At 45.5% G+C, this 121,896-nt stretch overlaps 3 protein-coding genes across 4 annotated transcripts; 2 read left to right on the forward strand and 1 right to left on the reverse strand.

Annotated features, from left to right (window-relative positions):
* The first annotated feature begins 1,042 nt into the window (after positions 1–1,042).
* On the forward strand, positions 1,043–121,345 carry ASXL2 (ASXL transcriptional regulator 2). 2 transcript variants are annotated; one of them, XM_060250819.1, is made up of 12 exons: positions 1,043–1,325; positions 51,430–51,512; positions 64,943–65,051; positions 71,730–71,880; positions 106,371–106,486; positions 108,597–108,717; positions 111,545–111,685; positions 112,975–113,138; positions 114,035–114,131; positions 114,496–114,601; positions 116,203–116,878; positions 118,846–121,345. In XM_060250819.1, exons 1-12 carry the CDS (start codon positions 1,269–1,271, stop codon positions 121,147–121,149), a joined length of 4,125 nt encoding a protein of 1,374 aa, XP_060106802.1. In that variant the 5' UTR covers positions 1,043–1,268; the 3' UTR covers positions 121,150–121,345. The 2 variants fall into 2 exon arrangements, with proteins under 2 accessions (XP_060106802.1, XP_060106811.1); XM_060250828.1 differs by lacking the exons at positions 1,043–1,325; positions 51,430–51,512; positions 64,943–65,051; positions 71,730–71,880 and adding an exon at positions 98,684–98,847.
* On the forward strand, positions 21,490–23,355 carry LOC132587662 (kelch-like protein 13). Its single transcript, XM_060259982.1, has one exon. It carries the CDS (start codon positions 21,490–21,492, stop codon positions 23,353–23,355), a length of 1,866 nt encoding a protein of 621 aa, XP_060115965.1.
* LOC132580156 (kelch-like protein 13) lies at positions 80,426–82,354 on the reverse strand. Its single transcript, XM_060250841.1, is given in 2 exon segments — positions 80,426–82,318; positions 82,320–82,354. Coding segments are annotated over 2 exon segments (1,881 nt in total). The 3' UTR covers positions 80,426–80,472.
* Positions 121,346–121,896: the final 551 nt, after the last annotated feature.

Raw genomic sequence — 121,896 nt, forward strand, 5'->3', positions numbered from 1 at the left:
AGGTTTTTTTAAAACAGCTAGACTATATATGCAATTGTTTCAGTCATAGATTCAACAAATCTTTGGGCAGTGGAGATGTTTGAAAACAGTTGACTGTTTTATAATTGCCGTTTTCACTATGGGGTTATAATTTCATTTATATTGTAAGACATCTTGAGTTCCATCAGGGAAAAAGGTGGCTAACAAATGTTTCAGATAAACAAAATAAAATGGGGATAATTTAACTCTTTAAAATATACAATTCGTGTTACACAGATAAAAAATATTCTAGTGCCAGCATGGTGTGCTGGTTAAGAGCAGTATACTCTAATCTGGATAGTTGGGTTTGATTCCCCTCTCCTCTACCTGAAGTCTGCTGGGTGACCTTGGGTCAGTCACAGTTCTCTCAGAGCTCTCAGCTCCACCTGCCTCACAAGGTGACCTTTGTGGAAGGGGAGGCGACAGTAAATGGATTTGAAACTCTTCAGGGGATAAAAAAAGTGGAGTATTTTTTAAAAATAGTTTTTCTAGTGAGATATTTAAATATGGAAGCACCGCTATAAGACAAATGTTTAATGATATAGCTTATAATCTTTAATATTTAACTTTCGAGTAAGTCGTGCTAATTTTTGACTGATTCCACCGCAAAGCTATTGGAGAACCAACTGCCGCGAGTAATGGCGTGGCGTATTAACTCATGCGTGAGGCGACCGAGGAAGTTGGGGAGGGGCCACCTGTCGGCCCCTTAGGAGATTCGAAAATTAAGAAACCACCCTCTATCAGCGCACACAGGTAGCAACTGACAGCGTGGAGTGGCATGGGTGGGGAAACTGGGGCGTTGACACGCTGCACATGCGTAGCAGGCGGCAGCTCGTTTTATAAACTTGCAGCCAAGAACTGGTAAGGTTACGCCTCTTGCAGCAGATACGCTTGCGCGTCGCTCTCATCTTCGTCCTTCATCGAGGGCGGAGTCTTTTGGCCGTGTGGCTCTTCCCTTTTCGCTCCTCCCCCTCGCTTCCCCGTCTTAGTCGGTGGGCGGGGCCACACGGTCAGTTGGCAGGCAGGGCGAGGAAGAGGGAAGGAGGTGTCACGTGACCGCTGTAGGATTCCCAACATGGCGGCGGGGGGAGCGGCGGGTGTCGTGAGCCTCAGGATTTAAAGCAGCGGCCCTTCCCACCGTCTTGAGTGATCCCGGGCTGGTTTCGGGCGCGACTCTTTGCCCCGTGGTTTCGCTTGGTTTCCCCCCCCCCCCGCTTTGCTCTGCTCCGCTCTCGCACTACCCGGCCGCCATGAGGGAAAAGGGCCGCAGGAAGAAGGGCAGGACCTGGGCAGAGGCCGCCAGGACGGTACGCCAAGGGCGGGGGAGGGAGGATTCGAATGAAAGGGGGAGGTGGCTGCTCGTCTGGATTAACTGGTATTTGTTGTCTCCCCCCCCCCCCCACACACACTTTGGGACGTACGATAAATCCGTCGCTTTCCTCGAAACTCAGTTCCTAGGGCAAGTTTCAGAAGCTGGTTTCCGCCTCCTCCAAGGATCTGTCAGGGTCGTGGGAAATTAAATAAGCTCCCTCCGGAGCTTGCTGTGCGGAGGATGGGGTGCTTTCAAGTGAGGAATTGATTGGAGGGACGAATCTTTTGGTAGTAGGAGCGAAGCTAGAGTGCACCCATAGCTCGCTATTTTAAAAGCCCTTTTGGCATGGCTGACCTGCCATGCGTGAGAAGTGTGTTTGTTCTGCTGGCTGGATTGTGTTTCTGACCCCCTGCCTCTCCCATCCCCACTAGCTATGATCTTGTGATAATTTGGGGAGAGTTATAATCTAGGGTTGTCAATACCTGAGGCTAAATGAAGACTTTTTGGGGAGTATTATTCTCTCTGTCCAAGGGAAATGATTGTTGACATTTCAATTTTTATATAACAGATCCTTTTAAACTGTCAGAATGAATGGTGTTTCTTCCTTTCATGTTGGTGACTGGCACAAACCTATGCAAGGAGGCGAGGGGCAGAATGGAGGAGGCTAGCTTATTAAGTGATAGTTTATCTGTCAAATATTAATGAAGAGTTGCTGTGGAATCCCCCCCCACACCTTTCTGGAAAATCATGACAATCATAGCACTGTTCAGGATAACATATTAGGCTGTTGTGTTGTCTTCCAAGTCACTAGGATATTTAGGAACATCTGAATATTTAAAGTGCTCTGATCTTTTCAGAGTATAATAATTGCTCCATATAGAGTATAATTATTTGTATTGTGTATTTTTTTTGTGGAAAGGGCTTCTGGTGACCACAGTATGCAAAGAAAACTAACAAGTGAAATGATAGAATATTATGAAAAAGTTTTCTCATTACATAATGGAACTGGGAAAGGATGAATGTCCTTGGTGCTAAAAGGACTAATCAGTTTCTTTGGAATTTGTTATGCCTTTCGTTTTAAGAGACTTACCTTACAGTTTTTGACCTTGCATTGTTTTAATATGTGTCTTCGTATGAATCAGGTGCTAAAATGGTTTTAGCTCTTAACTGTGTGAATGGAGCTGGATAGGGCATATTATACATTTGTTTGTTCTCACATTGGTAATGTGAGGATTCTGTGGGGTGTATGAAGCAGCTGTCTGTTAGGTGCTTCCTCACTCTCTAGGCTCTGGCAGTTGCTTCATCTTTCTTTTCTTACCTCTTTCATTGAGTATTATGCTGGTCAATGGTAGATGATGGCACTTCCTATTCAAGCGTAAACTGCTGCCTAAGCTCCTGCATGAGGTAAATATCTGTGACTTCCTTGCATCCATTTTTAATAGTCTCATCCTGTTTAGCATGTTTAAGTCTTCAGTGTGTCCCGGTTTGTGAGGGTTGCATCTTTAGTAGATAGTACTTGAGTAAATGCAAGTAAAGACTTACTAATATTTCTGATGTCTTGTTAAGATAGTAGTGTGTCACTCTATTAATGAATGGATAATTGAGAGCACTTCTGATCTTCAGCCAAGGATAGATAAGAAGAAAAAGGTCCCTAGACACTTGGGATAATGGGCACCTTTCTGTGTTTCCCTTTGACATGTGGCATAATGAGATGGAGATGGGGTGTGTGTTTCAGTATGGTGCTCAGTTCCTTTATGTTAATACTGCTGAAAACTTGGTCTCAGATTACATCTTCTGGGCATCTCTGCAATAAGGACCTTCTGCAGCTGTATAACTTACCAGTGGCGTAGCTAGGGCTTTGGGGGCCCGGGGCCCAAGATTTATGTGGGCCCCCCTATGTGTGTGTGTGCACGCCTCCAGAAACAGGATATGATGTCACTTCCAGTGATGTCACTTCCGCAAGATGGCCACCACTTGCGAGGGAGCCCTGCTGGAAACAGGAAGTGATGTGACTTCCCTCATTTGCATATCAGAAAAGAAACAAATTTGCATAGTTGTAAATGAGAAGTGTTTCTTTCTCTGTGGGGTGTTTAGCAGCTTGTCAGAGAGCATCAGCGGGAGATGGGTGTCTGGTTGTGCCTACCAAGATGGCTGAAGCAGCATGCCTACCAGCGGGGAAGGCACCAACAATGTCTGTGCAGTTGCCTGGGCCAGTCCCATGCAACACTTGTGCAAAAAGCCAGTGTGGTGTAGCGGTTAGGATGTCAGAGCGAGATCTCAGAGACTCAGGTTCAAATCTGCACTCTAAAAAAAGCACATACAGGTTCCTGTTTCCAACCAGCAAACAGGAACTGAGGTGAACCATCAGGTGTCCCTATGAAAGGAGGAAAGATGGTATGGTATATAGCCTGATCTTGTTGGATCACAGAAGGTAAGCAGGGCTGGTATTTGGATGGGAGACCACCAAGGAAGGCTGCAGAGGAAGGCAATGGCAAACCTCCTCTGCTTTTCACTTGCTTCAAAAGCCTCTTGCTGGGGTCACCATAAGTCCATGGCATAGCCCAATCTTGCCAAGTCTTGGAAGCTCTGTAGCTAGGGGCCAGGAGGGAGGGGGCCATCTAAAGAGGGGCCTTTCAAATCATGCAGGAGGCTGGTGAGTCCACCAATCAGCTGATTTGTGGGCCCTATAAATGGCATGGGAGGGGCAGTGGCTGCTCCTGGGTGCCTCTCCTGCCTCCTGCATGGGGTGAGGACCCCCCCAAAAAACCCTGTCAGGGGGGCAGGCCCCGTGGGTCCCTGGTTGGCTACGAGGCTGCTTGGAAGCTAAGCAGCGTTGGTACTTGGATGGGAGACCACTAGGAAAGGCGCAGCAGAGGAAAGCCATGGCAAATCCACTTCTGCTTCTCATTTGCCTTGATATCCCCCCCTCTGGGGACACCATAAATCAATTGACAGCACATACATATATATGTACTAAGCCTGCATTAAACACAGTTAGGTACACCAAAGATTGCAGGTCCCAAAGTATGGAGGATTCACAGTCTCTTGTATGACACTGAAGAAACAAACGTCAGGGGGACTCCCTCACACTTCCTGCAATTTGTCATTTTTTCTTAAAATGGAGATGAGCAGGGCATGCTGTACTCTGGAAGGACCTCGCTGGGGTGACTGACAGCAAGCTCCCTCCCCTTTTCTGCTTTGCACAGGGCAGTAGTAAATAGAGTTATAATTTGTGTTATAGTGCATTTTTTGACCCAATTTTCACAATGTACTCACTTAAAATTGCTTCTGCTCCTGTGATTTCACCCTTATCCTTAAAACAACTAGGAATAGCTGTTTCCATCTTGCTCTGCCTGTAACATCCCCAGGGGAATCTGGGTGGCTGCTGCTATTGGAATCAGAGTCCTGGATTACTAGGATCCATTCTACCAAGAGTTTATGCAGATCAAGGAGGAGAAGAGGTCTGTTTTTAACTACACATTCTAGTCAATGTGGGGATTAATATTACATTGCAAAGCAAGAACTGCAAAACACTTTTAAAGCTATTTTCATACATGGTAATAATAGCAGTGATGTTGTTTTTGCATTTCCCATATCTGTAATGCAAATATAAAACATACATGGGCTAGAATAGCACCCTTCCTTCCTTTATTAACAGAACTGACACTTCAATACATTAACATGATATCAGTGATGTTTGTTATGGGTGGAAGCACCCTCTGGATTAATATATTCACATGAGATTATTTTCAGAGTAAAATAGTATGAAACATCTATATGACAGTATTTATTCAAATGCAATACTAGTTTCTTCCTCAGGTATACTATAAAAAAGAAAGAAAAGAAAAAATCTTATGTTTGTATATAAGCTACAGCTATGTCTATTAATAATTTTTTTTGTATAACTTTTCAAGGGGGTCCTCTTACATTCAGGGTTATCTTCCTTTTCACACACACACAGAGCAAGATAAAAATTTAAACAAGATTACAATCCGCTGCATATTGAAGAATAAAATATAAACCAGAATGTAATCATTAAATTCATTTAGGAATAGTAGTAATTAAGCATTCCAAGCCTGATTTTCTTCCCCCTAGGGCTCAAAGTGGCTTACAAAACTATTTAAACAAAGAAAGAAAAAGATATATAATACAATTTCAACATCCTGAACTGTTCCTGAATCCACTCCACTGGTCTGACTAAAGAGCCACAGAATACCTTAGGTTCACATCACTGCCCACACCCAGGTTTTAATACCTGTAACCAAAGCTCAGCCCAGATCTCTCTTAGGTGTTCCCAAGATTCCCCTCCCTTGCTAGAAGTGAATCTAGTAATGTTCGGGTTTAAACATCTGTGACACTTACTGGTTTTTACAGAGTCTATGTAGACACATATGTAACTATGTAATGAAGTGAATGATTATTGCCTGCTACATAAGTAAAGAGTAATTAATACTGCTAACTGTCTCCTAGCTTGTTTGCCCGGGAGAAGATCCCACGGTGTGCACGGAGGTTTAGGATTGCGTTTCGTGGGTCTCTCGGCATGGTGTGTGGGGTCCGGCCGGCTGGCGGGGTGACTCAGAGAACTGGGCGCTGGGGCGGGGGGGGTACTTTCCAAAGAGGAAGCCCCCTGCCCGCCTTTCTGGTGCAGGTTAAGAAAGAAGCTGCTTGCCTGCCCAGGGCTCTGGCTTGAGTTATTTGCTCGGGTCCGGCAGAATCATCGCCTTTCTCTGCTCTCTCCTACCAAATGCGAAACCTATGCACAGCTTCCTAGGAGGTAAGCCCCACAACGAGACTTGCATCCGAGAAAGCATGCTTCAGATCAGATGGAGGAAGTCTCTCGCTTCACAATCGGCTAGGACACACAGCCCTAACGGGACTCTGATCTGATTGTGGTGACCGTGAAACCGCCCCCGCCCTTTGCTCGTGTCGTGTGTTCGGGTTCTCATGAGGTTATTGAGTGCAGGGAGTGAAAAGAGAGATTCAAGCGTTAGCTCCTCTGGCACGCGCACCTTCTGAGGCGAGGCGAGGGAGGAGAAAAAGCGACGCGCCGCCGCCTTTGCGTGAGACGGAGAGGGGGGGGGAAAAAAGGGGAGGGGGAAGGGCACGAGGAGCCCCGATGTGCGCGCGCGCTCCCCGTCGCTGTCGGGCGCCGCGCCTCCATTCTTTTTCTCCCCCCCCCTCGCAGCGCAGCAAACACGGCGTCACGGCCATTGTTTGGGGGCCCCCATTGCCAATGCGGGGACCCCCAGACCCGGGGCGGCGCGCTCCCCCCGCCCCCCCCCCTCCTTACGCCACTGTAACTTACTGACACCATAAATGCTGCATAATTCTTCTGTGACTCAAATAATCTTTTTTGACAGATTGCAAAGACAGTGGACATTAGGATTTTTAGCATGTAAGCTTTTTGAGAGGCCAAGTTGTGATCACTTCTCCCATGTGAAAAATGATTTGTCTGTATCATTAGTTTCTCCTTGGGAGCTCAGAAGTTCAGTTTGCTTTCCCTGTTGTAAGAATTCTCTTTCAGTCTAAAAAAATATATATATATAAGCATAACTTTCAGCATTATAGGTGCATACTTACTGATAAAAGATCATGGGAGTGACTTGTTGCTTGCATATTTGCCTGTGCAAAGTAGTAGCTGTTTGTGGTGAGCACCTGAGTGGCAATTGCTCCTTCCTCAAACAGAGAAGTGTGCACGCTCTGTAGAGTATTTAATGTGTAAGAGCCATATAACTTCTCTTTACTGCAGTAATGTGGCTGCACACGATAGTGTTCAGCCACATTAGTGTCCCTTATATCTTTCAGAGTATCTTAAAAGTGAATGCATGTGCTTCTGTGTGGTGAAACTTTTTTAAACGATTGTTTTACAATCTTCCACATCAGTCAGAAGTTTTTTGGTAGTCAAATATTCTATTCTCATAACAGAATATATAAAGTAGTGTATATCCTTGAACATTCAGAGTCCTGCCAGAGATGATGGGTAGAATTTTAACAGGTAATTTTAATATTCATTTATGTTTTCCAATTCTGTACTCAAAGATGTCTTATGGTTGAAGGGTGGTGAGTTGTAGTTTTTAAAGTGTAGGACTAGGACCTGGGAAGAGCTCCGTGGCGCAGAGTGGTACTGCAGTCCTAAGCTTTGCTTGTGACCTGAGTTCAATCCCAGTGGAAGCTGGGTTCAGGTAGCCAGCTCATGGTTGACTCAGCCTTCCATCATTCCAAAGTCGGTAAAATGAGTACCCAGCTTTTTAGGGGAAAAGTGTAGATGACTGGGGAAGGCAATGGCAAACCACCCTGTAAAAAATCTGCTGTGAAAACTTTATGAAAGCAACATCACTCCAGAGTCGGAAATGGCTGGTTCTTGCGCAGGGGACTACCTTTACCTGGGACCGCTGGATTTAAATTTCACACCAGCTGTGGAAACCCGCAAGGGCCTGTCACAATCTCTCAGCCTAACATATCTTCACAAGGTTGTGAGGATTAAGTGGAGGAGAAGGAAATGATGTGAAAAGCTGCTTTGGGTCTCAGGAAAAGTATAAACATAGAAGTGTGTTTAGGAGCTTTAGAAGTACTACTGATTGTGTTTTTCAGGTAACGAGCTATTTATCAAGAGTTTATTTCCCTTTAAAACACTGTGTGGGGTATTATCTATGTTACAACAGAGGACAAATCGCTAAGATGCATAGTACTTAGATCCAGGTGGGCGGCCATGTTGGTCTGAAGCAGTAGAACAAAGTAGGAGTCAAGTAGTACCCTTAAGACCAAAGTTTTATTCAGAATGTAAGCTTTCGTATGCATGCATACTTCTTCAGATGAGGGAATGGGGTACATGCATAGTGCTTGTCATTTCAACAAACATCGCATAAATTGTACTTCCTTTGTATCAAGCATATGCAAACAGGGATACCTGGAAGAGGGGCAGAAATTAGGTAGAATGTGATTGGATGCCTCACTCTGCAGAGTCTGGGATACAATTAGTGGTAAGCAAATGGTAAGTTATTTTAGACATGTACCACATGTCTTGAGCATCCTCCAGACAAGACTGCTACTTGATCTCAGTATTAGTGAGTCTGAATTTCACTGTTTCACTTTAAGGGCAACAGGTGATTAGTTCTAATTGTTAAGTGGGTGTGCTCCAAGTATCAACATTTGAATAACCAATTTAGTATTCATCATTGCCTGCTCTACTCAGAAGAAAAAAAGGGAGCAAAAGCAGTGTGTTAATGTATATTAGAAAATCAGATCCAGGAAGCATACAGATTATTTCTTCCTCCCATAGTAGCCAGCGTACATCTCAGTGCAGATTAGTTCCTGGAATTGACAAGCATAGCTTCCTAGAAGGCTCATTATGGAAGCTTTAATAGATGTGGAGATCTGACTGTGCACCTGAGTCATTCTGTAAATCCGTGGCAGAAGAAGAGAATTCAAAGGCTACTGGTTCACTAGGCTGTCAAGACTTACTCATTGAACATATGATTTTGTTCCTAATGGACCCACACTTTCAGTGAAGAATAAATATTGGGTTTAGATCAGAAAAAACAAGGGTTCAAATCTCTGTTGGCCATAAAAATCAGACTAAGTGACCAACTAATGGCCAGTGACTGCTTCACAGCCTAAGCTATGTTGCATCTTATCCTAAATGGGATGGTGGCGTGGAAAAAGACACCATCTTGAGTTCCTTTGAAGATAGGTAGAATAAAAAGATAGTAATGTGGGAATAGAAAGAACACTTTAATGCATATTTATTTAGAACATTCATTAGCTGCCTTTCTCCCTTGCAGAACTCAAGTAAATCTTGTGTTTTGATTTGCAAAACTCAGTTTTTGAGGTAAATACATACCATTGAAATACATTACAACATTAAAAATATTGCAAAGAAAATGTAGAATGGAGTTTTCATTAAACTCTCCGGGCAAAGACTACTCTGGGATTGGAATGGCAGACCCCAGAATGGAATGACAGTCCCTGCAGGTATCAGGGGTGTTCTGGGACTGGAATGATAGTCCCCGGGAGTAGCAGCAGTGTTTTGAGACTGGAATGACATTCTCCAGAGTGGAATGACAGTCCCTAAGGGTAGCAGGTATGTTCTGGGGCTGGAATAACAGGCCCAAGCATGGAAGGACAGCCCCAGGGGGTAGCAAGTGTGTTCTGGGATTGGAATGACAGTCCCTGGGGGTCCCAGAAGTGTTCTGAGAGTGGGATGGAATTACAGTGCTCAGAATGGGATGATAATCCATGCAGGCAGCAGAAATGACTGGAATGACAGCTCAGAGTGGGATGACTGTCCTTGTGGGCAGCAGAAGTGTTTTGGGGCAGGATTGATAGCCTCCAGAGTGGTATGACATTCCCTGTGGGTAGCAGGAGTATTCTGGGACTGGAATGAGAGGCCCCAGGGTGGAATGACAGTCCTTACTCACCATACTGTGTCAGAAATACAAAGGTGCTGTGTGCTTAGAAAGGTTGGGAACATCTGAGCTAGAGTATGGGATGGTATTTTTCACAGTCTGAGGGGCGGTTCTCTGGGTCAGCGGTCAACGGAGTGAGCAAAAGTATTCAAGGAACTCAGGCAGGGTGTGACATGTAATGGGAACATGGAGGTCAGGAAGGCATCAAACTGGACATTAGAACTAGAAGGGGGAGAAGGGCAAGATTTATAACCTGGGAAAGTCAGCACAGATTTGTCCTCATCAGGTCCTGCCAGACCAGCCTCATTTTTTTCCTTGATTGAGTGGTGAACTGTCTGGATCAAGGAAATGCTGTTGATGTTGTTTACCTGGATTTTAGTAAAGTTTTTGACAGGGTTCCCCATGATGTTCTGATGGGTAAACTAGAGGACTATGGACTGAACTCTAGGATAGTTAGGTGGATAAGGAACAGGTTGGAGAACCACACTCAAAGAGTAGTTGTCACCTCCCTGAATGGAGGGAGGTGCCCAGTGGCGTGCCATAGGGCTTGGTTCTGGGCCTGGTACTTTTCAGTGTTTTAATAAGCGATCTGGATGAGGGCATGGAGGGGCAGATGACACCAAATTGGGAGGGGCAGTGAACACACCAGTAGATAGACACCAGCTTGGGAGGAGCAGCAAGCACACCAAAAGATATAGAATTCAGCAAGATCTGAACATGTTAGAAAAGTGGGAGGATGTGAACAAGATGTCGTTCAACAAGGATAAGTCCCAAGTTTTACATCTGGGTAACAAAAATGTGGAACATATGTACTGGATTGGGGATACATTTCTGGGTAACAAGGCCTTGGGGTACAGGTGGACCATAAGTTAAATATGTGCAGCCAGTGTGAAGCAGCAACAAAAAAGGCTAATGCAATCTTTAGGTGTATCAACAGAGACATAACATTGAAATTGGAAGATGTCCCAGTCCCGCTGTAGTGGTCAGGCCACACCTGGAGTATTGTATGTATTTCTGGAGACCTCACTTCAGAAATGATGTGAACAGAATTGAGTGGATGAACAGGATGATCAGGGGCCAGGAGACCAAGCCCTATGTGGAAAGGTTGAGGGACCTGGGAATGTTCAGTCTGGAGAAGAGGAGGTTGAGGGAGACATGATTGCTTTCTAGAAAGGCTTTTACTTAAAGGAGGGCAGGGAGCTGTTCCTGTTGGCAGTCAAGGATAGGACTTGCAGTAATGGGTCTAAATTAAGGATGGGAAGGTACCTACTGGATACTAGGGAAAACTCCATTACACATTTTCTTTGCAATATTTTTACTGCTGTAATGTACTTTGATGGAGCCCCTGCAAGTCAACTGGCATTCCTAGCTCCCATTATTTCCCATGGGCAATCCTGTCATTCCTTGTAGTACATCCTGTATGATTTTGTAGAGTCCACCCTCCAAAGCAGCCATTTTCTCCTGGGGAACTGTCATACAACAGGGGAATAGGAAGGGTATTCTTTTGGCTGCCACCACTTTGGTAAAGGTCTGTATGGGAGAGCCCAGAGCACCCACCCAACCACTGTATCTTCCCTATTAGCAAGTACCTTTCAACTGTGACTGAAGAGATGTGAGAATCCAGGCAGTTTAACAACCGGAAGTTTAAGTGTTCTAGAACAAGTAGGTAGTAAAAACATATAATGCACAGTGAATATAGAAAAACAGTAAAGGTTGGTACAAAGAAATAAAAGCCCTGACACATCTACCAGACATTTCCTTCTTCTAACCTCAATAGTCTCACTCACCCTCCTTGAATGAGGATTCCCCCTGCTGCCTTCTCTCCTGCAGCCTTTCCCAGAGAGAACAAACCTTCCTCTGTAGCTGGGCCCTTTATTCTTTCCTCCCAGGTTCCACCCCCTTGGGCTAGTTTTCCCTTCAAAACTCCGCTACCCACTCAGAGGGACAGAAGAGCTTCTGGGAGATGTAGGCACTAGCAACTACTAGGCAGGCTTCTCCCTGCCCTCTAGGCCACACTTGGCATACGATCATGACAGGAACTGATTACTGTCATCTAGAGAACAGCTGTAATTCTCCAGCCCCACCTGTAAGTTGGCAACTTTAAGGGTTACCATCCTCAGGAAGCCACCAGGACCAAGATATCTTAGTGCCAACCTCTAACTGAAAGTGAGGGGATAAGGTGGCCCAGAGACTATTGGGATATTGCAGGCAACTCGGGTGATCTGCCATTTCTAGCTTAGAGGGATACCCTGGGAAGGAGCTTTTCTCTATTTACCTCCTCCAAGTACCATTGATATTGAAGGAGTACAATGTGCATGTGTGGTATATAGGGCAGAAAGGCAGGTTATAAATTCTGTAAATAAACAATTAAAAATTGGGGAAGTGGGCAACAATCTGGGAAATGAAGTTCAATCTTAGTAAGTGTAAGGTAATACACATTCACACAAAAATCCTAACTTGAAATATATGCTGATGTGGTTTGAACTGGCTGAGACTGAGAAAGATTTTAGGATTGCAGTAGACAACAAAACAAAAATGTCAGCTCAGTGTGCAACCCCAGTGAAAAAGGCAAACTCCACATTGGGGATTTACTAGGAATGACATTGAAGAAAAAAAAACTATGATGAAACTGATAACAGACTCAGGAGAGACAAAAGGAAATTTCTTTACTCAATGTGGAATTTGTAACCTGTGAATTTAGCGATGGCCATGAGCTTGGAGCAGGAAGCCTCTGAATACTAGTGCAGGGAGGCAGCATCATGGGAATGACTTTGCCTCTGTGCTCTGTTGTTGCCCTCTAGAGCAACTGGTTGGCTGCTACATGAAGACTAGCTAGACTGCTGGGCTCTCCTTTGGCTGATAAATTTGAGCTCTGCCAAGCCTCTGTCTGGATGGATCCACTTGGGACCTGCAGTTCAACCAAGCTATCGCACTAATCTACTGTACCATTCTCACCATCCAAACATTTTGTCAACAAGCACCAGAACCACAGGGAGAATTGACCTTTTAAATCTGAAATGAAATACAGTCCAAACTCAGCAGAACAGGACTTTGGAAGAGAAAGCCTGGGGGTTCTAATATGAAACATCTGGGACTAGCCTTCTAGCCAAATCACAATTCCACAGGGTTGTTCAGCATTATGAGAGGAAGCATAATTCTGCTGGGAGGTTTACTGCCACATGGAGAAGGGATACAATTATTGCATTTGGTTACTATTAAGATACCCACAATTCCACCAGCAGTTTTCTAATGTCAGTATCTCTATTTCAGTGGTTCTCAGATTGTGCTGATGCAGTACCAGTGGAAAAGACAGAAAACTCATGGAAAGATAAAAGATCCTTTCTGCCCCCACAGGCAAAACCACAAGTGGTATGAATACCCTCTAGCCCACGGATGTCAAACATGCAGCCTGAGGGCCAAATCAGGCCTCTGGAGGGTTCCTATCAGGCCAATGAGCAACTGGTTGTTATCTGTTTCCTTCTCCCTGTCTTTTGCTTCCTTCTGCACAACAGCTTGCTTTGCCAGGCTTGCTCAATCGCATAGGAGCTACAGAGGAAAACCTCTATTTTCTCCACTGGCTGAGCTTCCTCCCTTGGGAAGGAAAGCTGGAAGGCAGAGCTTATTTTTCCAGGCTCTCTCAATCGGACAGCAGAGCTACTGAGCCAACTCTCTTTTTTCTATTGACTGAGGCTCCTCTCCCCCCCCCCCAGTCCTCTGGGGAAGGAAGCAAAGAGCCACAGCTTCCTTTGCCCCGTTCCCTGGATCCCATGGGAGAAATACAAAGAAAGCACCTTTTAAGACCAATGAGTGCTAATGTTTTAGGCTTGAAATATTTTTAAGTTGTGTTTATAAATTTATATCTCTGCTACCTAAATTTAAATAGGTATACACATGGCCTGGCCCAACAAAGTCTCATTTATATCAGATCCAGCCCTCATAACAAATGAGTTTGACATCCCTGGTCTAGGCAGTGTTGCAGATAGGTTTACACTGGTCCCTGTGCAAGCACCAGTCGTTTCCGACTCTGGGGTGACATTGCTTTTACGTTTTCACAGCAGACTTTCTACGGGGTGGTTTGCCATTGCCTTCCCCGGTCATCTACACTTTCCCCCCAGCAAGCTGGGTACTCATTTTACCGACCTCGGAAGGATGGAAGGCTGAGTCAACCTTGAGCTGACTACCTGAAAACCCAGCTTCCACTGTGGATCGAACTCAGGTCGTAAGCAGAGCTTAGGACTGCAGTACTGCAGCTTTAACACTGCGCCATTGTCTTTAACACTCTGGTAGGGGATGACTATTCCCCTACTTGCCCCATCACAATTAACCTGATTTGGAAAAACCTGCTTTGTTTAAGTAGTGTTTCTCAGTACAAGCTTTCAGGGAGGTCAGAGATGTCTTGATGCATTTCTCTTTAACATCAACCTTGGATTAGTAACCTAATCCACATCTCTGTACATAACAGCACACTGCAGCTACACATCTGCACACTCTGCTATAAAATGGATGACTAGTTTTGATTTGGGGAGAAGGTCAAAGCACACATTTCCAAAATGTCTTAAGTCTAGACCTCTATACTTAAAAATATATATTAGAAGCAGGAAACCAGCCAGGGAGGCAGTGGGGCCCTTGGATGACCAAGGGGTCAAAGGATTACTGAAGGAGGATAGGGAAATGGCTGAGAAGCTAAATGAATTTTTTGCCTCAGTCTTCACTGTGGAAGATGAGAAGTGTTTGCCTGCTCCAGGACCACTTCTATTGGAAGGGGTGTTGAAAGACCTGAGCCAGATTGAGGTGACAAGAGAGGAGGTCCTACAACTGATGGACAAATTAAAAACTAATAAGTCACCAGGTCCGGATGGCATACATCCAAGAGTTCTGAAAGAACTTAGTTGAACTTGTGGATCTCCTGACAAAAATATGTAATCTTTCATAGAAATCTGCCTCCATTCTTGAGGACTGGAAGGTAGCAAATGTCACCCCCATCTTTAAAAAGGGTTCCAGAGGAGATCTGGGAAACTACAGGCCAGTCAGTCTGACTTCAATATCGGGAAAGTTGGTAGAAACCATTATCGACAGAATGAGTAGGCCCATTGATGAACACGAGTTATTGAGGAAGACTCAGCATGGGTTCTCTAAGGGAAGATCTTGCCTCACTAAACTGTTACATTTCTTTGAGGGGGTGAACAAACATGTGGACAAAGGAGACCTGATAGATATTGTTTACCTTGACTTCCAGAAAACTTTTGATAAAGTTCCTCATCAAAGGCTCCTTAGTAAGCTCGAGAGTCATGGAGTAAAAGAACAGGTCCTCTTGTGGATCAAAAACTGGCTAATTAATAGGAAGCAGAGAGTGAGTATAAATGGGCAGTCTTTGCAGTGGAGGACGGTAAGCAGTGGGGTGCCGCAGGGCTCAGTACTGGGTCCCATGCTCTTTAACTTGTACATAAATGATTTGGAGTTGAGAGTAAGCAGTGAAGTGGCCAAGTTTGTGGATGACACTAAATTGTTCAGGGTGGTAAGAAACAGAGGATTGTGAGGAACTCCAAAGGGATCTATTGAGGCTGGGTGAGTGGGCGTCAACGTGGCAGATGAGGTTCAATGTGGCTAAGTGCAAAGTAATGCACATTGGGGCCAAGAATCCCAGCTACAAATACAAGTTGATGGGGTGTGAACTGGCAGAGACTGACCAAGAGAGAGATCTTGGGGTCGTGGTAGATAACTCACTGAAAATGTCAAGGCAGTGTGCGATTGCAATAAAAAAGGCCAACGCCATGTTGGGAATTATTAAAAAGGGTATTGAAAACAAATCAGCCAGTATCATAATGCCCCTGTATAAATCGATGGTGCGGTCTCATTTGGAATACTGTGTGCAATTCTGGTCACCGCACCTCAAAAAGGATATAGCATTAGAAAAAGTGCAGAAAAGGGCAACTAGAATGATTACAGGTTTGGAACACTTTCCCTATGAAGAAAGGTTAAAACGCTTGGGGCTCTTTAGCTTGGAGAAACGTCGACTGCGGGGTGACATGATAGAGGTTTACAAGATTATGCATGGGATGGAGAAGATAGAGAAAGCAGTACTTTTCTCCCTTTCTCACAATACAAGAACTCGTGGGCATTCAATGAAATTGTTGAGCAGTCGGGTTAGAACGGATAAAAGGAGGTTCTTCTTCACCCAAAGGGTGATTAACATGTGGAATTCACTGCCACAGGAGGTGGTGGTGACTACAAGCATAGCCAGCTTCAAGAGGGGGTTAGATAAAAATATGGAGCAGAGGTCCATCAGTGGCTATTAGCCACAGTGTGTGTATATATATATGTGTATATGTGTGTGTGTGTGTATGTGTGTGTGTGTGTGTGTGTATATATATATATGGCCATTGTGTGATACAGAGTGTTGGACTGGATGGGCCATTGGCCTGATCCAACACGGCTTCTCTTATGTTCTTATGTTCTAAAACATTCCTGGAGGATGCTTCCATCCTTGACCCATTTCAGTCCGGCTTTTGCCCGGGACATGGGACGGAGACGGTGCTGGTCGCCCTAATGGATGACCTTCAACGGCATCTGGATCGGGGCGGCTCGGCGGTGCCGATGCTGTTGGACCTGTCGGCGGCGTTCGACACGGTCGACCACCGGCTACTGAAGGGTCGCCTCGCCGACGCAGGGATTCAGGGGTTGGCTTTACAGTGGCTTTCCTCTTTCCTTGAAGGTCGGGGACAAAGGGTCGCAGTTGGGGGGGAGCTGTCCCGGAGGTGCACACTTGACTGCGGTGTGCCTCAAGGGGCGGTTCTCTCCCCGATGTTATTTAACATCTATATGCGACCTCTTGCCCAGATTGCCCGAAGGTACGGGCTAGGGTGTCATCAGTATGCTGATGACACCCAGCTCTATCTATTGATGGATGGCCAGCCGACCTGCGTCCCGGAAAATCTAGACCGGGCACTATATGCCGTGGCTGAATGGCTCAGACTGAGCGGGCTGAAGCTTAATCCTGCGAAGACAGAGGTCCTTTGCTTGGGTCGCCGTGGTCCGGAAGGGGGAATCCCCCTACCAGCCTTTGACGGTGCGCCGCTGATAGCGGCGGACAGGGTCAGGAGCTTGGGGGTGCTGTTGGAGCCTTCCCTAAAGATGGAGGCTCAGATAGCAGCCGCTGCCAAGTCCGCGTTTTTTCATCTTAGGCAGGCAAGGCAGTTGGCCCCCTTTTTGGAGCGCGACGACCTAGCAACAGTGATCCACGCCACGGTCACCTCGAGGTTAGACTACTGTAATGCCCTCTACATGGGGCTGCCCCTGTCCCGAACTCGGAAATTGCAGCTGGTGCAGAATGCCGCGGCCCGGCTGTTATTAGGTCTCCCAAAGCGGGAACACATTCAGCCGGGTCTTCGGACCCTGCACTGGCTTCCAGTAATATACCGAGTCCGGTACAAGGTGCTGGTTATCACCTTTAAAGCCCTATATGGCTTGGGACCTGTCTACCTGAAGGACCGTCTTTCCCCGCACGTTCCCCAGAGAGTACTGAGGTCGGGAACACAAAATCTCCTTACTATCCCTGGGCCGAAGGAAGCCCGGTTGAAGTCCACCAGAGAAAGGGCTTTCTCTGTTATGGCCCCTACATGGTGGAATCAGCTGCCGGAAGAGGTGAGGGCCCTGCGGGACCTTGTTCAGTTCCGCAGGGCCTGTAAGACGACCCTCTTCCGGCTAGCCTTTACTTAGCTTGAGAATTTTACTGTAACTTGCTGGATTCCTTTTATATATAGCTGAAATATTTATGTGTATTAATAACTAGGGTTTTATCTGTTTTATCTGTTTTATCTGTTTTAAATATGGATCCCTTTATATGTGTAATTTTGATGGATCTACTATTGGAAGCCGCCCTGAGCCACTTGTGGGAAGGGCGGGATATAAATCTTAAATAAATAAAAAAAAAAATAAAAAAAAAATTATGGAAATGCCATTTTATTCATAAAAAGAGTACCAATTTTCACCCATTTTGACTCTTTAATCCTGCAAAGGTCAGGAGAGATGGCCAAAATGAGGCTGATGCCTAGCATGAATGTTAATGAAAAGCTTTCCCCACTTTTGGATAAACGCTGTTTGAAACACAGGTGATAAAAGTACATGAAAGATAGTTATTAGTGCTTGTATAAAAAAGAAAACCTACTTAGATGAAATATGGATGGCTTTTAAGGACAACAATAGGATATTAATATACCTCTATGTGCCTTTGTACCTTGTAAATTAAACAGTACAATGAGATATCACGCCTCATAATAAAAATGTCAGGTTTCCCCATGATCTCAATAGCAGGGAAGTCAGGCCACCCACAGAAAAGATAGCAGTTTTTACATATTTGGGGAATTTCCTATCGCATGCAGAAAATAATTTTCTAAATTAACTAGGAAGGAAAAGGCAACAAATTGAGGATTGAGCATGTCACTGAGACATTCTGGAGACAGAAATGTGGGTCAGTAGGTGGAGAGTAGCCTGCTCAAACCTTTGAGAGCGTATGGGATCCTGGAGAAGAGACTTTGAAGGGTGGTATTTCCAAATCTTCTTGCTGCTGTTTTCAGCACACGGACACCCAACTTGTACTGTCTAATCATGACAACATTTGCTGTGGCAGGGAGGTGCATCACTGACTGAACACAGAAGCCAAATGTACGCGAGAATATATCTCTGGCTTCCTCTAATTTATAAATTCTCCGTAGTCTGAAGATTCAAAAAAGAACACATTTACCAGTCAGCCATAATCTTATGTCAGCAGGCTATTGTCTGGAGGTGCTCTACCAACCCTACAAGTGATTTCAAGAGCATCCCGCAGCTGGATAGCTGCAAGTGGAAAAGCAGACCCATGATCATATTGCATACATTACCTTCATAAACTACACTCAGATTACTTAGAGAGGGAAGACCAGATTTCCCTGTGAAAACTATCCGATTCTGCATGCTGTTCTTGGTGACATGTTCAGTCACAACACACTTAGAATCGTAGTGTAAGACTGGGTTCGTTGAAGTTAATCATCTGCACAATTTAACCAAAAATCAAAGACTTAACAGGAAAATCACTGCTTCTTCAAAGAAATAATACTTCAAGAAAAAATTGCTACTTTCAAGACATGATGCTGCACAATTCAGAATCATGCATAAGCAAAGCATGGCACTGTTAACAGAACCATGGCATCAAAAACTGTTCCCTCTTTATTTATTTAGATTTTTTAGGCTACCCTCTCCTCCAAGCAGGACTCCGGGCATCTTACAACGGAAGAAATATACAATAAATAACTAAAAATTAAACAATAAAATATGCTGTGCATCTACTGGAGTAGATACTGTTCCAAGATGGTGAAAAGGTGTTAAGTTTCACAGGCCTCCTGGGGTTTATGGAGAATGGAGGGTATGAGAGTGCCAGACTGCTTGCTGTATCAACACTGTCCTCAACCGAATGCCTTTGCAACAGAAAAAAGTCACACGGGACCAGGGAAAAAGGCAACAGCTCAGTGCACTATATGCCTCTACTCAAATGCTCTTTCTTGCAATTCTGATAAAGAATACTTCACCAGAAGATTTGTAAGTCCAATTTCTTTACTAATGGCAAAAAATGGATAAATCCGGGTTTGTTCAAAATATGCAGAAGATACTTCAACAACCGTTCAAAGTACCAACATCAGCTTGCAGGCATAACTGGTCTGTACTCCTGTTTCACATTGCTGCTTTATCCAAGCTACTGTTCTTTTGCCTACAAAACAATCATACGATAAACCATTGATATAGGATGACACTCATACGTTTTAAAATACAATCACCCCAGCAGATGTATTCACTTACCAATATTTTCCTTTACTCTTCACACTCAAATATAAATCTTATCGCACTCCAGCAATTGAGATCACTTACCTCTCACCCAGGTAAGTGTTTGATATGCTCAGACAGGTGCAACCATTTACAATTACAGCAACCTATTAAAGGGGATTCAAATCATAGACAGTCCACAAAAATATTACAGAAATCATTACAGAAAACATGGAAGGTCCCATTCATTGTTCAGCCCCAAGGGTTGTAGTGTTTTCAGATAGAAAATCCATCTCATCTTCTGTGCAAGCAGCTTGTCTGCATCAGTTGAATTAAATTCAAATCCTTGTAATTTCTCCCAGACAAAAAATCTCAACGATTCAGGATCATGTTCAAATTTGGAAAAATGCTCCACGAGAGGAGCTTCAATAACTTGGTGCCTCAATCTCAAGCAATGTTTGAGTACACGTGTCTTCACCATTCGCATTGTACTTCCGACATAGACACTTGTACATGGGCAAATGATGGCATACACGACTCTTAGTTGTGCAGGAAGTGTGTTTTAATATGATCTTCCCTGTCTGCGGATGAACAAATTCCTGGATTTGAAGGCAGAACTGACCTGCTAAGCAAGCTCCACATTTAAAATTTCCAGGTAGTGTCAATTTCCCTTTCCCGCTTTGCAAAATCTGATCGGACCCAAGAATCTTGCAGGTTCCTCGTGTGTTTAAACCCAATTAGAAGAGGTTGTTGTCAACCCGGAATGTCTTCAACTGGAGAGCCAGTTTGGTGTAGTGGTTAAATGTGCAGACTCTTTTCTTGGGGAACCGGGTTTGATTCCCCACTCCTCCACTTGCACTTCTAGCATGGCCTTGGGTCAGCCATAGCTCTGGCAGAGCTTGTCCTTGAAAGGACAGCTGCTGTGAGAGCCCTCTCCAGCCCCACCCACCTCACAGGGTGCCTGTTGTGGGGAAGGAAGGTAAAGAATATTGTAAGCCGCTCTGAGACTCTTCGGAGCAGAGGGCGGGATATAAATCCAATATTAAAAAAGATACCAGTGTCTTTTAAGAATCTTACAAATGTTCTGTACTAAAGATGTGAAAGACATTGCCCATGTAATGTGGGTTGATTTCTCCCGTTCCTCTTTGTATCACAACAGTGTTTCCCTTTTTACTCGCTCTGATCTGTTTTGTGGAGAAAACAATATGGTTGGGATAGCCCCTTTGCTGGAATTGTTGACATAAAGTGTCACTGTCTGCCCTGTAGTCTTTCTCAAGAGTAGAGTTCCATCTGATTCTAAGAAACTGGCTGAACATTAAGTTATTCCTTAAGTGAACAGGGTGATGTGACTGAAAATGAAGGAAAGTATTCTTGTCTGTATTCCATGTCAACCGAATGCCTGGCAGAACACCTCTGCCTTACATGCTCTGCACAAAGGTAAAAGATCCCATAGGGCATGGATGTTCTCCAGCAGAGAGTTCTATCAGGTAGGGGCCAGGGCCAAGAAAGCCCTGGCCCTGGTTGAGGACAGCTGGATTTCTCTTGGGCCTGGGACCAACAGGAGGTTCTTTTTTCTAGAGCATAATGCTCTTCTGGAGGCATACTGAAAGAGGTGGTCCCAAAGGCAAGTTCTTCTTTCCTTGCTCTCAGTTTGGACTGACCTTTTTACTCTGTGATACAGTCCAAGGAAATGAAAGAAGTTCTTGGGTTCAAAAGTAGCTCCCAATAGCAGTAAACCACCATTGTTAAAAGTGGTGATATGTCATTAACATGTCACAAGGAGTATCATTTCCCAGTTGCAGGTCACTGTCCTGGGGGTGGGGGGCAACTAGTAGAGGTCTTCGATTCGGCTGCAGAAAAAGACAGGTCCTCTGCAGCCTTGACACACCACCTTGCTAGTGGGCTGTGGGGCAGTGCATGCAGGTGTGTCAGCAGCAACAGAGACATAGCAAGGTAAGGGAGATGATGTGGACAGTTAATTCATCCCTGGTTGAAGAGGAGGACCCTTGTGTGAAAGTATGTCTTGCAAACAGCGAAAAGAGTGCATTTGCCCATCTGCACTCTTCCAAGGCAGGGACCACAAGATTTTTCATCAGCAGTACTCATTGTTTAGGAGTACTCCAGGGTTTTGACCAACTTCGAGCAGAAGGCCTGCTTTGCGATGTGACTCTGGTTCCGGGTGATGGAGAGGAAACTTTTCCTGTTCACAGGGCAATGATGGCATCGGCTAGTGATTACTTCAAAGCCATGTTCACAAGTGGGATGAAAGAACAGGACTTAACATGTATTAAGCTCCATGGGGTGAACAAGAAAGGTTTAAAGAAGATCATAGATTTTATTTATACTGCTAAGCTTTCTCTCAATATGGACAACTTTCTGGACACTTTAGAAGCTGCCAGTTTTTTACAAATCTTGCCAGTGTTGGATGTCTGCAGTCTGTTTCTTATGTCCGGGGTTTCCTTTGAAAACTATGCTGAAGTGGGACAGCTTGCCAAAATGTACAACCTCACTGAAGTGGATCAGTATGTGGATAATTACATCCTCAAGAACTTTCCTGCATTGTTAAGGACCGGCAAGTTTGTGCAACTTCCCTTTGAGCAACTAGCCTTGGTCTTGTCGAGCAATAGCCTGAAGCACTGCACGGAACTGGAACTCTTCCAGGCTGCTTGTCGCTGGCTGCGCGCCGAGGAGCCACGGATGGAACATGCAGCAAAGCTCATGAAGCACATCCGGTTCCCTCTGATGACCCCAGAGAATCTCCTCAACCACGTGCAGATGGTGGATTTCATGAGGACTGACAATGCATGCTTGAACTTGCTTCTGGAAGCCAGCAACTACCACATGATGCCCTACATGAAGCCCCTTCTGCAGTCGACAAGGACAGCCATCCGCTCGGACAGCACTTACCTGGTCACACTGGGCGGAGAGTGGTGGCAGAAGCTGGAGCTGATGGTCAATAAAGAGGTGTTGATGTTTGACACAAGAGAGCATGAGTGGTGGTCTCTGGAGCCCATGGAGGCGCCCCGATGTCAACATGGCATTGCTGTGATTGAGAATTTTATTTACATTGCTGGCGGTGAGAGCAATTATTATGCAGACAGGAATATAGTGGTTGACACAGTATTTAGGTTTGATCCTCGCCATTTTAAGTGGATGCAAGTGGCTTCTTTAAATGAAAAGCGAACCTACTTGCACCTAAGTGCCCTTAAAGGGCGTCTGTATGCAGTTGGTGGCCAGAATGCACTTAGTGAATTAGCCACAGTGGAATGCTACAATCCAAGGATGAACAAATGGAGTTACGTGGCCAAAATGAATGAGCCCCTCTATGGCCATGCAGGGACTGTCTATAAGGACCTGATATATATTTCGGGAGGCGTTACCAATGGTACTTTCCATAAGGAACTCATGTGCTTCAACCCTGATACAGATAGTTGGACTCAAAAGGCTCCAATGAGTACAGTCAGAGGCTTTCACTGCATGTGTGCTGTTGGTGACAAACTGTATGTCATTGGTGGAGGCCATTTGAGAGGAAAAAGACATTTTGATATTCTAAGCTGTGAATATTACTCACCAAGCCTAGACCAGTGGACATCAATTGCGGCTTTGCTCCATAGTCGAATTGATGCTGGGGTGGCTGTGTTTGAAAATAAAATCTATGTGGTTGGAGGATCTTCATGGAACAACAACCGTATGGTGAAAACAGTTCAGAAGTATGACCCAGAAAAGGATGAGTGGCACAAAGCCTTTGACCTCCCAGAATCTGCCAAGGGCATACGGGCCTGTACACTGACAATGTGCCCTCCTGAGGATGATACAATCGCCTTTTAGAGACTGTTCTCTTTCAGCACCTTGAGAAATATTGCTGGACTCACAATGTTATCTTTCCAATACTGTTGCATTGCACTTTGGGGTTCTCCTTTTATCTTTTCCTTCAGTAGTATCTCTAAGGCTTACCCAAAAGCAGACAGCACAGTTATGGGGATGGGGTGTAGGAAGAGCAGTGATTTTTGTTACTTGTGCTGTTTGGTTTAGAATGTCTCCGAATTAGACAAGAGGACATTCTGATATTTGCATTAGGCACGTTGCTGTTATGTACGAGGTTTGAGGGGGAGGCCTAGAAAGTGCTGCCAGAAAGGGAGACCTGAGGGTCTAGGTATCCTTGTTTCCTAAGCTGTGAAGATTCAGGCCTTCTTTTCTTTCCTGCCCTTTTGAAGAGGAAGACAACATCAGTCAGTGCAAATGTTCAGCATTTGTCTTGCCTCTGCTGCCTCCTCCTTTAACAGAGCCTTTAGGGGAGGGACGGTGGCTCAGTGGTAGAGCATCTGCTTGGGAAACAGAAGGTCCCAGGTTCAATCCCTGGCATCTCCAAAAAAGGGTCCAGGCAAATAGGTGTGAAAAACCTCAGCTTGAGACCCTGGAGAGCTGCTGCCAGTCTGAGAAGACAATACTGACTTTGATGGACCAAAGGTCTGATTCAGTATAAGGCAGCTTCATATGTTCATATGTTCATATGTTCATTTTTTAAAATAAGTTGTCTTTGAATCCAGTTGACTCTGTGGGTGCTGTTCAGATGATGTGGAGTTTCTAAGTAGGTCTCCAACTCAATAGAAAACTGAAGAACTTTATGGCTGAAGAACTTAATGACTTCAGAAAACTGAAAACCTTTATGACTAATCCTTTCAATTCTCTGATCCTTTTATATCGTTTTAGAAAAATGTCTATGCTGCACTACAGCTGTCATTTTTACAAGAACCCTGCAAGATCGGAATTATCTTCATGTTGAACCCTCCACAACAGGGCAGACACACAGCTCCCAATGTTGCTTGATTTATTTATCTACTTCATTGATACCCTGACTTTCTGTCCAATGAGGGGACCCCAAGCAGCTGACATAGTTCCCTTCTCCATTTTATCTTCACAGCAACCCTATGAGGTAGCTGAGGCAGAGTGTGCATGTCTGGCCAGAGGTCACCCAGCAAGATTCCACGACAGAATGTGAATTCAAGCCTGGGTCTCGCAGATCTAACACACCATGCTGGCTCTTTAAATACGTTTTTACTAAATTTTGACATCAAATACTTAATCCTTTGTGTGAACGGGGCTAGGTTTCCAAGGTGGATGGAGCCTGAGTAAGGGGACTTTCTATGCGCTCCCATTACAAGATAAAAATATGGAGCAGAGGTCCATCAGTGGCTATCAGCCACAGTATGTGTATGTATGTATATATATATATGTGTGTGTGTGTATATATATGCACACACACACATATATTGGCCACCGTGTGACACAGAGTGTTGGGCTGGATGGGCCATTGGCCTGATCCAACATGGCTTCTCTTATGTTCTTATGTTCAAGGGCCACCAAGGCAGCCCACAATTTCATAGAAGGGAGGATTATGTTTTTTCTTTCATTATAATGGTTTTATAATGTAAAAGCATACATCATTAAAACTAAAGAGAGTTGAAATTTAAAATACATACAAAACATAAAAACATCGCTTAGGAAGGGATAATTGAGGGAATGCCAAAAGAAATCTTCAACCTCTGGCAGAAGATGTCAACAGAAGGGGACAGATGGCTCTCCCTCGGGAGAGAGTTCCAAAGCTTTGGTGCCGTGACTGAGCAGAGCTTCTCCTGAAGCTCTTCATAATCCACCTTTGTTTTCACCGTCCTGAATAATTTGGTATCATCCACAAACCTGGCCCGCTACACTGCTCACCCTTAATTCCAAATAATAGTAATTCCAAATAATAATATCATAGAGTTGGAAGGGACTTCCAGGGTCATCTAGTCCAGTCCCCTGCACAGTGCAGGAAATTCACAAATATCTCCCCCCCCACACACACACACACATCCCCAGTGACCTGACTCCATGCCCAGAAGATGGCCAAAATCATTTGTGAATAAATTAAATAGCATTTATCCTAATACTTATCCTTTTGGTTACCCTGTTGCTCACTTCTCTTCATTGTTAGGACTCTTCATTTATTCTTTTACTATATCTTCAGGTATTGAACCAATTTGTAATCCATAGGTGGACTCATCCTCTTATCCTGGACCACTTTAAAAATCAGTGTGACTTTTGTACTTTTCTAGTTACCTTTCTTTTCTTTAAGGACCCTTGGGTGTAAGCCTGGAGACCTTGTAGTTTTCAGTTGGCCTAGCAGTCCTAAAGCTTTATTTTATTTTTTACATTTTGTTTTATCAAATTTATATTCCGCCCTCCCCTGATGGGCTCAGGATGGCTAAGAACAGTTAAAACAACATCTTGTTACCTTATCTCGTCACCTCAATTTGACACAATTCTTCAGACACCTTTCCTGAAAACAGTCACTAAGAATTCATTCAGTTTCTCTGCCTTCTCACCATCTTCCTCAAGCAGTCCCTTCATTCCTGGTCATCCAAAGGCCCAATTGCTTCCCTAGCCACTTTCCTGCTTCTAGTATATTTGAGGAATTCCTTATTGGTTGTCTTAATGTTTTTTTGCAATCTGCTCTCATATTCTCTTTTTGCTTGCCTTATCAACTTGCATTTATATTGCTAGAATATGTCGTCTTTTCTGTTCACCTTATTTGGGAAAACCCTCCATTTTTTTTAAACAATGAAGTCTCTTTGCCTTTAATGGTCCTTGACTTGTGTCATTAACCATGCAGGCATCCTTCTGGACTTTGTGATACCTTTCCTGACTAGAGGTATGCATTCTATGTGTGCCTTAATTAGCACTGTTTTCATTTTCAGGCATGAAAGGGATTTGACTCTCTTAATTTTCCCTTTAACTTGCTTCTCACTAGTCCTCTCATTCTTGTAAAGTTCCTTAATAGTGTTATGGTTACTGTCCACCTTTGGTACAGCAACATTTACATCTCATTCCAGGTCTTGAGCCCTGCTCAGATCCAAGTCCAGAATCCATTTGTCTCTAGTCAGCTTTGTGACCAACTGCTTCAGTGCATGGTCATTTTATATGTCTAGAACTTGTGTTTCCGTATCTGCCCGGTCAATGTGAGGGTTGTTGGTCATCTAGCATTACAATATTTTCTACCTTATTCACCCCCCATTATATCCCTCTACACTTTGAGTTCTATCTAATGATATTTGGAGGGGGAGGAGTAGTGCACCCTGACTTTTAACTGACTTTTAACTCTCTGTGTCTCAATCCATAACAATTCAATGGAGAAATTTATACTAATGTGTTCTAGTTTGTTTGACTCTATACAATCTTTGATAAAGAAAGCAACACTCCCCCAAACACATCCTTCCCTGTCCTCTCTATAGAATTTATATCAAAGAATAACTGTACCATTGATATTCCCCATTCCATGAGCCTACCCAACCACCAGGGCTTTTTTTTTGTAGCAGAAACTCCTTTGCATATTAGGCCATGCCACCTTGATGTAGCCAATCCTCCCAAGAGCTTGCAGGGCCTACTTTAAACTCCAGGAGGATTACATTGAGTGTGTGTGCCCTGATATGCAAAGGGGTTCTTGATACAAAAAAAGCCCTGCCAACTACGATGTATTCATTGGAGGCCCTGCTTTGGGTGCTCACCATCTAGAGGTGTGGTAACCTGTGAATGGGCCTTCTCAGTTCTGGCACAGAAATTATGGAATTACCTCCTGAGGGTGATTTGTTTATTTCCCTTTATCACTGTCTTCTTCAAGCAGACTTTTCTGTTTCCTTGTTGTTCCCCTAGGAACATATGAACATATGAAGCTGCCTTATACTGAATCAGACCTTTGGTCCATCAAAGTCAGTATTGTCTTCTCAGACTGGCAGCGGCTCTCCAGGGTCTCAAGCTGAGGGTTTTCACACCTATTTGCCTGGACCCTTTTTTGGAGATGCCAGGGATTGAACCTGGGACCTTCTGCTTCCCAAGCAGATGCTCTACCACTGAGCCACCGTCCCTCCCCTAACCAACACCTTGCGACAAATCCGTATACCCAGCAGGAACTCATTTGCGTATTAGGCCACACCCCCTGATGTCACCATTGTTTTGCTCAGGGCTTTTTTGATACAAAAAGACCATCAGGAACTCACTTGTGTAATAGGCCACACCCCTTGATACCAAGCCAGCCAGAGCTGTGTTCCTGCTCAAAAAAAGCCCTGGTGATGATCATATCAAATGAGATGTTGAGAGATCCATTCATGGACCTTCAGAGCATCATTTCTCAGAGCTAAATTTCAGAAGCGTGTCTTGTGAGAGGAGAGAGAGGTTAATGCTTCTAATACAACATGATTTCTTCTGCTGAAACTCTACCAACCCCATGTTTCTCTTCACCTTGGGGGGGGGAAAAAAAGGGAGATGGGCAAATATGCAATACACGTGGCTTCAACAGACTTCCCCTCCTTGAACCTTCTTCCGTATGTCCCTTCATTTGGGCTTTGTGTCTTGCTGAATTGTGCTTTGCATGTGTGTATATGCATTTAAAAAAATGTTTTAATATTTGACTGTCACCACCTGGGGGGCCCTGAAGTGGGTGGAAAAGCAGCAGTAAAAACGTTTTAAATGAAATATATTGCATCAAGCATTCTAGCTCCCGTATCTTGACTCAGAAGCTTCTAGAAACAACACATAGGTACCCGTGTTTCCTCCCCTGTTTAAGGGTCATGGCCTCCATTTCCTCACCCAGCTGTCCCTTACAACCCTACTCTCATACTGTTGCTCTAGCCTGCTATCACCAAGATTTTCCCCTTCTGGATGAATTATCCCAAACCATAGGCTGCTTGCTGTGCTCCTATTGGCTTCCCTGCAGGAGTTAGTTTAAAAGCTTTTTGATGCTAAACACCAGCTGCCTGGTTGCTTTTTGGTTCAAGTGAAATGTATCTCATTAGTACATGTTAGACTTGTCCCAGAAAGTTCCCTAGTGCCTGTCAAATCTGGGTTTAATGGTAGATGGTTTGTCATTAGAAAGACTTGGCCAGAGCTGGGAATGTCTCAGCTTGCTGTACTCTTCTTGCTGCATCCTTGCCTACCTGGGCATTACTGGATGTAAAACTTGATGCCTTTCAGGAATCCAGGAGTCTCTAGTCACTTTGTTGATAATCAGTTTGCTAGATATATTACTGTCTAGAGATCATTTGTCTGATATGAAATCAGAAGCATTTCTTTCATTTGAAAACTTCTCTCTCGAGCCAAAGCCTTCTCTACTGATCTTAATCCATCCAGGGGTGCATGTAGTAAGACCCTTGCAGTGATATATAGGTCTCAGTCTGTATGGCTCTAAGCTGGTATTAAAGTTGACTTTGTGGCTGATTCTTTTAACAGTTGTCACAAACTTAGCTTGGTGGTGCTGTGTGAAAAGTCCAGTCAGTGTTAATAAAAAGAAATTGGTGATGGTTGTGTCACCAAGTATCTTTAAGAATGAGATGACCTAGGCACCCTTCAACTGCAGAGAGTTATGGTGCAATTGGCTGTTTTTTCAAGGGCTTCTGAAACTGTTCAAAGCAGGTAAAGTCCTTTGCTGGCCTACCTCCCATTCATGGAGTGAAGCTTCTGTTTAACATAAGAACATAAGAGAAGCCATGTTAGATCAGGCCAATGGCCCATCCAGTCCAACACTCTGTGTCACACAGTGGCTAAATAAATAAATATAAATACACACACACACACACACACACTGTGGCTAATAGCCACTGATGGACCTCTGCTCCATATTTTTATCCAATCCCCTCTTGAAGGTGGCCATGCTTGTGGCCGCCACCACCTCCTGTGGCAGTGAATTCCACATGTTAATCACCCTTCGGGTGAAGAAGTACTTCCTTTTATCCGTTTTAACCTGTCTGCTCAGCAATTTCATCGAATGCCCACGAGTTCTTGTATTGTGAGCAAGGAAGAAAAGTACTTCTTTCTCTACTTTCTCCATCCCATGCATTATCTTGTAAACCTCTATCATGTCACCCCGCAGTTGACGTTTCTCCAAGCTAAAGAGTCCCAAGCGTTTCAACCTTTCTTCATAGGGAAAGTGTTCCAGCCCTTCAATCATTCTAGTTGCCCTTTTCTGGACTTTCTCCAATGCTATAATATCCTTTTTGAGGTGCGGCAACCAGAACTGCACACAGTACTCCAAATGAGACCGCACCATCGATTTTGTTTGAACTGTGTTGTAGTTTCAAGCTGTGCTGGAGGTGTTTGGTTAGTCAAAAAGTCTTGGTCTCTTGATTAGTCAAGTGCCCCAAGTATGGTCACGCACCTAAATCATAAATTTGTTAGAACACTAACAAAATCCAGAACTGCTAATTACAAAACTGTCTCCTTGAAGACCAGAGCTATCTTCTGCCCACCCACCCTCAAATCCTGGAATTATAAGAACTCCACACTTGATTTTTGTGATGTTCTCTGCTCCTGAAAATAAATCCTTAGTACTTTGATATCTTTAAAAACAAATTATAGTCCTTAAGTCTTGAGCTCTCTGAGCATTGGCAGAATTCCTTATTCCCAGGAACCTTTCTAAAAAAGACCTAAAGACAAAGTGCTTTTGAGTATGTACAGAGTCTATCTTTTTAGGGTTGTGTCTTCATTTGCTTAGATATTGTAACTTGGTATTTTGTGCCTAGAGTGAGAGACAAAGTGCTTTTGAGTATGTACAGAGTCTATCTTTTTAGGGTTGTGTCTTCATTTGCTTAGATATTGTAACGTGGTATTTTGTGCCTAGAGTGAGAGAGCTACCTGAGAAGAGGCCTAGAGTGAGATTAGGCAGGTGTTTACATGAAGATGGAAAGGCTTAGGTTCATGTGGACTTGCTCATGTGCATGGTATTTAGGAGAAAATTGCACAAGAGTGCACCTTCATGGAATATACCTAGCAAATCTGTGCCAGTCACTTCTGTACTGTCAGCCTCTTCTGTAATTCCCTTATCAGAGGCTCTTTGCTATACAGACCATCAAGAGTATTACATGCATTTGTATTGGTAATTACATGCCTGTGTAGTTCTCCACTACAAATGCATTGCCACTCCCACCCCCTCCTGATACCATAGTTGACCATCTATGCTTACAACAGTGCTGTAGTTTTTATTCTTGGAGTTGTTAAGAGGGGAAAGATCAGTTCTCATCCACTTGTACAAATGATTTCTTTCTCCAAACCTGTTCTGAAAATGGGTTGAAATGGGTATAGAGTAGCCTGATCTTGTCAGATTTGGAAGCCCTGATTCATATTTAGATGAAAGACCACCAAGGAAGTGCAGGCCCAGGGTCACAATGCATAGGCAGGTAATGGCAAACCACCTCTGAATGTCTTTTGCTTTGAAAACCGCATGAGAGGTGGCCTTAAGTTGGCTACGACTTGACAGCATTTTGTACCATCACCACCGAGAATGCCTGGGGTAGACCAGCCATTTATGAAACTGGTGAACAAGAGTTGGTCTAAAAATAGTTATAGTGGTAGAATGTATTGGTGCCTCTTTCAGGAAATTCTAGCATTTACTTCTATCAAGGCTTCTGACAGGTAACTCTCCTTGGAACAATGCCTTCACCAAACTGACTATCCCTAACTACTTACTGTGGCTAGGTATCTCCAGGAATAACTTTTCTAAGCACTTTGTGTCTTCTGATGAAATAAAGCCCATTTATGCCTCAGTGATTGATGGCAGGCAAGGAATCCTTGGGAACAGAGTGACTTGTAAACATGTCACAGCTCAGTGGGGTACCCATGGTTTCCCAGGCTCCTAGCTACCCAAAGTAGTTCAGCTGGGCAGCTACTTGCATAAACAATAGAACAAATAGGAGTTGATTGCACCTTTAAGACCAACTTAGTTTTATTCAGAACGTAAGCTTTCGTGTGCATGCATACTTCTTCAGACGAGGAATGAGGTACAATAAGCAGAGCCACATATGGCTGGTGGGGTTTGGAATGCAAACTGGTACAAAAACTTTGTATCACTTTGCATTCCAAACCCCACCAGCTATACGTGGCTCTGCTTACTGTACCTCATTCCTCGTCTGAAGAAATATGCATGCACACGAAAGCTTACGTTCTGAATAAAACCAAGTTGGTCTTAAAGGTGCAATTGACTCCTATTTTGTTCTACTACTTCAGACCAACACAGCTGCCCACTTGGATCTATTTACATAAGCAATGCTGGCAGAGAAGTTAAGATGTTTTAGTGCTATGGAGTAGGCCTTTGTCTGGGCTTTAATCTATGTTTGGTGGAGCTGCTCCTTAGTATTTTAGGCCTTTGAGACAATCATGTTATCTTTTCAGTGCAGATTAGAGTGGCAAAATTTCCAGGAATTTGAAAGGCCCGGAAATTTTGAGGAAAAATTGTCCTATGTACAGAATTTAGCAAACCTACAGTTTACTGCTGCAACAGAAAATACACCATTTATAATTTTTCATTGATTATGAAATTAAAAAATATAAATGCCTTCATTTTCTACAAGTGAAATTTTGAATATAGTCAGTTCTAGAAACAGCTGCAAATTACTGTATCTTAAAACAAACTTGGCATATGTGTCTTATCTACACTCAGCAGTCATATAGCAAATAGTAAAAAGAATCTAAGAGGAAATACAGGTTTAGTATTAAGTAAAAGTGGATTATTTGAATAACAGGATTAGCAGAATATTTGGCTGTCAGGTTAGATTTTATAACACCAAATTCTTCAATAGTGTGCTATCATATACTTTCTAGCATATTAATTGTGGTCAAAATTAGTCACATTTTAACTATAAACACATCCTGTGTTGTATATCTTGTGTATATGCACAGTATATGTTGTGTATCTGTTGTATATCTATGTATATGCACAGAAATTATTTCTGTTGCTGCAGACTGTCAAATAAAGAGTTCACACTACACATTTTTTAGTAAGTAAAACCTGAGGGAGAGTTTAGGGTGTTTTCCCAATATTCCCCCAAATTTTCCATCTTCCCTTTAGTAAATTGGGAGATCTTGCTAGATGGTCATAAACAGTTTTCGGGGCAGACCCTTCTAATCTATCCCCCACCTTTCCAAAGTTAGTAAGCTGTGTGATAACCATCCACACCACGTAACCTATCCATGATAAAGGGAGGTGGTGAAGGTTCCCCCTCTCTCAGACAACGTGACCAGAATGGAATTCCAAATAATAAGTGCAGTCTGCATAATTTATAGAGCCTACAATGCACTGCACTGCTGTCCCATGTTTGCCATGGTGGTGGCCATGAAGTCTGGAGCCGCAACAAATGAAAGGGGAGGGCTAGTGTTGCTTTCAAGACCATGAAGTCATTGAAGTTCCAGATGATTCAAATGAATCTTTTCCTCAGAAAAAGCAATTGGTGGTGGTTGTCAAGGGATTCTTGTGGATAAACTAACATGAGGCATGGGCAGGATCAGTCAAAATCACCAACTGAAAACTCAGTGAAAAGAAGAGTTGGGGGTGAAGTCAGTGTATTTCCTTTCCTTGATGGAGCCTTGGCCCATGCCTTATGGTTTTTGTTTATGAGGCTTATTTTGTTTATGAGCATTGACTTGAAGAATTTAGGGGCTTGCTGAAAGGAAAGGCACAGAAATATCTGCCTCTGGTCCTTTGTTTTTATATAATCCAGGTTCATGTCTGTGAGCTAAGGAAGGTAACAGATTGGGTGGTACACACTTAGAATTTTAAATCTGTCCCTAATACTTAACACAAGATAAATATATATGTTCTACAAAAGCAGCTTACTTGAGAGGGCAACTGATGAGTGAGATGAAGTCCCTCTGGATAGTGGCCACCCTGCCTCCCTACACTGGGACTCCTAAGAACCCAGCTGGAGTTAGCTGTACCATTACTGAGCAAGCTTCTTCATCCAGACAGGTCTTGCAAATGCGTACTAGTTTAGTCCTCTCAACCAGGACAGATTCTTGACAGATCTGACAGTATCAGCTTAAGAGAGATAAAGAAGCCAATATGATAGCCTGAAACCCCAGGTTATAATACTTGCGTGACTTTGTGTGTATGTCTTTGTTGCTGTTGTAGTTTACTTATACCCCTACTTGCTCTTGCTTACAACATTGTTCTCCCCTTATTTATTTTACCTTTGCAACAACAAACCTGTGAGTTTGGTTAGGCTGGGGGAGAGTGACAGACCCAAGGTCACCCAGTGGACTTCTATGGCAGAGTAGACATTTGAACATGAGTCTCCTGGGTTATAACCCAACACTAAACAGACTTAACCTATTGGTAGTTTTGTGCTGCTACATAAAGGCCATATGGATGTCAAATTAATTTAGCAACCAGAAGCTTGCCCTCTATTCTAAATCATTGAGTTGAAGCTATCTTGATGAGGTAGTTGATGTAATGTTGAAGAGGCATTTGGTATCCTTTCAAACTGGCTTTCTAGCTACCTGAGAATTTGGGGTACTGATGGATAGAGATGGTATAATCTTCTTCCTTAAATAAAGGCATCAGAAGGAATTTTTGCAGTCCAAAATGGAAGTGTGTTTTTATTTTATTTTTTTAAATTAAAATATTTACAGCCTGCCTTTCCCCAGCCTCAAAAGTTCTGGTTTGAATCAGTATGTTTCAGCTTGCTTAATTTTATTTCCCCAGCTGTTTTCAAGGTGAAGCGGGCACTAGAAACTACCAAGCTAATTTTTCACCTGTGGTTAGTGAGCACTCCCATTTCCATATCCTTAAATCTTTCCGCTGAAACAGATAGTCACTTGATGGCTCTTAAAAATTAATATGGCTGCTGCCTGCTTGGGAATGGCATCACCTATGAGAATCAATGGCTGGTTAAGTACTTCAGAGCTGCAGCTCTCTTCTTTGCATTGCCTTCTGGTCAAGGTAAAGGAGGAGGCTCTGAAGTTATATGCAAATAGTATTTATGAAATAAATTAAGGGGCCAGGGGAGCTCAGACGTGCACCTGCACAGACAGTCTCTAATTACCTGGCTGCTTCTCCTTCCCTCGTGACCCTGATTCTAATTAAAGCCCTTGAACAGCTTTTGGCTAATTGGATGAGTCAGAGGGACACTAATCTGGGTCAAGCCCACCTAGAATCTATCTCCCCTTCTTGTCTTGCTTTTGGCACCACCTTGTTTCCCAGTGGGAATGATGTGCTTTGCCTGGCTCTGCTTTTACTACTGTATTCTTCAGGGAAAGAGGAAGGTGTGATTACAGCATTCACTGAGCCAATTCACACAGCAGTTATTACATGCTGGTCAATATGAGATTATTCTCTGCTTTCCCCCTCTCCAGTGCTCCATGGGCAAAATAGTATTGTGCAAGCATCAGTTGTTTTCAACTCTAGGGTGACATTGCTTTTGTAACGTTTTCACGGCAGACTTTTTATGGGGCGGTTTGCCATTGCCTTCCCCAGTCATCTACAGTTTTCCCCTCAGCAAGCTGACTACTCATTTTACCGACCTCGGAAGGATGGAAGGCTGAGTCAACCTTGAGCTGGCTACCTGAAAACCCAGCTTCCTCCGGGGATCAAACTCCGGTCGTGAGCAGAGCTTAGGACTGCAGTACTGTAGCTTTAAAACTCTGTGCCACGGGGCTGTTATGTAAAAAGGCCCATACAATTTTCTGTTTCCAAGAAAATTCGTACCAATCAACATTCATGTTTTTCAGTTATTGTGCAGTGGACAGGTTTAGAGATGTAATTTTTCTGGGAATTTTGAATCTATAAGGGGGGGGGGTAACCTTCAGGATCGTCAAAAGATTTGGGATCCACTGTATTCATGGATTAATAGTATGGGAATCAACATGAGAAATCTGAAATGGTATTGTATATTTACCCCTCCAGCTCAGGGGGATGGGTGAAAGATCTTGACTGTAATGACTGTTGACAGTATATATTTTCTTTTTTGTTTGTATATATGTGTTATACAATAAAAGCATATTTTACAGTTTAAAAAAAAAGAATCTATGGTTGGGCAAGGCCTTGTTTTAATGAGGAAATAGAAAGGGGAGGGGAACTGAAATATATGCAATATTTGCATTTATATCAAACCTAATCTTATTTTACTGATTTAACAATTTAAAATGCCTCACATTACCTAGTTAGCATATAAAATTGTACTAGTTGGCATACTTATGAAATTTATAAGTGGAGTGCTTATGGTTCACTATAAGCAAAACTACAGTAATGTGAAACACATTCACAGTAGGCAAATCTGCTAACTTATTTCAATATTACTCTGTAGCGATAAACTCTATCACTGGACACTCCACTCTTTAATAGTTTAAATAGTAACATATATCTTGAAAATATGTCTACAGGATACATGAAAAATAACATTGTGTATAATGTTGTTGATCATCTTACATTAAAATTTATTTATTTTATAGCAACTATTTTATGCTGCCTTTCCACCCTGTCAGGTTCCACAAGTTGACAAACACAAATAACATAACATTCAAGCAATTAAAATGCAGTTAAAATTGTAAAATAATTCAATTTAAAACATATAAATAACACTAAAAGAAAGGCAAATTGCTTTTGGAGGTATGTCAGATGAAATAAAAAGTTTTCATCTGCTGGCAAAACACACCAAGAGAGAGAGACAGACAAATCTCCCTGGTGAGGTGGTTGCAAAGTTTTGGTGCCATAACCAAGAAGGCCCTTTCATGCTGTACATTTTGAGTGAGTAAAGGGTTTGTAAAATAAGGCTTTCATAGTTTAAAAAAAACCCCAGAAAATATTTTGTAGGATTTTTTTTAGTGTTCCCCAAAATTTTAGGTGTTCCCCAAAATTTTCAGTTCTTCCAATGGAAAAATTGAGAAAAGTACTGAGACTTTTCCCATACTGTACATTGTGAAAAACCTTGCCTTTAAAGAGTATTTTACTTATTCTTAGAGAAGATCATAGGAGTTTCAGTAATTCCCTAATTTTTTCAATTTTTCCATTAGAAAAATTGAAAAAAAGACTTCAGGGGGATTGTTCTCCCAGGCCCTCACATCTCTAATTGCGTGTGTACATGTGCATGTGTGTGTTTAATTAAATTTTCCATTCTCTCCCCGCCTCCCACCTATCACATCTCTGGTTAAGACTGAATATGGGAATCTACCCTTCATGATGATCTTCTGTGCAATGGGACTTCTTAAGTAGCATTGTACCAGTTGCCTTTTTGCCACTAACATTCCTCACTGAGCCAGATCTGAGCCTGTTGCTGTTCATCCAGTAACTTGCCTAGGTTTAGCTTCTGTTTAATGTCAGATGTATGGAGAATGTGAATAGACTGGCCATGTTCCTAGTTGAGGAAGATGTGTGTTACTGTACTGGTAGCATGCCTTGCCCCCAGGTCACAAAATGATCGTGTTCTGTTGCAGCAGACATCAGCTGTGTTATTAGAAGAGCTTACAAGAAGTCTGTGTTATGTTGGGGAGACAGGGTCTTGGTTGCTGAGGGTTGTCTAGTCCAATTTGCTGACCAGAAACAGGATATCCTGTATTGAGAAATATCCTCAAGATCATTCCTGCTATTTCCATTGCATTCCAGATGTAGCCGTGTTTGGTCTATTGCAACAGAAGTGAAAAGGAGTTTTGCAGCAAGGCTAGCAAAATTAATGTTCAGCCCAATCTCTCACTGCAATTTAAAACTACTGTTTGTAAAACTACTCCCCTCTCTTTGCTTTCTTGGAGAGCATTTTAAGCTCTTGAAGTGGTAACATGACATATCTGTCTTTCATCATAATTTAAGACCAAATATGACCAGTTCTTCTCAAAGGATTTGTTTTCTGGACTGCTTATCATCTTTTACTCTGATTACTGCTGTGTGTGTGCACTGATATATGCCTTGGCTACAGAGAGTGTGCTTGTGTAGGTCATAGAGTGGGGCATCCAATTATGACTCTAAATGGACCTTCACCCCCCCCCCCCAAAAAAAGTAAAGGGTTGAGGAAATTCTGTTTCACACCTATATCTGATGGAGTGTGCTTGCACACAAAAACTTATATCATGAATAAAACTTTGTTGGCCATGTAGGTGCCATTGGACTCAGACTTTGTTCAGTGTGGTGTCGTGTGCTTAATGGAAGTGAGAGATACCAGGAGACTTCATGATCTCAATACAATGGACAGGACCAATAATGAAAACCAATTACTGCTGATTGCTAGTGGTTTGCAAGCAGATTATAGCAATAATGTATATATATGCAGAATATAGCAATAGTGCTCTTTCCAGTGTGGGGGAATGGGGAGTTGGAAACTGGCCTCAAGTCAAATCTGGCTTCTAAGGAGGGGTGTGTGCCTTCTCTTTGTACAGACAGCAAGGTGGAGGTGAGAGGTGAAGGGAATAGTAGCTGTGACATTAAGACGTTGGTAGATGACCTCTGGTCAAAGCCCCTCCATATTGCCTCATTCCAGGCAAATGCTTGCTTCCCATTTCAAGATACCTGGGTATTTTTTTGACACACTTGAAACAGAGTATATCCTCTTGCTTTCTCTGAAACTAATTTATAGACTTGGAACAAAGTCAATGGGCGTGAAACTGACTAGCCTTTTGAAAGATTCACTGGTTAATTTGTAACTTAGAAAAACCTATCCATGATCTCAATATCACATATTTCTCCCACCCTTCCTCAAACAAGCTGAAATTGGGATATATGATTCTGCAGTCCTTTCATTTTATTCTCACAGCAACCCTGGGAAGTAGGTTAGGCTGAGTGTATAACTGGCTCAAGCTCATACAGTGAGCTTCACAGCTTAGATCTGAAACTAGGTCTCCTCAGTTCTCCCTAGGAGGCGGAGGACATCTTGGGTGCTTTCCCACCGTCCAATCAGGGAGGCAGGAATCAAAACTTCCTCTTCCTGTGGCTGTGGGGAACCACCCATCTTCAGTTCCTTTCCTGCCTCGACAGGGAGAGCATGTGCTTAGGATAGGTCCTATCCCTTTAAGTGCCTTTCCTTTCAAAAAAAAAAAAAAAAAAGATCTTTCTTCCTCCTTCCTTCTATTCATCTTACCAAGCTTTCTCTGCTGCTTCTTTGAATCCTTATTCACCTGCCAATACTTCTTCCTTGCTTCTTTGCTTCTTGGCTTCTCTGCTCCTGGGGATTCTCGAATCCCCCCCCCCGAAGAGAAGCGGCGCGCCGGCGGCTCGGGCTGCACTCAAGCCGCGGCGCGGAACAGATGGCGCGCAGGGCAAAGGACGCTTGCCCCAACGAGGACTCGGCTGCCTGCGCATCGCGCGGGACCGAGAGGCCGCTTCCCGGAGCCGGCATGACCACGGGGCTTGCCGCGGCTGCCGGCAACGTGCCCTGTAGGGGCAGAACAGGGAGAAGATCCGAAGAGGAGCGAGCGGAGCGGAAGCGGCGCTGGTCGTCCTCGGCAGCAGAGGAGACTTCCTCCTCAGAGCGCCGCCCTGGCCACGAGGGCCATTTTGAAAAGCGCAAACGCGCACGGAAGGACGGGGACCAGCAACTGAGCAGCCTCCAGGGGCGGGGAACCCCCCATGCCAACCTCCAGGCGGGAGATTTCGACACCTTCTAGGTGCAGCCGCAGCAGGAGGCCACGCAGACCCTCCAGCCCCAGACGGGCTTGGGTAATGTACCCATGATGGGACCTTCTCTGTTTTTCTGATTTCCTAGAATCAATCAGGCAGACTGTAGGAGCTGCAGTTGAGGCAGCCACCCTCAAGAGGCCAAGGCCCTCTAGCCCACCCTCTCCTCCCGGGTCCCCCTCACCCAAAAGGTCTAGGGAACGGGGCTCCCATTACAGGGTCACCAGAGACTCCATAGCCGGTGACTCCCTGGAGGGCGAGAGATCCCAGTACTGGGATCACTCAGATGAGTCAGAACAGGGGGAAAGGGAGGAGGGCGAACTCATATCGGATGAGGAGATAGAGGGTACGACTGTACCAGAACCCTCCTCACGCTTCTTCAGGGCAGAGGAGTTCCAATCCCTCTTACCCAAAGTGCTGGCTGCTCTGGACCTCCAAGGGTCGCCAGAGGACCAGGAGGTTGTCAACCCCCTGACTAGCCCCAGGAACATACCCAAGGGGAACTCAGAGTTCTTCCCCAGGCACCGACCCTCTGACAGGATCTTCCCCTTTCCAGAGTTCTTCGAGCGCCAGCTAAGAGCCGAAGGGGCAAAACCAAGTACCAGCAGGCAGGTTCCCAACTCTTTTAAGAAGCTATATGAGCTACCTGCCTTTGCTAATAACTTACTGCAGGTTCCCCTGGTTGATGCACCTGTGGCAGATCTACAGTCCCAGGGTCTACTAGCAGAAGATGCAGAGTTCCCCACTTATGGCACAAGGTATTCCTTTAGCAAGGACTTGCTCCAGACACTGCTACATGAGCAAGCCTCAGCCCTTTACGCCAGAAATTTTCTGTCTTTAGCTCATCCCATTTGGGGAATTTGAAAGCCAGAATTCTGTGGAACCTCAGGGAATGGTAGTCCCGCATGGGCAGGCAAGGTTCCTTTGTCTCTGAACCTCCCCCCCCTACCCAAAGGAAAATCTAACATCTAGACTTGAATGTCTCTTAAAACAGAGAGATCTGGCTTTATTAGGTTTAAAGGTAACAAGGGCGCCTTTTCCCTTGACTAAATAAGAAAACATACAAGCAATGACTTGGACTACAATTAGACCAGGCCATTTCTCCAGGTGAGGCCTGGAGATCTCCTGGAATCCCAGCAAGGGTTCCAGCCTGCAGAGTTAGTTTTCTCTGCAGGGTAATGGGAGCTTGATGTAATATATTTAGGTTAACCCTTTAAAGATGCCAGCATCAAGTACCTGAGAAAGAGAGATTGAACTAGTTTTTATTCATTCAAAGCATTTATAGCAAAATGTAAGAAACTGACCAGTTTTAACTTTCAAATTGGCTGAATGAAAATCTGTGAAACTCCCAAGTTCATCTTTCTCTCTCTTGCTTATAAAGTCAGGAAATATTTATTTCCTCAGTTCTATGAAATTTAAATGGTATAGCCTCTGAGCTTGTACAGAGTGCCTGCAGATTAGCCCAAATAGAACTGGCTAAAATATGCAAATGCTCAGCACTCCTGCCATCAGGAAGAAATGCTAATTGTTCTCCCTCTTGCTCAATGGAAATCTGTAGCAGTAAAGATTTGATAAGCAACTAAGGCAAAGGAATAGAATTTTAAATGCATTGCCCTGAGAAATTAAATTTTTGTTTATCTCAGGTCTCCTTAAGGTACAAGCAACTCAGTGTCTTTGAGAGAAAGCCTCATTTTCTTATAGACCTATAACTAGCCAGTGGCAAGAGGAACCACAGTTTTTGGTTTGCCACCATTCTTGTACAGAACTTATCCCAATATCTTCCAGTGGATGGCTGGCTAGGAAAGTTTTCTTGCAGAGCCTCAGAAAAGATCAAATTCAGTGTTTGTAATATAAGAGGTGTTGCCTCTCCTTCTCAAAGGTCACAGTAACACAAGACAGCTAACCTCAAATGGGCAAGTTTGTCATTTAAATCTGAAAGTACAGAAAGTAGAACCTCCAGCTGCAGGAGCAGCAACAACTAATGTAGTACTGATTGGCAAATCTCATGCAGACCCTCTTGAATTAAACTCAGCCAAATTCAGCTTGAGTTAAAGAAACTGGAAAGAGTTACAATTTTGAGTCCCACCCAGGCAGAAAGCTCATTATTCTCCTCCTCCACCTTTCCTTTGTAAAAACTTATCAGGGTCAGATAAGAGTACTGGCCAAATCCATTGTGTCTGTTTTTAGCCTTTGTTAAGGTAAGCATTCACCTAATCCAAGAGGGAAAGAATTTTGGTTTGTCTGTTCAAACCTTCCCCTCCTTTCACATCTGGAGGGGGGGGAGGGTGGAAATAGTGTGGAAATACAGTTGAGGTATTTTTTGTGCTATTTTGAATTCTCATCTTCTGATTTTGGGTCTAAAAAGATATAATTTCAAAAGTTGTTCATTACCAAACTTTTTTAATATTGCAGTCTCTCACAGAGACAGCCTCTTCCCAGCCAGAGAAATACCTGGATGGAAGATGTGCATACTACTTTGTTTTTTGTAAGGTTGCCTGTCTCCAGGTGGGACTCTCCGGTTGGGGGGCAACCCTCAACGAGATCCCAACACAGGGCCAGTGGTCGACCAGGGAATCGAACCTCCCAATCAACCTACTAGAGCTTCGGGCAGTTCGCCTAGCCCTCCTACACTTCCAGGACCAGGTCTCAGGCCAACACGTCCTAGTGCGAACGGACAACATAGCAGCGAAGGCCTACTTAAACAATCAAGGGGGGTCCAGGTCCAGCTCCCTCTACAGGGAGGCCGGAAAACTGTTCGGCTGGGCAGAACTTCATCTGAAGTCAATAAGAGCAGAACACATCAAGGGGGCGCACAACGTGCAGGCGGACTGGCTCAGTCGAGAGAGCATCCAGGCAGGGGAGTGGTCTCTCAACAGGACTATATTCCTACAGATAGTGGATCACTTCGGCCCGCCAACCCTGGACCTCTTCGCATCTCCGCAGAATCACCAGCTGCCCCGGTTCTTCACAAGGTACTTTCACAGTCAGGCGGAGGCCACAGACGCCCTAACATCCCCGTGGCCTCAAGGTCTCCTGTATGCCTTCCCGCCAATCCCGGTCATCCCAAAAGTTCTCAGAAGGATCAGGTCGCTGGGGGCAGAAGTCATCTTAGTTGCGCCCTGGTGGCCTCGGCGTCCCTGGTTCTCTTCAATCCAGCAGATGTCAGCGGAGAAACCCCTCCACCTACCAACCGGGCCGGACATGCTGCTACAGGGACCAGTGTGGCACCCCCGCCCAGAATGGCTGAGATTGACCGCGAGGAGGTTGAGAGGAGATCGCTACTAGACCTAGGGTACACCAGCGAAGTGACGAATACCATCTTAGCATCCAGAAAGGAATCCACGACGCGGATCTACAACATGTCTTGGAAAGCCTTCCACAGGTGGTGCCGGAGAAAGAGTGTGGATCCATTACACCCTACTGTTCCCAGGGTGCTACAATTCCTTCAGGATGGGCTACAGTCCGGCCTGAAGCCAGCCACCCTCAAATGCCAGATCGCGGCACTGTCATCAGTACTTCAGCAGGTGGATGGTGTATCCCTGTCGTCTCACCCTCACATCCGACGGTTCCTTAGAGGGGCTTCCTTAAGCTCCCCACCGCAGACCCATCGGTTCCCGACCTGGAGGCTGAACCCAGTGCTGACCGCCCTAACAGGTCCACCCTTCGAACCGCTCATGCAAGTGCCCTTAAAGATGCTTCGCATGAAGACGATTTTCCTGGTGGCAATAACATCGGCCAGAAGGGTCTCCGAGTTAGGAGCTCTATCTGCTAGGAAGGAGCTATACGTGTTCCACAAGGACAAAGTCGTACTCTACCCGGATCCTACCTTCCAACCAAAGGTGTCATCCAGATTCCACCAAAATCAAGAGATCAACCTACCATCCTTTTGTCCGGATCCCAGACACCCCAAGGAACGAACCTGGCACACCCTGGACGTGCGCAGGGCGATCAAAGTCTACCTGATTAGAACAGAGTCACTACGTAAGTCAGACTCTATGTTCATCAATATCTCTGCACCCAGATTGGGGCAAAAGATGTCCAAGTCGGCCATTAGTCATGCCATTAAGCAGTGCATAGTGGAGGCCTACAAGGCCTTGCACCTCGAGGTTCCGCCTGGGATCACAGCACACTCGACCAGAAGCGCAGCCGCCAACGCAGCCTTCAGCAGGAACGCCTCAGTCGAGGAAGTGTGTAAGGCAGCTACGTGGTCGTCAATCTCCACCTTCGTTCAACACTACAAGCTGAACTCTTACGCGTCGGCGGATGCGGCCTTCGGTAGACGAATCTTACAGCATGTACTGCCTGAGTAGGGCGATCCCTCCCTAAGTAACCTACTGCTCTAGGAGCACCCAAGATGTCCTCCGCCTCCTAGGGAGAACGACCCTTGGCACTTACCGTGAGGGGTCCTTCTCCTAGGAGGAAAGGAGGACATCTTGCCCTCCCATCTATCGCCCTACCTCGGGCAGCTGAATTCTCCACTGTACCTAACTACATCTCTACCAACATTTGATGGCCTTCGGGCCTGTTCCCTACTTTTCCTATCAATAAAGTTTATACCTTCGTCGATCGCCCATCTCCTTTATGGGCACCGACAGACTAATAGTTGTTGTTGTTTCACTTGTTAGAAGTTTTTATTTTTATAGATACAGTTAACGTTATACTGCTGCTCGGAGTCACCCGAACTGAAGATGGGTGGTTCCCCACAGCCACAGGAAGAGGAAGTTTTGATTCCTGCCTCCCTGATTGGACGGTGGGAAAGCACCCAAGATGTCCTCCTTTCCTCCTAGGAGAAGGACCCCTCACGGTAAGTGCCAAGGGTCGTTCTGCACTAGTACTCTCTCTTTTGTAGTTTTTGTATTTTGCGTGTATGCGCGTGCGTGCATGCACAAGTATGTGTGTCATTACAACTTCTGGTGACTGACTTCGACTGGGAATCTGGAGGATATTCATAGAGATGGCTGAATGAAGCCTGTCCCTGCCTCCTGCCTCAAGTATTTCAAGGAGGTCTTCCATCCGAGTACTGGCCAGAGTTGACCCTGCTTAGCTTCTGAGCTCTGATCAGGCTTGCCTGGACTATCCAGGTCAGGGCTATTCTACCCCAGTACTCTTAAGCCCTGCACCATGTTGTGTGTGTGTAGTGGCTGGCACCATAACAGGAGTAAATTGACCCTGGGATGTTTCAGTGCAAACCTTTGTGGAAACATTTGATGGGGGAATTGTATATGTTGTCCTGTACCATGTCCTAATAATAATAATAATACTTTTTATTTGTATCCCGCCCTCCCCACAAGGGCAGGCTCAGGGCGGCTCACAGCATATGAATACAATACAATAAAATTATAAAATTATACATAGTACTTACACTTATAATTATAAAATCGACATAAATCCATTTACAAATTGTATTAAAATTAATTATGGTGCTATAACTTAGATCTTTGATACATTCTGTGGCTAAAAACATATCCAGCGACACTTTCTTAGCTCGGCATTAGGTGAAGGCTATTTTGAAGAGGTAGATCTTACAGGCACTGCGGAATTGATCTAAGCATCGCAGGGCCCGCACCTCCTCCGGGAGTTGATTCCATAGCAGTGGAGCTGCAATTGAGAAGGCCCGATCCCGGGTGGTCTTCAATCTGGCCTCCCTTGGCCCAGGGATATTCAGCTGGTTCTTCCCTGCTGACCTCAGCGCTCTCTGGGGCTCATATGGGGAGAGACGGTCCCTCAGGTAGGCAGGTCCTCGGCCATAAAGGGCTTTAAAGGTGATAACGAGCACCTTCTAACGGACTCGGTACACTACTGGCAGCCAGTGCAGTCCGCGCAGCCCCGGCTGTATGTGCTCCCATCTTGGGAGTCCCAATAACAGCCTAGCCGCCGCGTTCTGCACCAGCTGCAGCCACCGAGTTCGGCACAAGGGCAGCCCCATGTAGAGGGCGTTGCAGTAATCCAATCTCGAGGTGACCGTAGCATGGATCACCGTTGCTAGGTCCCGGCGCTCCAGGAAGGGGGCCAGTTGCTTCGCCTGTCGAAGGTGAAAGAATGCGGACTTGGCAGTGGCTGCTATCTGTGCCTCCATTGATAATGAAGGCTCTAGAAGAACCCCCAAGCTCTTGACCCTATGGGCCGCTTTCAGCGGCACACCGTCAAGGATCGGCAGGGGGATTTCCCCTCCCAGGGCACCGTGGCCCAAGCAAAGGACCTCTGTCTTCATTGGGTTCAACTTCAGCCCACTCAGCCTGAGCCAACCTGCCACGGCCTGCAATGCTAAGTCCAGGTTTTCTGGGACGCAGTCAGGTCGGCCGTCCATTAGTAGATAGAGCTGGGTGTCATCTGCATATTGGTGACACCCAAGCCCAAACCTCCGAGCAATCTGGGCAAGGGGGCGTATGTAGATGTTAAACAACATCGGAGAGAGAACTGCCCTTCCGGGACAGCTCTCCCCCAATTGCCACCCTTTGTCCCCGTCCATCAAGGAAGGAGGAGAGCCACTTTAAGGCCAACCCCCTAATCCCCAAGAAGCAGGAGATTGGGCTGTTAGCCTTCGTTGCACACCTGTACTTCCTGTTTGAAGGAATTGACTCTGCAGATTCTGCCGTTTATACCATCCTCCTTCAATCAGAGCACAGCACTGGGAGCCACCTAGTCTACCTTAGCATAGTTTCACACCACTGGGAGAAGTGAGAAAGTTTTTTGCACAAGTAAGGAAAAGCAGCTAATTGCTGCTGCCTCCAGGACTTCAGGAAATTATAGACCTGCCAGATCAGCAGGTATAAGAGTTCTAGGAACCTGAGTGTGACTTGAAAAATGTTTGTAACAGATTATTGCTTGCTTGTATGGTGCTGGTGGCTTTGTTTCACAGGAGTGAGTGTGCCAGTACCATATCATGGTGCCTTGCCAATGGTGCCTAACTTCTTGCTTTTGTTGCACATTCTAGATGGCTTGCTTTTGTTTTATGTAGCTTTCTAAAATGAAAAACTGATGTGGCCTAAAAAAGATGAGGGTGGGTTGGAAGGGGGAGGAAATGCACAGAATGTTCTGTGCAAATCAATACATGAAGAAGTCAGACAGGTTTGTGTTCCAAGAGTATAAATCCTTCTTGACCTTGATGCAAGAGGTATGAATAACTCCAGAGGAATTATATATAACCGTAGAGGAGAATGATGATGAAGGCTAATGGAGCGAGCACAGCAAAACCCACATCATTCTGAATGCCCAGGCTGCAGAATCAACCAGGTGAGGCAGCAGGGCTGTTGAAAGATAACAGTGAAAATGAATTGATAGTTAGCGTTCAGACAGATGCCTTTGCTCTTTAGGAAGGCCAGTGCTGTATTGATTATGGAAGACAGAAAAACAGACATTTGGCGAATGGAAGGCAGATAACGAAGCTCTAAGTCAAGAGCAAGGTTTTCCATATGAGATTGTGCTGGGGTGGGGGCAGTAATAAGTAAAGCAATACTGCTTCTGCTAGAATTGATTTGTGACAGAGAAGGAAGAAAATGCAATTGAGGGCTGTACTTGCTTCTGCCTTCAGTTTCTTTTGGGAGATGCTTGCTAATTAGATGTAATTGGATATTGATGGTAAATGGTTATTTTGTTCTGTTTTAATACAGTCCATATAAAGTGTGTGTAATGATATATAAATATGAAGTGGCTTGCTGCCTCTAGTGTGCAGAATTGTACAGAGCAGTTCCAGTACTCTAGAAGGTTTTAATTCGAGTTGTGAGCCTCTGTTTGGTGTCTGAATCTATAAAGCTAACTGTTTGCATGTCAGACCACATGTGCTCCCAATTTGATGGGCAGGTGCCTGTAAAGTATACCTTGTGAACTGAGTTATATGAAGTATTGCTGCATTCATAATGGAGTCTTTTTAGGGTGCAATAATTTTGCTGCCAAACAGGCAGGTTTAGTCACCCTCTTTTTCTTTTTCCTGGCCTTGTAGCTCATGTCTAACAGGGGTCTGTTGGAGTTCTTTTCAGATCAGAGGGCTCTGCTAGCTGAGTCTATTTTAGACCAGTTCCATTGTTTGGGGAAAAAACATCCTGAAGTGAAGAAGGTTTTGGTCTCAGATCTCGACAGGTACATGTGATATCTTCTACTGTCTCGGCAGCATCTGTGCGTTTAGGGCAAGTGTTTTGCCTGTTCCTTCGCGGCAAATTGGCATAAAACTTATTGTTTCTGGTCAGTTGTTGGGCTTCTAGTTAATGGAGTTAATTGCATGTGTTCTTTTAGCCATTCTGGTTTGGCACTAGAATTCTGGTCAGTGTTGGAATTTATTGAGAAACCAGCCATTGTATGCTAAAAATGTGCTCCCTAAGTCATGCAGGCTTTTGCATCCCCTGCTATGATTGGCTATGAAGACTTGAATGATGAAAGTACGGCAGCTCCGTATAGAGGGACAGAGCTGGCAGTTCCATCTATAGTGTATTTTAGCACCTGTTCAAACAATACATTTAAAAACCTCTGGTCTCTTTCTGTTGCTGAAAGAAGCAAGGTTAACATTCACATCCTTTCCCTGTTGTCCAGTATGTAAATCTAAAGGTTTTTGCTGGAACCATTTAACATGCTGGAACTAGTTGCTTGGCTCTATTCTCATTCTCAAGTGAGCTGTGATTGTCTTCTGTGAGACTCTGGTGTGCTGCAAGAAGACACCTGCAGTGCAGATTCAAGGAAAAGTGCCAAGCCTTGCATTGCAAGCAAAAGCAAAAAAAATGAAATGAGAATTATGAAGCATTTCTAAAAAGACCATAGAAATGAAAGAATCAGACTTAGATTGGGTGCAGAAATTGGGATTTTCAGTAGCAACTGCCCACATCCTGCCTCTCTAGTTCTGCAACTGAAATTCCACTTTCTTGCTAGCTCACATGAGGGGAAGGGAAAGAGGTATAAGTTGAAAAAGTCTAATTGGACTTACGAAGATGGTCATGTAGTTCGATGGCTTTATTATTATCTTCAAAATTTATCCTCTGCCTTTCTTCCCTCATCAGGGCCACCAAGGTGGCAGGCAGATTAAAGACATAGTTGATTTTTTAAAAAATGTGATTTTATTAAAACCAATGAAAAGATGCATTATTAAAACAATTAAAACCAAAGCCAAAAAACCACGCACAAAAGCATAAAAATAACAAGTCATAGGGTAGGAAGGATTAATCAGTAAGGGAATGCCAAATGAAACAGTCTTCATCTGCTCATGGAAGATGGCAACAGGAGGGAACCCTCTCTGAGGAGATAGTTCCAGAGTTTTGATGCCATGACTGAGAAGGCACTCTCCCAGGTTGCTATCCGCCTAATCTCAGAAGGCAAGGGCCTTGGAAGATGACTGTAGTGTTTGGTAGGTTTGTAAGGGGTTAGGCAGTCCTTCAGAGGTCCCAAGCCATATAGAGCTTTAAAGGTCAATGCCAGGACCTTGAACTGTGTCAACGATGGGCCAAGAATTGCAGTGAGATAGTCCCTGTATAGGCAGTAGGTTTTTGCAGAAGTTGGTAGAATAAAAAAGTTGCTCAGATGAGGCAAGTGGGAAAGGCAGATGTTTTGGTGGGCTTGTATCCTATAAGCATTTCAGGTGTGTTTGGAGCCCTTATGGGGAAGATGGAAGCTGACAAAATGAGATAATCAGTCTTGATCCAGAAAATCATGAGATGATCCTTGCTTGTGAAATGCACCATTGCAACCATTCTTTTCTTGCTATATTAAAAAAAAAAAAATCCAAGCTGCTGTTGAAGGTTGGCTGATGCAGCTGCAAGTATGATAAAAGAATTTCTGTTCAAGCAGTTGTCTAAGCAAGGGAACAAAGAAAAGGTGAAAACACACAATTGCAACCTCTTTTCCCTACACTCGGAATTTATCCTAAACTATTTGTGTAATTAGAACAGGGTAGCTTTGCTTGAAGCTACAGCTCAGTTCAGCATTGCCTTGGTTCTCCCGGTTGGGAACTCTCCATATTGTCCCTCACTGCATGGACAAGATGGAGTTCCTAGGTGAAAACTTAGTAGTCCTACATGGTATGTGGCTCCCTGGTGAGGAAACTATAGAAGAGAACTTCTTTCTCATGCCCTGAGTGGGTTTTTTTAAATTCTGTCTTCCTTCTCTCTCTCCCCCCACCCCACACACACACTTGAGGTTGACTTTCGTGACCCAAAGCAAGAGTTTACTGTCTCACAACTTGTCTGTGTCCCTCTCTGTCCCCAGGTGTCTCCTTCAGCAGGGCATGGGGTGGTAAATCATTGTCTTGCTTCAACTGGAGTTATTAGCATAACCAAACTGTTCTGTGCTTTTGGAGGCTGGCTGTTCTGTCAGGCTCCCCCTTTTTGCCAGTTTCTTGTTTCCGGCTGCTGTTCAGGGACTGATTGTAGTTCCAATGATGGTAATATTGGGGTGGATTCCTAGGTAATGTGCTTTAAAAGGAAACATTTCTGAGTCACTTTGGCTGTCAAAAAAATGTATCAAAACAGAGCTAGGTATCAAAACAGGTGTAAGAGCTAGATTTTATTGAACAGAATGTAATTGATGTTCCAAGGTTCCACTTTCTGAGGTTCATAATCCCTCTCCTGCAAGAGGCTATTCAGATCTGTTACTTGTCTCATTCTGTGGGCTTGGAGTGTGTTTCATTTTTTAATATGCCATATGGTCCTGTGCTTCGTAGGTGGCCTGTGGGACTCTTCTCCCCTCTTCTTCTCAAATAAAAGTGACGGAAGTTAATTTTGACTGAAATGAAAGATACTGTAGAACACATAAGGTCTTCGAGGCACAGTGAACTGCTCTGTCTGGCACCATTCTATCTGGTTTTTTTCCCTTGCTGCATCCTCTTTTTTCCTTCCTTGCAAAATGGGAACCACTGACACTAGCGTAGGTCAGTTCAATATTCATTTTGCTTAAGGAAAGAATAGCTTGTAATTTTTTCCTTGCTCTCTGGAGAAGAAAATTTCTGCAGCTGTTCGCTTGCTTGCCAATTATGTACACTGTGCAAAACAGCACAGGAGGTCTGTATTCCATTTGGGAGGGAGTAGCTGTCCTAGATCCCAAACAGACTGGGACCAGTGTATCTTAAGGACCACTTACTCCTCATGAACCTACCTACTCACTAAGATTTTCTGCCAAGGTTTGCCTGTTGTGTGTCCTTGTCTTCAGAAGTTAGGTAGGTGGGTACTGGAGAAAGGGGCTTGCAACTCTGGCCATGTCTAGCTGTTATTATCTGCAGACAGGAAGGAAAAAAGCACGTGCACTTGAGATGGTGTGCAGTTGGCCAGGGGTTCCTTTAAAAAAAAAGCTTCCCTCCTGGCTGGAGGTGGTCTTCTGTCACATAAGGAAGGTACTTTGTCTAAGGTGAAACATGGCCCTGAGTCATACCAAATCTAGCTTCTACTGATTCTGTACTTCATGCATCACTTCAAATGACTGTCCATCTGGCTGTGTCTAAGGGCTGCTGTGTCTTTATCTCTACAAGGGACTAGAGACACCTTGAAGAAAACTGCTGGGTCTTACATTTTCCAGGAGAAAGTAACTATTGCTTTTAGTGTACTTTGGGGCAATCTTCCACTGGGCACAAACTAATCTACTTGATCTGCAACAAACTTCCTGAATCATGGTTTTCAAGGCCTGGCCTGGATGGTCCAGGCAAGCCTGATCTCAGAAGCTAAGCAGGCAAGTACTTGAATGGGAGACCTCCTTGGAATACCAGAGTCAGGAAGCAGGGGCAGCCTTTATTCATCCCCCTCTCTGAATATCCTCCATGCCCCCTGTCGGGGTCAGTCACTGGCCATGACTTCCAGATGCACACACACTCTCACACGCGTGCACACACACACAAACAAATACAAAAATACCAAAGGAAAGGAGGAGGAAGAACTGAATCACAATTTTCAGACTTTATTTTATCATAAGTTGGCTTTCTATCATGCCCTGCAACCTTGGTGGAAAGAGTTTATGGTTGCAGCTGGCTACCGTGGTGTACCTCTGTACCTTTCAGCATTAGGAAATATAATTGTGTGATGCTGGAACAAAAGCTAAGGACATTAGGTAGGATGTTGAAATCTAGGCCTGCCAAGATAACTTTTTTGGAATTCCACGTTCATGTCCAATAGACAGTTATATCGGTGAAATGGTGATTGGGGGGAGCAAGCTGGTAATTTCCACAGGATGCAGGCTTCACTTGAGCTGAAAGGGAACCAGATTGTGGATTCTCAATATCAATGTGTCACAGAGCAGCTTTTAATTTACACTAACTTCTATAGGCAAAACTGAAGGGAACTGGGGAGCTGTTTGGAATGATTCATCCCCAAGGGGTGGTGGAGTCTTAATGCTGAAGAAGTACGTAGTGGCCATTTCAGAAAACTGGTGGAAAAGGGAAAAATAGTGGAAGATGGCAATCTCTGGATATGAAGATGGTAGAAAGAGAGTGAAGGGCACCTAGCAGGCAGTCTTGCTCTGTGTGTCAAAGCAAGCACAGAAGCCAGTAAAGAACATTTCTTTTAGAATGTCCTCTTGATATGTGCTTTTTTTTCCCTTGCCAGGTCCTGGAGAAAAATCCCAACACACCTATGAGCCATAAAGAGATCCTTCAGGTTATCCAAAAAGAAGGATTGAAAGAGATCAGGTGAGTGTTAATTGAACAATAATTTTAAAGTTTATGGACTTGTTCTGTAGTCCATCTGTATCCGCTGTGTATCTTGTAGTGTAAGTTGCCTGATGTTTCTCCATAGTGTCATAGTGCCGTGTCTGGATTAAGGCATCCACTCACTTAATAACAGCACCTCTTATTCAGCATACAGTTAAATATGTATGTAATTATCTCTTCAAACAGCAGTTGAGCACTTGGCTTTGGCACTATTTGAGTTACCTCTGTGGAGGCCAAACAATTGTTCAATCTCTTTGCTTTAGCACTGTGAGGAGATAGGCTTATAACTGTGGATGTTGCTTCATGTTTTCCCTGCTCAGGAAAGACGCTAGATGTTGTGTTGGAAGAGATACTTGATAACAGGAAGAAGCTGCTTTGCTGCAAATCCAGACAGAATTGCGATCACTCATTTAACCACTCAGACTCATTTGCGTGATGATGATATTTTTAAGCCTGTTCAGAGGCAGAGGGTTGCTTCATTTGTTCATTGTGTCATTAGAACCAGGGCACTTGGTTTTGTGTGCTTGTATCATTAACCTAGAGGTGAATCTTTACTGCTACTATTAAGAAAGATTAGTTTTCAGACATACATAGGGTGCTGAAGCTGCAGCTCATCAAGAGTGGTCAACAGTAATGAACTGCTTTGGAAAAACAAAATTTGCAGAAGAGGATACAATATTTCCCAAGAGCTCCAAGAACATTTTTGGAGAACTTGTGACCCAGTCCCTTGGTCTCTGTATTTTTTAATTACAATGCAAGACAAGTTATCCTCCACCAAATGCTCTTCGAAATAAGAATTCCTTCCTAAATGTAGCCAGTTAGTGCTCTCCTCACCCACTCTGAGACCATTCCAAAGGACTAGAGCCCATCATAGGAAAAGCCTGTGATCTCACTGTAGCCATACAGACAGTCCTAAGGGAGGGCAGAATGCCTGAAGAAGAAGGCTGTTTGAAGAATGCAGTTGAGGGCCCTGGACCATGAAGGGCTTTAAAGGTAACCACCAGAAGTTTGAATAGGCCCTGGAAATAAGTGACTAATACAACTAACAGAGCCCTGGAGTTATATGTTTGGAGTGGCTGATCCCACAGGGAAGCGTTGCTGCTGCATTTCATACCAGCTGGTGATTCTGAGATGTCTTTGAAGACAGCACCACATAGAGCACATTACAGTAGACCAGTTTGAAGGTTACAGTAATATTGATCAGCATAGCTAGAGTCGAGATAAGGGCCAGTGTCTAGATAAGGGCCAGCTTGCAAGCGTGGGGTAATTGAAGGAAGGTGTTCCTAGCAAAGGCAGCAGCCTGTTTATCCATTAACAAGATTGGGTCCAGGAGCACCCCCAAATGCATAACCTGATCTGCTAGGGAAAGCTTAGCTGTATCTTAAGACTGTTACATCAGCACCAGCCAAGTATTTTGCCTTTCAATCTGTGTCACATTTGTCTTGTCTAGATTAAGCTTCAGTCTCAGACTTTAGCAAAGCTACTCCATCCCCTTAATGCTGTTGGTTGCCCTCTTCTGCACTAATACCTTAAAGGTACAGCAACCTGAACTGAAGAGGGTATTTCAAATGGAGCTGCACCATAAATTTGTAAAAGGAAATTACGGTATTGGCAGTTTTAATGTCAAACCGTTTCCTAATAATCCACAGCGTGGACTGTGCTCAGTTCCTGAACTGGGATGCCCTTGGGATGCCCAGGGTAACTTTTTGGTGGCAGCATTTCTAGTGGCGTAGCTCCTATAGTAAACTGCTAGCATGGATTTCAGTTATATTATCTCAAACAATTCAGAAGTGTTCAAAATGAAATGAATATATTAGAGATGTTAACTAAGTCTTAATTGAACGTGGTAAGCTGATTGTTGTATCTAAGGAGGAGTTAATGCATAGAAATTTTATTTATTTATTTATTTATTTGAGATTTATATCCCGCCCTTCCCACGAATGGCTCAGGGCGGCTTCCAACAATTTAATCAAACATAAAATTTAAACAATATTAAGTATAAAACAATTAAATATTTAAACAGTTAAAACTTTAAAACAGAATATTTCAATTTCCTGTAAACAGATGGCTGGCCAGTTACATCAGTTGTCATCATAGCTAGGTGTAGGCTAGCCGGAAGAGGGTCGTCTTACAGGCCCTGCGGAACTGCGCCAAGTCCCGCAGGGCCCTCACCTCTTCCGGCAGCTGATTCCACCATACGGGGGCCATAACGGAGAAAGCCCTTTCTCTGGTGGCTTTCAGACGGGCTTCTTTTGGCCCGGGGATAGTGAGGAGATTTTGTGTTCCCGACCTCAGTGCTCTCTGGGGAACATGTGGGGAAAGACGGTCCTTCAGGTAGGCAGGTCCCAGGCCATATAACTTCTTAGCCCTGACCTGTATAGGCTAGGCAAGCCTGATCTCATCAGATCTCGGAAACTAAGCAAGAGTCAGCATTGGCTAGTAAATGGATGGGAGATCTCCAAGGAATACCAGGGTTGTGATGCAGAGGCATGCAATGGCAAACCACCTCTGAATGTCTCTTGCCTTGAAACCCTATGGGGTTGCCATAAGTCAGCTGTGACTTGTCAGCACTTTCCTCTACCACTAATGACTCTCTAAGTACTATGAAGTTTCCCAAGGAGAGTCTAAAGTTTAAAAGGACTCCTTCCTTTATCCTAGTTTTTTGTGCTTCAGCTGGATGAAAAGGTAGATTGTCTCCCTGGTTTCAGTGGGAGCAGCAATAAGAGCGCATGATCTTTTCTAAACCCCTGTGATCAACCCCCTCAGTTGTCTTTTTTACCCCTTTAAGCTCAGAAGATCTGACTGCTTTCAAGGCTGCTTTTCATGCCCTTTCTTTTCCTACATGGGAAGCTGTCATTAGTGCACTTGTTTCAAAGTGTTTTAAGAATCCAGGGCTGTGAAAATACACACCTGGTCCAGTCCCTTCCCTGTAACAACTTCTTGGCAATTACTGCAGTTTCTGCAGGCAGTGGTCTATGGTAGATCACCTGATTCAGTTGGGAACTCTGGTTCATGAAGCCTTCCTGAGATAGAACATCTTGTGAGTTGTTATATCTTTTTGTCCTTGAAAAAGGTTTATGCCACTGCTTAGAAGTATGGAGTCCTGTATAGATTTGGGCTGAGGACATTTCCTTATTGATTCAGAACTTTTGTAGAATACTTGGCTGGTGCTCACGTTTTCATCAGCACTACCTATTGTGTGCTGTTTCATGGGGAGAAGGCTGCATTTCAAGGTGACTGTTCTCTGTGAAGACTAATGGAATTGCTTTGGTATTTATTTATAGATATATACTGTGGTTGATAGCCACTGATGGACCTCTGCTCCATATTTTTATCCAATTCCCTCTTGAAGCTGGCTATACTTGTAGCCGCCATCACCTTCTGTGGCAGTGAATTCCACATGTTAATCACCCTTTGGGTGAAGAAGTACTTCCTTTTATCCGTTTTAACCTGACTGCTTAGCAATTTCATTGAATGCCCACGAGTTCTTGTATTGTGAGAAAGGGAGAAAAGTACTTCTTTCTCTACTTTCTCCATCCCATGCATAACCTTGTAAATCTCTATCATGTCACTCTGCAGTCGATGTTTCTCCAAGCTAAAGAGCCCCAAGCATTTTAACCTTTCTTCATAGGGAAAGTGTTCCAAACCTTAAATCATTCTAGTTGCCTTTTTCTGCACTTTTTCCAGTGCTGTAACATCCTTTTTGAGGTGCGGTAACCACAATTGTACACAGTATTCCAAATGAGACCGCACCATTGATTTATACAGGGGCATTATGATACTTGCTGATTTGTTTTCAATTCCCTTCCTAATAATTCCGAGCATGTTGTTGGCCTTTTTTATTGCAATCGCACACTGTCTTGACATTTTCAGCGAATTATCTACCACAACCCCAAGATCTCTCTCTTGGTCAGTCTCTGCCAGTTCACACCCCATCATCTTGTATTTGTAGCTGGGATTCTTGATCCCAATGTGCATTACTTTGCACTTGGCCACATTGAACCTCATCTGCCATGTTGATGCCCACTCACCCAGTCTCAACAGATCCCTTTGGAGTGCCTCACAATCCTCTCTGGTTCTCACCACCCTGAACAATTTAGTGTCATCTGCAAACTTGGCCACTTCACTGCGTACTCCCAACTCCAAATCATTAATGAACAAGTTAAAGAGCATGGGACCCAGTACTGAGCCCAGCGGCACCCCACTGCTTACCGTCCTCCACTGCGAAGACTGCCCATTTATACTCACTCTCTACTTCCTATTACTTAGCCAGTTTTTGATCCACAAGAGGACCTATCCTTTTACTCCATGACTCTTGAGCTTTCTAAGGAGCCTTTGATGAGGAACTTTATCAAAAGCTTTCTGGAAGTCAAGGTAAACAACATCTATTGGGTCCCCTTTGTCCACATGTTTGTTCACCCCCTCAAAGAAGTGTAACAGGTTAGTGAGGCAAGATCTTCCCTTACAGAACCCATGCTTAGTGTTCCTCAATAACTTGTGTTCATCAATGTGCCTACTCATTCTGTCCTTGATAATGCTTTCTACCAACTTTCCCGGTATTGAAGTCAGACTGACTGGCCTGTAATTTCCCAGATCTCCTCTGGAACCCTTTTTAAAGATGGGGGTGACATTTGCTACCTTCCAGTCCTCAAGAATGGAGGCAGATTTTAATGAAAGATTACATATTTTTGTCAGGAGATCCACAAGTTCAACTTTGAGTTCTTTCAGAACTCTTGGATGTAAGCCATCCGGACCCGGTGACTTATTAGTTTTTAATTCATCAATCAGTTGTAGGACCTCCTCTCTTGTCACCTCAATCTGACTCAGGTCTTTCAACACCCCTTCCAAAATAAGTGGGACTGGGCTCCCCAGTCAGTTTAACCGAATGAATAATAAGTCTGATATTCTTTGACTTCAGAATGTAGAAAAGAGATTTCTGGCTACTGCAGAGCATAGGGAGGACCTCCTTATGCAATCTGTGGCCACCAGTGGAGGCCTGTTGGCTGCACTCCTCCTCCACCTCCTGTTCTTTTGGCAGCAGTCTCAGCACTGATGCTGCAGATAATTTCCCTGTTTTTAAAAAAGACCCTTTATATAAAATCGGTATGTTTTCTCAAACCCATCTCTAGAAGGAATTGCCAGCCTCCACGTGGGGCCTGGGGATCTCCCGCTTTTACAACTGATCTCCAGCTGGCAGAGATCAGCTCCCCAGGAGAAAATGGCTGTTTTGAAGGGTGGACTCTAAGGCACTGTACCATGCTGAGGTCCCCCTCCCCAAACCCTGCCCTCTCCCGGATCTACCCCCAAAGTCTTTGGGTGTTTTCCAGCTCAGATCTGGCAACCCTAATCTCTTCCCTGCCTTACATGAGTAAGTTGGCATAACCCTCGGATTTTTCCCTATAAAATTTCCCTCTCTATTGTTGTTCAACAGTAGCAATTTAGAGACTTAGTACAAAGCAATGCTGCCTACCCCAAGTGCAGTATTTCACATCACTGTTCTAAAGCAGAGTGGAGTGTCAAATTCTCCCACCCCCCTCAACTGGGTTATATTCCTATCTCAGTCTGAAATGCCTTCTTTCTCCTGTGTGTTGAGGCCAGAAGACCAGAGAGATGAAGTGTTCTTTAAGTGTTAATTAAAGCAGAATGTCTAATCGAAGTGCATTCTAAAGATGGCTGGTCTGATAGCAGATGATGCTGGTTACAGAATGGGGATATACCTTTTTTATTCTCTCAGCTGAGTAATGCGGTCTTAGATGTGTGAGGAAACAGCATGACAAGTCTCTGACAATCACAGCTGTTCCCTAGCAAAGTGAGTTCCCAGGAGGAGACCATAACACTTCATAGTATAGGAAATGGTTCTGATGTTGTTTCAGTTCTCTCTCATAAACTGAAGGATCTTTCTTCCTGTCTTGAAAGTCAGCCTTAATGGACTTTATGGTTTCAGGGTCACTTGTGAAATTGTCATGTATTTGCTCATCTACTTCTCCTCCAGTGTAATTTAGGAGGACCGGCAGGAAGGAAATGGAGAGTTGACCTCCATTGCCTGTTATGTCCCCCCACTTCAGGTAGCTTCCCTCCCACTCAGCTCCTATGAAGCCCTACCCTCAGGCATTTGGAAATCACTGGAGCTATGCTCTAAACTTCCTGAAAAATCTCTGGTATGAACCAATTTACAACAATGTCTCACAAGCTAGGTGCTGTGTGATTGAATTAGTGGAATGATACCTGCAACTTACAACCTACAAAGACAAGAATGTAAAGAATAGACATAAGGGAAGGGAAAGGGAGGCTGAAAGGATGATCACTGGGAAAATGTGTGAAGTATTGCTTTATTAAGTATTCAAAGAACATTCTTTCTCTTCTTTCCCATTCTCCTGGTTTTTCTTTTCTGGACTGCAATCAACTCCAGAAGGTAAGAATTGTTGCTGATGTTATAGAATATAACTGAGCCATTGTTGCAACTGATTGTTTAAGAAACAAACCTGTTTTGCACATCTGCCTTGAAGCCAAATAACAGCAATATTGTTAGATTAAAAGGCTATTTCTCTGTGTGTTCTGCCTGTTTGAGCCTGAAATTTGAATTGATCTGAGCTTGAAATTTGAACTGATTCGAGCTCAAAAGCTGTTAGCAGCCGAATAGCCTTAGAACAGCTGGTGTATTCCTGATTAACAAGGAGTTGCCTTTAGTTCAGGGGTGGCCAAACTTGCTTAATATGAGAGCCATGAAGAATAAACAGGTGTTGAAGAACCACAGTACATGAATGCCAGATGTTTGAGAGCCACAAGATGATGGAGGGAGGGGTGGAAAAGCCACTTGAAATGCATTCTCTAGTGGCTTGGCAAAGTGATTTAAAGAGGAAAATGCTTATTCCAAGCCAGCTGATAGGGCTGTGGGGGCTTCAAGAGCCGCACAATATGTGTGAAAGAGCCACATGTGGCTCCCGAGCCACAGTTTGGCCACCCCTGCTTTAGTTCCATTTGACCAGGGCAGTTGTCTTCTGCTTTTGGTGACTAGGGCTGGCTGGGGCTTTGCTCAGTGAAAGCCGCTTAGCACAGGCCCTTCAGCTCAGATGATTTCACCTGATTAGCATTCCTGGCTCTTCTGAGCTATCCTGTGTCTTACTGTAGAACGTTTTGAATACTCCATTAGATTTAGAGGCATGTCCGATTCTGCATAGCAACCTCCCAGTTCTAGAGTGTCACCAGAAACATGAGATGCATCCCTGGAAGACTGATGCTTGGTCATTGATGGGTTCTGTGCTAGAAGCCGATAGCTAGTTGTGCAAGCCACTGTGGGTTTAAATATGAACCCTGGGTAGTGTTTTCTTATCAGTCTTTGGTACTCGGACATTATTTTCCACATTTTAGGTCAAAACTTTCTGCATATTTCAGTTGAACTTTGCATACCTCAAAGTACTGCCAAATCAAATGAAGGTCTTAAAGCAATGCACAGGAACAGAGTCTATTTTATTAGTTTGAATCACTTTAGTTGCTTTTGTTGTTGTTGAAATTCTCAAAATAGTGTACAAAATACAATCAGTGTTTAAATGTCATAAATCATTACGAAGACCACATATAAATATATAGAGTTTCTAGACACTCTAAATGACTGTGCTATGGAACAGATGGTCACAGAACCTACCAGGGGTGGGGCAATCCTGGATTTGGTCCTAAGTAATGCCCAAGACCTGGTGACAGATGTAAAAGTGATTGCACCGCTTGGGAGCAGTGACCATAACGTTATTGATTTCACCATTTGTATAAATAGGGAGTTGCCCCAAAAGACCAGCAACTAAAAGGGGTAAATTCTCTGAGATGAGGAGACATGTGAAGAGGAAACTGAAAGGAAAGGTAAATGCAGTCAAAATCCTTGGGGATGCTTGGAGGCTATTTAAAACTACAATCCTAGAAGCTCAGATAAAATATATACCACAACTTAGGAAAGGCACAAACAGGTATAAGAAAAGGCCTGCATGGTTAACAAACAAAGCTACGGAAGCTGTAAAAGGAAAGAAGGATTCCTTTAAGATGTGGAAAGCTAGTACAAGTGAGATTAATAAAAGGGAACACAGGCTGTGGCAAATCAAATGCAAGACTGTGATCAGGCAGGCAAAAAGGGACTATGAGGAACATATTGCAAAAAGCATAAAGACCAACAATAAAAAATTCTTCAAATATATTAGAAGCAGGAAACCAGCCAGGGAGGCAGTGGGGCCTTTGGATGACCAAGGGGTAAAAGGATTACTGAAGGAGGATAGGGAAATGGCTGGGAAGCTGAAAGCATTTTTTGCTTCAGTCTTCACTGTGAAAGATGAAAAGTGTTTGCCCACTCCAGAATTGCTAATTTTGGAAGGGGTGTTGAAAGATCTGAGTCAGATAGAGGTGACAAGAGAGGAGGTCACCCCCATCTTCAAAAAGGGTTCCAGAGGAAATCCGGGAAATTGCAGGCCAGTCAGTCTGATTTCAATACCGGAAAAGTTGGTAGAAACTATTATCAAGGACAGATTGAGTAGGCACATTGATGAACACAAGTTACTGAGGAAGACTCAGCATGGGTTCTGCAAGGGAAGATCTTGCCTCACTAACCTGTTACAGTTCTTTGAGGTGGTGAACAAACATGTGGACAAAGGGGACCCAGTAGATGTTGTTTACCTTGACTTCCAGAAAGCTTTTGATAAAGTTCCTCATCAAAGGCTCCTTAGTAAGCTCGAGAGCCATGGAGTAAAAGGACAGGTCCTCTTGTGGATCAAAAACTGGCTAATTAATAGGAAGCAGAAAGTGAGTATAAATGGGCAGCCTTCGCAGTGGAAGACTGTAAGCAGTGGAGTGCTGCAGGGCTCAGTACTGGATCCCATGTTCTTTAACTTGTTCATGAATGATCTGGAGTTGAGGGTAAGCAGTGAAGTGGCTAAGTTTGCAGATGACACTAAATTGTTCAGGGTGGTAAGAACCAGAGAGGATTGTGAGGCACTCCAGAGGGATCTGTTGAGGCTGGGTGAGTGGGCGTCAACGTGGCAGATGAGGTTCCATGTGGCCAAGTGCAAAGTAATGCACATTGGGACCAAAAATCCCAGCTACAAATACAAGTTGATGAGTTGTGAACTGGCAGAGACTAACCAAGAGAGATATCTTGGGGTCGTTGTTGATAACTCACTGAAAATGTCAAGACAGTGTGCGATTGCAATAACAAAGACCAATGCCATGCTGGGAATTATTAGGAAGGGAATTGAAAACAAATCAGCCAGTATCATAATGCCCCTGTATAAATCGATGGTGCGGTCTCATTTGTAATACTATGTACAATTTTGGTCACTGCACCTCAAAAAAGGATATTATAGAATTGGGACAAGTCCAGAAAAGGGCAACTAGAATGATTAAAGGTTTGGAACACTTTCCCTATGAAGAAAAGTTAAAACGCTTGGGGCTCTTTAGCTTGGAGGAACGTCGACTGCGAGGTGACATGATAGAGGTTTACAAGATTATGCATGGGATGGAGAAAGTTGAGAAAGAAGTACTTTTCTCCCTTTCTCACAATACAAGAACTCGTGGGCATTCAATGAAATTGCTGAGCAGTAGGGTTAGAATGGATGAAAGGAAGTACTTCTTCACCCAAAGGGTGATTAACATGTGGATTTTACTGCCACAGGAGGTGGCGGCGGCTACAAGCATAGCCAGCTTCTAGAGGGGTTTGGATAAAAATATGGAGCAGAGGTCCATCAGTGGCTGTTAGCCATAGCATATTATTGGAACTGTCTGGGGCAGTGATGCTCTGTATTCTTGGTGCTTGGGAGGGGGGCAAAGTGGAAAGGCTTCTAGCCGTACTTGTGAACCTCCTTTTTTTTCTGGCCACTGTGTGACACAGAGTGTTGGACTGTATGGGCCATTGGCCTGATCCAACATGGCTTCTCTTATGTTCTTAAATTATGGCAGAAAGAGGCACGTCATTCAAATAGTGCTAATTTCCACATTGAGATCTCACAGATATTTCTTCCTTACCCACATTGAATGTGGCTTGCAATAGTGTAAACCTCTGCCTGGTATAAAAGTTTTCCTTTGCCCTGGAGTCATGCTTCTCTGCTTGACTTCCTAATGTCCAGCAGCCCTTAAGTGCCCACAGCTGAGCTGTAATAGCTCTGGTTTTTTAAAGTGCTGTGATTGTGGTACACTTTGATTCCAAGCACACCTTGAAGCATGATATGTCTTACCCTGCATGCTCAAAGGAATTAATCTGAGCAATTTCCAGAACTACTGTAAGGCTTTAAAAATATTTGGGTTGATTTTTAAAGGCTGGGGACTGGATGGTATGAGGATAGCTTTCCAGTGCTTTAAAGATTTCTTTAAACATTTCTTACATGCCCAGGGAAATGCTGATCACCACTTTGGGGTCAGGAAGCAATTTTTCTCCAGGCCAGTTTGGCCAGAGACCTTGGAGGTCCCCCCCCCCCCACATCTTCTTGGAATGGAACAAGGGTCATTAGGGTTGTTGGGGGCGGCGGAAAGTATTTGTGAAGTTCATGCATTGTGTTGGAGGTTGAGCTAGATGATCGTGGAGGTCTCTTCCAACTCTATAATTCTGTAAGCTCTGAAGAAGTGCCAGGCAACCAATTAGACAAAATATAGAGGAAGAACTTCCTCCAGAAGTTCACCATTTTGTTCTGTTATCTGAATGCTAAGAGCAAAACTTTCTCCCCATGCAAAGAAAGAGTGATAGGAAGAGAATTTATCAGTCATTTGTGCAACACATTGCAATCTTTCTTTCACAGTTTGTTTAATTTAGATGTTGGGTGCACAGATTTTCACTCTAGAGCAGTGATGGCGAACCTTTTCGAGACCGAGTGCCCAAACTGCAACCCAAAACCCACTTATTTATCGCAAAGTGCCAACACGGCAATTTAACCTGAATACTGAGGTTTTAGTTTAGAAAAAACAACTCATAGTGAAATTAACAAACTGAAAGAACATTTGGTCTAGATAGAATTTGCTTAGGAAACCAACAGAATAGTAACATGTCAGAATGGGAGAATGATGGTGTATTGTCATAAGGCAATACATGGAGGCTGTTCATTGCTCTGTTGCTTGCAAGTCTGGGTTAAACTGAGAACATGCCTTTCCCAGAGGTGTTCCTGTCCACCTAATTTACTTTTGAACATGTAACATACATTATAAACATCATTCTAGTTTGCCATTAGGAAAAAAGAATACATTAAAATATAGTGTGTTTAGTAGGAGCTGGTGGTTAGGGTGTCCAAATCAGATCTGGGAGGTCCTGATTCATAAGCCCACTTTGCCCTGGCAACTTGCTGGGAAACCTTGGACCAGTAATATACTCTGAGTTAACCTGCCTCATAGGTTTGTTCTGAGGATAAAAGAGAAGGGGAGAGTGTGTCAAACCACTTCAGTGTCCTTTTGGGGGAGGAAGGCAGGGGATACGTGATGTTATATAGTTAATAAATTAAGCTGATGAAAGGAGTCCACTGATTTATATGGCTAAATCTGAGTCCAGCAGCACCTTAGAGAACAAGATTTTTGAGAGTCAAAGCTCCTTTTATCTAATCAAGGGAACTCTAGTGCTGGAAAGCTTGTGCCCCCTCCCCCAGATCTTGTTGGTCTCTAAGGTGCTCCTGAGCTCGAATCTAATTGTTCCATTATGGACCAGCACGGCTACCCTTGGAAACTTCAGGGACAGTCTGAATTGTATTAACTAGAAAGTCTGATGTGAGAAAGGAGAGCCAGTTTAGTGTAGAGGTTAAATGCGTGGACTCTTATCTGGGAGAACCGGGTTTGATTCCCCACTCCTCCACTTCCAGCTGCTATGGCCTTGGGTCAGCCATAGCTATCACAGAGCTGTCCTTGAAAGGGCACCATCTGGGAGAGCTTCTCTCAGCCCCACCTACCTCAAAGAGTGTCTGTTGTGGGAGAGGAAGATAAAGGAAATTGTGAGCTGCTCTGAGGCCCTGAGATTCAGAGTGAAGGGCGGGATATAAATCCAATATCATCTTCTTTCTTTAAACTAAAACTGCAATCACTGTAGATTACTCCCAAGTAACCATGGAGAGCAAGCCCCATGTGGAAAGGCTAAGGGACTTGGGGATATTCAGTCTGGAGAAGAGGGGGTTGAGGGGGGAGACATGATTGCTCTTTTGAAGTATTAGAAGGGCTGCCACTTAGAGGAGGGCAGGGAGTTGTTCCTGCTGGCAGCAGAGGAAAGGACTGGCATAGGAAAACCTTTTTAACAGTAAGAGTTGTTCAACAGTGCAATCAGCCCCCTCACTGGCAGTCTAAGCAGTGGCTGGACAAATACTTATCAGGGATACTCTGGGAAACCAGAACAGCAGTGCAACAGTTCAGAAACAGCTTATCAACAACTTGCCTTATGGTTCTTGTAGTTTGAAAGAGCTCTGCTCAGATTCTGCTATCAGAAGCATTGTATTTGAAAGCAAGGAAGCCTGCAATGGGATCCAACATTTCCTGTAATAAACCCACATCCCTTCAAAAAAAGTGCTTGATTTAAGGTCCTGATCTCTCGCTCCCCCCCATCCTCCCTCCATGCTCTCTTCCTCCCTTCGTCTTGGACCGTGCCACAACAGTTTTGAAATACGAAACACAACCAGATCTTGGCCACATGAAAACGTGAAGCTGCCTTATATCCATCTCTCTAGTGCAGGGGTAGCCAAACTGGTTTGGGAGCCACATGTGGCTCTTTCACACACATCATGTGGCTCTTGAAGCCCCTATCAGAGAAGGCATTTGTCTCTTTAGACCAATTCTTCAAGCCAAGCCAGCCAGTGGCTTGGAGAATGCATTTAAAGTTCAAGTTGCTTTCTTTCCATCTCTCCCTCCCTGCTCCCTCCCACCATCTGTTTTCCTTCCTTCCTTGCCTCAGACATCTGACGTTCATGTCTGGAGGCTCTCACACATCTGATATTTATTTAGAAGGTGCCCCAGCTGCATCAAAGCCAGTAGGGTCCAGCTTCAGCGCAGCGTTGCTTGGCACGTCTCTGAGGAGGAGGGAAGTGCGGCTGCATTGCAGCTCTGGGGAGGGAGGGAAGGCAGGGGGGGGAGCCAAGCCTCGTGCGCAGGGTTGGGGGAGGGAGTGTGCATGCCCACAGAGAGTGCTCTGAGTGCCACCTCTGGCACACGTGCCATAGGTTTGCTACCACTGATAGAGGTTACTTGCAGTGTCAGGGTCAGAGTTCAGTAATAAATTTGACCATATTTCTTAATTTGTTGGATTTCTTTTGACCCTGAATATGATGGCTCCTTTAATGCCTGGCTCTGAGTGAGACAGGGAGTGAGGCATTTGAATCATTAGCTGCTGGCCATTGCCATTTCTCTTGCCCCCATGTAATGCTGATCAGGTATTTCTTCACTGTGTTCCTTGGGGGCTAATCTTGTGATTCTGTTTTCAGTGGGACTTCTCCTCTTGCATGTCTGAATGCTATGCTGCACACCAATTCCCGTGGGGATGAGGGCATTTTCTATAAGGTCCCCGGGAGGATGGGTGTCTACACACTGAAGGTAAGTGCATCTGTCACTGGAAGTCAGAAATGGTTCTTGGATCAGTAGATGATTACAATTAGAGCGTCCCCAGTGAGGATTATGAGAGTCTCTCTGAACATGAGCAGTGTTGTGTCTTGGTACAGGGAGGGGTTGTGACTTAGTGCTAAGGCATCTTGGAGGAAGTCTCAGGTTCAGTTCCTGGCATCACCACTTAAAGGAGATCAAGAGAGCCCATGTGGTATAGGAGCTGGACTTCCAGATTAGGATTCTTAATAATAATAATACATTTTATTTATATCCTGCCCTCCCCGCCGAAGCAGGTTCAGGGCGCCTCACAACATATAAATTCAATTTACAATAAAACATCAACACAATTTGATAAATAATTCATTAATAAAACCATCATTTAAAACCATCATTGACAAATAAAATTAACATTTACGGTGCTATCTCTCAGATTTTCCTCAGTCAGATTTTGGTGGCTGGATATGTCTACAGCAGGTCTGTTTTGGGTCTATATTTAAGCGAAGGCCATTTTAAAAAAGGTAGTCTTGCAGGCCCTACAGAACTGATCCAGACTTTGCAGGGCCCGCACTTCATCCGGAAGTTGATTCCACCAGTGTGGAGCTACGATCAAAAAGGCCCGTTCTCGTGTGCTCTTCAATTTGGCCTCCTTCGGCCCAAGGATTGTCAACCAGTTCTTTCCCCCTGATCTCAGTACTCTCTGGGGCTCATATGGGGAGAGACGGTCCCTAAGATAGGCAGGCCCTTGACCATATACGGCTTTAAAGGTAATGACCAGCACTTTGTAACGAACCCGGTATACAACTGGCAGCCAGTGCAGCTCGCGCAGCCCCGGCTGTATATGCTCTCACTTCAGGAGCCCTAATAGCAGCCTAGCCGCCGCATTCTGCACCAGCTGCAGCTTTCGGGTTTGGCACAAAGGCAGCCCCATGTAGAGGGCATTACAGTAATCCAGTCTCGAGGTGACTGTTGCATGGATCACTGTTGCTAAGTCATGACGCTCTAGGAAGGGGGCCAACTGCCTCGCCTGCCTAAGATGGAAAAATGCGGATTTGGCTGTGGCCGCTATCTGGGCCTCCATTGACAATGAAGGCTCCAGTAGAACCCCCAGGCTTTTGACCCTGTGCGCCGCTTTCAGTGACACACCGTTAAAGACTGGGAGGGGGATTTCTCTTCCCAGAGCACCACGACCCAAGCAAAGGACCTCTGTCTTCGTTGGATTCAGCTTCAACCTACTCAGCCTGAGCCAACCAGCCACAGCTTGCAATGCTAGGTCCAGATTTTTTGGAACGCAGTCAGGCCGACCATCCGTTAGTAGATAGAGCTGGGTGTCATCTGCATATTGGTGACACCCAAGCCCATATCTCCTGCCAATCTGGGCAAGGGGGCGCATGTAGATGTTAAATAACATCAGAGAGAGGACTGCCCCTTGCAGCACCCCACAATCTAGTGAGTTCTCCCCCAATTGCCACCCTTTGTCCCCGTCCATCAAGGAAGGAGGAAAGCCACTGTAAGGCAGACCCCCCCCGATCCCTGCATTGGCGAGACGGCAGGTCAGTAACTGATGGTCGACCGTGTAGAACGCAGCCTACAGATCTAACAACATTAGCACCACCATGCCACCTTGATCCAGATGCCGCTGGAGATCATCCACCAAAGCGACCAGCACTGTCTCCGTTCCGTGACCCGGGCGGAAGCCGGACTGGTGAGGATCTAAGATGAGACCTGAGTTCATACACCCCGGCTGCCCTAGAAACTCACTAGGTAACCTTGGGCCTATCAAACAGTGTTCGCCTAACCTACCTCACTGGGTTGTTTAGATAAAACAGAGAAGGGGAGACTAGCACAAGCCACTTTGGGTCCTCATTGAGGAGAAGTATGGAAATAAATGAAATAAGAAGATGACCTACACATGAGACCCTGAAGAACAACTTCTAGCTGAGTAGACAGTACTGAGCTTGATGGACTATTGGTGATTCAGTATAAGGGTAATCAAAAAAGGGAACCTACAGTTGTATAACCATAAACTAATACAATGAAATCAACTGTGTAGCACACCAATTTAAAATTATTCTATTGAAAATTGTTACCTTTATAATATATGTAATGCAATTACTGTACAAAATAATCAGAAACACATACTTGTAAAGATCACAGCAGCGAACAATTCCAGCATCATAAAAGACATATATGAGAACAATATGTTGAAACTAAGCTTGCATAAAGTGAAATCAGTTCAGTGGGCTAAGAAATGACCGCTACTCCTTACAATTGCACTGACTTCAAATGGCACAAGCAAGAGAGATTCACAGTTACAGCTGATCTTCAGACTACAAAGACCAGTTCCCCTTGTGAAAATGACTACTGTAGAGGGTGGACTATATGTGTTATGCCCCATCAAAGACTCTCCCTTCCCCAGTTAACTCCACCCCCCCTGAAAATCTGGTAAGACCTCACCTGGAGTATTGTGTTCTGTTTTGGGCACCACATTTAAGAAGGATATAGACAAGCTGGAATGGTCCAGAGCACTGTTCCCTCTAAGTTGAGTTAGTGTGAGCTAGCTCACAGATTTTTAACCTCCAGCTCACAGATTTTTGTCTTAGCTCAGGAAGGATGACCCCCAGAACACACTAATTTATGCAGTAGCTCACAACTGTAATCCCAGTGGCTCACAAAGTAGAATTTTTGCTCACAAGACTCTGCAGCGTAGAGGGAACATTGGTCCAGAGGAGGGCAACAAAGTTGGTGAGGGGTCTGGAGACCAAATCCTATGAAGAAAGGTTGAAGGAGCTGCGTATGTTTAGCCTGGAAAGGAGGTGGCTGAGAGGTTATATGATCACCATCTTTAAGTACTTTTGAAGGGCTATCATATAGAGCAGGGGTCCCCAACCCCCAGGCCGCGGACCGGTCTCGATCCGTAACCTGTTTCCAAGTGGGCCGCACAGCCACCCCCCCACCCCCTCCCGCGCAGCCTCATTGTCCCCTGTTTATATCACTTTAAGGCCAGGGAAGGTGCCATGCAGCACTTTCCAGGCTGACCTCCCCCATTCCCTGCTGATCAGCTGATCCAATCAGTGGGGAAAACTGCGGCTGCAGCAGCAAGCAACTGCTGAAACAGCCGCTGCTGTGGTTTTCCTGGCTGATTGGATCAGCTGATCGGCGAGGGGGGTTGGTCTGGCAGGCGCTTCACCTTCCCTGGCCTTAAAGTGGTAAAAACAGGGCGGTGAGGCTGCGCGGGGGCAGACGGCAAGGCTGCGGGGAGTGGGGCAGAGGAGGGAGGAGGAAATAGGGGGAGGAGGAGGTACCACCGAGGGGGGGGGCAGGGAGCAGCCACTGGCTCTGGGGCCGTGGTGGGCCGGCAAGCCCTGGGGCCAGTCCCTGGGACAAAAAAGGTTGGGGGTCACTGAGACCCTGGAGAGCCGCTGCCAGTCTGAGAAGACAATACTGACTTTGATGGATCAAAGGTCTGATTCAGTATAAGGCAGCTTCATATGTTCATATAGAGGATGGTGTGGAATTGTTTTCTGTGGCCCCAGAAGGCAGAACCAGAATCAGTGGGTTGAAATGAAATCATAATAGTTTCCGGCGCAACATTAGAAAGAACTTCCTGATAGTGAGCTGTTCCTCAGTGGATCAGGCTTCCTTGGGAGGTGGTGGGCTCTCCTTCTTTGGAGGTTTTTAAACAGAGGCTAGATGACCATCTGACAGCAATGCTGATCCTGTGAATTTAGGGGGAGGTATCTGTGAATTTCCTGCATTGTGCAGGGGGTTGGACTAGATGACCCTGGAGGTCCCTTCCAACTGTATGATTCTATGAAATCAAAATATATTCCCTACTTTTTCCCTCCTCTTTATTATTTCCTTTTTTCTTATGTTTTTCTTATTTTCCTGTGTATTTTTTTTTATTTATTTGTTTAATAAAATTCATTATGTTAAAAAAAAGTCCTTCCCCTGCCGAAACCTCGCCCTCCTCAGGCTCCACCCCAAAATCTCCAGGTATTTCCAGCTCAGGCGAGGGCCAGGCACAGCCTTATCTGCCATGGAAGCTTGCTAGTCACCAACTTTTGGCTTGGCCTACCTTAGGGCTGTTATTGCTGTGAGAAAATGGGGGAGGGGGAGGAAGATGTTAAAAAGCTGCTTTGAATCCCAGCTGGGGAGAACAAAATGTTGAGTTTTTGATGTCAAAGTTTAGTAAAACACATCTGAAGAGCCAGCATGGTGTCGCGGTTAGATCTGGGAGACCCAGATTTGAATTCACATTCTGCCGTGGAATTTTGCTGGGTAACCTTGGGCCAAACATGTACACTCTGCCTCAGCTACCTCACAGGATTGTTGATAAAATGGAGGAGAGGGGAACTATGTCAGTTGCTTGGGGTCCCTTCATTGGACAGTAAGTCAGGGTATTAATGAAGTAGATAACAAATAAATAAAGGCAGCAAAACTAAAGAGTTGTTTATCTGCCCTGTTGCAGTGAGTACAAGGTGTTGTAAGCCACCCTGAACCCACTATGGGATAAGGCAGGATATAAGTAGAATAAATAAATGTTAGTCCATCTGTAGCAGTAGAAAAGAGCAAGAGTCCAATAGCACCTTAAAGGCTAATCTTGAATGCCTGTGAAGCCAATGTGAAGAGTGACCAAATGAGATTGTGAGAAAGACATCTACAGAGGAGTCAGTTGGATTTTTAGTAGGGTAGGAATACACAGAGAATGAGAGATATAAAAGAAGATTGGAGAAGGTGAGCATGCTGCAAGTGTTGTTGATATCTTTAGAGAATGGAAGCATCTTGGGATGTTCAGTGCCAGCAGCCCCCCCCCCCCCCCGCCCAAATCATTAAGTGGTCTCTGAGAGTTACTCCTCTAAACTTGGATCCATTCTCTGAAGGGGAGCACCTGGGATTGTATGTACAGTCTCCACTTATCCAGAATGATACCCTCCCAGTTTAATTGGGCTACAATTGATGGCAAAGGGCCAGCACATAACAGTGCTGTCATCCTGAAGGCATGGGGAGTCCTGATTGGTCCATGAGCTTGATTAAAATTTAGTGGGTTGGATTTGTGCCATTCATCAATCTGTGGGTAAGCTGCCTAACAGCCTTGCTGTTGCAGTTGTCCAACTTTAGCATTGATGGTGGAGCTAGGAGCCTGAATCTAGAGTTCAGCCTCAGTTTATTTGAAACTTAGTTTCCCTCAAGAGAAAGTGAGAGAGCTTTTGCGGCAAGAGAAGCCGGGAAGCCTGTGTTGGCAAAGTATCAAGTGACTTGATGAGTTGCTTGGGTCCAGTGGCAGTCTAGAAGTTACGGCAGCATGCTAGAACGGGTTCTGGCGAGAAGTTGTTGCTGAGTCATAGATTGTGTGCTCTGCATCTTGCAGCTCCCAGATGTAATCAGCAGCCTTTCAGGTTGAAGGGTTTTTGGGTAATGAGGCTGGGGAGAACTCTGCTTGAAATCCCAGGATGGACAGCACTCCCACCAATGTTCTCTATGGGAGATTTCCTCAAGTTCCTTATAGCAAGAGATATTATCTATGCGGGTCAAGCTCACCTGATTCCATCCAGCATATTTTATTGAACTGTCAGCTGTATACAAATCTCCAGAAGATTCTGTTAGATAATCTTTCCTTGCCATCTTATAATCGCGAAAATAGGATTGATTGCTGTTTCCTACTAAATGACAACACAACTGATATCACAAAGACTGTTGAATTCTTGGCTGAGATTGTCAAGAATTGTTTTAAGCAGGTTTCATTGTGATTCTTAATCTTATTTTAGCCTTTTATGTTTTGAACAGATATATTGGATTGCTTGTTGTCTGGCTGACAAGTTTCTGTATATTTCTTTTGGTTATGCCAATAAAGGTGTGATATTGGATATTGCATTGGACAGCACTGAGCTCGACAGCCCAGTGATCTGACGCTGTAGGAAGCAGTTTTATATTGTGTTGTAAAGGGTCGGAAGGCTGAGTGTAGAATGCTACCCTGAAAGGTTGAAAGAATTGGGGTAAAAGAGGAGATGAAGCACTCACAATCTGTGTTGTAAAAGATGCCGTAACTAAGGAAGCAGTTGCTGAGCAGGTGAACTAGTTACCCATGGAGGCTGGGGAATTCTGTTCTTGGAAGCCTGGAGCAAGTTCGGGGTACACAGCGAGAAGTTCCATAAGTTTGGTGCCACAACTGAGAAATCCTCTTTGGTTCCTGCTTGCCTACTTCAGAAGGCAGGGACCCCAGAACAGGACTCAGATTACTGCAGCAATCAGATAGCCTTGTGTGGGAGTAGGTAGTCCTTAAGGTATGTTATTGGTCCCAGGCCATACATGGCTTTAAATGTCAACATCAGAAACCTTGAATTGAGGCCAGAAACAAATTTGGAGCCGGTGTAGATGAGCCAAGACTGGAGTGATACAGTGATATGACCCACTCCAGTCAACATTCTGTCTGCAGCATTCTTTACCATTCTGAGCTTCAGTATGGGATAATCCGCATACATTATTATTCCCCATAGGTTTCTGAGCTCAGGTAATAATAGAGTTATGGTGGAGCACTCATGGAGCTAATTCAGATGAGACCTGCTGCACCAAAGCCCATTTAGGGGTTGCGGGAGTTCTACTCTCCATGAACATTTAGCTGAAATACAGAAATGGATACTGACCTCTCCTGTCCATGCCTCTTATTTGCAGAAGGATGTTCCAGATGGGCTGAAAGAACTGTCTGAAGGCTCAGAAGAGAGCAGCGATGTGCAGTCGGATTCTCCCACCTCAGAAAGCAGCAGCAGCAGCAGTGACAGGAGCAGTAACAAGGAAGGGCGGAAGAGCAGGTGGCGAAGGAAAGGTAGCTGCTTCTTTAAGACTCTCAAAACACATTTGTGCGCCATTTGCTTTCAGTCTGTACTGGTTATTTCAGTTGGGTGGCAGAGGGGGAGGGTGACTTTTGCCAGTTTCCCCTGCACTTTAACCCGCAAGGTGTTACTGGAGGTCCAGATACCCACTGGAGGCAGAATTTTGAGAGCTAAAGAAGACCGTAGCAGGAAAACAGTCATTAATGCAGCACTGTAACACTGGTACTGCAGTGGATCCAAGCCCATATCTTTGCTCTAAGTGTTGATGAGAACATAGGAGGTTTGCTTACATGCTTGTTAACCAGTGTTCAGGTGGTTCGAGCCTAAAGCTCTTCCCAGCTCCTCCTCTTCTCCCCCTCCCCCCAAAAGGGGATGGTAGCCAGTCTCTATGTTTTGGGAACAACTTTTTGCTAGTGGGGAGATGTGAAACTTAAGTTTTAGATGGATATCTAAATGTAGCTTGGATGCGCTCAGGGAAACCGCTTGCTGTAGCTTTCAGTGCCTATGAAGTCTCTGACTTGAGAAGTCCTGTAGACCAGTGGATGCGAATGAAGGTTTTTGACCAGACTTCATTGCAGGCTTACGGGCAATAAGCTGTGGTGAATTAGCCCTGGTGTAGTGTCGCTTCTGCTAGAAATCCTAGTTACTGAGAAAGTTGGCCTATAAAGTTGAAGTTCTTGGGAGACAGTGTTTGTAAAGTATGACTTCATGATTACCACAAAAGGAAAATACACCTATTTTCTGTCCCCTGTCCCCTTTGGGAAATCTGTAAGAACTATTTAGTTGCATATTACCCCAAATCTGTAGATCATATGACAGTTACACACTGGAGATATAAATTCAAATTATAATTAAATGCATGAAGCTGCTTTCTGCTGAGCCAGATGATTGGCCTATCAGGGTCAGTATTGTCTGCTCTGATTGGTAGCAGCTCTCCAGGGTTTCAGGCAGAGGTCTTGATCATGTACTGCCTGAAACTTTTTAAATGGAGATACCAGGACCTTTTACATACCAAGCAGGCATTCTGTCACTGAACCATAGTCCTGGTTCAGGTCTTTGCTCTGCCAGGAAAGAGGTTTTGGGCAAACTGCCATGTCATCTCTCATCCCGTTTCCCATCTGTAAAGTAGCGGTAGTAGTGGCCTGGCTAAGGTGACTATATGAGGTATATTTGGAACCATACTAGAGCCTATAGAAATGGTTGCTAGTATATTATAACAAGCTACCTAAACCCAATGTCTGTTTTTCCTCTGGTGCCATCCCTGGTGTCCTGAAAATAAAACCTTTAGGCTCCCCTGCTTAAGTATAAGCCTTGATTTCCTGTCCCAAGGCTTGCTTCCAACTTCTTTTCTTCCTTATCTCCTATTCTGTGGATGCTGTGTAAAACTGCTGAAGTGGGGGGGAGGGAAACTGAACATGTGGTGCTAGACAGGGTGATCTCCTGTGTTCTAGAATCCAAGGGATATGGGCTGGACATTTCATATGGATGGATGGATCTCCCCAGATTAATAGGTGATCATGCAGGCTTTAATGGTTTCATGATGGGAAAACTGGCCAAAAGCCATCCAGTTAGTGTTAGCACTTTGATTTGGACTGGAAACTTGCTGGCTGTCATTTCTTGTAAAGTTCAGTGGAATCCTATGCCCCTGTACAGGGGATCCAGTGGGAAGCCTGTTCAAGTATTTTGGACAGGCACTACCTCTTTGCTGGTGTCATGTTAGCTAGTTTACAGGTGAGCTAGCTACTGGGTTAAGAAAATAAGACACTGATTAAATTCTGCTCCTCCAGCACTGCCCAGTTTTGGTTCCTTTTGCCAATATCACAGTTGTTGACATGACACCACATTAGCATTGCAGGGTTTGAGCAACATGTAAGTAAGTTACAGAAATACAACAGACTGAGCAGGTCCCTCTGCAGGTATTCTACAGGACTCAGTGTTGCTGGATGTTCAGCATCAGTGTGAAGCTACTTCAGGTGAGAGAGAAGGAGAAGGAGAAGAAGAAGGAGAAGAAGAAGAAGAAGGAGAAGAAGAGAAGAAGAAGAAGAAAAGAAGAAGAAGATAATATTGGATTTATATCCCGCCCTCCACTCCGAAGAGTCTCAGAGCGGCTCACAATCTCCTTTACCTTCCTCCCCCACAACAGACACCCTGTGAGGTGGGTGGGGCTGGAGAGGGCTCTCCCAGCAGCTGCCCTTTCAAGGACAACCTCTGCAAGAGCTATGGCTGACCCAAGGCCATTCCAGCAGGTGCAAGTGGAGGAGTGGGGAATCAAACCCGTTTCTCCCAGATAAGAGTCCACACACTTAACCACTACACCAAAAATAATCTATGCGTTAAGAACTACATATTTTTAATATCCTGGTGACACTGAGCTGAATTTTGAAACAAACCGGAGCTGAATTCAAACAAGTAGGAAGTAACACTGGTTGGTGTATTCTTGGAGCAGTAATTTGGTGTTTTGGAGGTAACTGGTGAATCTGTGCAGGAGTGGAGTCTTGGGGCAGCAGGGGTTTTTGTTGTTGTTCTGGTTCCATTTGCTTGTTAGAGCAGAGTGATCTTCCCATGCTTCACCACCTTCTTTGTGAGTACTGACTGCTTCAGATCACTTGGAAGCTGCCGCTCGTTCAGAGTGTTGCATCTCATTTCCAAATGAATATTGGAAGGCAGCAACACATTCAGCCAATTCTGTAGCCAATGCCCTGGTAGCCTATGTACTTCTGGGCCTGATTGTGCCTTGCTCTGCATACTTTGGTCCAGTGAGAAGAAAGTATCATCTGCTCAAAGTAGAGCCCTGAGGCTCTGGAGCATCTTGCCTTGGAAGAAGCAGCTCTGCTCCCATACATTTTTTTCTCTAGAAGGGTTTTAAAATCCACTTATTGTAAGTTATTTTCAGTGGTTATTCAGAGTGTTGAAATCATTGTAAGTTATTTTCAGTGGTAAATAGGGTGTTGAAATTATTTTTTCAGTTTAATGTCTGATATGTGTAGCTGTGGTCTTGGATTGTTCTGCTGCATTTCTGTAAAAATGGCTTTGAGCTCAGAAACTGTATGCATAAATACTTCAAGAAAATTTGTCATGGGGGTCAGAATTTAGAATATCTTTCTGTTTCCTGGAAGTGGTGACTTCTGTGCCCAGAACTTTTAAGTAGGAAAGAAACTCAGGCAGGATTCTATTGCAGATTAAATCTAGCTTGCTGCATTTTTAAAACACAGGAGGATCTAGTACAACCTTACTGGGTAACTTCTCTTGCTTGACTATTCCTATAGTTTGCTGTTTCCCAAATATCCAGATGGTGGTGGAAAGTGCCATCAAGTTGCAGCCAACTCATGGCAACCCTATAGGGTTTTAAAGGCAAGAGATGTACAGAGGTGGTTTGCCATTGCCTGCCTCTGCACAGCAACCTTGGACTTCCTTGAAGGTCTCCCATTCAGGTACTAACCATGGCCAACCCTGCTTAGCTCCTGAGATCTGACAAGATCAAACTAACCTGAGCCATCCCGGTTGGGGAATATCTAGATACCTACACCAATTTTGCTGGCCTTTTCCTTCGGCATTTATAGTTGTGTGCTCTCACAACAGCCCTGAGATATCGGAACCCACTGTTTGTGTCTTTCTGTTTTCTTTTTTCTTTTGGGATCAAGCTCTAATAAGTCCACTGTGAGGGAGTGAATGAAGCGTCCCTCCACCCTGTTCAGCTGATACCCTGGGACAGGCCTGTTTTGGAGTTGGTGCATAATTTGTTGCTTTCCCATCTCCTCTTGAAGTCATTCGCTTCTTATAGGTTACAATAAATTGGGAATTGTGAGAAAGAAGCAGAAACGTGTGTTGTCCTTTCGGCTTCTGTGGTCATTTTGAATGAAGTTCTTAAAGTTAACTCAAACAAGCATCTTAGTTTGGAGAGGAAACTCTAATACTAGGCCAAGTAATCAAATGCGGTTGCTAAAACATGGTAAGGAAGGGCTTGGCCAACTGATCTGCATTAGGAAGAATTGTAGCAAAAAGAATGGCAGTCATGGACAGGGAGAAGTCCTGCTTTAGTAAGGGGATCCTTTTTGCATTTCACTACAGCAATATGTTGTAATGGCTTTTGGTTCTTTGCAAGACTTTGGTCAGGCCGGCCTGTGTAGAGAAATCTTGTCTAGGTCCCTTGGCTGTCCAAATACTTTCTCACAGACATGATTGGGAAGCAACTTTCCACAAACTGCTTGCACCTGGGAGAGAAGCTGGGTACCATCCTTAACAAGGGCTTCTTTATTGGCAAATTCCATACAGCCGAGAAAACAGCCCTGGATTCTGGGAAGCAAGATCACTGCCCGTAACACATGGTTTTGTCTCCTGGTAACATAGGGAAGAGGTTACATCACCTCCTGGATTGTGATTGGCTCTAGGGCCCAGAGACAATTATTTCTATAAGTTAGCAAGTCTTTTGTATAGATGTTAGCTGAAGAGCCACTTGGCAAGTCACCATGTCAGTGGCTAACCAGCTCATATTCTGTTCCTGTGGCTAAGGCCTTGTCATGTCTCTGAGATGCAGAGCTGCTGATGGACTAAACATCTGTTTGAAACCTTGTAGTAACTATTTGGTCTAAGTATTAGCTATTCTGGATAAGTTTAGTTCATTATTTTGTTCCTTCACATGTCACGTCTTTTTAAATATTTTTGCACATCAAATAAAACATTTTTTAAAAAAATTCTGGTGTGCATTTGTGTCTTCTAGCCTCAAAAACTAAATCCAGAAGTCTTGGGTTGTTCACCCATGGTTAATGTTTTAGTTTGGAAACTCAGAATTGCAAGCCCACCTTGCAGGGTTGGCTTTCTGAAATAATTCCCTGAAAGGCTCAGTAATTTGTCCCTTTCCTCTGGAGTTGTTGGGAATAGTCAAAGGGACTAGTGGCAGCTACTGTTTTAGTCTGGAGAAGTCCCCTTAGGACTTTGGCAACTTGTTTTGACTTGCCCCTAAAATAGGATTTCTGCTCTTTCTGGGCTGGGGAGAATAGAAAATCCATGATATTTGTTTTCTCAAACTTTCTCCAGGAGACATCTCCTTAGTGTTGTCTGCACCTTCTGTTATCCCCCTGAATGAAACAGCCATGGCTGGTTCCATGTTGCCCATATCCCCCTTCTTCCTCTCAGTCTGGAGACCACATTCTGCCAGCACACTTGTTCTCTTCCACATTGTCCAGAACGAAGACCATCTCTGCAGCTGTCCTCCACTTTTTCTGCATCCTTAATTGGCAGTAATTAGGCAGTATCAGTAAGAGCAGCTGCCTTATTTCTTCCTGGCAGAAAGGCAGCAGCACGTCCAATGAGCTGGAAAAGAGATGCATCCTGTGTCAAGAGCCAGTGCTGTAACAGCTTGTGCGTGGTGCTCCAGTGTGCCTTTGTGTCCCGCAGACAAATGTTGCTGTTTGTGCAAGCTGTTCTAGCTGTTTTCAAGTGAATCTCTTTGCCTTACAAAAAGTGCTCAGGGCCTGGGTCACTGGTTTTGAGCAGTTAGTCTTCAGCTACATAATCAAAGCATTTTGATTAGCATAATGTTTGGAAATAGGTTTTTCCTTATTCTATATGAAAGAGGATATGTGCAAGGTGAGTATTGTCCAACTCTTTTTTGAGCATTTGCTCTGCACTGGAGAGATACACATAAGCATAAATAAAATATTACTGGGTGCCCCTGAAAAATCCATTAGTCTGCTAGATACTCACCTTAATACACGTTTACAACTATAAACTACTACTTTTTAAAAAGGGGGGGGGGGAAGCAATCTGAGATTATCAAGAAGTGAGTAGTAGGTCTGTAGCTAGAGAAATCACACGGTTCTACCTGTGGACCTTTGCCACTACTACTGAGTGGGCAAGGCTCACTTTTGCACCTGCAGTCTTCCTGCTTTTTTTTCTGTTTGTTCTTTGCATCCTCCTTTACTTGCCAAGCGAATTCTAAGACTTGATGTTTTCCCACAAAAGTTGACAGGATCCTAGATTCCTGGAGCGAAGGGGGAAACAGCAGATCTCTTCTTTGTTATTTGTAGGTATTGGATGTCTTCAGTCGAGGTGAAAGAAACACAGACTTCTGAATTTGGGTCTTGGCAGGTGAGTAAAGGAGGAATTGTCTTGGCAACCAAAAAAAAGGAGACTGCTTTCCAAATGCTTGTGGAAGCGCCATTGCCAGTAGTCACTTAACTGCACAGATTTTAAATGTTTAAAACTATCAGGAACAAGCAGACAATTGAAGCTATAAGCCTGCCTTTTTCCAGGTGTGGAGGTTTTACAATGGGTCACTTTTACTTAGTGTTGTGTAAACTGCCCTAAAGCCAGTTGAACCTTTGTGTTTATACACATATATGTAAAAAACTTGTCTTTTCAGAATCTGTTACGTCCAGTGTGAAAAGATTTTATTATTGCTTGTGTCAGCAGCCTTTGTGTGTAGGATCATTATATCCAGAACATAACAAGCAAGTGGAACAAAATAGGAGTCAAGTTGCAGCTTTAAGACCAACTTAGTTTTATTCAGAACGTAAACTTTCGTGTGCTCTCTAAGCACATTCGTCTGATGAAGTGTGCTTAAAGAGCACACGAAAGCTTACTTTCTGAATTAAACTAAGTTGGTCTTAAAGGTGCAACTTGACTCCTATTTTGTTCTACTACTTCAAACCAACATGGCTGACTTCTTGGATCTATAACAAGCGAGTGAATCCCATACATTTGTATGCCTAAAAAACTTTGAAAGGTTCTTATGCCACTTTATAGCACTTTAACTAGTTTGGAGAACAAACTAGAGATGAGCAATTGCATTTCAGTCCCTCTTAGCTAAATAATAGTTCATAAAGGAATTCAGGGGGAGATCAATGAATCTGACATTCAGGTGAAAGGATGGATGTTTCTGAAATGAGTGGGAGGGACAGGAGGGCAGAAAATTATCAAACGAATATCTCACTCTTCTTGTGCTAAAGGTTGCAAGGTTGCTTCATTGGTCAGCAACCCTGACAGCTTGCCTTGTAACCTAGATTGTGGGGGGCCTTGTCTAACCTTTCAAGCTGTTAATAGCATAAGATGAACCCTTGAGTTGCTACTCTTGCAGTTAGTGCATGGCTGCTGGCTTTTGGCTGTCATACATTTTTTTGGGTCCCAGCTTTTCTCAGTCAGCTGCTCTCCAGGGCCCTGCTCTGTGCATGGAGTTGGTCAAAAAGAAAACCCTAAGGAGTCTGTTTAAAACTTCGTAACTTTCACCCAGTCCCAGGTACAAGGAATTCCTTCCCTTTCCCTACAGTTTACTTTAAGAGTTTCTGTCACCATCAAAAGAATCATTTACATTTTATTGTGACCCCACCACAAGACCATATCTATGTGTGTGCATTTGCATAAGAATAGTTTAGCTTCACGCTTTTCTTCCTGTTTCTGTCTTTCTCTCTATCTTTCTGCCAGAGCTGTCTATGAAAATCCTGTCCATATTGCTTATAACTGCTAACAAAGTAGAACCTTTGCCCAGGCTTCATCCACCTCAGAAACCTAGCCCTGTTCACACAAAAGGTTGAGTGTTTTATGTCAAAATTTAGTAAAATGTATTTAAAGAGCCAGCATGGTGTAGCAGTTAGATCTGGGAGACCCAGGTTTGAATTCACATTCTGCTGCAGAACCTTGCTGGGTGACCTTTGGCCAGACACACACACTCTGCCTCAACTACCTCACAGGGTTGTTGTGAGGATAAAATGGAGGAGAGGAGAACAATGTCAGCTGCTTTGAGTCCCCTCATTGCAGGGAAAGTTAGGGAATCAATGAAGTAAATAACAAATAAATAAAGGAAGCAAAATCGGGAGCTGTGCGTCTGCCCTGTTGCAGTGGGTACAAGCTGAAGATAATTCCTATCTTGCCGGGTTCTTGTAAAAACAACAGCTGTGAAGCCACATGGAATTTTTTCTAAAAAGATATAAAAGAATCAGAGGATTGAAATGATTAGTTGTAAAGGTCTTTGGTTTTCTGAAGTCATCAAGTTTTTCAGCCATAAAGTTCTTCAGTTTCCTATTGAGTTGGAAATCTGCTTAGGAACTCCGCATCCCACAGAGTCAACTGGATTCACAGATAGGTAACAAATGCTCTGTTAAAGGGGAAGGCAGCAGAGGCAAGACAAATGCTGCAGATTTGCTCTGGCTGATATTGTTTTTCTCTTGAAAGGAGCAGGAAAGAAAAGAAGGCTTGAATAATTTAGTAAACACAGGTACCTAGACCCTCATGTCTCCCTTTCTGGCCCCAGTTTCTAGACCTCCCTCTCACCAAATATGTAACATCTACATGCCTAATGTAAGTATTTCTTTTAGAAACAACCACCTCACTTCCCTCATTTGTTACTCACTTGGCTCTAAAAATAGTCTGTTTAGAACGTTCTCTTGTCTCCTCCAGAAACATTCTAGAGTAGACCAGAACAGAACAAGTAACAAAAATCACTGCTCTGCCTACACTCCCACCCCCGTAACTGTGCTGCCTGCTTTTAGGTAAACCTTAGCGATACTACTGAAGAAAAAGACGAAAGGAGAGCACCTGTGATGCAGTGCAACAGTATTGGAATGACAACCTTGTGAGTCCAGTGATATTTCTCAAGGTGCTGAAAGAGGAGATTCTCTAGAAGGTGACCCTGTATTGTCCTCGGGAGGGAACACTGTCAGTGTGCAGGCCCGTATGCCCTCAGAGGACTCTGGGAGATCAAAAACTTTGTGCCACTCATCCTTTTCTGGGTCATACTTCTGAACTGTTTGCACCATATGGTTGTCATTCCATGAAGATCCTCCAACCACATAGATTTTATTTTCAAACACAGCCACCCCAGCATCAAGCTGACCATGGGGCATAGCAGCAATTGATGTCCACTGGTCTAGGCTTGGCGAGTAGTATTCACAGCTTAGAATATCAAAATGCCTAGTTCCTTTCCAGTGGCCTCCACCAATGACATACAGTTTGTCGCCAACAGTACACATGCAGTGAAAGCCTCTGACTGTACTCATTGGAGCCCTTTGAGTCCAGTTGTCCGTATCAGGGTCGAAACACATGAGTTCCTTATGGAAAGTACCATGGGTAACGCCTCCTGAAATATACATCAGGCTCCCATAGACAGTCCCTGCGTGGACCCGGAGAGGCTCATTCATTTTGGCCACATAGTTCCATTTGTTCATCCTTGGATTGTAGCACTCCACCGTGGCTAATTCGCTAAGTGCATTCTGGCCACCAACTGCATACAGATGTCCTTTAAGGGCACTTAGGTGGAAATCTGTTCGCTTTTCATTTAAAGAAGCCACTTGCATCCACTTCTCATGGTGAGGATCAAACCTAAACACTGTGTCAACCGCCGTCTTGCCATCTGCATCATAATGGCTTTGACCGCCAGCAACATAAAGAAAGTTCTCAATCACAGCAATGCCGTGCTGGCACCTGGGCGCTTCCATGGGCTCCAGAAACCACCACTTCTCTGCTCTGTTGTCATATATCCACAGCTCCTTACTGACCAAGACCTGCTGCTGCTGCCACCGCGTTCCACCCAGTGTGACCAGGTGGGTGCTGTCTGAGCGGATGGCTGTCCTTGCCGACTGCAGAAGAGGCTTCATGTAGGGCATCATGTGGTAGTTGCTGGCCTCCAGGAGCAAATTCAAGCATGTGACGTCAGCCCTCATGAAATCCACCGTCTGCACGTGGTTGAGGAGATCTTCCGGGGTTATCAGGGGGAACCGGATGTGGTTCATGAGCTTTGTTACATGTTCCATCCGTGGCTCCTCAGCACGCAGCCAGTGACAGGCAGCCTGGAAGAGTTCCAGTTCCGTGCAGTGTTTCAGGCTGTTGCTCGAGAGGACAAAGGCTAGACGCTCAAAGGGAAGTTGCACAAACTCGCCAGTCCTTAACAAGACAGGAAAGTTCTCAAGGATGAAATTGTCCACGTATTGATCCACGTCGGTGAGGTTGTACATCTTGGCAAGCTGCCCCACTTCGGTACAATTTTCTAAGGAAACCTCAGATATAAGAAATAGTTTGCAAACATTCAGCACCGACAAGATTTGTAAAAAGCTGGCTGCTTCTAAAGTGTCCTGAACGTTGTCCATATCTAGAGAAAGTTTGGCAGTATAAATAAAATCTATGATCCCCTTTAAACCTTTCTTGTTCACCCCATGAAGCTTAATGCACGTTGAGTCTTGTTCTTTCATCCCACCTGTGAACATGGCTTTGAAGTAATCACTAGCTGATGCCATCATTGCCCTATGAATAGGAAAGGCTTCGTCTCCATCTCCTGGAACCAGCGTCACATCACAGAGCAGACCTTCTGTTCGAAGCTGGTCAAAACCCTGGAGTACTGTTGAATGATGAGTATCGTTGATAAAAAATCTCATGGTTCCTGCATTAGAAGACCGCAGATGGGCAAGCATACTGTTCTCACTGCTCACAAGAGATACTTTCACTTAAACTAACCAGGGATAAAGACACTTCCCACATCATCTCTGTCACCTTGCTGTGTCTGTTGCCACTGATGTACCCTCATTCACAGCCCCCCCATCCTGCTGGTGAGGTAGTGTTGAGGCTGCAGAGGACCTCTCTTTTCCTGTGGTCAAGTTGAGGACGGCTGCTAGTTTCCCCTCCTCCCCTGGGAAATGACACTCCTTGTGACATGTGTATGACACATCATCCCTTTTAACAATGGTGGTTTACAGTTTTTGGGGGCTATTTTTGAACCTGAGGACTTCCTCAATTTCATTGGACTGTATCTCAGAGCCAAAAGGCAGTCCAAACTGATAGCAAAGAAAGTAGAATTTACCTTCAGGACTGCCTCTCTCAGTGCACTCCCAGAAGTAAGAACCTCCTATTGGTCCCTGGCCCAAGACAGATCCAGCTGTCCTCAACCAGGGGCAGGACTTTCTTGGCCCTGGACCCCATCTGATGGAACTCTGCTGTAGAATATCTATGCCCTGCGGGATCTGTTACCTTTCCATAGGGCATGTATGGCAGAGATGTTCTGGCAGGTATTCGGTTGAGGACAGCGATGGTACAGCATGTAGTCTGACACTCTCATAACCTCCATTCCCTGTAGAACAAAAACAAACCCTCAGGAGGTCTGTGAAACGTGACACTTTTTTGCCATCTTGGAATGGAGTATCTACTCCAGTGTATGTGCAGTGTATAGTATGGTTTAATTTTTAGCTATTTATTGTATGTCTCTTCAGTTGTAAGTCACTCTGAGCCCTGCTTGCAGGGGAGGGTGGTCTAAAATTATAAATAAATAAACAAGCAAGCAGTCTTTCAGTAAATATTCATGAGTCCTTGCTTCAAAAGATTTTGGTGGTGGAAAATGCTTTCAGCCAACTTATAATGACCCAGTAGGGTTTGTAAGACAAGAAAAGTTCAGAGGTGATTTGTCACTGCATGCCTCTGTGTATCAACCCTGGACTTCCTTGGTGGTCTCTCAACCAACCACTGACCAGGATTGAGCCTGCTTAGTTTCTGAGATCTAGCAAGATTGGGCTGGATTGGGCCATCCAGGTCAGGGCAAAAGATCTTTAACTACACACATTCTAGAAGGCAAAGATGCTAGGGAACCATCTATATAAAAGCAGAATTAAGGCAGAGTACTACAAATGAATGTCAAAGGTATTTTGCTAGCCAGCCTATACTTACAAAACATGTACATTTCCCTGCCTGGAAATTGTTAAGACACCAGAACTGCAGCACAGACTGGTATGTGGAATTTTCCCTAGTTGGGGAGATTTCTTTTGGGCCAAACAGAATCTGGGGTACAGGTTCAGATTTTCCCTCCATGCTAACTTTTTAAATCCAGACTTCTGAAGTGATTGGTCAAGAGTTTTGTATGCCTATAGGAAAAGGTCAGTAATAATCAAGGCATTTGATGGCCTAGCCAAATGGGAAAATTTGGTCTGAAGATTCAGCAGCTTTTCCTGTCAGTCACCATAAACGTGACCCTTGCTTTCTGGCATTTGGCCAGGACTCTCCAGAATTAATTACTCATTTAGAAAGTAGAGAGAGCTGTGGTGTGCTCTGCACTTTAAGTGATCAAGCTGCAGCAATATCAGAATTTGAGGGATCCTCTGAGCAGCTATAGAATCATAGAGCTGGAAGGGAGCTCCAGGGTCACCTAGTCCAACCCTCTGCACAATGCAGGAAATTCACCAAAATTCACCAATTCGCCCCACCCCCAGTGACACCTGCTTCATACCAAGACGATGGGAACAAACCTCCAGGATTCCTGGCCAAACTGGCCTGGAGAAAAATTGCTGCTTGCCCACAAATTGGCAAACAGCATTTCTCTGGGCATGTAAGAAAGGGCCATGAAAACTAAGCACTGATGCAGCTCTTCCATGATCTGCCTAAGTTCACAGAATCAGCACTTCTACTGCCACCACTCTGGTATGGGAGGGCCCAGAGCACCCAACCCACCCCTATATCTTCCTTTTTAGCAAAACCTTTGAACCATGACCAAAAAGACATGAGGACCCAGGCAGTGTAACAATAATAACAGTTTATTTACAGCGCTCTAACAATAAGTGGGTAATAAAAACTTTTAGTGCAATGGTGAAAATTATAAACAGTAAAGGTTGATGCAAGACAAAAAGAAAAACCCTGACACGACTTGCTAAATTCTCTCTTCCCTAATAACAAAACTCACTCCTTGGGTAAGGAATTTCTCCTGCTGCCTTCTCTCCTTAAGCCTTTTCCAGAGAGACCCTTTCTCCCTGCAGCCTTTCCAGAGAGAGAACAATCCTCCTTCCCAGTCAGGACTTTTATGCTTTCCTCCCAGGCCCCACCCCTCTTAGGTTAGTTTTCCCTCCAAAACCTCTTCGCCCAATCAGAGGAACAGAAGGGAATCTGAGAGATGTAGGCCCTCTAGCAGCTCCTCGGCAGGCTTCTCCCTGCCCACTAGGCTTCAGATCATGACAGCTGGTCTTATGGGGACTATTATTCCCAGCTTTTTTAAAAAAGTCTTCTTCTAGCATGATTGTGTTGTAAAGTGCATTTTATCTTTCTGTGCAAAGACGGTATTAAAAGTTTTAAGTAAGATGTGGGTGTAATATTTGTTCATGTCTTGTGGCTCTCAAACATCTGATGTTTGTTATATGCAGCTCTTAAGTTAAGCAAGTTTGGCCACCCCTGAGCTAGAGTATATCCAGGGCTTTTTTTGTAGCAGGGACTCCTTTGCATATTAGGCCACACGCCCTTGATATAGCCAGTCCTCCTGGAGCTTACAGTAGACCCTATACTAAGAGCCCTGTAAGCTCTCGGAGGATTGGCTACATCAGCGGGGGGGTGTGGTATTGCTGCTTGCCCGCAAAGGAGTTCCTGCTACGAAAAAAGTCCTGAATATATCTAATGTAAGGAGATCTTGATAGATCCTAGCTCCTGCAGGAAACCAGCCAGAGAGGCAGTGGGGCCCTTGGATGACCAAGGGGTAAAAGGATTACTGAAGGAGGATAGGGAAATGGCTGAGAAGCTAAATGAATTTTTTGCTTCCGTCTTCACTGTGGAAGATGAGAAGTGTTTGCCAGCTTCAGAACAACTTATATTGGAAGGGATGTTGAAAGACCTGAGTCAGATTGAGGTGACAAGAGAGGAGGTCCTACAACTGATTGACGAATTAAAAACTAATAAGTCACCAGGTCCGGATGGCATACAACCGAGAGTTCTGAAAGAACTCAAAGTTGAACTTGTGGATCTTCTGACAAAAATCTGTAATCTTTCATTGAAATCTGCCTCTGTTCCTGAGGACTGGAAGATAGCAAATGTCACCCCCATCTTTAAAAAGGGTTCCAGAGGAGATCCGGGAAACTACAGACCAGTCAGTCTGACTTCAATATCAGGAAAGTTGGTAGAAACCATTATCAAGGACAGAATTAGTAGGCACATGGATGAACACAAGTTATTGAGGAAGACTCAGCATGGGTTCTGTAAGGGAAGATCTTGCCTCACTAACCTGTTACATTTCTTTGAGGTGGTGAACAAACATGTGGACAAAGGAGACCCAATAGATATTGTTTACCTTGACTTCCAGAAAGCTTTTGATAAAGTTCCTCATCAAAGGCTCCTTAGTAAGCTCGAGAGTCATGGAGTAAAAGGACAGGTCCTCTTGTGGATCAAAAACTGGCTAATTAATAGGAAGCAGAGAGTGAGTATAAATGGGCAGTCTTCGCAGTGGAGGACGGTAAGCAGTGGAGTGCCACAGGGCTCAGTACTGGGTCCCATGCTCTTTAACTTGTTCATAAATGATTCGGAGTTGAGAGTAAGCAGTGAAGTGGCCAAGTTTGCAGATGACACTAAATGAGAACCAGAGAGGATTGTGAGGAACTCCAAAGGGATCTGTTGAGGCTGTGTGAGTGGGCATCAACGTGGCAGATGAGGTTCAATGTGGCCAAGTGCAAAGTAATGCTTTGCACAGCTACAAATACAAGTTGATGGAGTGTGAACTGGCAGAGACTGACCAAGAGAGAGATTTTGGGGTTGTGGTAGATAACTCACTGAAAATGTCAAGACAGTGTGCGATTGCAATAAAAAAGGCCAACACCATGTTGGGTATTATTAGGAAGGGAATTGAAAACAAATCAGCCAGGATCATAATGTTCCTGTATAAATCGATGGTGCAGTCTCATTTGGAATACTATGTGCAATTCTGGTCACTGCACCTCAAAAAGGATATTATAGCATTGGAAAAAGTGCAGAAAAGGGCAACTAGAATGATTGCAGGTTTGGAACACTTTCCCTATGAAGAAAGGTTAAAACACTTGGGGCTCTTTAGCTTGGAGAAACGTTGACTGCGGGGTGACATGATAGAGGTTTACAAAATTATGCATGGGATGGAGAAAGCAGAAAAAGAAGTACTTTTCTCCCTTTCTCACAATACAAGAACTCGTGAGCATTCAATGAAATTGCTGAGCAGTCGGGTTAGAACGGATAAAAGGAGGTACTTCTTCACCCAAAGGGTGATTAACATGTGGAATTCACTGCCACAGGAGGTGGCAGCGGCTACAAGCATAGCCAGCTTCAGGAGGGGGTTAGATAAAAATATGGAGCAGAGGTCCATCAGTGGCTATTAGCCACAGTGTGTGTGTGTATAAAATTTTTGGCCACTGTGTGACAGAGTGTTGGACTGGATGGGCCATTGGCCTGATCCAACATGGCTTTTCTTATGTTCTTATATTCTTATGTTCTCTTTGAAATGGCCCAATGGTCCATCTAGTCTGTCATCCTATTTAACATAGTGACCAACCAGCTGCTAGAGAGGGCACAGAGGCCAAGCACTCCTCCCCGCGCTGTTGCCTCCTAACACTGGAATTCAGAGGCTTACTGCTTTTTTAGTCCTCATTTATGGGTATGTCCTCTAGAAGTTGAATGATAGTTCCATTGATTCCAAAGCCCTGACTCAGGATGCCTGTTAAGTTTGTGTGTAAGAAATAATAGCCTCTATCTCTTATGATTTTAAAAAATGGGGGAAGTTCAGAACTGGAGAAAACAATTAAACTGATTGTGCAATTCACCTCCCACCCTGTCCCAGAAAACTGTAGATATGGAAGCATATGAAATATGAATTTCTCTGCCAGAGTAGAGTTAGTGCAGACTTGGATGAAAAAGTATTATTGGAAAGGGAGGGAATGACTGAGCAGGATGTTGGCAGTTAGATTAAAAGAAATAAAAACAAAAAGCTCTTGTTCTAAAAATTCTTGGAATGTTTGAAACTTAGCTGATGAGCACCTTTTCCTTGGAAGAAAAAGGAGTACTTTTTGTTACTCATTCTTTATCATGTGTCTGATTCCTAGCTGACTAGTCTGAAGCAGGCTCTGAGATGTTAGTGTCTAAACTACATGCCCTCTATGTGCCTCTGAGATTTCACACACCTCCCCAACCATTTATTTATTTTGGGGGAAAGATCCGACTCTTTCTGCCAGCACTAGGCTCATGACTTAACATCAGTACAGATGCAAAATGTTTGCTATGCTATGCTATTGGCTAATAAAAACAGGCAGTTACAGCCTTAATATATGCAGGTGAGTCAGGGTTAATCACTAAAAGGCAAGATACAGAATACCTTCTTGCTTGGAGGTTTGCTAATGCTGAGCTGAGAGATATCAGATCCCAAAATAATAATTGCATTAGATGCAGAAAAGTCATTTGATAGGGTTTCTTGGAAAATCGCATCTGGCATTTCTATAAGCATGTAACTCCTTAACCTTCTCTGCCAAATGGATTTTTACAGTGGAGAAAAGTCCTAAGTGGCAAATAATTGCCAGGCTCAGTGGCATTAACTTTACAACCTATCAGGCCACAAATGAGCATGAGGCAGGAGTGTCCATTCTCACTTTTAGTTTCATCTAGCCATAGAACCATTAACACATGCCATCTTTTGAGAGCAGCCCATAAACAATCTAATGGCAAGGGAAGAGGAATGTAAAATTTTGTTATATGAAGAAGAAGATATTGGATTTATATCCCACCCTCCACTCCGAAGAGTCTCAGAGCGGCTCACAAACTCCTTTACCTTCCTCCCCCACAACAGACACCCTGTGAGGTGGGTGGGGCTGGAGAGGGCTCTCACAGCAGCTGCCCTTTCAAGGACAACCTCTGCCAGGGCTATGGCTGACCCAAGGCCATTCCAGCAGGTGCAAGTGGAGGAGTGGGGAATCAAACCCGGTTCTCCCAGATAAGAGTCCGCACACTTAACCACTACACCAAACTGGCTCTGCAAGGCAGCACATTACCTTTTATTGATGACAGGCTGTTGCACATATCTGCATTCTGTTGCACATATCTGTTTCTAACATAATGCAGATGGGTGTTCAGGTGATTTTGCTGCAAAATTTTGACAGCTCTGACAATTACACAAGCATAACAGTGAATACAAGTTCTCTGTGACCTAGCAACAAGGGGGGGGGGCGGTCAGATTGTCTGTGTACTTTTCCAGTATACCTTAGCTTTGTGATGTCTGACGTAACGCATTGGTAAAATAGCAGTAGCCTTGATTCTTTTACATTTGCAAGAGGCTTAGAGCTTTTTCTGCAGTTTCTGATTTTACTGATGAAAGGCTATTAATTAAACCCATCTGCTTTGTGTTGAAGGCATTTTTTTAACCCTATAGCACTGTTGAAACTGCTCTCACAGTACATACTTGCAGTTGTTTAAGGGAATCATAGCTTGTATTGGTGCACCTGTGCTGGGGAGCATACCAGTTCACAGCAGCCTTATGGATATGCAATGTAGCATTTGCAGCCATTTGCTCAAAACTTTCTTCTATTGACCGTTAGTCTATTGTCCATTGATGGCTCTCACCTGGGCCTGGGACAAGAGCCTTTTGCAGCTTACCATTTCATTTGGAGAAGTCAGGCATTAAATCTGGCACTTTAAACAATCATATGCTTTATCAGGCCTTTTCTCTGGTCTCAGCGGAGGTGAAGTTGCAGCATTACATCCTTTCTGTGAAAGTTCAAATGTGTCTAAGAAGAAATTGTTTGTTGTGGAGATCCTGTTCTCAGTTAAAGGGCTTTTACCAACCACTCCAAGACATTCACCTTGAAAATTTGAAAAAATGTACAGAGCTTGCCATGCGTCCAAATGAGCATTTAATAATTGTCATCTGGGCATGTAAAGTACTAGGAGAAACAGATGGATATTATTTAATCATTTCCTGAAATCCTTAAACATTTGTTTATCGTTGGTGGGTAAAGCCTTGATTGTACATGCAGGAGAAGAAGACAACAGAGCCCTAAGGCAGTGAAAAGAATGCCAAGTTTGACAAAGGGTAACATCTGTGCTGTTCTGACATGGACAAACCAATGGATTGTATTCACCAGTTTTCTATCCATGGAATGTGTCCTCTTTTCCACTGTAGTTCAGAATGTGCCCTGGAATGCTGTTCCTGGGGTCCCCCATCCCACAGAGCAGCATTTTGTGCTGCAGCAGGAGGGGGCGGTGACCAAGTCACATTTCACTGCATCCAAACTCATATTTACAAACTTTGCATAGCCGTAAGAGGCAAGAGTTTTGAAAAACTGGTCAAGAAAGAGTCAGAAGAGCTAGGTTTAGCAGTCAGGAAGATGTTAGAGGGTGCTGGTTATATACCCACCCACATGCCTACCCGTGAGGTAGAATGCAATAGTACCAGTGCTGAGGTCCTGTAGGCTTTGCCTGACTCTTAGCCAAAGGATGAGAGAGAAAATCACATAGTGGCTGCAGCACTGGCCTGGCCACCAGCCTGTTACTGGGCCAGAATGACTGATTAAGCCTTCTCCTGAGGCTCAACAGGGTGGTGGGCTAAGAAAAGTTAAAGAGGGGATAGTAGGACTGGATATTGAAGTGAGAGTTATAAGAGGCTGAAAGTGACTGGCTGCAGCCTTTCATGGGATGAAGTCCTGTCAAAAGAGGGTAAGGGCAGGGCCGTTGCAGGTAGTGGGGGTATGAGATTAAAAGAGGGTTGGGAACTAGCTGACATACAAGATATTAGCTCCTGATGCTGGAAAGAGTACAGCCAAAGGTAGAAGTGGAGAATGTGGGTGGCAATTTACTCTGTGTCTTCCACTTCCATTAGGATAATGAGAATCTTCTTCGTGGTCTCTGTGCATCACACTGATGGGAGAGGCGCTGGCGCCGATCACGATCGGTAACTTCAAACCCGCGGATTTCCGCGCCCTCGCCCCGGTGCGCATGCGCAGGCACCCCCTCCTGCGCATGCCCAACGGGACGGGAGCAGACATCCCGCCAGTTCTCTTCTGACCGCCGTTGAGATCAGTCGATCTTTCCTACGGTCGGTGGATTACTTACTTCAGCCTTGCTGGTTCTTCCAGTGCGGATTCTTCGGGCGTTATCGCCTTCTTTCGTCTTTCGTGAGTGGGGTAGAGTGTTACTTTTGTTATTTTTCCCTAACTCTAGTACCCTTTCCCTTCCCTTCCCTCTTCCCCCCCCCTCACCCCCACGCTTTTCGCGTATAGAAAAGCGCTGGGGCTTCTTTAAGCGGTGCAGACGGTGTGGCAGCAAAATCGCCCCTCCGGACGGCCACACCCTTTGTTTGTTGTGTCTGGGAGAAACACACAAACCGGACTCCTGCACCCATTGCGCGAGGTTTTCCAGACAAACCAGGAAAAACCGAGCGGCTCATCTCGCTGCAGCCTTGGTCGTACAGGCGTTGTCTCCGAGGAACATGGCGTCATCAGAAAGCGCGCCAAAATCCTCGACGTCGGTGGTCGATACCGACAAAACCTCCATCGATGCCGATCGCCCCCTGAAAAGAGCGGGCTCGGCTTCGTTATCGGAGACCTCTACGCCAGCGAAGAGGTCCAAGGAGGATAAAGGAGCTTCTGCGGGGTCGAAGAAAAAGTCTGACAAGCAGAAGCACGACCTAACAACTCCGGTCCTGCCACCCTTGAAACTGCTGGCCTCTCCGCGCCATCGACCGAACTTACCAGCGCTCAAATCGATGCCGACGCAGGTAGCGATCTCGTCCAACTCCGACCGAGATCTGGAATCGGCGCAGCGCTTGGTGAGAGACGACAACCCTTCGGACCTCACTCAGGAGGAGAAGGACAGCTCTCGGGATCAATCGGAGACAGCTCGTCGGGAGCGATCCCACAGCGCACAGAGAGTCTCCCCTCTGACGCTGAGACGGGTGCCACAGCTGGACCAGCCGAAGACCTCCCAAAGGGACCGATCCTGGAGCCCTCGGTATCGACGGGATCGTCGATCATCGAAGGAGAGATCCCCGGAGGACCGCTCTCCTAGGAGGTACCGAGAGGCTTCCCCACGACAGAGAACACCGCCACCGCTGTCATGGGACCAAAGGCAATGGCAGTATCTCTACGGGTCCTGCCCGATGCCATCCATGTTTCCCTGGTTCCCTCCTCATCAGTCCGAATGGGACCAACGTTCGGAAGCATCATATCGTTCGAGGACATCATACCGTCCCCCGAAACGCAAGCCATCGGCATCGATGTCGAAGCCTCCGATCGAGGAACCAGTGAAAAGGAAGAAGTCTCCTCCCACTGAAGAGATTGTAACCCCGGAACCGATTCGAGGTTGACCCACTCAATCAGACCAGTCGGAGTCCCCGGAGCGCTCACCGAGATCCTTGGAGGGCTCGATGCAAGAGGAGCAGCTGTCCTCAGAGGAGCTATCTCCCCCCACCAAGGTCGGAGAAGACCAACCTATCTCCCCTTCGGAGGACTTGAAATCCTACGGAGAGCTGATAAAGAGGATGGCTCAGTCCATATCTTTGTCGACTATTCAGCCTGTGCCTGTCGTTACCGATAGCGTATTTGACATCGTTCAGATGGATACATCGACGGCCGTAGCGCTTCCATTGACCACGGTGATGTTACACACCGCGAAAGCTTCATGGGACAAGCCTGCCTCCACTCCTATTACATCGCGCAGGCTTGATCACATGTACCGTATTCAAGAGTCCTCAGCGGACTTTCTCTTTAACCACCCTAGGCCAAATTCAGTAGTTGTGGCGTCATCCTCCAAGGCCAGAAAGACCCACGCCACCCCTCCAGACAAGGAGGGTAAGAAGCTAGATGGTCTGGAACGAAGATTCTACGCAGCAGGAGCGCTGGGCCTGAAAGTAGCCAACCACGCTGCCTGCACGGGGCGCTATCAATACGCCCTATGGGACCGTGTATCCACGCTACTTCTGGGGCTTCCAGAACAATCCAAGAACGCCCTAAGGAAAATCCAGAGCGAGGGTATGGCATTAGCCAAACAGCAGCTAAACTCTGCAAAGCATGCAGGGGACATAGGCGCCAAGACCCTTACGTCGGCTGTGACTCTTCGGAGACACTCGTGGCTGAGATCCACAGCTCTACAGACGGACACCCAGGCATATGTCGAAGACTTACCTTTCGACGGAAAGGGGCTATTCAGTGCCACCACCGATACGGTGCTCCAAGACATGGACAAAAGCATCCGTACCTCCAGAAACCTGGGGGTCCCGGCATCGTCCAGGCAGCAAACCAAGCGTCCATGGTCGAAAACGTGGAGCAAGAAACCCTTCCAGAAGCAATCCGGGGACCAACAATGGAGGCCCAAGACCACGGCCCCCTTCACCAAGTCCCAGTACGGCACAAAGGCCAAATATTCGCCTACCTCCTCCCAGTCCTCCAGGCAGAAGGGGAACAGGCCGGCCAAACAGGGCCTTTGACTGCCCCCCCTCCCCTTATTACACCCCCACCAATCCTTCAGACCATACCCGCCTGTGGCCCTTTTTCTGAGCATGGTCATCCATAACAACAGACCACTGGGTGCTGTCGATAGTCCGGCTGGGCTATCTAATCGAATTTCAACAGGAACCAAAGGTTCCAACATTCGTCTACACTACCCCGTCTTCCACCCTCCAAGAGGAGGTGAGGACTTTGCTCGAGAAGAAGGCCATAGAACCGGTCCCGCCAGACCAGTAAAATAGCGGGTTCTACTCCCGCTATTTTACTGTCCCCAAGCGGGATGGGGGCCTGCGGCCCATAATGGACCTTCCGGGGCGCAACGACTTTATACCACACCAAAAGTTCCGTATGATGTCCCTATCCAACATACTCCCTCTGCTGAACCCTGGAGATTGGATGGCCACATTAGACCTCCAGGATGCTTATTTTCACGTAAGCATCCATCCGGTTCACAGGAAATTTCTAAGGTTCGTCATTGGGACTTCGCATTTTCAATACCATGCAATCCCCTTCGGCTTGTCGACAGCTCCAAGGGTGTTCACAAAGATTATGATAGTGGTGGCGGCCCACCTCAGGTTGCAGGGCATAGCAATATACCCGTACATTGACGACTGGCTGCTGGTGGCCCGGTCCGAACTCAACCTCCTACAGCATATCTCCACCACCCTGAACCTCCTCCAGCAGTTGGGGTTGCGGGTGAATATGAAGAAGTCCTTCCTCCATCCATCCCAAAGGATCCAATTCATTGGGGCAATTCTGGACACACGGCAGTGCAAAGCATTCCTGCCGGAGAAAAGGGCAAAGGACATTATGGACTTGATATACACGTTCCAGTCCAGCCAAACTGTAACTGCTCTCCAGATTCTGCGGCTTCTGGGACTAATGGCAGCCACTACTGCGGTGCTGATGTTCGCCAGGCTACACATGAGAAGTCTCCAGTTGTGGTTCCTGAGACGCTTCCGTTGCGGGGTAGACCCTCCACGACGCAGGTTTTCCATCCCTCAGGAGATTCTGGCATCACTGACGTGGTGGTGTCACAAACACAATCTGTTACAAGGGGTGCCGTTCCACAGGCCACGGCCGACAATGACTCTGACCACAGACGCATCCCTATGGGGATGGGGGGCACACGTCAACGGTCCTTGTGTGGGCAACAGATGGCCCAGGGACCACCTACAATATCATATCAACTTCCTAGAACTTCTGGCGATTCATCATGCCATCCTTTCCTTCAGGCCACTGCTGGCAAACCGGACAGTAGCAATACTGACAGACAACACCACAGCGCTGGCCTATATCAACAGGCAGGGCGGCACGGTGTCTCGCAAGTTGTGTTTTCTAGCGTTGCAGGTATGGCAGATCTGCATGGAGATGAACACTTACCTCATCGCAGCTCATCTCCCGGGCGAGCAAAATGTATGCGCGGACTTTCTCAGCAGGGGAGGGGCGTCCCTGCACGAATGGGAACTGAACTGGACCTTCCTCCAGCCGGTCTTCCAGGAGTGGGGGACTCCGGAGATAGATGTCTTCGCCACCCGCGACAACAGAAAGTGCAAGAGCTTTTGTTGCCAGGGAGGGAGAGATCCCTTGTCGTTGGGGGACGGCCTTCTGCTTCGTTGGGACCGCCTCCACCTCTATCTGTTTCCCCCGATCTCGCTCATCACGCGGGTGGTGCAGAAGCTATACACAGAGCGCCCGCGGGGCATTCTGATCACCCCCTGGTGGCCCAGGCAACACTGGTTCGCCCCCATGCTGCAGCTGTCCAAGGGCAAGTTTCACCACTTTCCAGGGGTGCCGGATCTACTTTCCTCCCAGCAGGGCAGGATAGTCCACCACGACGTCCCGCATCTGAAATTGACGGCGTGGAAGCTCGGATGAGCGAGCTGTCAGAGAGGGTGCAACATGTCATCCTCAACTGCAGGAAGGAGTCGACAAGAAAATCCTACGCCTGCAAGTGGGCTCAATTCGCAAAATTTGCCTCAGAAGGGGGCAGAGATGCAAGGAAGGCGGGCCTTCCTAGCATCCTCGACTTCTTGCTCTCCCTGCTGGACAAGGGACTGGCAGTCTCCTCCATTAAAGTGTACCTGGCGGCCATTTCATCCAATCACGAACATGTCGAAGGCCGATCGGTGTTTGCTCACCCTACTACTAAGAGCTTCCTAAAAGGGCTGGTGCGGCTGTACCCCTCTGTCCGGGCTCCTACGCCTTCCTGGGACCTACCGGGAGTTTTGGAGGCTCTCATGGGGAAGCCCTTCTAACCTATGGCCATGTGTTCCCTGCAGCTACTCTCATGGAAAGCGGCATTCCTGGTGGCCATCACCTCAGCACGCCGGGTGGGAGAACTGGCGGCTTTGCGATGCGACCACCCCTACCTACAGATCAGCCCAGAAGGGGTGCGCCTACGACCAGATGTGACCTTCCTACCGAAGGTAGTGTCTGCCTTCCATCTAAACAAAGAAATTTATCTGCCAGTCTATTTCCCGAACCCAGCTACGGATTCGGAAAGACGCCTTCACGCCCTTGACGTGAAACGGGCACTCTCCTTCTATCTGCACAGGGTTAGACCTGTGCGCAAGGACTCCAGGCTCTTCGTCTCGTATGCCACAGCCTCTATAGGGCGGAGGATCTCCTCACAGAGACTCTCCAAGTGGTTGACAGAGACAATTAAGTTGTGCTACTTGCTACGGAAGCGGCCTCTGCCAGGGCCTATCAGAGCTCACTCCACAAGGGCAATGGCCACCTCAGCTGCATTCATGAAAGGGGTGCCCTTGCGAGACATTTGCAAAGCAGCCACCTGGTCCTCCCCGCATACGTTCATCAAACACTTTGCGTTGGACCTTCAGTGGAGACAGAGTTTGTCGGTGGGCAGTGCAGTTCTGCAGTCGCTCACCTATTGATGGACCACGCAACCCTCCTCCAGGTATGTGGTGAGCTTGCTATTCTCCCATCAGTGTGATGTACAGAGACCACGAAGAAGATAAACAGGTTTCCTACCTGTAACTGATGATCTTCGAGTGGTCATCTGTGCAGTCACACTACCCGCCCACCTTCCCCACTGCTGCGGGTCCGTCTCCAGGGCTCCTGCAGCGGTCAGAAGGAACTGGCGGGATGTCCGCTCCCGTCCCGTTGGGCATGCGCAGGAGGGGGTGCCTGCGCATGCGCACCGGGGCGCGGAAAATCCGCGGGTTTGAAGTTACCGATCGTGATCGGCGCCGGCGCCTCTCCCATCAGTGTGACTGCACAGATGACCACTCGAAGATCATCAGTTACAGGTAGGAAACCTGTTTTACTTACGTGCTAAACCCAAAGGGAAGGAACACCCATCGATTCTCCTCCTCCTGCCCCACAGTAACGCAGTAATGCAGACAAACTTTGCAGACTTCCAGTATGGAGTTCTGTTCTTTTTGGAATGAAAGCCCAAGAGTGTTAAGGCTGCGCCAGCTTAACATGATTCATTATGCTCACTAACTGCTGACCTTCATGAACATAGAGATGGTGTCAGAATTAAATAAGTGTGTTTGTGTGGTGGAAACATGTTGTTACTTTGGGTATCCTGTGTCGGAAATCAAGGCGGTAAAGCCAGTGGGTCAGAATTATAAGTGGAAGAAAAAAGTGAAAAATATTTTCCCTCCTGTTTCTATGGCATGTCACCTTAAATCAGCATGAGCTTCATGAAGTAGACAACCAATCAAATAATTTATTAGGGTCATGGGTTAGCAGACTAAAACATATATTAGAGTGATTATAACACTGGACCTCAGTAGACTCTGGTAGCCATGAAGTAGACAGGAAATGGTAGTATTGCACAAGAGAAATTTGCACTGGAGGATATGTCAAGACAAAAAAACACCACCCAAAAATCAAAGTTAAATAGGATTGTGAAAACTGCAGCCCATCAGTTTGCATGTGAAGCATAAAAACAATATGCAATCTAAACAGAACTGGAGATCAGTTATTGAAAATTTGAGGGCTAAGCAGCTGCCACTTCCCCAAACGGGAATTGCTAGTTCCTGTTTTAAGAGCCACCCTTGAGATATAATACTATTCACCATGGAGAAGAGGAATTGCATTTAATGAATTTTTAATTCTTTATTTTTGCATCATTTTTACTCAGGGGTCCCCAACATGGTGCCCACAAACACCTTTCCTGACATTGGCCAAGTGATTTAGAAGGTGGGCTTCTTGCCCAGGAGGTCTTCTGATTAGCCATCGGAGATCTGACTGGCTGTGCAGATTAAAATAACCTTGTCTCAGTGGCAGCCACCACCACAGTGTTGGTTTTATTCTCTCTCTCACTCCATTCCCCCAGTATATTTTTTAAATTTTCCCTTTCCCCCCTGCAGTTAAGCTTTCTCTATGTGCGTGTGTGGTGCTGTCTCCCACAACAGAGATTTTTTTGGTTGGCTCCGCCTCCTGCAGCAGCCATTTTGTGATTATACCCACCACCCCATGTCAGAATTTCAAAAGTGGCCACAGATTCTGAAAGGCTAGGGATCCCTGTTCTAACCGGACCTCAAGTGCTATATAAAAAGAAAGTGGCCATCAGTTCTGAATGCACGCTCTGCCTTCAGGCTTAAGTGTCCTTCCATGGTCTCTTCTGTGTTCCCATTTTAAACATGTATACTCAGAAATAAGTCCCATTGAATTTCCCTATTAGGCGTGCTTGGGATTGCAGCTGCAGTGTCTGATTTGTGTATGGTCTTTTTATGCAGAGACTGTCCTGTTTGGTTTGTATGAAAAGTTGGCTGACTGCGTTCGTAGAGAACAGGCTTTGGCAAGATTGAGAGTTCCACTCTTTTAGCACATTTCCCATTGTAGTGGCTCCTGGCTGGGTGCCATTTTCCAGTGCTAACGAAAGTTATGCCGAGCATCCAGGAAGCTTAAGAGATACTTCTCTCACGAATTATTTCCAGAGTCTGCTCTTTGTGGAAAACCGACAAGAGTGAGAACTTAAAGTACTCGCTAATTGTAATGGCACTGGTTTCATTTTAACCAGCTGCAAAAGCTTACTTATTTTTTGAAATCTTTTAAAATACTGCTTTATTCTGCAAAACTGCAGGTTCGGAGCTGAGGAGGGAAACCTTTGGGCACAGCTGTACCATATATTTTCTGTTGAAGCAAACCCCCCCCCCCTGATTTTTTTTTTACGTTAGTGTTGCTTAAATAGTTCTGAAAGAGAAGCCTAAAATAGTAAAATGACCTCTGATAATTCCCCTCCCTTCCTCTTCTATGCAGTGCAACTTTGAAAACATCTGGCTGTTTGCACCAGCTGAATTCTTGCGTCATTCTGAGTTGGTGGAGTGGAGCAAGTAGAAGCAAGGCCTGATGTGCCTAGGCTTCCCTTGGGAGACCATCCCATTTCCTTCATGTAGAGAGAGTACGAGGGGGAGACGTAAGCTGTACGTTTTATATCTTGCGGGGGGGGGGGGGGCGCTCATTTGATCTCAGCTGAGCTTTGCAGTTTAGCCCAGTGCGGCATCATTGCTATTCATATACATGCAAAACAGGAAGCACTTTCAGATCATATCAACAATCTACTTCCTTATATGTACAAAAATAAAGCTTTTCTGACAGCAGCAAAACCGACACTTTGTTAAAACAAAGTTGAGCCTCGTCGTCTTTAGGCGCTTGCGGGCATTGGTCCCAGCCAATCAGAAACTCATGGAAATGGTTTAAAAAGCCATCTTTATCCACTCCAATTAAGTCTGCATCTATTACTACATGAGCAGGTAGAAGTTTCTCTGTGTGAAATCATGTCTGGAGAGCAGCTTTCGGAAATGCAGTTGCGAGGTAAGAGTGTGTGGTGCCCAGCCTTGAATGGAGTCTAGACTCGTTCGCATTGAGTATTGATAACCTTTACTGTGGCTCACTGCTGTGTGTGTGAGTGTGTGGAAGGGTGTTCCATTGTCCCTTGTTGCAGAATAGCTTCAAAACATATAGCTGAGCTAAAGAGGGGGGATCCCCATGGATCCCAGCTCCTGTAGACTGCTGGTATGCCCAGTGGGTGGAGTTGGTGTTCCATGCTGTGTCATCATCTCTTCCTCAGCCAAACGGGGGGTGGGGTGGGCGGGAGATAGAGAATAATCCTGAGTGACTTCTTTGTACCCTTGTTGACATGCTTCCCAGTGTTTTCATGATTGGCCAAGGCAGGTGACTTTATCTGATGAGATCTGTGTCTCAAATGTGGCTTTGCTTATTGTGGAATTCGTTGGTTTGAGGTAAACTAGACGTTTGCAAATTGTTGTCGCTTTCTGTTTTCTGTGGTCTGCTGCAGGAGGCTTGACCATGGTGTAGATATATCCACATCTTGCAGTGGCTCTAGCTTCAAAACCGCAAAGTCCAAGCCTGCGTTTGCAAAAGTGTCTCAGCAGTCAGGAGGTGTTCTTTACCTATTGCACTGATGTTCTGATCACAGGCTTCTTGGTCACAAGCAATGATCCCTCTTAAGCTGCAGAGTCTTGTGGGCAAAAATTCCACTTTGTGAGTTACTGGCATTAAAGTTGTGAGCTACTGCATAAATTATTGTGCTCTGCGGTCATCCTTTCTGAGCTAAGACAAAATGTAAGCTCATGCTAACTCAGCTTAGAGGGAACACTGGTCACAAGCAGTCTTAGGAGGGTCAGGCCTTCAGAGGGACTCCTGGGCATGCTGTACCTGGAAGAATTTTATCATCCAATACAAATATGCATTCATGAAACCCAAGTTAGAAGAGCTAAAATGTGATCAAGTGCCGAATGATGGGCAGAGAGCAACTGGGGCCTAGCTCAGGATGCAATCAAGGAAGAAACTTGGAAAACAAGACTGACCTTCTGAGAAGACTTCCAGACTCTTGCTCTTTGAACCCTCTGCATTGGCCTGCATTCCAGGTGCCCTGTGCAGCTCCATTCCCTTTTTTGCCAGGCCTTATTGAGCATGCCAACTGATCAGTGCAACTGACTTCTTCTGAAAGCCAAGAGAAGCGGTCACTTTCTGTACCTGGCTTAATATGGATGTTGGCATCTTTCTGTCAAAAGTGCAAGCGAAGAGTCCAAAGGCAGCTCATTGCTAAAGTGATATATATCCATCTTCAACCTTAATTCTGTTTGTTATGAACTCATCTGTTGTTGCCAGTCAGTTATAATTGCTAAAATGAACTTTCCTGTTCAAAAGTGGATTCCTGTGCTTAACAGATGCCAGGAAAAGGAAGAAGGAAGGCAGGATGGCACCATGCTCTTCTCACCCTTTAAATATATATTTCCTAAGGACATCAGGCAGGCTATTGTCAGAAGCTAAAGGGAGGGTCCAAAGGGAGGTTAGTCTGATGCTACAGGACAGTTGTTTTCTCCTCTCAGTTGAACATAAATATGGATTTTTACCATGTGTAGCAAGTAGCTTTCATTACATCAGGGAATAACTTTGAACAGGTTCCCTATTAAAAATAAAACACAAGCAAAAGATATTCTTGTGTATGTCCAACAGAATCAGGGTGACAGTTTAATTCTTAGATGTTACAAATGACTGTAAATCATAGCTATTCCTGCCTTATGTTTGTTTTGGGATTTTTAAAAAAATTCCTTTTGTTCTAGCTAATGAGAACCATGTGTCCCCCCCCCCCCAAAAAAAATCAGATGAATAGGTCTTCATAGCCCCATAACTTGTTTTTAAAATGTTTACTTGCCTGCTGTGGCCTGAAGACGTTAACGTACAAAATGCAACTGTTAATGTTTTGAGCAGGGTTTACCACAACAAATATGTAGCCAGTTCTTCTTCAAGTGCACCAGCTTCTAGTTTGTTTCCAGGATGCATGCTGTGTGCTCTCAAGCTGCAGTGCTGGTTTTGACCTTAAAAGCTTAAACATGGCTGGGTTCTGGAGTACTGGAGTCTCCACCGGTATCAGTCTGCCTGTGTTCACTGTGCAACATGGGGCCCTCATTATCCAAGATTTGGCTGGTGAAGACTCATTGGAGGGCTTTTTCAACTGCTCTTCCTAAGCTGTGGAATTCCTTGCCTCGTGAAGTGCGATTGATACTACCTTTATAGTTCTTCAAGGCAAATTAAGGCAGTATGTGAATTCTAGAAACCCCTTGAATGGCATTTAGTGAAGTTTGTTTTACCAGAGGTTTCAGTGGTGTCTATTACTCTTAGGCTGTGATCACACACACTAAATAATGCACTTTCAATCCACTTTCAATGCGCTTTCCAACTGGATTTTACTGTGTGAACTGACAAAATCCAGTTGGAAAGTGCATTGAAAGTGAATTGAAAGTTCATTATTTAGTGTGTGTGATCGCAGCCTTACTGTACTTGCATATGTTTATCAATTTTAGATGACTGAAGTCTCTCTGAGAGGCAGTAGCATATAAATGTTTCAATAAATTAGCACCTCTTCTCAAACTGTTCATCTGAATTTTGGAGTAAATTAATGATGCTTTTTATAGTTTTGTGTCTTCACTTACAACTTAAGAATAATTGCTTAGGAAAGAGCATCCGTATATGGTCTAAATGTACATATCACTGTTTTTTCCCTCACCTATCTCATATTAACTTACTCCAGACACTAGTTTAGTATATTCAAGGTACAGGACATCTTTGAGATGGGAAAGCTCGTTTCCTTGGCTGTCTCTGTTTCTGAAAAACTGAGCTCAAGACTTCCACGAGAGCGGACTGATAGAATCACATTTCCTGGAAACACATTTCCTAAAAACAAGAGGTGTCCTGGGGATCTCACCTGCCAATACACGTCCTCCCAAGGCTGACTGATCAAATGTTTAGTAACACATAATAGTTAATAGCATTGCCCCAATATCTGCCAATATGCCATATCCTTTCTTGGTCTCTTCTGCTTTCAACCTTAGTCCAAGAAGTGTTGCTGAGTTCAGTTTCTCACACATCTCCCAGGGGTATCACATGAATACATGGCACTGTCTTATTAGTCTGTCAAAGATTATTATCAGACTGGCAGCTGTTCTCCAGGGTCTTGAATAAAGGCATTTCAGATCATGTACTGCCTGATCCTTACAAAAAAAAACCCCTGGAAATTCTGGGGATTGGACCTGTGACCTTAGGCACGCAAAGCAGAATCTGTCACTACTGAGAGACTTCTCAAATGAATGCTTTCATGACTGCCCTGACCTTAAGACAAGGGGGTAGATGAACTGAGCAGTGGGGAGGATTGCTGAGCAGACAGGTTAAAACAGATAAAAGGAAGTACTTCTTCACCCAAAGGGTGATTAACATATGGAATTCACTGCCACAGGAGGTGGTGGCGGCCACAAGCATAGCCACCTTCAAGAAGGGTTTAGATAAAAATATGGAGCAGAGGTCCATCAGTGGCTATTAGCCACAGTGTGTGTGTGTGTGTATATATATTTTTTTCTCTCTCTTGGCTTGACTTCGCGAATGAAGATTTAAGGAAGGTGCAGTAGTCCACATCTGCTGCAGGCTCGCTGGTGGCTGACAAGACCAATGCGGGACAGGCAGGTCCGGCCACAGTGGCTGCAGGGAAAAATCTGATTTGGGGTTGGTGCTGTAGCAGTGCGATTCTTCCTCAATCTCCTTTTGTCTCAAGACCAGCTATGCATGCGTTCTCAAAGGAAGAGACAGCCTGGTGGATGGTGTGCCTCCATGCTTTGCGATCTGAGGCTAGGTCAGACCACTGGTGATGGTCGATGCAACAGGTACCAAGGGATTTTTTCAAGGAGTCCTTGTACCTCTTCTTTGGTGCCCCTCTATTTCGATGGCCGGTGGAAAGTTCGCCATGCAGGGCAATCTTGGGAAGGCGGTGGTTTTCCATCCTGGAAATATGCCCTGCCCAGCGCAGCTGCGTCTTCAACAGCAGTGCCTCGATGCTTGTAACATCCGCTCGCTTGAGGACTTAAGTGTCGGTCACAAAGTCACTCCAGTGGATGTTGAGGATGGTGCAAAGGCAGCGCTAATGAAAGCGCTCAAGGAGTCGCAGGTGATGACGGTATAAAACCCACGATTCGGAGCTGTAGATGAGAGTTGTCATCACAACCGCTTTGTAAACATTGATCTTTGTGCCTTTTTTCAGATGCTTGTTGCTCCACACTCTTTTATGCAGTCGGCCAAATGCACGGTTTGCCTTTGCCAGCCTGTTGTCAATCTCCTTGTCGATCTTGGCGTCTGAGGAGATTATGCACCCCAGGTAGCTGAACTGCTGGACTGTCTTCAAAACTGATTCACCCACAGTGATGCAAGGAGGGTGATAATCTTCCTGGCTGGTGGAGAACTACTGTCTTCTTCAGACTAACTTCTAGGCCGAATAGCTTGGCAGCCTCTGCAAAGCAGGACGTCATATGCTGCAGAGCTGATACCGAGTGGGAGACGAGTGCAGCATCATCAGCAAACAGTAGCTCTTGGATAAGTTTTTCCTTTGTCTTGGAGTGGGCCTTTAGTCGCCTCAGGTTGAACAGGCTGCCATCGGTGCGATAGCGGATGTAGACACCATCGTCATCATCTAAATCTACTGAGGCTCTTTGAAGCATCATGCTAAAGAAGATCGTAAAGAGAGTTGGCGCGAGAACACAGCCTTGCTTTACATTTGTGCCTATTGGGAAGGGCTCCGAGAGATCGTTGCAGTGTCTGACTTGGCCTCGCTGGTCTTCATGTAGCTGGATGATCATGCTGAGGAATCTTGGTGTGTGTGTGTGTATATATAAAATTGCCACTGTGTGACACAGAGTGTTGGACTGGATGGGCCATTGGCCTGGTCTAACATGGCTTCTCTTATGTTCTTATGAGGATGCCTGCTTTCAGCTCGGATGAACCAGCTTCCAGCCTTGGATATATTCTTTTGGGAGGAGTTTGGATTGCACATAGTTCTTGGGACTGCTATGGTTGGCTATTCAGACTTTTGCCTGACAGAGGTTCCGTGCAATTTTAGAACTTTGTTGCCTGACCAGCACAGCTAATTGAATGAAATTTAGTTGATCTTGCTCACTGGGGGAGGGAGGGGCAACAAGGAAGCCCCTCCCATTGGATCATCACTCTGGTCCTACACAGATCTCATACACTGCTGATGCTGTTTGTTTCACCAGCATTTCCTCCTGAGTCAAATAGCTGCACCTCCACAGTCAATACAAGGAAGGATGAACTTGCTCTGACCTTGGAGCTCCCAGATGGCTGTTTCCTCGACAGTATACAAAGGCTCAGAGATCAGGGGGACACTGCTGCTGCCCAAGGATGGGGGCATGAGTCCTGGAAGCTACAGGCCAGAAAGCTCATTCCTACATTGGCAACTTCAGCTGCTTTCCTTATTTTTAGATCAGGGACTCTCCAGTTCCCGTATTGCTGGGGAAATAGGCAAAACTCTTGAGATGGACCTGCCATCATCTACCTGATGCAATGCTGTGGCCCTTGAGCCCTCGTGTTTGTAGAAGCTGGGTTTTGTACCTATAGAATTTTGAGCACCGCAAATGAATTTTGAATTGAAATCAAATCACAAATCAGTGTGTGCATATATTATGACTGGTTATTCACTTATTTTTGTCGTCATTTTGTCGTATATGTAGCATTCAGCTTCATTTCTGTGTAAAGACAGGTGTAGATTCTTTGTGGTGGGAAAGATGCATCCAATCTCTCGAGTCTGAATTCAGTCAATTCAGATGTGTGTGCACTGCATGCTTAATCTGCCAAGGCTTTTTGAATAACTTCTTGGTGGAGTATTTCAGAGGGCAGCCATTCTCGTCTGCAGTAGAACACCTGGATTTGAGTCCAGAAGCACCTTAGAGACCAACAAGATTTTGGGGATGTGAATTTTCAAGAGTCAAGGCTTCTTTCATCAGTTGTTGGACCAAGCAGCAGCAGTGCTTTCCAAGAGACAGGCAGCCATAGGAGTCCATTAGGCACTCGGTCTCTGCTAGCATTCCAGTGCTGGGATTTGGCTGCCACACAGTAAAGTAAGATGTGGGAAGATTGGAGATAATGCTGTGGGCAGTGTCCAAAGTGCTTTAAAGGTTCTGAAAGCCAAAGAAATGTTGAATATATTTTGCCAAGGGAGGGGGGGAAGGAAGGAAGTAGATCGGTTCTTGAAGCTGAAATGCAGAACTAGAGCTGTCTTCCTTTTCTCTGAAGTGGAGAGAGAGAGAGCAGACCTAACATGGCATATGCTGTCCACAGTATTATAGGAAACTCTCTGCCTAATTATGTAGATCTTGCATTAAAGCCTTCATGCTAGATAGCCATAGCATTTTGAGTAAACTGCTTAAACAGCATTTCACTCATTCTGAAGGAGAAGATATTTTCATAGGTCTTTTCCGTTGGGCAAAAAATTGAGAGAAAGGTCTGGGCAGAAACTCTTGTATCTGTTCTTTCATCCCACCCCTTCACATTTCAGCCTGTATTACAAAATTGCGGAGAGGGGTGTTGAGCCTTCTACTCAGTGACTTGTCGGTGGCTACCTCATGATTTCAAGGCAGGGGTGAAATCTGAACCAGAAACTTTGGGTCACTGAAGTTCAGTAGGTGGGGTTGATATATTTTTGTTTTGTCCCGTGGCACTTGTTACAAAGTTCTACAGAGCTTCTCTTTCAAGCTATTTAACACTGTGCAACTCCTGAGAGAGGCTTCCAGTGGTTTGGTGTTACATATTGATGACACTTCTTCCCCAAACTCTCTTCTTTTCCTCTAATCTGCCTGAGGTGGTAGTAGGTGCTTTGGACAGGTTCTTAGGGTGAGGTATGAGCGGTAGATAAAGCTAATAAAATAGATGCTGTCCACTGTCTTTAGCACTCTGATTTCTTGTCCATAGCACTCTAATTTCTCTTGTGTTCCACCTAACATAAAGCTGTGAGAGAGACTGTGTGGCAGATGGGCTATCAAGGCAGAGGAATAACAAACCCAGGACAAGAGATGTGGTTTGATCTTCCAGATTCAAGACCAGCTCTATCTAATCAGTGCTCAAAATGGGCTTCAAATGTGGATTGGGTGGGATGAGCTACATTGCCTTTGAAGACATAAATGTCGCCAGTTTTTGTTGGCATTAAACTCCAGCTTGCACTGCCTTTGTTTCAGAGTGTTCTTGTGGTCAGGGGGCAATGTTTGCATGATCCTTTTTACGATCCTATACTGCCTGTCTTCAGGTGAATTCTCCCAGAACATCATAATGAAGAGACATGTTTTCATGAGCCTATGTGAAGGAAAAAGATAGATGGTATAGTGTTTTCTGTTGGAAGGGGAAGACTTGAAAGAATTTCAGTTCCTAGGCCCACGCATTGCCATTCTGGGTTCCTGGTTTTTTAGCCATGTGTAAGGGATGACTTTATCTGTGATGGGTCTGCTGATTTTTCCTGTATTGTTTTTGTTTCTGTTTTGCAGTATCAACCAGACTCTCACAAGTGTCCTCTCCCCAGCCAGGCTGCCCGTCTCCTTCTATTCCACCAGGTAAAGTCATCTCATCGTCTCAGAAGCACAGCAAAAAAGCACTCAAGCAGGTAAGTGGAATATCTCATTGCCAGAAGAGAGGGCATTCCCAATTGCAGCATTCCTCCAGCCATTTCTTCAATGTCAGTAGTGTGTCTTGCCTGGGTTGATTGCATAGTCTCTAAGCTGAAATAGCTCCTGCCTCTCCTAGGCCTTCTCCATTTGCTTCCCAGTCTGATTTCTGTTGTTGCTCTAAGATCAAGGTAACTGTATCTGAATCCAGTGTTCTAGAGGAAAGAGTTCCCAGAGGTTTGCCCTAACCTTAACCTAATTGCTTTAATGCTTATTCTGAAATGCTTGACCTGGGGTTTCCCTCTTAAGAAACAAAACAAAACCCTCTTTTTAATGGTAGCTTTCATCCAGATTGCTTTTTTTGCTGTACATGATCCACATGCAAAAGGGACTCTGATCTGGTTTCCCTGTTCAGAGAACGTTTATTTCCTTCCTGCTCCCTCTGGGTATCCTACCCCCCAGGGAAAGTGTATGCGCAATACATAGCCTCTCCTCTCCCGGTGTAGTGAATGCCGCGTGGTCACTGTCTGGCTATGCCTGGCAGATGGTCACTGCAATGGCCTCTCCTGCATTACTGCATCCGTAGCAACACCTTCTCGCTGGTCCCCCCCGTTTTTCACAGAGTTTGCTACGTCATGGTGCGACCGAATTGTCCGGCGGTATAACCGGATGGGCAGGCTGGGCCCACCAACCTTGCCAGCCTAAGAGAAGGAAAACTCTAACATCAAACCCGGGCAGATAGAGCTCGTTAATGTAACACCTACCACCTGGAGGACTCGCTGCCGGCTTCCCGGCTTACTGGGCCATGGCAGATGACCCCCAGGTGAAAGGGTGGAGCCAGTACCGCGCACACTGGGCTTCACCTAAAAAATTCCTCTGCACGGGCCTGAAGGGCATATCCACATACACAACCCACAACGCATCAAGTCCTGCAGCGACGGGCAAGGGGCGAAACGGCAGGTGGAAGGTGCCACTGGAAGCCGCAGTCCCGATCCTGCATGTAGGCGGTTCAGGGTATTGGTCGCCTGATGCTAACCCGGAGACAAAAGCATTTTTCGGCAGCACCCTGAACGACCAAGCAGCCTTATCTAGGGACAGCACTGCTTGCTCCACACGGAGAGGGGCCTAGAAAAGGTGGCCTAAACAAAGCTCGTCTCCTCCACCCCAGTTGGCTAGCCGCGGTCAACGGGCATCCTTACAGCACCAACCCTAAATCAGACTTTTCCCTGCAGCCACTGTGGCCGGACCTGCCTGTCCCACATTGGTCTTGTCAGCCACCAGCGAGCCTGCAGCAGACGTGGACTATTGCACCCTTCTTAAATCTTCGTTCGCGAAGCCAAGCCGAGAGAGATTACCATTCTCACCCACAGCCCTCCTTCTCCTTTTTTCTATTTTTCCTGCTCTAAAGCACAGTCATCTTTGTAATATGAGCCACTGCTGTTTCTAGGTTCACTGCTACATTATGTTCTTTATCCCTTTCGTTGCATCATACTTGTTGGAATATGGCAAAAGGAGGAAAGTGTAAACCATTTCTAATACAAAACAACCTCAGATAATACAATTAGGTACTATTTATTAATTGATGAAATAATAATAAAGATAAAGCAATACCACGGTTCTGTCAAGGGAAAAGATGAGCACTCACCAAATACTTGGTTGTATGGAATTTCATATTTGGATTCATTATAGAAGTGCTAGATCAAATAGTTTGTGTGGGTGGCAGAAAGAGGGAGAAATTGTACCATGTCCACAGACTTCTTGAGAAATTCTTTGGTAATCTCCTGCCTAATTTGCTGGCCATTCTTCTGTCTGATTAAACATTAATCATAAATGAAACTTGACCTTGTCTTCAGCTTGACCGTGAATCAAATATGAAGCCGCATCTGGCCTGAAGCAATGATGTAATTCATAATCATACAAAATGCATTTTTCATGTCACTTTGACAGAGTTGCATCATACATTTTTAGCAGCTTATTAAATAAAAGAAAAGAGAGATCAGTACGGGCATTTCAAAGGTTACTCTGCTGTGGTTGATGCCATCTCCTTGCCTGGTATGAGAAGGAACTGTTGGATCACCTTTGTGTCCATTTTCTCCTCCTCCTCCCTAGGCTCTGAAGCAGAAGCAGAGGAAGCAGCAGCAGTGCCGAGCCAGCTTGCCAGTCTCCTCCAACCACCTCCTCCTGCAGCAGCACACAAAGGCTGTCAGCCACTCTGTTCCTGCAAAATCTGGTACGAAGCAACAGGATGATCCTGCAGGATGGCGAACCTCTTGCTTGCTTCAAACAGTACTTAATGGTGCTTGGGGGACAACAGTGGGAGGGCTTCTGGAGTTCTGGCGCTGCTGGTGGACCTCCTGTGGCACCTGTGTTTTGCCACTGTGTGACACAGAGTGTTGGACTGGATGGGCCATTGGCCTGATCCAACCTGACTTCTCTTATGTTCTTATGGCTGGCCCTTTGGTTCTACCAGGGAAGAATAGTCCTACAAAAATGTACTTCAATCCCTCCTTTTCAGCCAGAACCAATGGCTTTCATCTGCACTCTAGACAAAACTGCATTGAATTCCTCCACCACCCCATTTTTAAAGAGTGTATATATATCTCTAGTACAAACAAAGGCCTTGGTTTACCCAGAAGCACTTTTATAGGAATAGAGCATAGGGTTGCATCTGTCAAGAACATCTTCAAATGGAAAATGTAGAGAAAAATATCAAGGGAGAGACAGCCTCATTATTGAGTGAGGGATGTATTAGTTGCATCTGCAGCTGTGATTCTTAAGTGCTTGTTTATTAAGTGGTTTCACTAAAGACACTTTTCCTCTACACAGATACTTAGCAAATGGTTCCCATTGAAGCATATACTCCTGGAAACCATGAAGCTGGATTTTTTCATTCACGTTGATAGTTTCTACTATCCATAAGTAGAAACTATCCTGCTCATGAACTCTTTCAAGAATATTTGCACGAACAGCCGTTGATGACCATAATCGTGGCTGTGTGGGAAATACTTCAAGAGGCATTTCTGCGGAAATTTGTCTGCCCTCCTCAATTAAATGTGTTCTAAGCTTAAGCTTTGTTGGTTAAGGTGTTTATACCTCATTTTTCTCCATATTATTGACTCAAGGCAGCTTACAAAAAAAATAGAAAGATGTAATTTAGACAAAGAAGGACAAAACAAATAAACCAGCAGAAACCACAACTCCTGGGCTGGTCTTGCATCTACTGAGCCAGCTCACTCAGGGCCAAGAACCCTTTTGATCTTCCCCTTCAGACCTGGCCAAAACATTCATGCTTGCAGTGCTGCAGCAAGGATTGCAAAAATGTGGGTTAATAGTGATGAGCAGGGGTGTGGACATAATTTATATTAAGCTTCACCTCCATAGAAAGTAGAGGTAATGCTGGTCAGGAAGACTGATGCTTGGGAAGGTCTGGATCTGTTGGTAGTAGGTGGGGTACAGTTGGCATTTGCAAAACAGGTTAAAAACTCACTCATGGGCCAGCTTGCAAGAGTTTCGGAAGGATGCTGCAACAGAATTTCTGGTGGAAACCAAGAAGTGATGTCACCTTATCAGTGCAATGCCCTAGGCTTCCCCTGGATCTCTATGGTTTTATCATAGAGTTTTGGGGGAATCCTAGAGCACTGCAATGATAGCACTTCCAGGTTCACATTTGAAATGGTATTGCATCACCTTGGTGACACCTGTTCTCCCTCTCCCTCCCCATTTTCCCATGCTATTCTCCCAAATGGTTGTGGACAGTTAGGGCTGCTGGATAGGAGATCTCCCACCACCGTGGGAAACCTTGCAACTCTAGGACTCAGCCTTGCTATCTGAAAAGCAGGTTGGCAAGGTAACCACAAATGGCTTCTGCCAGCTACATCTGGTTCACTTGTGCTTTGCCTGTGTTGGAGAGGGGTAGTACTGGGGCTTTATTGTTTGTTATTTTCATTATGTACTGTAAGCTGCCTTGAGCCTTGGGGAAAGCCCAGCCATAGATATTATATAGGACAACAGCACTTTGCTGAGTGAGCAAAGCTGGGCATCTGGAGATGCATCTGCTTGGTAAGCAGAAGGTCCCAGGTTCAATCCCTGGCATCTCCAACTAAAAAAAAAAAAGGGTCCAGGCAAGTAGGTGTGAAAAAACCTCAGCTTGAGACCCTGGAGAGCCGCTGCCAGTCTGAGTAGACAATACTGACTTTGATGGACCAAGGGTCTGATTCAGTATAAGGCAGCTTCATAAGTATGTATGTATTCCTCCATGTTTGTTGTGACTCCGTCTTCCCATTACATCACTAGTGTTCCATGGATATCATTTATTTTGATCCCCGGCCCCAAAGAAGCCAGGCTGGCTGCAACCTGAGCAAGGGCCTTCTTGGTTGCAGCCTGAAGCTGGTGGAATGAGCTCCCCAAGGACATTATGGCTGTGCCCGGATCTTTTACAGTTCTGCAGGGCCTGTAAGACGGAGCTCTTCCACCAAGCCTTTGACTGCTAAAATCTGATATTTCTGCCTGGGCAACATTAGACTGGATAAAATGAAATTGATCACCACAGAACCTGGCCTTCAGATTCAAATTACATCTGGAGTTCAGGAACTTCATGTTGGTAATGAATTGTTGCAATGCCATCATGAAAATAGCGTGAATGTAGTATCTATTGTTATTGCAATGGTTGTTTTATATGGTTTTAATATTTGTAACTGTAACTGTAATTAGTCTTAATGCATTAACTATGCCTATTGGCCTTGTTGGCCGCCCTGAGCCTGCTTTGCCAGAGAGGGCAGGATATAAATAGAAACAAATAAGTTAATAAATAAAATCATATTGAAACATAATGTTTTCCAGAAATGGTGAAGATTTAGCACTCAGTAGTTAAAGCTAGGGATGTTTTTCTATTTGTGTCTCCCCGTTACACCCAGATTGGTTGTTCCTATAATTTGTTTCAGATTAATTTGCATCCTGAACTGGAGATGGTAGTGACTAGAATCTTGATGATTGATTTTGCTGGTCTGTGGTTAGAGATGCTGGTCAAAGTCAGACTCTCTTAATCTTGTGCTTTTCAGCCTGGGAAGGAAAACAATCTGATGGACACTCGAGTAGCCCCCAGAATTCGACTTCTAGTTCATCTCCCTCAATTAAAGCCGAGCCCTCCCTCCCAGTCCTGGGGAAGAAGCCATTCCAGAGATCTGAGCGGCTCCATGCAAGTAAGACAACAGGTTCCATCACTGCACTGTCCTGTTGAAGGCCAGTGATAAGACTGGGAGTAGGGATGAACGAAGGCTCCTTGGTATAAGAAAGAAGACCTTTCAGATTAGGCTGACTCTCTCACTTGCTGACGTGAAAACAGAGGCAGCAAAATAGCTGGATCCTTTTTCCCTGGGATCACTGCTGCCTTCATCTTGGTAGCTTTTGGCCTCACTTGGCACTTGTACCATGCTCATTGGAGAACAATTCTTTTGTGGCTCAGATTCCTCAGGTGAATGCTGATTTCTTTTGATCCCTTGAGAACATATTTTACATGTCTTTCTAGGATTGTAAATTTTGTGACACAATGTCTGTTGTGTGTTCCTAATTTTTTTTCTCCCAGTTGCCTTCCACGAAGAGTAAAAATATACTCAAAGCTCCATGCATAAGCTACTTTCTTGGAGTGCTTCAGTAAATAGCTTTTGAACAGCTTTTTGAGATTTCCCTCATCTAGGATTGTTGGTTTGGGAAACTGGTACTTCCTCTTTCCTTTTAGAAATGTCCCCTTCTCCCCTAGGCACACTTGCATTACTGAGGGTGCAAGGGAGAGGATTGTTCACTTTTCCATTGAAAAAGGCCCTTGGAGCAGCAACAGAAAGGCATTAGGGGAAAATGTACTGTTCCTATGCAACTGTTTTCCAATACAATATGTTGCCTAAGGAAGGGTGTAAAGAGTCAGTGTCATTTAGAGTGGTTAGAGTGTAAGACTAGGATCTAAGAGACCCAGTTTCTAGCACCCACTCAGCCACTGGTTGACCTTGGGCCGGTTGTTGCCCCTCAGCCTAGCCTACCTCGCTGGGTTGCTGAGAGAATAAAAAGGAGGAGGGGGAAATTAAATACACTCCTGTGAACATCTTGGAAGATGGATGGGGATAAAATGTACTCAATAGATAGAAGGCAGAGAAAAGGTTTAAAGGACACTGTATGTGTAGCCTAGACTAGAGTGCAGCCTGGAGCCTGCTGCAGGCAGCCACTGAAGGCAGGAAGGTAGATTTTGCCTCCTGCCTCTGTGAGCAGCTTGGCAGAGGAAGAAACCACCTAGAGGGGTTGTAGCAGGTAAACCAGCCTGGGCACAGAGCTAGCTTCTAGATTATGAATAAGAGGCACTTCCAAGCTGAAGCGTTAGAGTAGGCTGTTGGGTCCTGCCCTCCTGATTTTACCAGGGGGCCTTCCTCCATGAGCCATCCATCCAGAGCTTCACTGTCTTTGCTGTTGCTGACAGATGGTCCTTCTGTGCTTTTCCCCTCAGGGCAGCTGAAGAGGACAAAATGTGCTGAAATTGACGTGGAGACCCCAGATTCCATCCTGGTGAACACCAACCTTCGGGCCCTGATCAACAAGCTCACCTTCTCTCTTCTGCCAGCTGACTGTCAGCAGCGGCTGCTCCTGCTGCTCCCTGAAGTGGACAGGCAGGTGCGTCTCCAGGAGAGGAGGGGAAGAGCAGGTCAAAAGGGCTAAGGGGCAAGGCTGATGCACAAGGATCGGGGAATATTATTTGCTGAGTGGCTGAAGTGGCCAAACAGCACAAAATGCACTTGGAGAAGTCCTGCTTCCATCCGACAGATAGAGGGTCTGAGGGAAGCTGCAATTTGTGCTGACCTTTGTGGCTCAAAATGTAGATCTCTTTTCTCTGTTCCTCCCCCACGTGCCCTTCTCTCTGTTGCAGCAGGAGTTGAATGGCCCTGTGGCCTCTGAACTAATTCAGAATAATATCAAAACAGTGAAACCGGATTCTCCTCAAGTTTTCTTGACTTTTGTGTAAGGATAATGAGAGGTTCAGGCCACATGCCTGCCTGCCTGGCTTCTCTTTCATTCTCTCTTTGTGTTGGCAAAGGCTTCTTTGTAGGAAAAAAACCCAAAGAATTTGAAAGAGGCAATTGGGGAAGGTTTTGCAGCTAAGCCACTGCCCAGATTGTCTCCACCTCCCCTCTAATATTTTTAAGGGCCCTTTAGACAGAATAAAACAGCCGCTACCCTCAGATGCTTGCTGAATAACTCTGTTGGGGGCTTAATTCCTTCTCTGTGCTCTGTATGAAATTATATGATTACAGTATGTAGTTCTTCCTCCTCCTTCCCAAAAGCTCTCTGCAAATGGACCTGTCTGACAGGAAGTTCCAGAGTGTGTGAGAGTGAGAAGAGCTTCCTGCCAAAGCCAAGGAAACAGGCACTCGAGTCCCTTGGGCCAATTACCATGAGACCCTTTTCTCCGCAGATCAAAAGACCATTTCCACTTGCTCCCTCACCTGCTTTAAGATCAATGTGAAGAAAAGATCATTGCATTCTTTTTTTTTGTTTTCCTACTCTTTCAGATTGGGGTAGATGGGCTGTTGAAGCTCAGCAGTTCTGCCCTCAACAACGAGTTCTTCACTTCTGCTGCCCAAGGGTGGAAAGAACGACTGTCAGAAGGTGAGGCCTCCTTGAAAGAGGCGGGGCTGTGGACTTGGGAAAGCATTGCAGAATCTACATGAGAATATTTTCAGTTTGTATGGAGAAACTGGTTACAGGGGTGGGGGTGGGAGAAGGGTACAGAAGGATAGCAGGACAAAAACACCATTTCTGCTGGTGTGATGTTGGGGCAGAATATCCCTCTGGGAAGTCAAAGAAACTTGGGACAGTCGTGGCTGCATTTGGCTGAGCAGAAGATCCTAGAGCATCAGCAAATCCCAGAGCAACAGTGGGGGAATTTTCAGCAAACTGGGGATTCCAGATTTTGATAAGAACCATCTTTCCTGCTTGAACTTCACTTCCCCCCCTCCTTTGTGCGTGGCAGGGGAGTTCACTCCTGAAATGCAGCTGAGACTTCGGCAGGAATTAGAGAAGGAGAAGAAAGTGGAACTGTGGAAGGAACGCTTCTTTGAGAGCTACTATGGACAGAGGTGAGGGCTTGGCTGCCTCGCCTTATCTTCTCTCTTTCCAAAGATGCCTTTTTCTTCCCTTGTAACGCCCATTTCTCAGGAGGCTCATGAGCGGAAGAGAGCTGGCTCTATACTTCTAACTACAAAATCCCTTAAAAGGTTCCCTGTGGTTCTATCAGGTTATAGTGGTGTGATAGTGAAATTTGCTGTCGAGTCATAGCTGACTTATGGCGACCCAGCAGGGTTTTCAAGACAAGACATCCAGAGGTGGTCTGCCATTGTCTGCCTCTGCATCACAACTCTGGTATTCCTTGGAGGTCTCCCATTCAAGTACTTACCAGGGCTGACCCTACTTAGCTTCTGTACCCAGCAGTAAAAAAGTGAAGCATCTTTTAAAAATGCCCCTCAGTACCTGGAGGGGGCAGTACAATGAGATTACTAAGCAGGCAGTCTCCCATTCTGGATCCATGATGTAGCATTTGTCTCCAATGTGAAAAGAGACTGCCATCCTGAAATCAACACAGCAGAAGTCCTTGCTGTTCAGAAGTCCTGAACTGTTCAGGAAGCCAAATTTGACAAGCACAAAGTATGAGCCAAGAAAGGCCATTTCCTGCACACTCCCAGGGAGGGCCCTTGCCTGTCTCTTGCACTTGATGGAGCTTCTCTCCCAGCTGCCACTGCAGTGCTCATAATAACACTTTGTATGCAATGCCTTTGGTGAGCACTTTGGAGCATGTTATTTCTATTAATCCTTACAGTACGATGTGGAGAGGCCAGTATTTATATCCCCACGTTACAGGTGGGGGCTGAGGTTGCCTTGTCTGAGGCCACCCGTTGATTTCATGGTTGACAGAAGGTGGGGATTTCCGGGTTCAATCAGTACAACATGATGCTGGCTCTCATAAAGAGAAATGGTGGCTGGGACCAGAGTTTCAGCAGCAACTACAAGCTATTGGGGGATGTGGCAGAGGAGGGCCAATAGGTGGAGGCCAGAGAACCTGCTGAGGCACCTCTGCTCCCTGGATAAGGCAAGATCCTTTTTCTCTCCTTTGTTGCTTTGTACATATTGGATATGCCAATCTCTCTTATAGTTTCCTTGGAATATGCCAAGAGGCCCCTCCCATTAGTGCTTCACTAGGACTTCCTGTTAGGTTATCAGGGAGGAGGTGCAAGCATTTGTCACGGCTGAATTAGATTCTCACTGCTGAACTGTGATAAGCCCACCAACGCTCTGTAAAGCTTGGGGTGTTGAGCCAAAGTCACTGGTAGCTGGGAGGGTTTTTTCTGTACCAGGCAGCTGCCCTCTCTGCCAGTATATGCTCTCTCAAAAGGTGGTGCAGATTTTGATGTCTCTCAGTTTGGCTTTGGGACAGAATTGTTGTTGATGTTGTAAAGCATTCTAAATTCTGATGACAAAACACCCTTCTTGTGAATGAGCTTGGGAAACTGGTCTCTTCCTCCCACATATCTAGCAATGAGGGACCACCAAAATATATAGACGCATCTACCTTTGGCTGTGTACTTCTGAGGGTCAGGCATTGTAGTAGGTCTAATGTGAATTTCCACAGTTAAATCAGCTGGTGCCCTGCATTTTAACCGGTGTGTCTCTCTTCTCCATCTAGTTCTGGGCTGAGTCCTGAAGAATTCAAGCAGCTGACGTCTTACATCCCCACATCTCAGGCACAGGCTAAGAATTCAGCAGTTCAGCTGCAGCAGTTCATGCCCACCTTGGTTGCTGTCTCGAGCAAAGAGGCAGCCCCTCCTGTGGATCCAAAGGCACAGGATCATTTAGTATCATCGCCATCACCACCACCACCACCACCAGCAGCAGCAAGCAAAGGAGAGGAAGAGCAGCAGCTCCAAGCCCCCAAGCCAGCAGAGTCTGTAAGCTCCTCAGATAGCAGTCTCCCCTCCAGATTCAGTGACCAAACTCCCTGTGGGCCTTCCAGAGGGACTGAAGAGCCAGGAAAGGAGGTGCCGCAGGTTGGCAGCTTGGAGTCCCCAGCGAAAGAAAGCTCAAGCAAACCAAAGAGTCCAGCAGCAGCAGCAGCAGGCAATGAAGTCACTCCAGGAGAGGATTCTCAGAAGACACCTGCCAAGGAAGCCTCTGTCACTGGCACAGAACAGATGGACATCGGAGTCCAGGGTCTCAAGAGGAAATCAGAGAGTTCTGAACAGGCATTGGCTACACCCGAAAAACGGCCCCACATCGTGGAGAACAGCCGCTCCAGCCCTCCTTTTCAAAGCCCGCCACAGCCCTTTCCGGCAGCGCCCGTGCCAAAGGTCCCTCCGCTCAGGGTAAAAAACTCCTTTAGATTAAGGCAGAGTACAAGTACCTGTGATGCTTGCCAGTTGATAGGTGCCCCATTGCTGTCCCAGCATCTGCTGCTTTCCTTCGTTTGTGGGGTGAGAAAGACGGGGCTGAGTGAGGGTGGAAGAATGTCAGGCTGGGCAAGTTCTGACCCCTGGGCAGCTCAGTGGCAGAGGACAGGTGGTTTTTTGCATGATACATTCCTTCCCAGGTACTGATATCACAGGGAGGGGCCCTCTTGACTGTCCCAGCAACCAGAGAAGCTTGTCTGGTGGGTACAGGAGAAAGCGCCTCATTAGTGGCAGCCCCCCAACTATGGGACCAACCTCTCCTGGCCACCTCACTCTCAGCCTTTACAAGGCACCTGAAGATGAATGGCATTCAATTCATTTTAGTTCTTTTGCTTGTTAGCAGTTTTAAATTACTGATTTTTCATTAGTGGTTTTATATATTTTATTGTGTTTTATTCAAGCCCAGCGCTAGGGATTCTGGCGCCCCAGACTGAATCCTGTGCCCCCTCCTAGGCTCTTCTCATGCACGCTTCACACGAACACTCAGCCTGTCCCACTTCAAAGGGAACCGGGAAGAGGCCACATCTTTTTCTGGGTCCCTTTTTTCTTTGAGAATGCGCAGCTCAGCCTGCCCCACCCCTTGCCTGGCCCTTTCTGGCTTCAGAGGGACCCGGAAAGAGTCCACCTCCTTCTTCCTTCACAAGAAAGGACACGGCCTCTTCCCGGCTCCCTTTGAAGCGGGAGAGGAGCAGCCAAGGGGCGGGCCGGGTTGAGCCGCGCATTCCCAAAGAAAGAACGTGCGGCCCGGCCCACCCCTTGCCTGGCCCTCTCTCGCTTCAGAGGGACCCAGAAAGAGGCCGCCTCCTTCTTTCTTACCTCTTCCCAGCTCCCTCTGAAGCGGGAGAGGACCAGGCAAGGGACGTTTGGGTCGGCATGAGCGAGAACAGAGAAGGGGGCACTTTGCCAATTCCCACACGCTGGTCCTGGTTTTATTTTTGTTTATAGGGTAAGCTGCCTTGAGTTTCTTGTAAGTAGAAAGGTGGCTAATAAATGCTTGAAATAAAGAAGGTTTTCTTCCTCAGTTTAAAAGAAGGACAAAGCAAGACTTCTTTTTGAGAACATGAAAGGCTCTGGATAATACTCATCTGCCAACACTGGGCTAGATAGACCAGTGGTCTGAGCTTATATAAAGCAGTTCTTTGTGTTTCAGCAGCAGGAGAGTTCTGTTTGTCCTTATATTGGCCTCTTGCAATCAGAAACAGGCATCTTCTCCTTAGAACATGTAGGGGTCATGGTGCACTACTTGCTCATGGAAGGATGGGGAGCTCTTGGGGGTGTAGCAGTCTGACTTAAGTTTTTGGTTGGGAAGTCCATAACTCAGTAGTTGAGCACATGCTTCTCCTCCTGGGCTTGGTCCCAAATTGAGACTCCAGTTTAAAAATCCCAGCTACAAGAAATAGGGAATCACCCTTTGTGTCCAGGGCTGCTGAAGGTTCTAAAGTCCCAGGCAGGTAATGGAGAAAAGGATACTCAACAGGTGCCTTTCCTTTCAGGTCTGTGTGAGGCAAAGCATGAGGTCATGCCTTCTATGCAGTCCTGTGGGGGGGGCGGGGGGGGAGAGACACAACAGCACCATGCAGGCCCCCAGGTGAAATCCTGAACCTATGTCATGTGCCATTTTTTTCTACATGTAGTTTTAAGGTGCCAGAAGGGGAAAGTCTGAAGGACCCTAAAGATCTGTGCTTTAGTTTGGTGCAAGATAGCTTGTGCTGCTTAGAGCTCATTGTCTAGCTGGCTTAGCTTCTAAGGAATGAGAGGCTTCTTGCAAGTCCCAGCTTCAGAGGCAGAGTGTTTGTTCTTGAGCTCAGCAAAAGGCAGAAACAAGGGTGAAGACAGCAGCTTCCCTCGCCTGGTCACTGACGCACTCTCTGTTTTTCTTGCAGATCCCTGTCTCCAGGATCCATGGGACCCCGCTGCCATTTCCTGCCAGCCAGGTCTCTCCCGGGCCCGGCTTCCCTTGCACCATCACCAGTCCCAGGAGAACAGGGGCCAGGACCCTGGCGGACATCAAGGCCAGAGCCCAGATGGCCAGGGCCTGGCGGGCAGCAGCTGCTGCCGAAGCAGCAGCCTCCATGGCTGCTACTGCTGCCTCCATTGTGGGAACCATCCCAGGCCCGGGCCCAGGAGGAGGGAGGAAGGGAGAGGAGGGGGGCAGCACAGCATCAGGGGAGCCCCATGGAGCTGCGACCCAGGCAAACACACCAGACCTGGCAGGTACTGGAAGCGGGGCAAGTTCAAGAAAGCCTTTGTCCTCTGGCCCAGGTCCCTGGGCCCCAACGGTGTCTCCGACGACGGAGCAGGCGGCTCCCTGCGGTGTTGCTAGAACACAGTTACAGCCGGTTGCCTCCCTGCAGTCCAGAACTCCAGGCAATTGCCCCACCACAGAGATCCCATCAGCCACCCAGCCAGCAGTAGCGAGCATCGGCCCCTTGGCATCCTCCACAAGCCAGGGTACCCGGGCTTCTCTGAGCTCGAGTTGTGGCCTTGGGCCAGGGATGGATCAGCCTGGAAAGTCCTCTTCTGCTCTCAGCCAGCCTGCAAGAGTGGCTTGTGACCCTGAGCCCAGGCCAGCCAGCAAAAATCTCCCCGAGGCAGCCCTCGCTTCCAGCACAGGCGTGTTACGAGACGCAGCACACTCTCCTTCTCTGCCTCTGTCGTCAGCTGCACCCTTCAAGGCGCCCCCTGCCCCTCCAGCTGGCACTGCGACGCCACCCCCTGTGGCTGCTCCATCCCCTAGCACTTTGTCAGTCACCCATGGCCTTAAAGTGCCCCCGACCACCTCAGGAGCGGCTGAAATTGCGCCTTCCCCAAAGACGAGTTCCAGCATTCCTGCAAATAACCCCTTGGTTGCTCAGCTGCTTCAAGGCAAAGATGTCCCAATGGAGCAGATCTTGCCCAAGCCCTTCACTCGAGTCGAGATGAAGACCATCCCATTCCCTGTGGAAGAGCAGAAAGAGCCAGGAGTCCCAGCCAGGCCTGGTGAGAGGCAGCCTTACCAGGTCCCGTTGCAGGCCTGTGGGAAGCCGGGCTTCAGTCCTAGCAGGCATCAGATCCCCCATGGTGTACAGCCCTTTCCTCCTTTCACAGGCCACGAGCTGTGGAATGCCACTGCTGACTTACACCCCAGCCAGGAAGCCTTGGGCCAAGTAGCCCGTGAGCATATCCTCCAGACCCTGATGCAGAGGTTGTCCAGGCAGAAGCTGCCCTCTCCCACCACACCGCCTTCCCAGCTCCCTCTCCTGCCTCCAGATTTCCCAGTGGAAAGCGGCTCCACCAGCCAGAGCTTCATGCTGGGCTTCACGGGGAGAAGGACATCCAAGCCGGCAATGTCCGGCCATTACCTCCTGAACGTTTCCACCTATGGCCGTGGCTCTGAGCACCTCAGAAGGAAACTTGCCACACACCCAGAGAGCCACGCGTCCACAGATGGACCCAAAATGGAGCTTGAAGAACAGGAGCAAGCTGCTGAATGCAAGAGCAGCGGGGAAGACGGCGGAGACACGGAGGGGGATGGCACTGCTGACGAGGAGGAGTGTGTTGTGGTTAAGGAAGAACTTGTGACCCACGAGGGAAGAGAAGAGCGGATGACCCCCCGGGCAGGCAATGTGAAGGCAGAGCAAGTAGCTGCAGTCTGGAAGACACAGGGTGCCCAATTTGCTGCTGCAGGAAGGGGTTTTATTCCAGCAGCCCAAGGAAAGATGGCACAAACAACAAGGGTGGAAATGAGGCCTTGGAGCACGGAGCTGCACCTAGACACCTCAGCAGACTCAACCCCACTCCAGCCCCTGCTCCTCTCTCCCTCACCGCCTTCACGGCTCTTTGGGGGTCCCGCCACGACACAGCTCGTTGGCCCAGGCTACAGTGGCACCATCAACGTCTCCACCTCGCCAGACATGCCCCAGGAGGCGCTCCTGACAGGGCTGTCTGACCCCAACAGCATCGGAGACGTCGTGTCCTTCTCTGTGACGGTGACGACCATCCCCGCCAGCCATTCAGGAAGCACAGGAATCCGTGGGCAGCCCCTCCCTGCCCAGGCCTTTTCTGACACTGGCGGCTTGGAGGATCTGCCCTCCAAGTGTTACTGCCGTTTGAAAGCCATGATCATGTGCAAGGGCTGCGGGGCCTTTTGCCACGACGACTGCATCGGCCCCTCCAAACTCTGTGTCTCCTGCCTGGTGGTACGGTAGCATCTCCCTTGCAAGACTAGCTGTTCACTTGGGGCATCGTGCCCACCGTCTGCTTGCTTTCCGTTGAGAGTGCGGGCACCATGTACAGCCAGCCGAAACCTTGGGACAAGTGTTTGCACTTAAGGAATCATGTAAATAGGTTGCATCAGTTTTTTTTTGTCTTAAAAAGTATTTTTTTTCCTTGTTTCAATCTTCAGGTAAATCTGTTGACTCATGCGTCATTTAGTCCCCTGACCAGCTCTGGCTGGTGGAAGCAGGACTTGGTCAGTCCCTCATCTCACAGTCTGTTCCTTGGTGGGCCGCATCCAGCTCGCTGAGCCCTTCCTCCAACAAGCCCCTGCCATCCCATTCCTCTCTTTCCAACAGGGCCCATAACGCCATTTATGGCGGCTGATGGTGTTCTGGTCCTGGCTACCTTTGACTAACTGCGTGGGGTCCTAATGCAGCAGAGCAGCTGAGACTTGTAGACTAGCAGCCCAAAACATTTGCCGTATTGCACAAGCGGCCGCCCCTGCCCAACAGCAGAATATGGTTGCTTTCACCCTGTTGGGATGGGAGCTGAGTCACCACGATGAGAGGTACAGGAAGCCCCATGTTGGTTCACATTTTCAGTTAATTTTCCAAAGAACAACCAGCTAGTTATTGCCCATTATCCCACTTCTGCCATCACTTGTCTCCCCCCCCACAAAAATTATGGAAGGGCAGCCCCCTTTTAATAAGGGCAGATATGCAGTTCAGTTCCTTTTA

Source organism: Heteronotia binoei, chromosome 1 (assembly GCF_032191835.1).
Source record: "Heteronotia binoei isolate CCM8104 ecotype False Entrance Well chromosome 1, APGP_CSIRO_Hbin_v1, whole genome shotgun sequence".
Taxonomy (NCBI): domain Eukaryota; kingdom Metazoa; phylum Chordata; class Lepidosauria; order Squamata; family Gekkonidae; genus Heteronotia; species Heteronotia binoei.

What these genes read in the sequence shown, in the direction of transcription:
- LOC132587662 (XM_060259982.1), top strand. Translation starts at nt 21,490, where the DNA reads ATGATGTGGACAGTTAATTCATCCCTGGTTGAAGAGGAGGACCCTTGT.
- ASXL2 (XM_060250819.1), top strand. Translation starts at nt 1,269, where the DNA reads ATGAGGGAAAAGGGCCGCAGGAAGAAGGGCAGGACCTGGGCAGAGGCC. An exon ending in CTCTGTTCCTGCAAAATCTG is followed by an intron (nt 108,718 to 111,544) that starts GTACGAAGCAAC and finishes TGTGCTTTTCAG; the next exon opens with CCTGGGAAGGAAAACAATCT. An exon ending in ATCTGAGCGGCTCCATGCAA is followed by an intron (nt 111,686 to 112,974) that starts GTAAGACAACAG and finishes TTTTCCCCTCAG; the next exon opens with GGCAGCTGAAGAGGACAAAA.